The 144,179-nt window shown below is 50.2% G+C and overlaps 2 protein-coding genes across 2 annotated transcripts; one reads left to right on the top strand and one right to left on the bottom strand.

Moving 5' to 3' along the window:
* Positions 1 to 7,591: 7,591 nt before the first annotated feature.
* LOC136677206 (5-hydroxytryptamine receptor 7-like) lies at positions 7,592 to 90,885 on the top strand. Its single transcript, XM_066654672.1, has 4 exons — positions 7,592 to 7,607; positions 7,647 to 7,983; positions 87,618 to 87,995; positions 90,333 to 90,885. The coding sequence occupies exons 1-4, from the start codon at positions 7,592 to 7,594 to the stop codon at positions 90,766 to 90,768; spliced, it is 1,167 nt and encodes a 388-aa protein (XP_066510769.1). The 3' UTR covers positions 90,769 to 90,885.
* A 33,357-nt stretch (positions 90,886 to 124,242) lies between these two features.
* On the bottom strand, positions 124,243 to 136,984 carry LOC136676806 (outer mitochondrial transmembrane helix translocase-like). The gene is made up of 11 exons (XM_066654039.1): positions 136,899 to 136,984; positions 136,653 to 136,701; positions 135,854 to 136,060; positions 134,924 to 135,022; positions 134,635 to 134,755; positions 133,966 to 134,166; positions 128,494 to 128,600; positions 128,209 to 128,298; positions 127,011 to 127,061; positions 126,747 to 126,922; positions 124,243 to 125,042 (listed from the first exon to the last, which is right to left on the bottom strand). Coding segments are annotated over exons 1-11 (1,227 nt in total). The 5' UTR covers positions 136,901 to 136,984; the 3' UTR covers positions 124,243 to 124,918.
* Between the last annotated feature and the right edge of the window lie 7,195 nt (positions 136,985 to 144,179).

Genomic DNA, 144,179 nt, shown 5'->3' on the forward strand with positions numbered 1-144,179 from the left:
GGCATTCAGGAAAACCAAGTGTCTCAGCTTGGAGGGGTTGATCCGGTTTCTTCTCTCTGTCCTTATCTGCCCAGTTTTTGAAAATACTGCTTCTTTTCCTTTCAGTCATTTTTCTCCCTTCGGCTCTCCCTCTTCACTTTCCTCCTGTTTGCCACCCCACCCCTCCCCTCCCTGCTTGGTGGTATAACCCTTCGCTGATTGGTACCTTTGCTTGTTGTTCTCTGATTGGTTGAATGACTATGGAATCAGATTTGTGCCAGAAAGAATCGCACAAAAAAAAAATCATCTTGAGATAGTGCGTGCTCTCTGAGTTTTGTGCGCCAGCTGCACGAGTTTTGTGCGCATGCTCTGAGTTTTGTGCGCCTGATCCCTGAGTTTTGCGAGCAGTTTTGGCACAAAGCTCTCGCGTGGGCGGGACTTATTGGTACCTTCCCATTGGCTAATGAGTTTTTGAGTGACAACTCAGTGCCCACGTCATTCGTTGCAGCTCAGCGTGAAACAGAATAAATGAGTATTTATTTGTAAAATATTACTTATGAGTGCTTGATTTTCTGTTCAGAAACCTATCCTGTACTAACATCACAGTTAATCTGTTTTTAACAAATGCCTTATGTGCATTTTGTTACAGGAGGTCTCAGAGAAAAGAGAGACATCACATACAAGAGTGTGTGTGTAATGCGTTATATTCTGCAAAAGCGGAATCCCAAAGCCGAATACACACGCTTCCTGCACTCAGAGTCGTGAACAACGTTCAGGGCACTAAGTTGTCACTCAAAAACTCATTAGCCAATGGGAATGCACCAATGAGAAGTCCCGCCCACGCGAGAGCTTTGTGCCAAAACTGCTCGCAAAACTCAGGGATCTGGCGCAAAAAACTCAGAGAGCACACGCAGAACTCAGAGCTCACGCACTAAAACCATGGAGCACAAAGGTCAGAGCTGGATATTTTGTTTGAAAATTATAAGTTTTACGTTTGAGATGAATTTTTTTGTGCGATTCTTTTTGGCACAAATCTGATTCCATAATATGTCAAGCCTTAGAAAAAATGGCTCGGTCTTAGACGGGAACCGGCTCTCATCGTTCACTTACAAGAGCCGGCTCTTTGAACCGGTTCGTTCGCGACCGACACATCACTACTGTTCACAACTAAACAGCTCTTAGTGGTTTATCAGTTACAGGTCCAGGTCCGGATCGGACCGCGTTCCGACTGTTCCTGACCCCTGATATACACTTTTCCACTCATCTCTGCCACTCGTGTTAGAGTATAATAAGAATGAAAAAGGACTACATTTGATTATTTTAACAGAAAAAATAAAACAGTTTAAAGATCAGTTTACGTCTGAGTTGTGTTTGTGAGTTATACACAGTGCCGTTACGTGAAATCCGTGGACAGGTCGAGAACGAGAATTCAGAGGAACTAAATTTAATGTAAATTTCACTGGTGGGATGCATTCTCCCTGGAAAGCTGCGAAGAAAACAGAAAATTCGCTTTCCACAAAAATACTGAGTGTAAAGTGTAAGGCAGACATCTCACAACGCCCCCTGCTGGAGCATAGAAGGCCACACTTCTAAGATTCATGCTGCATTCTTGTACTCACAGAACCACAGTGTTACACTCAATAAAGAAGAGAATAAATATTACAAAAATAAACAAAGGCAGAAATAAAACCAGGAGGAAAATAAAGAGTGAAAGACTTGAAGAGTATGTTGTTAAATGTAAATCTCTCTCTGAGAGGAAGCTTTCGGCTGAGAGCAGTGTTAATTCCTGAGTGTTCTTCTGGTTCTTGGTTCTGAGAACTTTTACTCTGCTGAAATGTTCCCATTGTGACGATCTAGAGTGGGTGCCATTCTCCTGCTGAATCACACCGGCGCGCCGTTCTAACCAGGTCCGGGTGTTAATTAAACATTCTACGCACATAATTTAATCCGGAGAACAGCGTGTGTCCAGGTGAGTCATCTCTGCCCCAGAAATAATGTCATGACTTACACACAAAGGCCACCGTGCAGAGAATGTCCCATAATCCCTTTATTTTATTATTTTAAACAGTAAACGCCTGCAGAAACGTGCTGTTTCCACAGAGAGCGGAGGAACCTGAGTCTGATTGAGATTCACATCACGTTTGCTACACTACGCTGAAAAACTCAACACAAAAACAACACGTCCAGCAACACGTGCAAACAGTTTAAACTCCAAAACACAGCCCTCACAGACAACAACACACTAACACTGGTGACTCTCTCTCTCTCTCTCTTTCTCTGGTCCTCATTCAGGTGCCAGGGTTGGTGTTGTTCTTCTCTATGCTCAGGGTCTCAGAGAGGTCTCAGGGGGTCTCTGTTCAGGAAGTAAACCTCCTGACCTCACTGATGATTATGAGGCTGAACACCATCAGATTATTACAGCAATGTTTCCCCCTGTTCCTCAGCACTCAGGACCCCCACAGAGCAGGTGTGATGTGGTGGTGGATCATTCTCAGCGCTGCAGTGACACTGACGTGGTGGTGGTGTGTTAGTGTGTGTTGTGCTGGTGTAGAGTGGATCAGACACAGCAGTGCTGCTGGAGTTTTTAAACCCCTCAGTGTCTGGACTGAGAACAGTCCACCGACCAAAAACATCAAGCCGACAGCGTCCTGTGTCACTGATGAAGGACTAGAGGAAGAGCGACACACGCTGTGCAGCGACAGATGAGCTACTGTCTCTGACTTTACATCTACAAGGTGGACCAACGAGGGAGGAGTGTCTCACAGAGTAGACAAACTCCATTTAGTCTACTGCTGTAGACTAGTGTCTCTGTCACAGCTCCAGGGACCTGAAGGTTGTGGGTTCGAGTCCCACTCCGAGTGACTGTCTGTGAGGAGTGTGGTGTGTTCTCCCTGTGTCCACATGGGTTTCCTCCGGGTGACTGTCTGCGAGGAGTGTGGTGTGTTCTCTCTGTGTCTGTGTGGGTTTCCTCCGGGTGACTGTCTGTGAGGAGTGTGGTGTGTTCTCCCTGTGTCTGCGTGGGTTTCCTCCGGGTGACTGTCTGTGAGGAGTGTGGTGTGTTCTCCCTGTGTCCACATGGGTTTCCTCCGGGTGACTGTCTGTGAGGAGTGTGGTGTGTTCTCCCTGTGTCCACATGGGTTTCCTCCGGGTGACTGTCTGCGAGGAGTGTGGTGTGTTCTCTCTGTGTCTGCGTGGGTTTCCTCCGGGTGACTGTCTGTGAGGAGTGTGGTGTGTTCTCCCTGTGTCTGCGTGGGTTTCCTCCGGGTGACTGTCTGCGAGGAGTGTGGTGTGTTCTCTCTGTGTCTGCGTGGGTTTCCTCCGGGTGACTGTCTGCGAGGAGTGTGGTGTGTTCTCTCTGTGTCTGCGTGGGTTTCCTCCGGGTGACTGTCTGTGAGGAGTGTGGTGTGTTCTCCCTGTGTCCACATGGGTTTCCTCCGGGTGACTGTCTGCGAGGAGTGTGGTGTGTTCTCTCTGTGTCTGCGTGGGTTTCCTCCGGGTGACTGTCTGTGAGGAGTGTGGTGTGTTCTCCCTGTGTCTGCGTGGGTTTCCTCCGGGTGACTGTCTGTGAGGAGTGTGGTGTGTTCTCCCTGTGTCTGCGTGGGTTTCCTCTGGGTGACTGTCTGTGAGGAGTGTGGTGTGTTCTCCCTGTGTCTGTGTGGGTTTCCTCCGGGTGACTGGCTGTGAGGAGTGTGGTGTGTTCTCCCTGTGTCTGTGTGGGTTTCCTCCGGGTGACTGGCTGTGAGGAGTGTGGTGTGTTCTCCCTGTGTCTGCGTGGGTTTCCTCCGGGTGACTGTCTGTGAGGAGTGCGATTGGAGACTCAAACGTGTCCGCAGGTGTGAGTGTGTGAGTATGACTGGCGCCCCCTCCAGGGTGTGTTCTCTCCTTGCGCCCAGTGACTCTGGGTAGGCTCTGGACCCACCGCCGCCCTGAACTGTATAAGGAATGATTGAGTGCATGAATGGGCGGGCCCAAACCTACTGTTGTAGGCCAATAATGAAGTTATTGTTCTGTTGAATTTTGTGACATCACAACAATTTAATATGAGATTTGCTGAGCGAATGACTATTTTCTCCAGGATTCAATTTTAATAAAACAGATTATTAATAAATGTTTCTGAGCTTTAAACAGAGACACAGTCAGAGCCTGGTCCTTAACCTCCACTGCTCTTCAGACCAAGGTCTTTTCAGAGGAGGATTATCCGTGACTCTTTATTTTATTCGCTGCAGTTTAATTTATTCGTCTCTGTGAAAGTTAACACGTTGTAAAGTGAAGAGATACACAGCGATAAAGAGTTAAGAGACTTATTAAAATGTCTCACCACAGCTCTGGAGCAGCTGCACACGAGTCTGTGGTCACCAATGCCAAGAGCCCACCAGAGGGCGATATATGGACAGTGTGTGTGTGTGTGTGTATACTGTATATACACTGATCAGCCATGACATTATGACCACGCCCTTGTTTCTACACCCAATGTCCCCTCTCTCAGTTCCACTATCCCCTCACTGTCCCCTCTCTCAGCTCCACTGTCCCCTCAATGTCCCCTTTCTCAGCTCCACTGTCCCCTCAATGTCCCCTTTCTCAGCTCCACTGTCCCCTCAATGTCCCCTTTCTCAGCTCCACTGTCCCCTTATTGTCCCCTTTCTCAGCTCCACTGTCCCCTCAATGTCCCCTCTCTCAGCTCCACTGTCCCCTCAATGTCCCCTTTCTCAGCTCTACTGTCCCCTCACTGTCCTGTCTCTCAGCTCCACTGTCCCCTCACTGTCCCCTCATTGTCCCCCTGCTCCACCCCAAGACCAACCAACAAGGGGCAGTAAAACACAGCCATGACAGAGATGGGTGGGCGTTATACATTAGCTGGCTACAAAAATGTATATTGACATTTTTCTCATTGCTTATTTTAATTCTCTCCCCCCCCCCCCTCTCTCTCTCCTCTCTCTCTCTCTCTCTCTCTCTCTCTCTCTCGCTCTCTCCCCCCCCCTCTCTCGCTCTCTCTCTCTCTTAACCCTCCCTCTCCCTCTCTCTCTCACCCCTCCCTCTCCCTCTCTCTCTCACCCCTCCCTCTCCCTCTCTCTCTCTCCCCTCCCTCTCCCTCTCTCCCCCCCTCTCTCTCACCCCTCCCTCTCCCTCTCTCTCTCTTCCCTCCCTCTCCCTCTCCCCCTCCCCTCTCTCTCTCCCCCCCTCTCCTGCGTTTTCCTCTTCGTGTTTCTTGGCTGTTTGTCAGGGATGGAGTTGGCACGTGCAGCAGTAAAGCTCAGCTTTGACTGGAGACAGAGAGAGAGAGAGAGAGAGGAAGATAAATAGAGGAAGAAAGAGAGAGAAAGAGAGATGGAAAGAGAGAAAGAATGTGCTCTGCGTGTGAAGGCTTTAACGAATGCACTCTCTCTTTTCCCTACTCTCAGTCTCTCTTTTCTTGCTGCCCCCACTGAACGCTAGTCTGTGTGTGTGTGTGTGTCTGTGTGTGTCTGTGTGTGTGTGTGTGAGAGAGAGAGAGAGAGAGAGGAAGTGTTAGTCATAGTGTAGAGCGAGAGCGTGCGGGAGAGAGAAAAAGCAGAGTATGTGTGTGTGAAATAGAGAGATACACAGACTGTATAAGAGTGCGTGTGTGTGAGAGAGTGAGTGTGTGTGTGTGTGTGTGTGTGTGTGTGTGAGAGAGAGAGAGAGTCAGTGTGTATTCAGTACAGTGGAGTACACAGACCAGAGCGGTTCTCTCTTGGACTGGAGCAGATCGACCTGGGACCAGAACACACATGGTCTATCCGGGACCGGAGTGGCGCGTGAACAGAACTGGAGCAGATTTATCTGAGACCGGAGCGTGGACTACACTGGACTGAAAGGGACCTGTCTGGGGCCGGAGTGTAGACTGAAGCAACGTGTGGACTGGAGCATACTGGATCTGTCAGGAACTGGAGTGTGGTCTGGACTGTGGACTGATTCGTAGCGGTACTGTCAGGGATTGGAGCGCGGACTGAACCAGAGCAGATCTTTCAGGGACCAGAGTGCAGACTGAACAGGAGCAGATCTTTCTGGGACCGGAGCGCGGACTGAAACGGAGCAGATCTTTCAGGGACCGGAGCGTGGACTGAAACGGAGCAGATCTTTCAAGGACCGGAGCGCGGACTGAACCGGAGCAGATCTTTCTGGGACCGGAGCACGGACTGAAACGGAGCAGATCTTTCAGGGACCTGAGCGCGAACTGAACCGGAGCAGATCTTTCTGGGACCGGAGCGTGGACTGAAACGGAGCAGATCTTTCAAGGACCGGAGCGCGGACTGAACCGGAGCAGATCTTTCAGGGACCTGAGCGCGAACTGAAACGGAGCAGATCTTTCTGGGACCGGAGCACGGACTGAAACGGAGCAGATCTTTCAAGGACCGGAGCGCGGACTGAACCGGAGCAGATCTTTCTGGGACCGGAGCACGGACTGAAACGCAGCAGATCTTTCAAGGACCGGAGCGCGGACTGAACCGGAGCAGATCTTTCCCGGACCGGAGCACGGACTGAAACGGAGCATATCTTTCAAGGACTGGAGCGCGGACTGAACCGGAGCAGATCTTTCTCGGACCGGAGCGCTGACTGAAACGCAGCAGATCTTTCAAGGACCGGAGCGCGGACTGAACCGGAGCAGATCTTTCCCGGACCGGAGCGCGGACTGAAACGGAGCATATCTTTCAAGGACTGGAGCGCGGACTGAACCGGAGCAGATCTTTCTGGGACCGGAGCGCGAACTGAACCGGAGCAGATCTTTCTGGGACCGGAGCGCGGACTGAAACGGAGCAGATCTTTCAGGGACCTGAGTGCGAACTGAACCGGAGCAGATCTTTCAGGGACCGGAGCGCAGACTGAATCAGAGCAGATCTTTCTGGGACCTGAGCGCGGACTGAACCGGAGCAGATCTTTCAGGGATCGGAGCGCGGACTGAACCAGAGCAGATCTTTCTGGGACCGGAGCACGAACTGAACCGGAGCAGATCTTTCTGGGACCTGAGTGCGAACTGAACCGGAGCAGATCTTTCAGGGACCGGAGCGCAGACTGAACCAGAGCAGATCTTTCTGGGACCTGAGCGCGGACTGAACTGGAGCAGATCTTTCTGGGACCTGAGCGCGGACTGAACCGGAGCAGATCTTTCAGGGATCGGAGCGCGGACTGAACCAGAGCAGATCTTTCTGGGACCGGAGCACGAACTGAACCGGAGCAGATCTTTCTGGGACCTGAGTGCGAACTGAACCGGAGCAGATCTTTCAGGGACCGGAGCGCAGACTGAACCAGAGCAGATCTTTCTGGGACCTGAGCGCGGACTGAACTGGAGCAGATCTTTCTTGGACCGGAGCGCGGACTGAACCGGAGCAGATCTTTCAGGGATCGGAGCGCGGACTGAACCAGAGCAGATCTTTCAGGGATCGGAGCGCGGACTGAACCAGAGCAGATCTTTCAGGGATCGGAGCGCGGACTGAACCGGAGCAGATCTTTCTGGCACCGGAGCGCGGACTGAACCGGAGCAGATCTTTCTTGGACCGGAGCGCGGACTGAACCGGAGCAGATCTTTCTTGGACCGGAGTGCGGACTGAACCGGAGTGGATCTGCTTGGAGACCAGAGCGGTACATGGACTGGACCATGCGGAATGCCTCATGTGTGTCGACGCTGGAGGGAGCAGTGGACCTGGCGAGAGGTGCAGAGGAGGACACGCAGGTGCTGGGGCTGCTGGAGCGTGTGCTGCTGGGCGCGTGTCTCTGCTGCGTGTCCGTGCTGACAGTGCTGGGGAACGCGCTGGTGGTCATCGCCGTGTGTGTTGTTAAGAAGCTGCGGCAGCCCTCCAACTACCTGCTGGTGTCGCTGGCGGCAGCGGACCTGAGCGTGGCCGCTGTGGTGATGCCTGTTGCCATGGTGACCGACCTCACTGGGGGGCGCTGGCTCTTCGGACCCCTCTTCTGCAACGTCTTCATCGCCATGGACGTCATGTGCTGCACCGCCTCCATCATGACCCTCTGCGTCATCAGCGTGGACAGGTGAGAGGGAGCACACACCTGGGGACACACACCTGGGGACACACCTGGGGATACACCCGAGGATGCACAGACACACATCAGCATCATCAGCATGATCAGGTGAGGGGAGACATCTGGATATACACCTGAAGGCTATACATACTTAAATACACACCTGGGTAGTGTATGAGAGTTGGAGGCGGGGCTTATTTATTCTAAATGACCCTCTGCACCGTCAGTGTGGACAGGAGAGAGGGAGGGGAATCTATACACCTGCACACACCTGCACACACCTGTAGGCTACACACACCTTGTTAGTGTGAGTGTGTGTGTGGAGTGCCTATTGGACAGGTGAGAGGGAGGGGATCCACACATACATGTACACACCTGGACACACACACCTAGCTAGACGTTTCATAATTATACTCCTTCAGTATCATCAGCATGGATAGGTTATGGGGACACAGTAAACACACCTGCAAACACCTGCACACACACACACACACACACACACACACACACACTCACATATGCTACACGCCTGTGCATACACCTTGTTGCTTACCTGAACACACCTGTAGAATACCTGAGCTGCCTTTACAGACACTGGGATACACATTATCTATTGCTGCTGCACACCTGGACACACCTATAGGTTAAACATGACACACCTGACTTGCTGCTGTTGCACACCTGGACACATCAGGATATTTTTAGTAGATTTTGGTGTGGACAAGACATACACACCTGTACACATTTGTACATATGCTTGTAAAAACACGGACACACATCTGGATACACAACTGTATATACCTGTATACACATCTGTACACACCCCGCTAAGACACACCTGTGCACACACTACAACTGTGGCACACTTGGATACAGGTTAGTCCTTTATTAACTGTGTTGGGGTATTCAGTGATCTGCAACATTATTGTATACAGGTGTGTACAACACAACTCACATTACACACACACACACACACACACACATCTGTATACAGTATGAAAAGTTGAGTGTCACTGCACACACCTGGAAACACCTGGAGACCTGTTTATTGCCCTCTGGGTCACAGTGTGGACAGGTGGGACACACCAGAGCTAACACTAATGACCCTCTGGACAGAGAGTGGGTGGTCTCTGAGTGTAAACATTGTGTGATGAGGGTGGACAGGTGAGCTCCAGGTGACACCTGGGCTGCTGTTGAACATCTGCATATACCTGTTTCTGCTCAGAGCCAAGATGCTGTTGGAAAAAAAAAACATTTACAAAGATGTGGATTCTCTCTCTCTCTCTCTCTCTCCCCTCTGTCTCTCTTTTTCTGTTCTTTAACACTTTAATATGGTGTTTGTGTGTGAAAGAGTGTGTTTGTCAGTATGCATCAATGAGGGTCAGGGGCTGGTGTTGAGGATTAGTTCTGGATCAAACTCACCACTCCAACTCATCCCAGAGAAACCCCATTGCTCCAGAGAACACAGTTCCACTGTTCCACACACCAGAGGAACCCCATCGCTCCAGAGAACACAGTTCCACTGTTCCACACACCAGAGGAACCCCATCTCTCCAGAGAACACAGTTCCACTGTTCCACACACCAGAGGAACCCCATCGCTCCAGAGAACACAGTTCCACTGTTCCACACACCAGAGGAACCCCATCTCTCCAGAGAACACAGTTCCACTGTTCCACACACCAGAGGAACCCCATCGCTCCAGAGAACACAGTTCCACTGTTCCACACACCAGAGGAACTCCATCACTCCAGAGAACACAGTTCCACTGTTCCACACACCAGAGGAACCCCATTACTCCAGAGAACACAGTTCCACTGTTCCACACACCAGAGGAACCCCATCACTCCAGAGAACACAGTTCCACTGTTCCACACACCAGAGGAACCCCATCGCTCCAGAGAACACAGTTCCACTGTTCCACACACCAGAGGAACCCCATCGCTCCAGAGAACACAGTTCCACTGTTCCACACACCAGAGGAACCCCATCGCTCCAGAGAACACAGTTCCACTGTTCCACACACCAGAGGAACCCCATCTCTCCAGAGAACACAGTTCCACTGTTCCACACCCCAGAGGAACCCCATCGCTCCAGAGAACACAGTTCCACTGTTCCACACACCAGAGGAACTCAATCACTCCAGAGAACACAGTTCCACTGTTCCACACACCAGAGGAACTCAATCACTCCAGAGAACACAGTTCCACTGTTCCACACACCAGAGGATCCCCATCGCTCCAGAGAACACAGTTCCACTGTTCCACACACCAGAGGAACTCAATCACTCCAGAGAACACAGTTCCACTCTTCCACACACCAGAGGAACCCCATCACTCCAGAGAACACAGTTCCACTGTTCCACACACCAGAGGAACCCCATCTCTCCATAGAACACAGTTCCACTCTTCCACACACCAGAGAAACTCCATCGCTCCAGAGAACACAGTTCCACTGTTCCACACACCAGAGGAACCCCATCGCTCCAGAGAACACAGTTCCACTGTTCCACACACCAGAGGAACCCCATCGCTCCAGAGAACACAATTCCACTGTTCCACACACCAGAGGAACTCCGTCACTCCAGAGAACACAGTTCCACTGTTCCACACACCAGAGGAACCCCATCACTCCATAGAACACAGTTTCACTGTTCCACACACCAGAGAAACTCCATCGCTCCAGAGAACACAGTTCCACTGTTCCACACACCAGAGGAACTCCATCGCTCCAGAGAACACAGTTCCACTGTTCCACACACCAGAGGAACCCCATCGCTCCAGAGAACACAGTTCCACTGTTCCACACACCAGAGGAACCCCATCTCTCCAGAGAACACAGTTCCACTGTTCCACACACCAGAGGAACTCCATCACTCCAGAGAACACAGTTCCACTGTTCCACACACCAGAGGAACCCTATCACTCCAGAGAACACAGTTCCACTGTTCCACACACCAGAGGAACCCCATCACTCCATAGAACACAGTTTCACTGTTCCACACACCAGAGAAACTCCATCGCTCCAGAGAACACAGTTCCACTGTTCCACACACCAGAGGAACTCCATCGCTCCAGAGAACACAGTTCCACTGTTCCACACACTAGAGGAACCCCATCTCTCCAGAGAACACAGTTCCACTGTTCCACACACCAGAGGAACTCCATCACTCCAGAGAACACAGTTCCACTGTTCCACACACCAGAGGAACCCTATCACTCCAGAGAACACAGTTCCACTGTTCCACACACCAGAGGAACCCCATCGCTCCAGAGAACACAGTTCCACTGTTCCACACACCAGAGGAACTCAATCACTCCAGAGAACACAGTTCCACTGTTCCACACACCAGAGGAACCCCATCGCTCCAGAGAACACAGTTCCACTGTTCCACACACCAGAGGAACCCCATCGCTCCAGAGAACACAGTTCCACTGTTCCACACACCAGAGGACCCCCATCACTCCAGAGAACACAGCTAAATTTTTATACGATAAAACATAAATATTTATGCCTCGTTCCTGTTCCCGCTCTCCAGGGTTTCATGGAATTTTTGGGAAAACAGGCAGAGCGCCGAATGGACGTCATCAGTGTTTATTTCACTATTTATATGCTATTATTCCGCAACAAACACACACTTCTGGACAACCTGGACACGTGTGTGTGTGTGCGTGTGTGTATGTGTGTGTGTGTGTGTGTGTGTGTGTGTGTGCGTGTGTGTGTATAGTGCTCTAAAGGGACACTTTATTTTAGCACAAAGATTATAAAAGTATCTTAAAGACAAATAAAATACAAAGGTTATGATCCTTTCTCCCCGTGTCCGCGTGGGTTTCCTCCGGGTGCTCCGGTTTCCTCCCACAGTCCAAAAACACACGTTGCAGGTGGATTGGCGACTCAAAAGTGTCCGTGTGTGTGTCTGTGTTGCTCTGGACCCCCCGCGACCCTAAATTGGATAAGCGGTTACAGATAATGGATGGATGGATGGATGGATGGTTATGATCCTTTACAATAACTAGAGGTAGCATATTAGAATTTGGGAGCACACACACACACACACAGAAACACACACGCTTGGAGCGAAACACAGAAACATGTCACACTTCCCACTCACTTGCACACTGCGTTACTACCTCTCCTTGAACACCTCTCTCTTTCATCCCCCACCTCTCTCTCTATCACTCTCCCCTCTCTCTCTATCGCTCTCCCCTCTCTCTCTATCGCTCTCCCCTCTCTCTATCACCCCCTTCTATCACTCTCCCCTCTCTGTCTATCGCTCTCCCCTCTCTCTCTATCGCTCTCCCCTCTTTCTCTATTGCTCTCCCCTCTCTCTCTATCGCTCTCCCCTCTCTCTCTATCGCTCTCCCCTCTTTCTCTATTGCTCTCCCCTCTCTCTCTATCGCTCTCCCCTCTCTCTCTATCGCTCTCCCCTCTCTCTCTATCGCTCTCCCCTCTCTCTCTATCGCTCTCCCCTCTCTCTATCACCCCCCTTTCATCACTCTCCCCTCTCTCTCTATCGCTCTCCCCTCTCTCTATCACCCCCTTCTATCACTCTCCCCTCTCTGTCTATTGCTCTCCCCTCTCTCTCTATCACTCTCCGCTCTTTCTCTATCGCTCTCCCCTCTCTCTCTATCGCTCTCCCCTCTCTCTCTATCGCTCTCCCCTCTCTCTCTATCGCTCTCCCCTCTCTCTATTGCTCTCCCCTCTCTCTCTATCACTCTCCCCTCGCTCTCTATCGCTCTCCCCTCTCTCTATCACCCCCCTTTCATCACTCTCCCCTCTCTCTCTATCGCTCTCCCCTCTCTCTATCACTCTCCCCTCTCTCTCTATCGCTCTCCCCTCTCTCTCTATCGCTCTCCCCTCTCTCTCTATCACTCTCCCCTCTCTCTCTATCGCTCTCCCCTTTCTCTCTATCGCTCTCCCCTCTCTCTATCACCCCCTTCTATCACTCTCCCCTCTCTGTCTATCGCTCTCCCCTCTCTCTCTATCGCTCTCCCCTCTTTCTCTATCGCTCTCCCCTCTCTCTCTATCGCTCTCCCCTCTCTCTCTATCGCTCTCCCCTCTCTCTCTATCGCTCTCCCCTCTCTCTCTATCGCTCTCCCCTCTCTCTATCACCCCCCTTTCATCACTCTCCCCTCTCTCTCTATCACTCTCCCCTCTCTCTCTATCGCTCTCCCCTCTCTCTATCGCTCTCTCCTCTCTCTCTCTCCCCTCTCTCTCTATCGCTCTCCCCTCTCTCTCTATTGCTCTCCCCTCTCTCTCTATCACTCTCCCCTCTCTCTCTATCACTCTCCCCTCTCTCTATCACCCCCCTTCTATCACTCTCCCCTCTCTCTCTATCGCTCTCCCCTCTTTATCACCCCCCTTCTATCACTCTCCCCTCTCTCTCTATCGCTCTCCCCTCTCTGTCTATCACTCTCCCCTCTCTGTCTATCACTCTCCCCTCTCTGTCTATCACTCTCCCGTCTCTCTCCATCGCTCTCCCCTCTCTCTATCAGCCCCTTCTATCACTCTCCCCTCTTTGTCTATTGCTCTCCTCTCTCTCTATCACCCCCCTTCTATCACTCTCCCCTCTCTCTCTCTATCGCTCTCCCCTCTCTGTCTATCGCTCTCCCTTCTCTCTCTATCACTCTCCCCTTTCTCTCTATCGCTCTCCCCTCTTTCTATCACTCTCCCCTCTCTCTCTATCACTCTCCCCTCTCTCTCTATCACTCTCCCCTCTTTCTATCACTCTCCCCTCTCTCTATCACTCCCCTCTCTCTCTATCACTCTCCCCTCTCTCTCTATCACTCTCCCCTCTCTCTATCACTCTCCTCTCTCTCTTTCATCCACCCCTCTCTCTTTCTCCCCATCACTGTCCCCCACCACACTCTCTCTCTCTCTCTCTCTCTCTCTCTCTCTCTATCACTCTCTACCACTCTCCACTCTCCCCATTGGATGCTGTTTGTGACGGATAATGAACCTCAGAGAAGCAGAGTGTGTTCTCTTCAGTTGCAGTGTGACGTGTGTGTGAGAGGATCAGGTGTGTTCCACCGGGGTCTGTCACACTCTCTGACACCTGCCTACCTTCAGAAACAAAAGGAACAGAGAGAGCGCCTCTGCGTCCTGTGTCCTCCCCCCATACAAAGAGCGGAGAAGTGTAACCACAGAGACGTAGAATAAGCAGGGGGCGTGAAGTGAAGGGTTAACTGTGGACATGGGCAGAGTGAAAACACAGACCCTGGAGGTCTACAGTGACACAGCGCTGCTCTGGGGTCATAAAGCTTTCATGAAAGACACCATAGATGTGTGTGAGGAAGAAGCGACTGTATGTTTTAATGTGGAGCGGTGTGTGTGAGTAAGAAGCGACTGTATCTTTTAAGGTGGAGCGGTGTGTGTGAGTAAGAAGCGACTATCTTTTAAGGTGGAGCGGTGTGTGTGAGTAAGAAGCGACTGTATCTTTTTAGGTAGAGCGGTGTGTGTGAGTAAGAAGCGACTGTATCTTTTAAGGTGGAGCGGTGTGTGTGAGTAAGAAGCGACTGTATCTTTTTAGGTAGAGCGGTGTGTGTGAGTAAGAAGCGGCTGTATCTTTTAAGGTGGAGCGGTGTGTGTGAGTAAGAAGCGGCTGTATCTTTTAAGGTGGAGCGGTGTGTGTGAGTAAGAAGCGACTGAATCTTTTAAGGTGGAGCGGTGTGTGTTAGTAAGAAGTAGGGTGTGTGAGTAAGATCTTGTTGGTGTCTGAAGTGTAAATTGTCTGTAAGTGTTTATTCCCACAAATGTTTGAATTTCCCCAGAAACTCATGTGTTTAGTTTTGTAGCACTTCCGTGTTTACTTTCATGCAGTTAGCACTCTCCTGAATTTAGAGTCAGTTCCACCTTAAGTAATGTAACTGTAACAGCAAACATAAGTCAGTGTTACCCCCCAATGGAGCAGGAATAGAGCAACATCCTTATCTCGGTTGGTGCTTTTCAACGTTTGGAGTCTCTCCACCATTCAAACGCCTCGAGAACATATTCTGTAAAAACAATACTATTCACAAACAAATGACAACATGACTTTTTAATACACACAGTGTGATTCACAAACACAAAACTTGATTGTGCGTCATGTGTGACACAAGGGCGACAGAGTCTGCTCCGAGTCAGAATTCTCCACAACACCGTGCACTTACACCTTGTAAATAGAACCCACAGCGCCACCTAAGGTTGAGGGACGATGTACTCTGTAGGGACAGGGGCAGGAAGAAAGAGGCAGATCTCTCAGTAAAGAGAGGAATGGAGAGGTAGCAGAAGGACAGAGATAGTGAAGAGGTACTCGGTGAGTGTTGTGTGGTTGCTGTGGATTGGTATGTGGTCCAAGTGATGGTCAAGCTGTTGCTATGCGGTTGCTGTGGTATTTCAGGTGGTCGCTAGGTGGTTGTTGTTATGGTTTCTTGAGCTCATCACAAGAAAATGCACAAAAATGACAACTGTCTGTCCGTGTTACCCTGGTAACACTAGGCACATGTTTCTGAGTGGTTTCAGTTCAGTAATATAAGATTTGTTTGTGTGTGTGTGTGTGTGTGTGTGTCTTTTTGTATCATTTCTGTGTGACCGCCAAATAAGACATACCAAGTGTGTTTATGATGTGACCACAGATAAACTCTGAACACATTTCCAGCACACACACACACACACACACACACACACACAGCATCCTTCTCTTTCTCTCTACTCTTTAGTGGAAATAAACACTCTCTCCATTAGCCACTGTACACTTCCCTGTAAGTAAACACACAGTATACACCCAACAGAGAGAGAGAGAGAGAGAGAGAGGGAGGGAGAGAGAGAGAGAGAGAGAGAGAGACAGACAGAGAGAGAGAGAGACAGACAGATGAGAGACAGACAAGAGAGATAGAGAGAGAGAGAAATAGCCGACAGAGAGACACACACAGAGAGAGAGAGAGAGAGAGAGAGAGAGAGAAAGACAGATGAGAGAGAGACGAGAGAGATAGAGAGAGAGAGAGAGAGAGAAATAGACGACAGAGAGACACAGCGAGAGAGAGAGTGAGACGAGAGAGAGAGACAGAGAGAGAGAGAGAGAGAGATTTGTTTTGCTAGACTCAGATTTAGTCACGGTGAGAGGAATACCTGGTGGTGGAGCTGTGTATTTTTAGAGCAGTGTGTTCCCTCAGGGGGACATGTGACCTCCCTGCGTTTACATATCAAAGTGTTTCTCTCATTAATATTCATTACCCTGTCCTGGGTATCCTAAACTATGTAGACACCCCTCTATTCTGGGTGGGATCAGCTGTTTAAAGTATGTTATAGCCCCAAACATTGGCCTGTAGAACAGTGCAACTGTGTTCTCTGGAGTGCTGGGGTTCCTCTGGTGTGTGGAACAGTGGAACTGTGTTCTCTGGAGTGATGGGGTTCCTCTGGTGTGTGGAACAGTGGAACTGTGTTCTCTGGAGTGCTGGGGTTCCTCTGGTGTGTGGAACAGTGGAACTGTGTTCTCTGGAGTGCTGGGGTTCCTCTGGTGTGTGGAACAGTGGAACTGTGTTCTCTGGAGTGATGGGGTTCCTCTGGTGTGTGGAACAGTGGAACTGTGTTCTCTGGAGTGATGGGGTTCCTCTGGTGTGTGGAACAGTGGAACTGTGTTCTCTGGAGTGCTGGGGTTCCTCTGGTGTGTGGAACAGTGGAACTGTGTTCTCTGGAGCGATGGGGTTCCTCTGGTGTGTGGAACAGTGGAACTGTGTTCTCTGGAGTGCTGGGGTTCCTCTGGTGTGTGGAACAGTGGAACTGTGTTCTCTGGAGTGATGGGGTTCCTCTGGTGTGTGGAACAGTGGAACTGTGTTCTCTGGAGTGCTGGGGTTCCTCTGGTGTGTGGAACAGTGGAACTGTGTTCTCTGGAGCGATGGGGTTCCTCTGGTGTGTGGAACAGTGGAACTGTGTTCTCTGGAGTGCTGGGGTTCCTCTGGTGTGTGGAACAGTGGAACTGTGTTCTCTGGAGTGATGGAGTTCCTCTGGTGTGTGGAACAGTGGAACTGTGTTCTCTGGAGTGATGGAGTTCCTCTGGTGTGTGGAACAGTGGAACTGTGTTCTCTGGAGCGATGGGGTTTCTCTGGTGTGTGGAACAGTGGAACTGTGTTCTCTGGAGTGATGGAGTTCCTCTGGTGTGTGGAACAGTGGAACTGTGTTCTCTGGAGAGATGGGGTTCCTCTGGTGTGTGGAATCAAGTTGAAAAGAGAGTTTAAAAACTGTCACAAGAAACAGATCATGCACAAATTAGCCTCATTTACATATTTAAATTTGTGTATGACTTGAAACTCAGGGTCTTCTGAAGTCTCTGTCTTTCTCTCTTTCTCGTGCTATCTCTCTCTCCCTCTGTCTCTATCTCACTCTCTCTCTCTCCCTCTTTGTGTCTGTTCTCTCTCTCTCTCTGCTCTTCCTTTCTCTCTCTCTCTCTCTGCCTCTCAGCTCTTTATGAATCTGTTTAGCCGTAAAGTAGGACAAGTACAACATGAACTCTCTCTCTCACTCGATTCTCAGTCTGTCTCACTGTGTCTCACTCTGAAACCCACATTAGCACATTCACGCTCTCAGATAACAAACAGACGGCACCGTCTGGGGCAGAACCAATGCAGCAAACGAGAGGAAAGAAAGGGAGAAAGAGAGAGAGAGAGAGAGAGTTCAGTAAAAGTCTTGATTTAGAAAGGGAACAAGATAAATGAGAGAGAGGATGAAAAGGATTGCTGAAGACAGACTGAGTTCCGTATCCCTGACAAACAGCATCAGCACCAGTCGCCCTGGCAACGAGGGACAACATCAGGACCACATGAAAAAAAAAAGCAGAGAAAACATAAAGCATCTTTAAAAAGCAGGGTCTTATTCACACACACGCGCTACTACACATTCATTGTACACCCCCCCCCCCCACACACACACACACACACACACACAAACACACTCGCACACACACTGGACATACACATACCTTAGCTGCACCCTTGTGTAAAATGAATAGGTGGGTAATATTAGTTACCCAAGTAACAGCTTAACAACCACCTGGGATATCAAATCAATTAACACCTCACTATTGTTAAACGAGGTTGCCCTGTCCTGTCTCCTGCTGGTTAAGGATGGAACTGCAGGACAATACTGATATGTAAGGGTTAACTCTGCGGATGCTCTTGGCCCTGGCTGCTGTGTTTTGAGTGGATGGACTGAGTGAAGAGCTGCCCACTCGCTGCGGAGCTATTCTGAGCGTCTGTGTTTAGTCATCTCTCAGTTCGCTGTAGTACGCACTTCTGCTGAGTTCTAACCTCGTATCTCCACTCTGACCCTCTCCTTTTCAGTTTATTGTTGAGATAATGTGCTGAAGAACACCGTTCCGTCCCATCTCGCCCACCTGCATCTCGCTTTCAGCCCCCCTCTCACCCGCCGGCCTCTCAGCTGCGTTCCTGAGAGCTTAAACATCATCCATCAACAGCAGCAAACAACTCCTCTGTTCTGTCTGCATCCCTGCTTTCAACTTACAGACTGTGGCCACTTTATCAGAAACACCCCCCTCTACTGACACTCACTGGCCACTTTATCAGAAACACCCCCCTCTACTGACACTCACTGGCCACTTTATCAGAAACACCCCCCTCTACTGACACTCACTGGACACTTTATCAGAAACACCCCCCTCTACTGACACTCACTGGCCACTTTATCAGAAACACCCCCCTCTACTGACACTCACTGGCCACTTTATCAGAAACACCCCCCCCTTCTACTGACACTCACTGGCCACTTTATCAGAAACACCCCCCTCTACTGACACTCACTGGCCACTTTATCAGAAACACCCCCCTCTACTGACACTCACTGGCCACTTTATCAGAAACACCCCCCCCTTCTACTGACACTCACTGGCCACTTTATCAGAAACACCCCCCCTCTACTGACACTCACTGGCCACTTTATCAGGAACACCCCCCTCTACTGACACACACTGGCCCCTTTATCAGAAACACCCCCCCCTTCTACTGACACTCACTGGCCACTTTATCAGAAACACACCCCTCTACTGACACTCACTGGCCACTTTATCAGAAACACCCCCCCCCTCTACTGACACTCACTGGCCACTTTATCAGAAACACCCCCCCCTTCTACTGACACTCACTGGCCACTTTATCAGAAACACACCCCTCTACTGACACTCACTGGCCACTTTATCAGAAACACCCCCCTCTACTGACACTCACTGGCCACTTTATCAGAAACACCCCCCTTCTACTGACACTCACTGGCCACTTTATCAGAAACACCCCCCCTCTACTGACACTCACTGGCCACTTTATCAGAAACACCCCCCTCTACTGACACTCACTGGCCACTTTATCAGAAACACCCCCCTTCTACTGACACTCACTGGCCACTTTATCAGAAACACCCCCCTCTACTGACACTCACTGGCCACTTTATTAGAAACACCCCCCTCTACTGACACTCACTGGCCACTTTATCAGAAACACACCCCTCTACTGACACTCACTGGCCACTTTATCAGAAACACCCCCCTCTACTGACACTCACTGGCCACTTTATCAGAAACACCCCCCTTCTACTGACACTCACTGGCCACTTTATCAGAAACACCCCCCTCTACTGACACTCACTGGCCACTTTATCAGAAACACCCCCCTTCTACTGACACTCACTGGCCACTTTATCAGAAACACCCCCCTCTGCTGACACTCACTGGCCACTTTATCAGAAACACCCCCCTCTGCTGACACTCACTGGCCACTTTATCAGAAACACCCCCCCCCCCCTTCTACTGACACTCACTGGCCACTTTATCAGAAACACCCCCCCTCTACTGACACTCACTGGCCACTTTATCAGAAACACCCCCCTCTACTGACACTCACTGGCCACTTTATCAGAAACACCCCCCTCTACTGACACTCACTGGCCACTTTATCAGAAACACCCCCCTCTACTGACACTCACTGGCCACTTTATCAGAAACACCCCCCCCTTTACTGACACTCACTGGCCACTTTATCAGAAACACCCCCCCCTTCTACTGACACTCACTGGCCACTTTATCAGAAACACCCCCCCCTCTACTGACACTCACTGGCCACTTTATCAGAAACACCCCCCCCTTCTACTGACACTCACTGGCCACTTTATCAGAAACACCCCCCTCTGCTGACACTCACTGGCCACTTTATCAGAAACACCCCCCTCTACTGACACTCACTGGCCACTTTATCAGAAACACCCCCCTTCTACTGACACTCACTGGCCACTTTATCAGAAACACCCCCCTCTACTGACACTCACTGGCCACTTTATCAGAAACACCCCCCCCTTCTACTGACACTCACTGGCCACTTTATCAGAAACACCCCCCCCTCTACTGACACTCACTGGCCACTTTATCAGAAACACCCCCCCCTTCTACTGACACTCACTGGCCACTTTATCAGAAACACCCCCCTCTGCTGACACTCACTGGCCACTTTATCAGAAACACCCCCCTCTACTGACACTCACTGGCCACTTTATCAGAAACACACCCCTCTACTGACACTCACTGGCCACTTTATCAGAAACACCCCCCTCTACTGACACTCACTGGCCACTTTATCAGAAACACCCCCCTTCTACTGACACTCACTGGCCACTTTATCAGAAACACCCCCCTCTGCTGACACTCACTGGCCACTTTATCAGAAACACCCCCCCCCCTTCTACTGACACTCACTGGCCACTTTATTAGAAACACCCCCCCTCTACTGACACTCACTGGCCACTTTATCAGAAACACCCCCCTCTGCTGACACTCACTGGCCACTTTATCAGAAACACCCCCCCCCCTTCTACTGACACTCACTGGCCACTTTATCAGAAACACCCCCCCTTCTACTGACACTCACTGCCCACTTTATCAGAAACACCCCCCCCCTCTACTGACACTCACTGGCCACTTTATCAGAAACACCCCCCCCCTCTACTGAAACCTCACTGGCCACTTTATCAGAAACACCCCCCCCCCCCCTACTGACACTCACTGGCCACTTTATCAGAAACACCCCCCCCCCTCTACTGACACTCACTGGCCACTTTATCAGAAACACCCCCCCCTTCTACTGACACTCACTGGCCACTTTATCAGAAACACCCCCCTCTGCTGACACTCACTGGCCACTTTATCAGAAACACACCCCTCTACTGACACTCACTGGCCACTTTATCAGAAACACCCCCCTCTACTGACACTCACTGGCCACTTTATCAGAAACACCCCCCTCTACTGACACTCACTGGCCACTTTATCAGAAACACCCCCCTCTAATGACACTCACTGGCCACTTTATCAGAAACACCCCCCTCTGCTGACACTCACTGGCCACTTTATTAGAAACACCCCCCTCTACTGACACTCACTGGCCACTTTATCAGAAACACCCCCCTCTACTGACACTCACTGGCCACTTTATCAGAAACACCCCCCTCTAATGACACTCACTGGCCACTTTATCAGAAACACCCCCCTCTGCTGACACTCACTGGCCACTTTATCAGAAACACCCCCCTCTGCTGACACTCACTGGCCACTTTATCAGAAACACCCCCCCCCTTCTACTGACACTCACTGGCCACTTTATCAGAAACACCCCCCCTCTACTGACACTCACTGGCCACTTTATCAGAAACACCCCCCTCTGCTGACACTCACTGGCCACTTTATCAGAAACACGCCCCCTTCTACTGACACTCACTGCCCACTTTATCAGAAACACCCCCCCTTCTACTGACACTCACTGCCCACTTTATCAGAAACACCCCCCCCCTCTACTGACACTCACTGGCCACTTTATCAGAAACACCCCCCCCCTCTACTGAAACCTCACTGGCCACTTTATCAGAAACACCCCCCCCCCCCCTACTGACACTCACTGGCCACTTTATCAGAAACACCCCCCCCCCTCTACTGACACTCACTGGCCACTTTATCAGAAACACCCCCCCCTTCTACTGACACTCACTGGCCACTTTATCAGAAACACCCCCCTCTGCTGACACTCACTGGCCACTTTATCAGAAACACACCCCTCTACTGACACTCACTGGCCACTTTATCAGAAACACCCCCCTCTACTGACACTCACTGGCCACTTTATCAGAAACACCCCCCTCTACTGACACTCACTGGCCACTTTATCAGAAACACCCCCCTCTAATGACACTCACTGGCCACTTTATCAGAAACACCCCCCTCTGCTGACACTCACTGGCCACTTTATTAGAAACACCCCCCTCTACTGACACTCACTGGCCACTTTATCAGAAACACCCCCCTCTACTGACACTCACTGGCCACTTTATCAGAAACACCCCCCTCTAATGACACTCACTGGCCACTTTATCAGAAACACCCCCCTCTGCTGACACTCACTGGCCACTTTATCAGAAACACCCCCCTCTGCTGACACTCACTGGCCACTTTATCAGAAACACCCCCCCCCTTCTACTGACACTCACTGGCCACTTTATCAGAAACACCCCCCCTCTACTGACACTCACTGGCCACTTTATCAGAAACACCCCCCTCTGCTGACACTCACTGGCCACTTTATCAGAAACACGCCCCTCTACTGACACTCACTGGCCACTTTATCAGAAACACCCCCCTCTGCTGACACTCACTGGCCACTTTATCAGAAACACCCCCCTCTACTGACACTCACTGGCCACTTTATCAGAAACACCCCCCTCTACTGACACTCACTGGCCACTTTATCAGAAACACCCCCCTCAACTGACACTCACTGACCACTTTATCAAAAACACGCCCCCTCTACTGACACTCACTGGCCACTTTATCAGAAACACCCCCCCTCTACTGACACTCACTGGCCACTTTATCAGAAACACCCCCCTCTGCTGACACTCACTGGCCACTTTATCAGAAACACCCCCCTCTGCTGACACTCACTGGCCACTTTATCAGAAACACCCCCCTCTACTGACACTCACTGGCCACTTTATCAGAAACACCCCCCTCTACTGACACTCACTGGCCACTTTATCAGAAACACCCCCCTCAACTGACACTCACTGACCACTTTATCAAAAACACGCCCCCTCTACTGACACTCACTGGCCACTTTATCAGAAACACCCCCCCTCTACTGACACTCACTGGCCACTTTATCAGAAACACCCCCCCTCTACTGACACTCACTGGCCACTTTATCAGAACCACCCCCCCCCCTACTGACACTCACTGGCCACTTTATCAGAAACACCCCCCTTTTACTGACACTCACTGGCCACTTTATCAGAAACACCCCCCCTCTACTGACACTCACTGGCCACTTTATCAGAAACACCCCCCCTTCTACTGACACTCACTGGCCACTTTATCAGAACCACCCCCCCCCCTACTGACACTCACTGCCCACTTTATCAGAAACACCCCCCCCCCTCTACTGACACTCACTGGCCACTTTATCAGAAACACCCCCCTTCTACTGACACTCACTGGCCACTTTATCAGAAACACCCCCCCCTCTACTGACACTCATTGGCCACTTTATCAGAAACACCATCCCCCTCTACTGACACTCACTGGCCACTTTATTAGAAACACCCCCCCTCTACTGACACTCACTGGCCACTTTATCAGAAACACCCCCCTCTACTGACACTCACTGGCCACTTTATCAGAAACACCCCCCCTCTACTGACACTCACTGGCCACTTTATCAGAAACACCATCCCCCTCTACTGACACTCACTGGCCACTTTATCAGAAACACCCCCCCTCTACTGACACTCACTGGCCACTTTATCAGAAACACCCCCCCTCTACTGACACTCACTGGCCACTTTATCAGAAACACCCCCCCCCTCTACTGACACACACTGGCCACTTTATCAGAAATCCCCCCCCCCCTCTACTGACACTCACTGGCCACTTTATCAGAAACACCCCCCCTCTACTGACACTCACTGGCCACTTTATCAGAAACACCCCCCCCTCTACTGACATTCACTGGCCACTTTATCAGAAACACCCCCCCTCTATTGACACTCACTGGCCACTTTATCAGAAACACCCCCCCCCTACTGACACTCATTGGCCACTTTATCAGAAACACCCCCCTCTACTGACACACACTGGCCGCTTTATTAGAAACACCCCCCCTCTACTGACACTCACTGCCCACTTTATCAGAAACACCCCCCCCCTACTGACACTCATTGGCCACTTTATCAGAAACACCCCCCTCTACTGACACACACTGGCCGCTTTATTAGAAACACCCCCCCCTCTACTGACACTCACTGGCCACTTTATCAGAAACACCCCCCCCCTACTGACACTCACTGGCCACTTTATCAGAAACACCCCCCTGTGCTGACACTCACTGGCCACTTTATTAGAAACACCCCCCCTCTACTGACACTCACTGGCCACTTTATTAGAAACACCCCCCCTCTACTGAAACCTCACTGGCCACTTTGTCAGAAACACCCCCCTCTGCTGACACTCACTGGCCACTTTATTAGAAACACCCCCCCTCTAGTGACACTCACTGGCCACTTTATTAGAAACACCCCCCCTCTACTGAAACCTCACTGGCCACTTTATCAGAAACACCCCCCCTCTACTGACACTCACTGGCCACTTTATCAGAAACACCCCCCCTCTACTGACACTCACTGGCCTCTTTATCAGAAACACCCCCCCCTTCTACGGACACTCACTGGCCACTTTATCAGAACCACCCCCCCCCTACTGACACTCACTGGCCACTTTATCAGAAACACCCCCCTTTTACTGACACTCACTGGCCACTTTATCAGAAACACCCCCCCTCTACTGACACTCACTGGCCACTTTATCAGAAACACCCCCCCTTCTACTGACACTCACTGGCCACTTTATCAGAACCACCCCCCCCCCTACTGACACTCACTGCCCACTTTATCAGAAACACCCCCCCCCTCTACTGACACTCACTGGCCACTTTATCAGAAACACCCCCCTTCTACTGACACTCACTGGCCACTTTATCAGAAACACCATCCCCCTCTACTGACACTCATTGGCCACTTTATCAGAAACACCATCCCCCTCTACTGACACTCACTGGCCACTTTATTAGAAACACCCCCCCTCTACTGACACTCACTGGCCACTTTATCAGAAACACCCCCCTCTACTGACACTCACTGGCCACTTTATCAGAAACACCCCCCCTCTACTGACACTCACTGGCCACTTTATCAGAAACACCCCCCCTCTACTGACACTCACTGGCCACTTTATCAGAAACACCATCCCCCTCTACTGACACTCACTGGCCACTTTATCAGAAACACCCCCCCTCTACTGACACTCACTGGCCACTTTATCAGAAACACCCCCCCTCTACTGACACTCACTGGCCACTTTATCAGAAACACCCCCCCCCTCTACTGACACACACTGGCCACTTTATCAGAAATCCCCCCCCCTCTACTGACACTCACTGGCCACTTTATCAGAAACACCCCCCCTCTACTGACACTCACTGGCCACTTTATCAGAAACACCCCCCCCTCTACTGACATTCACTGGCCACTTTATCAGAAACACCACCCCTTCTATTGACACTCACTGCCCACTTTATCAGAAACACCCCCCCTCTACTGACACACACTGGCCACTTTATCAGAAACACCCCCCCCTCTACTGACACTCACTGGCCACTTTATCAGAAACACCCCCCCCTCTACTGAAACCTCATTGGCCACTTTATCAGAAACACCACCCCCCCTCTACTGACACACACTGGCCGCTTTATTAGAAACACCCCCCCTCTACAGACACTCACTGGCCACTTTATCAGAAACACCCCCCCTTCTACTGACACTCACTGCCCACTTTATCAGAAACACCCCCCCCCCTCTACTGACACTCACTGGCCACTTTATCAGAAACACCCCCCCCCTCTACTGAAACCTCACTGGCCACTTTATCAGAAACACTACCCCCCCTCTACTGACACACACTGGCCGCTTTATTAGAAACACCCCACTTCTACTGACACTCACTGGCCACTTTATCAGAAACACCCCACTTCTACTGACACTCACTGGCCACTTTATCAGAAACACCCCCCCCCCTACTGACACTCACTGGCCACTTTATCAGAAACACCCCCCTCTGCTGACACTCACTGGCCACTTTATTAGAAACACCCCCCCTCTACTGACACTCACTGGCCACTTTATCAGAAACACCCCCCTCTACTGACACTCACTGGCCACTTTATCAGAAACACACCCCTCTAGTGACACTCACTGGCCACTTTATTAGAAACACCCCCCCTCTACTGACACTCACTGGCCACTTTATCAGAAACACCCCCCCTCTACTGACACTCACTGGCCACTTTATCAGAAACACCCCCCCTCTACTGACACTCACTGGCCACTTTATCAGAAACACCATCCCCCTCTACTGACACTCACTGGCCACTTTATCAGAAACACCCCCCCCTTCTACTGACACTCACTGGCCACTTTATCAGAAACACCCCCCTCTGCTGACACTCACTGGCCACTTTATCAGAAACACCATCCCCCTCTACTGACACTCACTGGCCACTTTATCAGAAACACCCCCCCCTTCTACTGACACTCACTGGCCACTTTATCAGAAACACGCCCCCTTCTACTGACACTCACTGCCCACTTTATCAGAAACACCCCCCCTTCTACTGACACTCACTGCCCACTTTATCAGAAACACCCCCCCCCTCTACTGACACTCACTGGCCACTTTATCAGAAACACCCCCCCCCTCTACTGAAACCTCACTGGCCACTTTATCAGAAACACCCCCCCCCCCCTACTGACACTCACTGGCCACTTTATCAGAAACACCCCCCCCCCTCTACTGACACTCACTGGCCACTTTATCAGAAACACCCCCCCCTTCTACTGACACTCACTGGCCACTTTATCAGAAACACCCCCCTCTGCTGACACTCACTGGCCACTTTATCAGAAACACACCCCTCTACTGACACTCACTGGCCACTTTATCAGAAACACCCCCCTCTACTGACACTCACTGGCCACTTTATCAGAAACACCCCCCTCTACTGACACTCACTGGCCACTTTATCAGAAACACCCCCCTCTAATGACACTCACTGGCCACTTTATCAGAAACACCCCCCTCTGCTGACACTCACTGGCCACTTTATTAGAAACACCCCCCTCTACTGACACTCACTGGCCACTTTATCAGAAACACCCCCCTCTACTGACACTCACTGGCCACTTTATCAGAAACACCCCCCTCTAATGACACTCACTGGCCACTTTATCAGAAACACCCCCCTCTGCTGACACTCACTGGCCACTTTATCAGAAACACCCCCCTCTGCTGACACTCACTGGCCACTTTATCAGAAACACCCCCCCCCTTCTACTGACACTCACTGGCCACTTTATCAGAAACACCCCCCCTCTACTGACACTCACTGGCCACTTTATCAGAAACACCCCCCTCTGCTGACACTCACTGGCCACTTTATCAGAAACACGCCCCTCTACTGACACTCACTGGCCACTTTATCAGAAACACCCCCCTCTGCTGACACTCACTGGCCACTTTATCAGAAACACCCCCCTCTACTGACACTCACTGGCCACTTTATCAGAAACACCCCCCTCTACTGACACTCACTGGCCACTTTATCAGAAACACCCCCCTCAACTGACACTCACTGACCACTTTATCAAAAACACGCCCCCTCTACTGACACTCACTGGCCACTTTATCAGAAACACCCCCCCTCTACTGACACTCACTGGCCACTTTATCAGAAACACCCCCCTCTGCTGACACTCACTGGCCACTTTATCAGAAACACCCCCCTCTGCTGACACTCACTGGCCACTTTATCAGAAACACCCCCCTCTACTGACACTCACTGGCCACTTTATCAGAAACACCCCCCTCTACTGACACTCACTGGCCACTTTATCAGAAACACCCCCCTCAACTGACACTCACTGACCACTTTATCAAAAACACGCCCCCTCTACTGACACTCACTGGCCACTTTATCAGAAACACCCCCCCTCTACTGACACTCACTGGCCACTTTATCAGAAACACCCCCCCTCTACTGACACTCACTGGCCACTTTATCAGAACCACCCCCCCCCCTACTGACACTCACTGGCCACTTTATCAGAAACACCCCCCTTTTACTGACACTCACTGGCCACTTTATCAGAAACACCCCCCCTCTACTGACACTCACTGGCCACTTTATCAGAAACACCCCCCCTTCTACTGACACTCACTGGCCACTTTATCAGAACCACCCCCCCCCCTACTGACACTCACTGCCCACTTTATCAGAAACACCCCCCCCCCTCTACTGACACTCACTGGCCACTTTATCAGAAACACCCCCCTTCTACTGACACTCACTGGCCACTTTATCAGAAACACCCCCCCCTCTACTGACACTCATTGGCCACTTTATCAGAAACACCATCCCCCTCTACTGACACTCACTGGCCACTTTATCAGAAATCCCCCCCCCCCTCTACTGACACTCACTGGCCACTTTATCAGAAACACCCCCCCTCTACTGACACTCACTGGCCACTTTATCAGAAACACCCCCCCCTCTACTGACATTCACTGGCCACTTTATCAGAAACACCCCCCCTCTATTGACACTCACTGGCCACTTTATCAGAAACACCCCCCCCCTACTGACACTCATTGGCCACTTTATCAGAAACACCCCCCTCTACTGACACACACTGGCCGCTTTATTAGAAACACCCCCCCTCTACTGACACTCACTGCCCACTTTATCAGAAACACCCCCCCCCTACTGACACTCATTGGCCACTTTATCAGAAACACCCCCCTCTACTGACACACACTGGCCGCTTTATTAGAAACACCCCCCCCCTCTACTGACACTCACTGGCCACTTTATCAGAAACACCCCCCCCCTACTGACACTCACTGGCCACTTTATCAGAAACACCCCCCTGTGCTGACACTCACTGGCCACTTTATTAGAAACACCCCCCCTCTACTGACACTCACTGGCCACTTTATTAGAAACACCCCCCCTCTACTGAAACCTCACTGGCCACTTTGTCAGAAACACCCCCCTCTGCTGACACTCACTGGCCACTTTATTAGAAACACCCCCCCTCTAGTGACACTCACTGGCCACTTTATTAGAAACACCCCCCCTCTACTGAAACCTCACTGGCCACTTTATCAGAAACACCCCCCCTCTACTGACACTCACTGGCCACTTTATCAGAAACACCCCCCCTCTACTGACACTCACTGGCCTCTTTATCAGAAACACCCCCCCCTTCTACGGACACTCACTGGCCACTTTATCAGAACCACCCCCCCCCTACTGACACTCACTGGCCACTTTATCAGAAACACCCCCCTTTTACTGACACTCACTGGCCACTTTATCAGAAACACCCCCCCTCTACTGACACTCACTGGCCACTTTATCAGAAACACCCCCCCTTCTACTGACACTCACTGGCCACTTTATCAGAACCACCCCCCCCCCTACTGACACTCACTGCCCACTTTATCAGAAACACCCCCCCCCTCTACTGACACTCACTGGCCACTTTATCAGAAACACCCCCCTTCTACTGACACTCACTGGCCACTTTATCAGAAACACCATCCCCCTCTACTGACACTCATTGGCCACTTTATCAGAAACACCATCCCCCTCTACTGACACTCACTGGCCACTTTATTAGAAACACCCCCCCTCTACTGACACTCACTGGCCACTTTATCAGAAACACCCCCCTCTACTGACACTCACTGGCCACTTTATCAGAAACACCCCCCCTCTACTGACACTCACTGGCCACTTTATCAGAAACACCCCCCCTCTACTGACACTCACTGGCCACTTTATCAGAAACACCATCCCCCTCTACTGACACTCACTGGCCACTTTATCAGAAACACCCCCCCTCTACTGACACTCACTGGCCACTTTATCAGAAACACCCCCCCTCTACTGACACTCACTGGCCACTTTATCAGAAACACCCCCCCCCTCTACTGACACACACTGGCCACTTTATCAGAAATCCCCCCCCCTCTACTGACACTCACTGGCCACTTTATCAGAAACACCCCCCCTCTACTGACACTCACTGGCCACTTTATCAGAAACACCCCCCCCTCTACTGACATTCACTGGCCACTTTATCAGAAACACCACCCCTTCTATTGACACTCACTGCCCACTTTATCAGAAACACCCCCCCTCTACTGACACACACTGGCCACTTTATCAGAAACACCCCCCCCTCTACTGACACTCACTGGCCACTTTATCAGAAACACCCCCCCCTCTACTGAAACCTCATTGGCCACTTTATCAGAAACACCACCCCCCCTCTACTGACACACACTGGCCGCTTTATTAGAAACACCCCCCCTCTACAGACACTCACTGGCCACTTTATCAGAAACACCCCCCCTTCTACTGACACTCACTGCCCACTTTATCAGAAACACCCCCCCCCCTCTACTGACACTCACTGGCCACTTTATCAGAAACACCCCCCCCCTCTACTGAAACCTCACTGGCCACTTTATCAGAAACACTACCCCCCCTCTACTGACACACACTGGCCGCTTTATTAGAAACACCCCACTTCTACTGACACTCACTGGCCACTTTATCAGAAACACCCCACTTCTACTGACACTCACTGGCCACTTTATCAGAAACACCCCCCCCCCTACTGACACTCACTGGCCACTTTATCAGAAACACCCCCCTCTGCTGACACTCACTGGCCACTTTATTAGAAACACCCCCCCTCTACTGACACTCACTGGCCACTTTATCAGAAACACCCCCCTCTACTGACACTCACTGGCCACTTTATCAGAAACACACCCCTCTAGTGACACTCACTGGCCACTTTATTAGAAACACCCCCCCTCTACTGAAACCTCACTGGCCACTTTGTCAGAAACACCCCCCCCTCTACTGAAACCTCACTGGCCACTTTATCAGAAACACCACCCCCCCTCTACTGACACACACTGGCCGCTTTATTAGAAACACCCCCCCTCTACTGACACTCACTGGCCACTTTATCAGAAACACCCCCCCCCCTCTACTGACACTCACTGGCCACTTTATCAGAAACACCCCCCTTCTACTGACACTCACTGGCCACTTTATCAGAAACACCATCCCCCTCTACTGACACTCATTGGCCACTTTATCAGAAACACCATCCCCCTCTACTGACACTCACTGGCCACTTTATCAGAAACACCCCCCTCTACTGACACTCACTGGCCACTTTATTAGAAACACCCCCCCTCTACTGACACTCACTGGCCACTTTATCAGAAACACCCCCCCCCCTACTGACACTCATTGGCCACTTTATCAGAAACACCCCCCTCTGCTGACACTCACTGCCAACTTTATCAGAAACACCACCCCGCCTCTACTGACACACACTGGCCGCTTTATTAGAAACACCCCCCCTCTACTGACACTCACTGGCCACTATATCAGAAACACCCCCCCCCTACTGACACTCACTGGCCACTTTATCAGAAACACCCCCCTCTGCTGACACTCACTGGCCACTTTATTAGAAACACCCCCCCTCTACTGACACTCACTGGCCACTTTATCAGAAACACCCCCCCCCACTGACACTCACTGCCCACTTTATCAGAAACACCCCGCCCCCCTCTACTGACACTCACTGGCCACTTTATCAGAAACACCCCCCTCTACTGACACTCACTGGCCACTTTATCAGAAACACCCCCCTCTACTGAAACCTCACTGGCCACTTTGTCAGAAACACCCCCCCCTCTACTGAAACCTCACTGGCCACTTTATCAGAAACACAACCCCCCCTCTACTGACACACACTGGCCGCTTTATTAGAAACACCCCCCCTCTACTGACACTCACTGGCCACTTTATCAGAAACACCCCCCCCCCCCTCTACTGACACTCACTGCCCACTTTATCAGAAACACCCCCCCTCTGCTGACACACACTGGCCACTTTATCAGAAACACCCCCCCCCTCTACTGACACTCACTGGCCACTTTATCAGAAACACCCCCCCCCCCTCTACTGACACACACTGGCCGCTTTATTAGAAACACCCCCTCTCTACTGACACTCACTGGCCACTTTATCAGAAACACCCCACTTCTACTGACACTCACTGGCCACTTTATCAGAAACACACCCCCCCTACTGACACTCACTGGCCACTTTATCAGAAACACGCCCCTCTGCTGACACTCACTGGCCACTTTATTAGAAACACCCCCCCTCTACTGACACTCACTGGCCACTTTATCAGAAACACCCCCCCCCCCCCCACTGACACTCACTGCCCACTTTATCAGAAACACCCCGCCCCCCTCTACTGACACTCACTGGCCACTTTATCAGAAACACCCCCCCCTCTACTGACACTCACTGGCCACTTTATTAGAAACACCCCCCCTCTTCTGACACTCACTGGCCACTTTATCAAAAACACGCCCCCTCTACTGACACTCACTGGCCACTTTATTAGAAACACCCCCCCTCTACTGACACTCACTGGCCACTTTATCAGAAACACCCCCCTCTACTGACACTCACTGGCCACTTTATCAGAAACACCCCCCTCTACTGACACTCACTGGCCACTTTATCAGAAACAACCCCCTCTAGTGACACTCACTGGCCACTTTATCAGAAACACCCCCCCTCTACTGACACTCACTGGCCACTTTATCAGAAACACCCCCCCCCCACTGACACTCACTGCCCACTTTATCAGAAACACCCCGCCCCCCTCTACTGACACTCACTGGCCACTTTATCAGAAACACCATCCCCCTCTACTGACACTCACTGGCCACTTTATCAGAAACACCCCCCCTCTACTGACACACACTGGCCACTTTATCAGAAACCCCCCCCCCCTCTGCTGACACTCACTGGCCACTTTATCAGAAACACCCCCCCTCTACTGACACTCACTGGCCACTTTATCAGAAACACCCCCCTGTACTGACACTCACTGGCCACTTTATCAGAAACACCCCCCCCCCTATTGACAATCACTGGCCACTTTATCAGAAACACCCCCCTCTGCTGACACTCACTGGCCACTTCATCAGAAACACCCCCCTCTACTGATACACATTGGCCACTTTATAAGAAACACCCCCCCCCCCTACTGACACTCACTGGCCACTTTTTCAGAAACACCCCCCCTCTACTGACACTCACTGGCCACTTTATCAGAAACACCCCCCCTCTACTGACACTCACTGGCCACTTTATCAGAAACACCCCCCTCTACTGACACTCACTGGCCACTTTATCAGAAACACCCCCCTCTACTGAAACCTCACTGGCCACTTTGTCAGAAACACCCCCCCCTCTACTGAAACCTCACTGGCCACTTTATCAGAAACACAACCCCCCCTCTACTGACACACACTGGCCACTTTATTAGAAACACCCCCCCTCTACTGACACTCACTGGCCACTTTATCAGAAACACCCCCCCCCCCTCTACTGACACTCACTGCCCACTTTATCAGAAACACCCCCCCTCTGCTGACACACACTGGCCACTTTATCAGAAACACCCCCCCCCCTCTACTGACACTCACTGGCCACTTTATCAGAAACACCCCCCCCCTCTACTGACACACACTGGCCGCTTTATTAGAAACACCCCCTCTCTACTGACACTCACTGGCCACTTTATCAGAAACACCCCACTTCTACTGACACTCACTGGCCACTTTATCAGAAACACACCCCCCCTACTGACACTCACTGGCCACTTTATCAGAAACACGCCCCTCTGCTGACACTCACTGGCCACTTTATTAGAAACACCCCCCCTCTACTGACACTCACTGGCCACTTTATCAGAAACACCCCCCCCCCCCCCACTGACACTCACTGCCCACTTTATCAGAAACACCCCGCCCCCCTCTACTGACACTCACTGGCCACTTTATCAGAAACACCCCCCCCTCTACTGACACTCACTGGCCACTTTATTAGAAACACCCCCCCTCTTCTGACACTCACTGGCCACTTTATCAAAAACACGCCCCCTCTACTGACACTCACTGGCCACTTTATTAGAAACACCCCCCCTCTACTGACAATCACTGGCCACTTTATCAGAAACACCCCCCTCTACTGACACTCACTGGCCACTTTATCAGAAACACCCCCCTCTACTGACACTCACTGGCCACTTTATCAGAAACAACCCCCTCTAGTGACACTCACTGGCCACTTTATCAGAAACACCCCCCCTCTACTGACACTCACTGGCCACTTTATCAGAAACACCCCCCCCCCCACTGACACTCACTGCCCACTTTATCAGAAACACCCCGCCCCCCTCTACTGACACTCACTGGCCACTTTATCAGAAACACCCCCCCTCTCTACTGACACTCACTGGCCACTTTATCAGAAACACCATCCCCCTCTACTGACACTCACTGGCCACTTTATCAGAAACACCCCCCCTCTACTGACACACACTGGCCACTTTATCAGAAACCCCCCCCCCCCCCTGCTGACACTCACTGGCCACTTTATCAGAAACACCCCCCCTCTACTGACACTCACTGGCCACTTTATCAGAAACACCCCCCTCTACTGACACTCACTGGCCACTTTATCAGAAACACCCCCCCCCCTATTGACAATCACTGGCCACTTTATCAGAAACACCCCCCTCTGCTGACACTCACTGGCCACTTCATCAGAAACACCCCCCTCTACTGATACACATTGGCCACTTTATAAGAATCACCCCCCCCCTCTACTGACACTCACTGGCCACTTTATCAGAAACACCCCCCCTCTACTGACACTCACTGGCCACTTTTTCAGAAACACCCCCCCTCTACTGACACTCACTGGCCACTTTATTAGAAACACCCCCCCTCTACTGACACTCACTGGCCACTTTATCAGAAACACCCCCCTCTACTGATACACACTGGCCACTTTATCAGAAACACCCCCCCCCCCCCCTACTGACACTCACTGGCCACTTTATCAGAAACACCCCCCCTCTACTGACACTCACTGGCCACTTTATCAGAAACACCCCCCCTCTACTGACACTCACTGGCCACTTTATCAGAAACACCCCCCCCCCCCCTCTACTGACACACACTGGCCACTTTATCAGAACCCCCCCCCCCTCTACTGACACTGGCCACTTTATCAGAAACACCCCCCCTCTACTGACACTCACTGGCCACTTTATCAGAAACACCCCCCCCCTCTACTAACACTCACTGGCCACTTTATCAGAAACACCCGCCCTCTACTGACACACACTGGCCACTTTATCAGAAACACCCCCCCCCCCTCTACTGACACTCACTGGCCACTTTATCAGAAACACCCCCCCTCTACTGAAACCTCACTGGCCACTTTATCAGAAACACCACCCCCCCTCTACTGACACACACTGGCCACTTTATCAGAAACACCCCCCCCCTCTACTAACACTCACTGGCCACTTTATCAGAAACACCCGCCCTCTACTGACACACACTGGCCACTTTATCAGAAACACCCCCCCCCCCTCTACTGACACTCACTGGCCACTTTATCAGAAACACCCCCCCTCTACTGAAACCTCACTGGCCACTTTATCAGAAACACCACCCCCCCTCTACTGACACACACTGGCCACTTTATCAGAAACACCCCCCTCTACTGACACTCACTGGCCACTTTATCAGAAACACCCCCCTTCTACTGACACTCACTGGCCACTTTATCAGAAACAACCCCCTCTACTGACACTCACTGGCCACTTTATCAGAAACACCCCCCCTTCTACTGACACTCAATGGCCACTTTATCAGAAACACCCCCCCTCTACTGACACACACTGGCCACTTTATCAGAAACACCCCCCCCCCCTCTACTGACACTCACTGGCCACTTTATCAGAAACACCACCCCCCCTCTACTGACACACACTGGCCGCTTTATTAGAAACACCCCCTCTCTACTGACACTCACTGGCCACTTTATCAGAAACACCCGCCCCTACTGACACTCACTGGCCACTTTATCAGAAACACCCCCCTCTGCTGACACTCACTGGCCACTTTATTAGAAACACCCCCCCTCTACTGAAACTTCACTGGCCACTTTATCAGAAACACCACCCCCCCTCTACTTACACACACTGGCCGCTTTATTAGAAACACCCCCTCTCTACTAACACTCACTGGCCACTTTATCAGAAACACCCCCCTTCTACTGACACTCACTGGCCACTTTATCAGAAACACCCCCCCCCTACTGACACTCACTGGCCACTTTATCAGAAACACCCCCCTCTGCTGACACTCACTGGCCACTTTATTAGAAACACCCCCCCTCTACTGACACTCACTGGCCACTTTATCAGAAACACCCCCCCCCCACTGACACTCACTGGCCACTTTATCAGAAACACCACCCCTTCTATTGACACTCACTGCCCACTTTATCAGAAACACCCCCCCCTCTACTGACACTCACTGGCCACTTTATCAGAAACACCCCCCCCTCTACTGAAACCTCACTGGCCACTTTATCAGAAACACCCCCCCTCTACAGACACTCACTGGCCACTTTATCAGAAACACCCCCCCTTCTACTGACACTCACTGCCCACTTTATCAGAAACACCCCCCCCCTCTACTGACACTCACTGGCCACTTTATCAGAAACACCCCCCCCCTCTACTGAAACCTCACTGGCCACTTTATCAGAAACACTACCCCCCCTCTACTGACACACACTGGCCGCTTTATTAGAAACACCCCACTTCTACTGACACTCACTGGCCACTTTATCAGAAACACCCCACTTCTACTGACACTCACTGGCCACTTTATCAGAAACACCCCCCCCCCCCTACTGACACTCACTGGCCACTTTATCAGAAACACCCCCCTCTGCTGACACTCACTGGCCACTTTATTAGAAACACCCCCCCTCTACTGACACTCACTGGCCACTTTATCAGAAACACCCCCCTCTACTGACACTCACTGGCCACTTTATCAGAAACACACCCCTCTAGTGACACTCACTAGCCACTTTGTCAGAAACACCCCCCCCTCTACTGAAACCTCACTGGCCACTTTATCAGAAACACCACCCCCCCTCTACTGACACACACTGGCCGCTTTATTAGAAACACCCCCCCTCTACTGACACTCACTGGCCACTTTATCAGAAACACCCCCCCCCTCTACTGACACACACTGGCCGCTTTATTAGAAACACCCCCCCTCTACTGACACTCACTGGCCACTTTATCAGAAACACCCCCCCCCCTACTGACACTCACTGGCCACTTTATCAGAAACACCCCCCTCTGCTGACACTCACTGGCCACTTTATTAGAAACACCCCCCCTCTACTGACACTCACTGGCCACTTTATCAGAAACACCCCCCCCCCCCCACTGACACTCACTGCCCACTTTATCAGAAACACCCCGCCCCCCTCTACTGACACTCACTGGCCACTTTATCAGAAACACCCCCCTCTACTGACACTCACTGGCCACTTTATCAGAAACACCCCCCTCTACTGACACTCACTGGCCACTTTATCAGAAACACCCCCCCCTCTACTGACATTCACTGGCCACTTTATCAGAAACACCATCCCTTCTATTGACACTCACTGCCCACTTTATCAGAAACACCCCCCCTCTACTAACACACACTGGCCACTTTATCAGAAACACCCCCCCCTCTACTGACACACACTGGCCGCTTTATTAGAAACACCCCCCCTCTACTGACACTCACTGGCCACTTTATCAGAAACACCCCCCCTTCTACTGACACTCACTGCCCACTTTATCAGAAACACCCCCCCCCTCTACTGACACTCACTGGCCACTTTATCAGAAACACCCCCCCCCTCTACTGAAACCTCACTGGCCACTTTATCAGAAACACCACCCCCCCTCTACTGACACACACTGGCCGCTTTATTAGAAACACCCCCCCTCTACTGACACTCACTGGCCACTTTATCAGAAACACCCCCCCTTCTACTGACACTCACTGGCCACTTTATCAGAAACACCCCCCTCTGCTGACACTCACTGGCCCCTTTATTAGAAACACCCCCCCTCTACTGACACTCACTGGCCACTTTATCAGAAACACCCCCCTCTACTGACACTCACTGGCCACTTTATCAGAAACACACCCCTCTAGTGACACTCACTGGCCACTTTATTAGAAACACCCCCCCTCTACTGAAACCTCACTGGCCACTTTGTCAGAAACACCCCCCCCTCTACTGAAACCTCACTGGCCACTTTATCAGAAACACCACCCCCCCTCTACTGACACACACTGGCCGCTTTATTAGAAACACCCCCCCTCTACTGACACTCACTGGCCACTTTATCAGAAACACCCCCCCCCCCTACTGACACTCATTGGCCACTTTATCAGAAACACCCCCCTCTGCTGACACTCACTGGCCACTTTATTAGAAACACCCCCCCTCTACTGACACTCACTGGCCACTTTATCAGAAACACCCCCCCCCACTGACACTCACTGGCCACTTTATCAGAAACACCACCCCCCCTCTACTGACACACACTGGCCGCTTTATTAGAAACACCCCCCCTCTACTGACACTCACTGGCCACTTTATCAGAAACACCCCCCTTCTACTGACACTCACTGCCCACTTTATCAGAAACACCCCCCCCCTCTACTGAAACCTCACTGGCCACTTTATCAGAAACACCCCCCCCCCTACTGACACTCACTGGCCACTTTATCAGAAACACCCCCCTCTGCTGACACTCACTGGCCACTTTATCAGAAACACCCCCCTCAACTGACACTCACTGGCCACTTTATCAGAAACACCCCCCTCTACTGACACTCACTGGCCACTTTATCAGAAACACCCCCCTTCTACTGACACTCACTGCCCACTTTATCAGAAACACCCCCCCCCTCTACTGAAACCTCACTGGCCACTTTATCAGAAACACCCCCCCTCTACTGACACTCACTGGCCACTTTATCAGAAACACCCCCCTCTACTGACACTCACTGGCCACTTTATCAGAAACACACCCCTCTAGTGACACTCACTGGCCACTTAATTAGAAACACCCCCCCTCTACTGAAACCTCACTGGCCACTTTGTCAGAAACACCCCCCCCCTCTACTGAAACCTCACTGGCCACTTTATCAGAAACACCACCCCCCCTCTACTGACACTCACTGCCCACTTTATCAGAAACACCCCCCCTCTGCTGACACACACTGGCCACTTTATCAGAAACACCCCCCCCCTCTACTGACACTCACTGGCCACTTTATCAGAAACACCCCCCCCCTCTACTGACACACACTGGCCGCTTTATTAAAAACACCCCCTCTCTACTGACACTCACTGGCCACTTTATCAGAAACACCCCACTTCTACTGACACTCACTGGCCACTTTATCAGAAACACACCCCCCCTACTGACACTCACTGGCCACTTTATCAGAAACACCCGCCCTCTACTGACACACACTGGCCACTTTATCAGAAACACCCCCCCCCCCTCTACTGACACTCACTGGCCACTTTATCAGAAACACCCCCCCTCTACTGAAACCTCACTGGCCACTTTATCAGAAACACCACCCCCCCTCTACTGACACACACTGGCCGCTTTATTAGAAACACCCCCCCTCTACTGACACTCACTGGCCACTTTATCAGAAACACCCCCCTTCTACTGACACTCACTGGCCACTTTATCAGAAACAACCCCCTCTACTGACACTCACTGGCCACTTTATCAGAAACACCCCCCCTTCTACTGACACTCAATGGCCACTTTATCAGAAACACCCCCCCTCTACTGACACACACTGGCCACTTTATCAGAAACACCCCCCCCCCCTCTACTGACACTCACTGGCCACTTTATCAGAAACACCACCCCCCCTCTACTGACACACACTGGCCGCTTTATTAGAAACACCCCCTCTCTACTGACACTCACTGACCACTTTATCAGAAACACCCCCCTTCTACTGACACTCACTGGCCACTTTATCAGAAACACCCGCCCCTACTGACACTCACTGGCCACTTTATCAGAAACACCCCCCTCTGCTGACACTCACTGGCCACTTTATTAGAAACACCCCCCCTCTACTGAAACTTCACTGGCCACTTTATCAGAAACACCACCCCCCCTCTACTTACACACACTGGCCACTTTATCAGAAACACCCCCCCCTCTACTGACACTCACTGGCCACTTTATCAGAAACACCCCCCCCTCTACTGAAACCTCACTGGCCACTTTATCAGAAACACCACCCCCCCTCTACTGACACACACTGGCCGCTTTATTAGAAACACCCCCCCTCTACAGACACTCACTGGCCACTTTATCAGAAACACCCCCCCTTCTACTGACACTCACTGCCCACTTTATCAGAAACACCCCCCCCCTCTACTGACACTCACTGGCCACTTTATCAGAAACACCCCCCCCCTCTACTGAAACCTCACTGGCCACTTTATCAGAAACACTACCCCCCCTCTACTGACACACACTGGCCGCTTTATTAGAAACACCCCACTTCTACTGACACTCACTGGCCACTTTATCAGAAACACCCCACTTCTACTGACACTCACTGGCCACTTTATCAGAAACACCCCCCCCCCTACTGACACTCACTGGCCACTTTATCAGAAACACCCCCCTCTGCTGACACTCACTGGCCACTTTATTAGAAACACCCCCCCTCTACTGACACTCACTGGCCACTTTATCAGAAACACCCCCCTCTACTGACACTCACTGGCCACTTTATCAGAAACACACCCCTCTAGTGACACTCACTGGCCACTTTATTAGAAACACCCCCCCTCTACTGAAACCTCACTGGCCACTTTGTCAGAAACACCCCCCCCTCTACTGAAACCTCACTGGCCACTTTATCAGAAACACCACCCCCCCTCTACTGACACACACTGGCCGCTTTATTAGAAACACCCCCCCTCTACTGACACTCACTGGCCACTTTATCAGAAACACCCCCCCCCTCTACTGACACACACTGGCCGCTTTATTAGAAACACCCCCCCTCTACTGACACTCACTGGCCACTTTATCAGAAACACCCCCCCCCCTACTGACACTCACTGGCCACTTTATCAGAAACACCCCCCTCTGCTGACACTCACTGGCCACTTTATTAGAAACACCCCCCCTCTACTGACACTCACTGGCCACTTTATCAGAAACACCCCCCCCCCCCCCCACTGACACTCACTGCCCACTTTATCAGAAACACCCCGCCCCCCTCTACTGACACTCACTGGCCACTTTATCAGAAACACCCCCCTCTACTGACACTCACTGGCCACTTTATCAGAAACACCCCCCTCTACTGACACTCACTGGCCACTTTATCAGAAACACCCCCCCCTCTACTGACATTCACTGGCCACTTTATCAGAAACACCATCCCTTCTATTGACACTCACTGCCCACTTTATCAGAAACACCCCCCCTCTACTAACACACACTGGCCACTTTATCAGAAACACCCCCCCCCTCTACTGACACACACTGGCCGCTTTATTAGAAACACCCCCCCTCTACTGACACTCACTGGCCACTTTATCAGAAACACCCCCCCTTCTACTGACACTCACTGCCCACTTTATCAGAAACACCCCCCCCTCTACTGACACTCACTGGCCACTTTATCAGAAATACCCCCCCCCTCTACTGAAACCTCACTGGCCACTTTATCAGAAACACCACCCCCCCTCTACTGACACACACTGGCCGCTTTATTAGAAACACCCCCCCTCTACTGACACTCACTGGCCACTTTATCAGAAACACCCCCCCTTCTACTGACACTCACTGCCCACTTTATCAGAAACACCCCCCCCCCCTACTGACACTCACTGGCCACTTTATCAGAAACACCCCCCTCTGCTGACACTCACTGGCCCCTTTATTAGAAACACCCCCCCTCTACTGACACTCACTGGCCACTTTATCAGAAACACCCCCCTCTACTGACACTCACTGGCCACTTTATCAGAAACACACCCCTCTAGTGACACTCACTGGCCACTTTATTAGAAACACCCCCCCTCTACTGAAACCTCACTGGCCACTTTGTCAGAAACACCCCCCCCTCTACTGAAACCTCACTGGCCACTTTATCAGAAACACCACCCCCCCTCTACTGACACACACTGGCCGCTTTATTAGAAACACCCCCCCTCTACTGACACTCACTGGCCACTTTATCAGAAACACCCCCCCCCCCTACTGACACTCATTGGCCACTTTATCAGAAACACCCCCCTCTGCTGACACTCACTGGCCACTTTATTAGAAACACCCCCCCTCTACTGACACTCACTGGCCACTTTATCAGAAACACCCCCCCCCACTGACACTCACTGGCCACTTTATCAGAAACACCACCCCCCCTCTACTGACACACACTGGCCGCTTTATTAGAAACACCCCCCCTCTACTGACACTCACTGGCCACTTTATCAGAAACACCCCCCCTTCTACTGACACTCACTGCCCACTTTATCAGAAACACCCCCCCCCTCTACTGAAACCTCACTGGCCACTTTATCAGAAACACCCCCCCCCCTACTGACACTCACTGGCCACTTTATCAGAAACACCCCCCTCTGCTGACACTCACTGGCCCCTTTATTAGAAACACCCCCCCTCTACTGACACTCACTGGCCACTTTATCAGAAACACCCCCCTCTACTGACACTCACTGGCCACTTTATCAGAAACACACCCCTCTAGTGACACTCACTGGCCACTTTATTAGAAACACCCCCCCTCTACTGAAACCTCACTGGCCACTTTGTCAGAAACACCCCCCCCCTCTACTGAAACCTCACTGGCCACTTTATCAGAAACACCACCCCCCCTCTACTGACACACACTGGCCGCTTTATTAGAAACACCCCCCCTCTACTGACACTCACTGGCCACTTTATCAGAAACACCCCCCCCCCTACTGACACTCATTGGCCACTTTATCAGAAACACCCCCCTCTGCTGACACTCACTGGCCACTTTATTAGAAACACCCCCCCTCTACTGACACTCACTGGCCACTTTATCAGAAACACCCCCCCCCCACTGACACTCACTGCCCACTTTATCAGAAACACCACCCCCCCTCTACTGACACACACTGCCCACTTTATCAGAAACACCACCCCGCCTCTACTGACACACACTGGCCGCTTTATTAGAAACACCCCCCCTCTACTGACACTCACTGGCCACTATATCAGAAACACCCCCCCCCTACTGACACTCACTGGCCACTTTATCAGAAACACCCCCCTCTGCTGACACTCACTGGCCACTTTATTAGAAACACCCCCCTCTACTGACACTCACTGGCCACTTTATCAGAAACACCCCCCCCCCCACTGACACTCACTGCCCACTTTATCAGAAACACCCCGCCCCCCTCTACTGACACTCACTGGCCACTTTATCAGAAACACCCCCCTCTACTGACACTCACTGGCCACTTTATCAGAAACACCCCCCTCTACTGAAACCTCACTGGCCACTTTGTCAGAAACACCCCCCCCTCTACTGAAACCTCACTGGCCACTTTATCAGAAACACAACCCCCCCTCTACTGACACACACTGGCCGCTTTATTAGAAACACCCCCCCTCTACTGACACTCACTGGCCACTTTATCAGAAACACCCCCCCCCCTCTACTGACACTCACTGCCCACTTTATCAGAAACACCCCCCCTCTGCTGACACACACTGGCCACTTTATCAGAAACACCCCCCCCCTCTACTGACACTCACTGGCCACTTTATCAGAAACACCCCCCCCCTCTACTGACACACACTGGCCGCTTTATTAGAAACACCCCCTCTCTACTGACACTCACTGGCCACTTTATCAGAAACACCCCACTTCTACTGACACTCACTGGCCACTTTATCAGAAACACACCCCCCTACTGACACTCACTGGCCACTTTATCAGAAACACGCCCCTCTGCTGACACTCACTGGCCACTTTATTAGAAACACCCCCCCTCTACTGACACTCACTGGCCACTTTATCAGAAACACCCCCCCCCCCACTGACACTCACTGCCCACTTTATCAGAAACACCCCGCCCCCCTCTACTGACACTCACTGGCCACTTTATCAGAAACACCCCCCCCTCTACTGACACTCACTGGCCACTTTATTAGAAACACCCCCCCTCTTCTGACACTCACTGGCCACTTTATCAAAAACACGCCCCCTCTACTGACACTCACTGGCCACTTTATTAGAAACACCCCCCCTCTACTGACACTCACTGGCCACTTTATCAGAAACACCCCCCTCTACTGACACTCACTGGCCACTTTATCAGAAACACCCCCCTCTACTGACACTCACTGGCCACTTTATCAGAAACAACCCCCTCTAGTGACACTCACTGGCCACTTTATCAGAAACACCCCCCCTCTACTGACACTCACTGGCCACTTTATCAGAAACACCCCCCCCCCCCCACTGACACTCACTGCCCACTTTATCAGAAACACCCCGCCCCCCTCTACTGACACTCACTGGCCACTTTATCAGAAACACCCCCCCTCTCTACTGACACTCACTGGCCACTTTATCAGAAACACCATCCCCCTCTACTGACACTCACTGGCCACTTTATCAGAAACACCCCCCCTCTACTGACACACACTGGCCACTTTATCAGAAACCCCCCCCCCCTCTGCTGACACTCACTGGCCACTTTATCAGAAACACCCCCCCTCTACTGACACTCACTGGCCACATTATCAGAAACACCCCCCTCTACTGACACTCACTGGCCACTTTATCAGAAACACCCCCCCCCCCCTATTGACAATCACTGGCCACTTTATCAGAAACACCCCCCTCTGCTGACACTCACTGGCCACTTCATCAGAAACACCCCCCTCTACTGATACACATTGGCCACTTTATAAGAAACACCCCCCCCCCCCTACTGACACTCACTGGCCACTTTTTCAGAAACACCCCCCCTCTACTGACACTCACTGGCCACTTTATCAGAAACACCCCCCCTCTACTGACACTCACTGGCCACTTTATCAGAAACACCCCCCTCTACTGATACACACTGGCCACTTTATCAGAAACACCCCCCCCCCTACTGACACTCACTGGCCACTTTATCAGAAACACCCCCCCTCTACTGACACTCACTGGCCACTTTATCAGAAACACCCCCCCTCTACTGACACTCACTGGCCACTTTATCAGAAACACCCCCCCCCCCTCTACTGACACACACTGGCCACTTTATCAGAACCCCCCCCCCTCTACTGACACTGGCCACTTTATCAGAAACACCCCCCCTCTACTGACACTCACTGGCCACTTTATCAGAAACACCCCCCCCCCTCTACTGACACTCACTGGCCACTTTATCAGAAACACCCGCCCTCTACTGACACACACTGGCCACTTTATCAGAAACACCCCCCCCCCCACTGACACTCACTGCCCACTTTATCAGAAACACCCCGCCCCCCTCTACTGACACTCACTGGCCACTTTATCAGAAACACCCCCCCTCTCTACTGACACTCACTGGCCACTTTATCAGAAACACCATCCCCCTCTACTGACACTCACTGGCCACTTTATCAGAAACACCCCCCCTCTACTGACACACACTGGCCACTTTATCAGAAACCCCCCCCCCCCTCTGCTGACACTCACTGGCCACTTTATCAGAAACACCCCCCCTCTACTGACACTCACTGGCCACTTTATCAGAAACACCCCCCTCTACTGACACTCACTGGCCACTTTATCAGAAACACCCCCCCCCCCTATTGACAATCACTGGCCACTTTATCAGAAACACCCCCCTCTGCTGACACTCACTGGCCACTTCATCAGAAACACCCCCCTCTACTGATACACATTGGCCACTTTATAAGAAACACCCCCCCCCCCTACTGACACTCACTGGCCACTTTTTCAGAAACACCCCCCCTCTACTGACACTCACTGGCCACTTTATCAGAAACACCCCCCCTCTACTGACACTCACTGGCCACTTTATCAGAAACACCCCCCTCTACTGATACACACTGGCCACTTTATCAGAAACACCCCCCCCCCTACTGACACTCACTGGCCACTTTATCAGAAACACCCCCCCTCTACTGACACTCACTGGCCACTTTATCAGAAACACCCCCCCTCTACTGACACTCACTGGCCACTTTATCAGAAACACCCCCCCCCCTCTACTGACACACACTGGCCACTTTATCAGAACCCCCCCCCCCTCTACTGACACTGGCCACTTTATCAGAAACACCCCCCCTCTACTGACACTCACTGGCCACTTTATCAGAAACACCCCCCCCCTCTACTGACACTCACTGGCCACTTTATCAGAAACACCCGCCCTCTACTGACACACACTGGCCACTTTATCAGAAACACCCCCCCCCCTCTACTGACACTCACTGGCCACTTTATCAGAAACACCCCCCCTCTACTGACACACACTGGCCGCTTTATTAGAAACACCCCCCCTCTACTGACACTCACTGGCCACTTTATCAGAAACACCCCCCTTCTACTGACACTCACTGGCCACTTTATCAGAAACAACCCCCTCTACTGACACTCACTGGCCACTTTATCAGAAACACCCCCCCTTCTACTGACACTCACTGGCCACTTTATCAGAAACACCCCCCCTCTACTGACACACACTGGCCACTTTATCAGAAACACCCCCCCCCCTCTACTGACACTCACTGGCCACTTTATCAGAAACACCACCCCCCCTCTACTGACACACACTGGCCGCTTTATTAGAAACACCCCCTCTCTACTGACACTCACTGACCACTTTATCAGAAACACCCCCCTTCTACTGACACTCACTGGCCACTTTATCAGAAACACCCCCCCCTACTGACACTCACTGGCCACTTTATCAGAAACACCCCCCTCTGCTGACACTCACTGGCCACTTTATTAGAAACACCCCCCCTCTACTGAAACTTCACTGGCCACTTTATCAGAAACACCACCCCCCCTCTACTTACACACACTGGCCGCTTTATTAGAAACACCCCCTCTCTACTAACACTCACTGGCCACTTTATCAGAAACACCCCCCTTCTACTGACACTCACTGGCCACTTTATCAGAAACACCCCCCCCCTACTGACACTCACTGGCCACTTTATCAGAAACACCCCCCTCTGCTGACACTCACTGGCCACTTTATTAGAAACACCCCCCCTCTACTGACACTCACTGGCCACTTTATCAGAAACACCACCCCCCTCTACTGACACACACTGGCCGCTTTATTAGAAACACCCCCTCTCTACTGACACTCACTGGCCACTTTATCAGAAACACCCTCCTTCTACTAACACTCACTGGCCACTTTATCAGAAACACCCCCCCCCCCTACTGACACTCACTGGCCACTTTATCAGAAACACCCCCCTCTGCTGACACTCACTGGCCACTTTATTAGAAACACCCCCCCTCTACTGACACTCACTGGCCACTTTATCAGAAACACCCCGCCCCCCTCTACTGACACTCACTGGCCACTTTATCAGAAACACCCCCCCCCCCCTCTACTGACACTCACTGGCCACTTTATTAGAAACACCCCCCTCTACTGACACTCACTGGCCACTTTATCAAAAACACGCCCCCTCTACTGACACTCACTGGCCACTTTATCAGAAACACCCCCCTCTACTGACACTCACTGGCCACTTTATCAGAAACAACCCCCTCTAGTGACACTCACTGGCCACTTTATCAGAAACACCCCCCCTCTACTGACACTCACTGGCCACTTTATCAGAAACACCCCCTCCCTTCTACTGACACTCACTGGCCACTTTACCAGAAACACCATCCCCCTCTACTGACACTCACTGGCCACTTTATCAGAAACACCCGCCTCTACTGACACTCACTGGCCACTTTATCAGAAACACCCCCCCTCTACTGACACTCACTGGCCACTTTATCAGAAACAACGCCCTCCCTTCTACTGACACTCACTGGCCACTTTATCAGAAACACCCCCCTCTACTGACACTCACTGGCCACTTTATCAGAAACACCCCCCCTCTACTGACACCCACTGGCCACTTTATCAGAAACACGCCCCCCTACTGACACTCACTGGCCACTTTATCAGAAACACCCCCTCTACTGACACTCACTGGCCACTTTATCAGAAACACCCCCTCTTCTACTGACACTCACTGGCCACTTTATCAGAAACACCCCCCCTTCTACTGACACTCACTGGCCACTTTATCAGAAACAACGCCCTCTACTGACACTCACTGGACACTTTATCAGAAACACCCCCCCTCCCTTCTACTGACACTCAGTGGCCACTTTATCAGAAACACCCCCCCTCTACTGACACTCACTGGCCACTTTATCAGAAACACCCCCCCTCTACTGACACTCACTGGCCACTTTATCAGAAACACCCCCCCTCTACTGACACCCACTGGCCACTTTATCAGAAACACGCCCCCCTACTGACACTCACTGGCCACTTTATCAGAAACACCCCCTCTACTGACACTCACTGGCCACTTTATCAGAAACACCCCCTCTTCTACTGACACTCACTGGCCACTTTATCAGAAACACCCCCCCTTCTACTGACACTCACTGGCCACTTTATCAGAAACATCCCCCCTCTACTGACACTCACTGGCCACTTTATCAGAAACACCCCCCCCCCTACTGACACTCACTGGCCACTTTATCAGAAACACCCCCCCTCTACTGACACTCACTGGCCACTTTATCAGAAACACCCCCCCTCTACTGACACTCACTGGCCACTTTATCAGAAACACCCCCCCTCTACTGACACTCACTGGCCGCTTTATCAGAAACACCCCCCTTCTACTGACACTCACTGGCCACTTTATCAGAAACACCCCCCCCCTACTGACACTCACTGGCCACTTTATCAGAAACACCCCCCTCTGCTGACACTCACTGGCCACTTTATTAGAAACACCCCCCCTCTACTGAAACCTCACTGGCCACTTTATCAGAAACACAACCCCCCCTCTACTGACACACACTGGCCGCTTCATTAGAAACACCCCCTCTCTACTAACACTCACTGGCCACTTTATCAGAAACACCCCCCTTCTACTGACACTCACTGGCCACTTTATCAGAAACACCCCCCTCTGCTGACACTCACTGGCCACTTTATTAGAAACACCCCCCCTCTACTGACACTCACTGGCCACTTTATCAGAAACACCCCCCCCCTACTGACACTCACTGGCCACTTTATCAGAAACACTCCCCTCTGCTGACACTCACTGGCCACTTTATTAGAAACACCCCCCCTCTACTGACACTCACTGGCCACTTTATCAGAAACACCCCGCCCCCCTCTACTGACACTCACTGGCCACTTTATCAGAAACACCCCCCCCCCCCCTCTACTGACACTCACTGGCCACTTTATCAAAAACACGCCCCCCCTACTGACACTCACTGGCCACTTTATCAGAAACAACCCCTTCTAGTGACACTCACTGGCCACTTTATCAGAAACACCCCCCCTCTACTGACACTCACTGGCCACTTTATCAGAAACACCCCCCTCCCTGCTACTGACACTCACTGGCCACTTTACCAGAAACACCATCCCCCTCTACTGACACTCACTGGCCACTTTATCAGAAACACCCGCCTCTACTGACACTCACTGGCCACTTTATCAGAAACAACCCCCTCCCTTCTACTGACACTCACTGGACACTTTATCAGAAACACCCCCCTCTACTGACACTCACTGGACACTTTATCAGAAACACCCCCCCTCCCTTCTACTGACACTCAGTGGCCACTTTATCAGAAACACCCCCCCTCTACTGACACTCACTGGCCACTTTATCAGAAACATCCCCCCTCTACTGACACTCACTGGCCACTTCATCAGAAACACCCCCCTCTACTGATACACACTGGCCACTTTATCAGAAACACCCCCCCCCCTACTGACACTCACTGGCCACTTTATCAGAAACACCCCCCCTCTACTGACACTCACTGGCCACTTTATCAGAAACACCCCCCCTCTACTGACACTCACTGGCCACTTTATCAGAAACACCCCCCCTCTACTGACACTCACTGGCCACTTTATCAGAAACACCCCCCTTCTACTGACACTCACTGGCCACTTTATCAGAAACACCACCCCCCCTCTACTGACACACACTGGCCGCTTTATTAGAAACACCCCCTCTCTACTGACACTCACTGGCCACTTTATCAGAAACACCCCCCTTCTACTGACACTCACTGGCCACTTTATCAGAAACTCCCCCCCTACTGACACTCACTGGCCACTTTATCAGAAACACCCCCCTCTGCTGACACTCACTGGCCACTTTATTAGAAACACCCCCCCTCTACTGAAACCTCACTGGCCACTTTATCAGAAACACAACCCCCCCTCTACTGACACTCACTGGCCACTTTATCAGAAACACCCCCCTCTACTGACACTCACTGGACACTTTATCAGAAACAACCCCCTCCCTTCTACTGACATTCAGTGGCCACTTTACCAGAAACACCATCCCCCTCTACTGACACTCACTGGCCACTTTATCAGAAACACCCGCCTCTACTGACACTCACTGGCCACTTTATCAGAAACAACCCCCTCCCTTCTACTGACACTCACTGGCCACTTTATCAGAAACACCCCCCTCTACTGACACTCACTGGACACTTTATCAGAAACACCCCCCCTCCCTTCTACTGACACTCAGTGGCCACTTTATCAGAAACACCCCCCCTCTACTGACACTCACTGGCCACTTTATCAGAAACACCCCCCCTCTACTGACACTCACTGGCCACTTTATCAGAAACACCCCCCCTCTACTGACACCCACTGGCCACTTTATCAGAAACACGCCCCCCTACTGACACTCACTGGCCACTTTATCAGAAACACCCCCTCTACTGACACTCACTGGCCACTTTATCAGAAACACCCCCTCTTCTACTGACACTCACTGGCCACTTTATCAGAAACACCCCCCCTTCTACTGACACTCACTGGCCACTTTATCAGAAACATCCCCCCTCTACTGACACTCACTGGCCACTTCATCAGAAACACCCCCCTCTACTGATACACACTGGCCACTTTATCAGAAACACCCCCCCCCTACTGACACTCACTGGCCACTTTATCAGAAACACCCCCCTCTACTGACACTCACTGGCCACTTTATCAGAAACACCCCCCCTCTACTGACACTCACTGGCCACTTTATCAGAAACACCCCCCCTCTACTGACACTCACTGGCCACTTTATCAGAAACACCCCCCTTCTACTGACACTCACTGGCCACTTTATCAGAAACACCACCCCCCCCTCTACTGACACACACTGGCCGCTTTATTAGAAACACCCCCTCTCTACTGACACTCACTGGCCACTTTATCAGAAACACCCCCCTTCTACTGACACTCACTGGCCACTTTATCAGAAACACCCCCCCCTACTGACACTCACTGGCCACTTTATCAGAAACACCCCCCTCTGCTGACACTCACTGGCCACTTTATTAGAAACACCCCCCTCTACTGAAACCTCACTGGCCACTTTATCAGAAACACAACCCCCCCTCTACTGACACACACTGGCCGCTTTATTAGAAACACCCCCTCTCTACTAACACTCACTGGCCACTTTATCAGAAACACCCCCCTTCTACTGACACTCACTGGCCACTTTATCAGAAACACCCCCCTCTGCTGACACTCACTGGCCACTTTATTAGAAACACCCCCCCTCTACTGACACTCACTGGCCACTTTATCAGAAACACCCCCCCCCCTACTGACACTCACTGGCCACTTTATCAGAAACACCCCCCTCTGCTGACACTCACTGGCCACTTTATTAGAAACACCCCCCCTCTACTGACACTCACTGGCCACTTTATCAGAAACACCCCGCCCCCCTCTACTGACACTCACTGGCCACTTTATCAGAAAGACCCCCCCCCCTCTACTGACACTCACTGGCCACTTTATTAGAAACACCCCCCCTCTACTGACACTCAATGGCCACTTTATCAAAAACACGCCCCCTCTACTGACACTCACTGGCCACTTTATCAGAAACAACCCCCTCTAGTGACACTCACTGGCCACTTTATCAGAAACACCCCCCTTCTACTGACACTCACTGGCCACTTTATCAGAAACACCCCCCTCCCTTCTACTGACACTCACTGGCCACTTTACCAGAAACACCATCCCCCTCTACTGACACTCACTGGCCACTTTATCAGAAACACCCGCCTCTACTGACACTCACTGGCCACTTTATCAGAAACACCCCCCCTCTACTGACACTCACTGGCCACTTTATCAGAAACACCCCCCCTTCTACTGACACTCACTGGCCACTTTATCAGAAACACCCCCCTCTACTGACACTCACTGGACACTTTATCAGAAACACCCCCCCTCCATTCTACTGACACTCAGTGGCCACTTTATCAGAAACACCCCCCCTCTACTGACACTCACTGGCCACTTTATCAGAAACACCCCCCCTCTACTGACACCCACTGGCCATTTTATCAGAAACACGCCCCCCTACTGACACTCACTGGCCACTTTATCAGAAACACCCCCTCTACTGACACTCACTGGCCACTTTATCAGAAACACCCCCTCTTCTACTGACACTCACTGGCCACTTTATCAGAAACACCCCCCCTTCTACTGACACTCACTGGCCACTTTATCAGAAACATCCCCCCTCTACTGACACTCACTGGCCACTTCATCAGAAACACCCCCCTCTACTGATACACACTGGCCACTTTATCAGAAACACCCCCCCCCCTACTGACACTCACTGGCCACTTTATCAGAAACACCCCCCCCTCTACTGACACTCACTGGCCACTTTATCAGAAACACCCCCCCTCTACTGACACTCACTGGCCACTTTATCAGAAACACCCCCCTTCTACTGACACTCACTGGCCACTTTATCAGAAACACCACCCCCCCTCTACTGACACACACTGGCCGCTTTATTAGAAACACCCCCTCTCTACTGACACTCACTGGCCACTTTATCAGAAACACCCCCCTTCTACTGACACTCACTGGCCACTTTATCAGAAACACCCCCCCCTACTGACACTCACTGGCCACTTTATCAGAAACACCCCCCTCTGCTGACACTCACTGGCCACTTTATTAGAAACACCCCCCCTCTACTGAAACCTCACTGGCCACTTTATCAGAAACACAACCCCCCCTCTACTGACACACACTGGCCGCTTTATTAGAAACACCCCCTCTCTACTAACACTCACTGGCCACTTTATCAGAAACACCCCCCTTCTACTGACACTCACTGGCCACTTTATCAGAAACACCCCCCACCTACTGACACTCACTGACCACTTTATCAGAAACACCCCCCTCTGCTGACACTCACTGGCCACTTTATTAGAAACACCCCCCCTCTACTGACACTCACTGGCCACTTTATCAGAAACACCACCCCCCTCTACTGACACACACTGGCCGCTTTATTAGAAACACCCCCTCTCTGCTGACATTCACTGGCCACTTTATCAGAAACACCCGCCTCTACTGACACTCACTGGCCACTTTATCAGAAACACCCCCCCTCTACTGACACTCACTGGCCACTTTATCAGAAACAACCCCCTCCCTTCTACTGACACTCACTGGCCACTTTATCAGAAACACCCCCCTCTACTGACACTCACTGGACACTTTATCAGAAACACCCCCCCTCCATTCTACTGACACTCAGTGGCCACTTTATCAGAAACACCCCCCCTCTACTGACACTCACTGGCCACTTTATCAGAAACACCCCCCTTCTACTGACACTCACTGGCCACTTTATCAGAAACACCCCCCCCTACTGACACTCACTGGCCACTTTATCAGAAACACCCCCCCTCTACTGACACTCACTGGCCACTTTATCAGAAACACCCCCCCTCTACTGACACTCACTGGCCACTTTATCAGAAACACCCCCCCTCTACTGACACTCACTGGCCACTTTATCAGAAACACCCCCCCTCTACTGACACTCACTGGCCACTTTATCAGAAACACCCCCCCTCTACTGACACTCACTGGCCACTTTATCAGAAACACCCCCCCTCTACTGACACTCACTGGCCACTTTATCAGAAACACCCCCCTTCTACTGACACTCACTGGCCACTTTATCAGAAACACCACCCCCCCTCTACTGACACACATTGGCCACTTTATCAGAAACACGCCCCCCTACTGACACTCACTGGCCACTTTATCAGAAACACCCCCTCTACTGACACTCACTGGCCACTTTATCAGAAACACCCCCTCTTCTACTGACACTCACTGGCCACTTTATCAGAAACACCCCCCCTTCTACTGACACTCACTGGACACTTTATCATAAACATCCCCCCTCTACTGACACTCACTGGCCACTTCATCAGAAACACCCCCCTCTACTAATACACACTGGCCACTTTATCAGAAACACCCCCCCCCCTACTGACACTCACTGGCCACTTTATCAGAAACACCCCCCCTCTACTGACACTCACTGGCCACTTTATCAGAAACACCCCCCCTCTACTGACACTCACTGGCCACTTTATCAGAAACACCCCCCCTCTACTGACACTCACTGGCCACTTTATCAGAAACACCCCCCTTCTACTGACACTCACTGGCCACTTTATCAGAAACACCACCCCCCCTCTACTGACACACACTGGCCGCTTTATTAGAAACACCCCCTCTCTACTGACACTCACTGGCCACTTTATCAGAAACACCCCCCTTCTACTGACACTCACTGGCCACTTTATCAGAAACACCCCCCCCTACTGACACTCACTGGCCACTTTATCAGAAACACCCCCCTCTGCTGACACTCACTGGCCAGTTTAATAGAAACACCCCCCCTCTACTGAAACCTCACTGGCCACTTTATCAGAAACACAACCCCCCCTCTACTGACACACACTGGCCGCTTTATTAGAAACACCCCCTCTCTACTAACACTCACTGGCCACTTTATCAGAAACACCCCCCTTCTACTGACACTCACTGGCCACTTTATCAGAAACACCCCCCTCTGCTGACACTCACTGGCCACTTTATTAGAAACACCCCCCCTCTACTGACACTCACTGGCCACTTTATCAGAAACACCCCCCTCTGCTGACACTCACTGGCCACTTTATTAGAAACACCCCCCCTCTACTGACACTCACTGGCCACTTTATCAGAAACACCCCGCCCCCCTCTACTGACACTCACTGCCCACTTTATCAGAAACACCCCCCCCCCTCTACTGACACTCACTGGCCACTTTATTAGAAATACCCCCCCTCTACTGACACTCACTGGCCACTTTATCAGAAACAACCCCCTCTAGTGACACTCACTGGCCACTTTATCAGAAACACCCCCCCTCTACTGACACTCACTGGCCACTTTATCAGAAACACCCCCCTCCCTTCTACTGACACTCACTGGCCACTTTACCAGAAACACCATCCCCCTCTACTGACACTCACTGGCCACTTTATCAGAAACACCCGCCTCTACTGACACTCACTGGCCACTTTATCAGAAACACCCCCCCCTCTACTGACACTCACTGGCCACTTTATCAGAAACAACCCCCTCCCTTCTACTGACACTCACTGGACACTTTATCAGAAACACCCCCCCTCCCTTCTACTGACACTCAGTGGCCACTTTATCAGAAACACCCCCCCTCTACTGACACTCACTGGCCACTTTATCAGAAACACCCCCCCTCTACTGACACTCACTCGCCACTTTATCAGAAACACCCCCCCTCTACTGACACCCACTGGCCACTTTATCAAAAACACGCCCCCCTACTGACACTAACTGGCCACTTTATCAGAAACACCCCCTCTACTGACACTCACTGGCCACTTTATCAGAAACACCCCCTCTTCTACTGACACTCACTGGCTACTTTATCAGAAACACCCCCCCTTCTACTGACACTCACTGGCCACTTTATCAGAAACATCCCCCCTCTACTGACACTCACTGGCCACTTCATCAGAAACACCCCCCTCTACTGATACACACTGGCCACTTTATCAGAAACACCCCCCCTCCTACTGACACTCACTGGCCACTTTATCAGAAACACCCCCCCTCTACTGACACTCACTGGCCACTTTATCAGAAACACCCCCCCTCTACTGACACTCACTGGCCACTTTATCAGAAACACCCCCCCTCTACTGACACTCACTGGCCACTTTATCAGAAACACCCCCCTTCTACTGACACTCACTGGCCACTTTATCAGAAACACCACCCCCCCTCTACTGACACACACTGGCCGCTTTATTAGAAACACCCCCTCTCTACTGACACTCACTGGCCACTTTATCAGAAACACCCCCTTCTACTGACACTCACTGGCCACTTTATCAGAAACACCCCCCCCTACTGACACTCACTGGCCACTTTATCAGAAACACCCCCCTCTGCTGACACACACTGGCCGCTTTATTAGAAACACCCCCTCTCTACTGACACTCACTGGCCACTTTATCAGAAAAAACCCCCTCCCTTCTACTGACACTCACTGGCCACTTTATCAGAAACACCCCCCTCTACTGACACTCACTGGACACTTTATCAGAAACACCCCCCCTCCCTTCTACTGACACTCAGTGGCCACTTTACCAGAAACACCATCCCCCTCTACTGACACTCACTGGCCACTTTATCAGAAACACCCGCCTCTACTGACACTCACTGGCCACTTTATCAGAAACACCCCCCCTCTACTGACACTCACTGGCCACTTTATCAGAAACAACCCCCTCCCTTCTACTGACACTCACTGGCCACTTTATCAGAAACACCCCCCTCTACTGACACTCACTGGACACTTTATCAGAAACACCCCCCCTCCCTTCTACTGACACTCAGTGGTCACTTTATCAGAAACACCCCCCCTCTACTGACACTCACTGGCCACTTTATCAGAAACACCCCCCCGCTACTGACACTCACTGGCCACTTTATCAGAAACACCCCCCCTCTACTGACACCCACTGGCCACTTTATCAGAAACACGCCCCCCTACTGACACTCACTGGCCACTTTATCAGAAACACCCCCTCTACTGACACTCACTGGCCACTTTATCAGAAACACCCCCTCTTCTACTGACACTCACTGGCCACTTTATCAGAAACACCCCCCCTTCTACTGACACTCACTGGCCACTTTATCAGAAACATCCCCCCTCTACTGACACTCACTGGCCACTTCATCAGAAACACCCCCCTCTACTGATACACACTGGCCACTTTATCAGAAACACCCCCCCCCTACTGACACTCACTGGCCACTTTATCAGAAACACCCCCCTCTACTGACACTCACTGGCCACTTTATCAGAAACACCCCCCCTCTACTGACACTCACTGGCCACTTTATCAGAAACACCCCCCCTCTACTGACACTCACTGGCCACTTTATCAGAAACACCCCCCTTCTACTGACACTCACTGGCCACTTTATCAGAAACACCACCCCCCCCCTCTACTGACACACACTGGCCGCTTTATTAGAAACACCCCCTCTCTACTGACACTCACTGGCCACTTTATCAGAAATACCCCCCTTCTACTGACACTCACTGGCCACTTTATCAGAAACACCCCCCTCTGCTGACACTCACTGGCCACTTTATTAGAAACACCCCCTCTACTGAAACCTCACTGGCCACTTTATCAGAAACACAACCCCCCCTCTACTGACACACACTGGCCGCTTTATTAGAAACACCCCCTCTCTACTAACACTCACTGGCCACTTTATCAGAAACACCCCCCTTCTACTGACACTCACTGGCCACTTTATCAGAAACACCCCCCTCTGCTGACACTCACTGGCCACTTTATTAGAAACACCCCCCCTCTACTGACACTCACTGGCCACTTTATCAGAAACACCCCCCCCCTACTGACACTCACTGGCCACTTTATCAGAAACACCCCGCCCCCCTACTGACACTCACTGGCCACTTTATCAGAAACACCCCCCTCTGCTGACTCTCACTGGCCACTTTATTAGAAACACCCCCCCTCTACTGACACTCACTGGCCACTTTATCAGAAACACCCCGCCCCCCTCTACTGACACTCACTGGCCACTTTATCAGAAACACCCCCCCCCCTCTACTGACACTCACTGGCCACTTTATTAGAAACACCCCCCTTCTACTGACACTCACTGGCCACTTTATCAAAAACACGCCCCCTCTACTGACACTCACTGGCCACTTTATCAGAAACAACCCCCTCTAGTGACACTCACTGGCCACTTTATCAGAAACACCCCCCTTCTACTGACACTCACTGGCCACTTTATCAGAAACACCCCCCTCCCTTCTACTGACACTCACTGGCCACTTTACCAGAAACACCATCCCCCTCTACTGACACTCACTGGCCACTTTATCAGAAACACCCGCCTCTACTGACACTCACTGGCCACTTTATCAGAAACACCCCCCCTCTACTGACACTCACTGGCCACTTTATCAGAAACAACCCCCTCCCTTCTACTGATACTCACTGGCCACTTTATCAGAAACACCCCCCTCTACTGACACTCACTGGACACTTTATCAGAAACACCCCCCCTCCATTCTACTGACACTCAGTGGCCACTTTATCAGAAACACCCCCCCTCTACTGACACTCACTGGCCACTTTATCAGAAACACCCCCCCTCTACTGACACCCACTGGCCATTTTATCAGAAACACGCCCCCCTACTGACACTCACTGGCCACTTTATCAGAAACACCCCCTCTACTGACACTCACTGGCCACTTTATCAGAAACACCCCCTCTTCTACTGACACTCACTGGCCACTTTATCAGAAACACCCCCCCTTCTACTGACACTCACTGGCCACTTTATCAGAAACATCCCCCCTCTACTGACACTCACTGGCCACTTCATCAGAAACACCCCCCTCTACTGATACACACTGGCCACTTTATCAGAAACACCCCCCCCCCCTACTGACACTCACTGGCCACTTTATCAGAAACACCCCCCCCCCCCTCTACTGACACTCACTGGCCACTTTATCAGAAACACCCCCCCTCTACTGACACTCACTGGCCGCTTTATCAGAAACACCCCCCCTCTACTGACACTCACTGGCCACTTTATCAGAAACACCCCCCTTCTACTGACACTCACTGGCCACTTTATCAGAAACACCACCCCCCCTCTACTGACACACACTGGCCGCTTTATTAGAAACACCCCCTCTCTACTGACACTCACTGGCCACTTTATCAGAAACACCCCCCTTCTACTGACACTCACTGGCCACTTTATCAGAAACACCCCCCCCTACTGACACTCACTGGCCACTTTATCAGAAACACCCCCCTCTGCTGACACTCACTGGCCACTTTATTAGAAACACCCCCCCTCTACTGAAACCTCACTGGCCACTTTATCAGAAACACAACCCCCCCTCTACTGACACACACTGGCCGCTTTATTAGAAACACCCCCTCTCTACTAACACTCACTGGCCACTTTATCAGAAACACCCCCCTTCTACTGACACTCACTGGCCACTTTATTAGAAACACCCCCCCTCTACTGACACTCACTGGCCACTTTATCAGAAACACCACCCCCCTCTACTGACACACACTGGCCGCTTTATTAGAAACACCCCCTCTCTGCTGACATTCACTGGCCACTTTATCAGAAACACCCGCCTCTACTGACACTCACTGGCCACTTTATCAGAAACACCCCCCCTCTACTGACACTCACTGGCCACTTTATCAGAAACAACCCCCTCCCTTCTACTGACACTCACTGGCCACTTTATCAGAAACACCCCCCTCTACTGACACTCACTGGACACTTTATCAGAAACACCCCCCCTCCATTCTACTGACACTCAGTGGCCACTTTATCAGAAACACCCCCCCTCTACTGACACTCACTGGCCACTTTATCAGAAACACCCCCTCTCTACTGACACTCACTGGCCACTTTATCAGAAACACCCCCCTTCTACTGACACTCACTGGCCACTTTATCAGAAACACCCCCCCCTACTGACACTCACTGGCCACTTTATCAGAAACACCCCCCTCTGCTGACACTCACTGGCCACTTTATCAGAAACACCACCCCCCCTCTACTGACACACACTGGCCGCTTTATTAGAAACACCCCCTCTCTACTAACACTCACTGGCCACTTTATCAGAAACACCCCCCTTCTACTGACACTCACTGGCCACTTTATCAGAAACACCCCCCTTCTACTGACACTCACTGGCCACTTTATCAGAAACACCCCCCTCTGCTGACACTCACTGGCCACTTTATTAGAAACACCCCCCCTCTACTGACACTCACTGGCCACTTTATCAGAAACACCACCCCCCTCTACTGACACACACTGGCCGCTTTATTAGAAACACCCCCTCTCTGCTGACATTCACTGGCCACTTTATCAGAAACACCCCCCTTCTACTGACACTCACTGGCCACTTTATCAGAAACACACCCCTCTGCTGACACTCACTGGCCACTTTATTAGAAACACCCCCCCTCTACTGACACTCACTGGCCACTTTATCAGAAACACCCCGCCCCCCTCTACTGACACTCACTGGCCACTTTATCAGAAACACCCCCCTCCCCCTCTACTGACACTCACTGGCCACTTTATTAGAAACACCCCCCCTCTACTGACACTCACTGGCCACTTTATCAGAAACACCCCCCTCTACTGACACTCACTGGCCACTTTATTAGAAACACCCCCCCTCTACTGACACTCACTGGCCACTTTATTAGAAACACCCCCCCTCTACTGACACTCACTGGCCACTTTATTAGAAACACCCCCCCTCTACTGACACTCACTGGCCACTTTATCAGAAACACCCCCCTCTACTGACACTCACTGGCCACTTTATTAGAAACACCCCCCCTCTACTGACACTCACTGGCCACTTTATTAGAAACACCCCCCCTCTACTGACACTCACTGGCCACTTTATTAGAAACACCCCCCCTCTACTGACACTCACTGGCCACTTTATCAAAAACACGCCCCCTCTACTGACACTCACTGGCCACTTTATTAGAAACACCCCCCCTCTACTGACACTCACTGGCCACTTTATCAGAAACACCCCCCTCTACTGACACTCACTGGACACTTTATTAGAAACACCCCCCCTCTACTGACACTCACTGGCCACTTTATCAGAAACAACCCCCTCTAGTGACACTCACTGGCCACTTTATCAGAAACACCCCCCCTCTACTGACACTCACTGGCCACTTTATCAGAAACACCCCCCTCCCTTCTACTGACACTCACTGGCCACTTTACCAGAAACACCATCCCCCTCTACTGACACTCACTGGCCACTTTATCAGAAACACCCCCCTCTACTGACACTCACTGGACACTTTATCAGAAACACCCCCCCCCCTCTACTGACACTCACTGGCCACTTTATCAGAAACACCCCCCCTCTACTGACACTCACTGGCCACTTAATCAGAAACAACCCCCTCCCTTCTACTGACACTCACTGGCCACTTTATCAGAAACACCCCCCTCTACTGACACTCACTGGACACTTTATCAGAAACACCCCCCCCCCCTACTACTGACACTCAGTGGCCACTTTATCAGAAACACCCCCCCTCTACTGACACTCACTGGCCACTTTATCAGAAACACCCCCCCTCTACTGACACCCACTGGCCACTTTATCAGAAACACGCCCCCCTACTGACACTCACTGGCCACTTTATCAGAAACACCCCCTCTACTGACACTCACTGGCCACTTTATCAGAAACACCCCCCCTTCTACTGACACTCACTGGCCACTTTATCAGAAACATCCCCCCTCTACTGACACTCACTGGCCACTTCATCAGAAACACCCCCCTCTACTGACACTCACTGGCCACTTTATCAGAAACACACCCCTCTAGTGACACTCACTGGCCACTTTATCAGAAACACCCCCCCTCTACTGACACTCACTGGCCACTTTATCAGAAACACCCCCCTCTGCTGACACTCACTGGCCACTTTATCAGAAACACCCCCCCTCTACTGACACTCACTGGCCACTTTATCAGAAACACCCCCCTCTGCTGACACTCACTGGCCACTTTATCAGAAACACCCCCCTCCCTTCTACTGACACTCACTGGCCACTTTATCAGAAACACCCCCCCCTACTGACACTCACTGGCCACTTTATCAGAAACACCCCCCTCTGCTGACACTCACTGGCCACTTTATCAGAAACACCACCCCCCCTCTACTGACACACACTGGCCGCTTTATTAGAAACACCCCCTCTCTACTAACACTCACTGGCCACTTTATCAGAAACACCCCCCTTCTACTGACACTCACTGGCCACTTTATCAGAAACACCCCCCTCTGCTGACACTCACTGGCCACTTTATCAGAAACACCACCCCTCTAGTGACACTCACTGGCCACTTTATCAGAAACACCCCCCCTCTACTGACACTCACTGGCCACTTTATCAGAAACACCCCCCTCTGCTGACACTCACTGGCCACTTTATTAGAAACACCCCCCCTCTACTGACACTCACTGGCCACTTTATCAGAAACACCCCCCTCCCTTCTACTGACACTCACTGGCCACTTTACCAGAAACACCATCCCCTTCTACTGACACTCACTGGCCACTTTATCAGAAACACCCCCCCCTACTGACACTCACTGGCCACTTTATCAGAAACACCCCCCTCTGCTGACACTCACTGGCCACTTTATCAGAAACACCACCCCCCCTCTACTGACACACACTGGCCGCTTTATTAGAAACACCCCCTCTCTACTAACACTCACTGGCCACTTTATCAGAAACACCCCCCTTCTACTGACACTCACTGGCCACTTTATCAGAAACACCCCCCTTCTACTGACACTCACTGGCCACTTTATCAGAAACACCCCCCTCTGCTGACACTCACTGGCCACTTTATTAGAAACACCCCCCCTCTACTGACACTCACTGGCCACTTTATCAGAAACACCACCCCCCTCTACTGACACACACTGGCCGCTTTATTAGAAACACCCCCTCTCTGCTGACATTCACTGGCCACTTTATCAGAAACACCCCCCTTCTACTGACACTCACTGGCCACTTTATCAGAAACACCCCCCTCTGCTGACACTCACTGGCCACTTTATTAGAAACACCCCCCCTCTACTGACACTCACTGGCCACTTTATCAGAAACACCCCGCCCCCCTCTACTGACACTCACTGGCCACTTTATCAGAAACACCCCCCTCCCCCTCTACTGACACTCACTGGCCACTTTATCAAAAACACGCCCCCTCTACTGACACTCACTGGCCACTTTATTAGAAACACCCCCCCTCTACTGACACTCACTGGCCACTTTATCAGAAACACCCCCCTCTACTGACACTCACTGGCCACTTTATTAGAAACACCCCCCCTCTACTGACACTCACTGGCCACTTTATCAGAAACAACCCCCTCTAGTGACACTCACTGGCCACTTTATCAGAAACACCCCCCCTCTACTGACACTCACTGGCCACTTTATCAGAAACACCCCCCTCCCTTCTACTGACACTCACTGGCCACTTTATCAGAAACACCATCCCCCTCTACTGACACTCACTGGCCACTTTATCAGAAACACCCCCCTCTACTGACACTCACTGGACACTTTATCAGAAACACCCCCCCCCTCTACTGACACTCACTGGCCACTTTATCAGAAACACCCCCCCTCTACTGACACTCACTGGCCACTTAATCAGAAACAACCCCCTCCCTTCTACTGACACTCACTGGCCACTTTATCAGAAACACCCCCCTCTACTGACACTCACTGGACACTTTATCAGAAACACCCCCCCCCCCGTCTACTGACACTCAGTGGCCACTTTATCAGAAACACCCCCCCTCTACTGACACTCACTGGCCACTTTATCAGAAACACCCCCCCTCTACTGACACCCACTGGCCACTTTATCAGAAACACGCCCCCCTACTGACACTCACTGGCCACTTTATCAGAAACACCCCCTCTACTGACACTCACTGGCCACTTTATCAGAAACACCCCCCCTTCTACTGACACTCACTGGCCACTTTATCAGAAACATCCCCCCTCTACTGACACTCACTGGCCACTTCATCAGAAACACCCCCCTCTACTGACACTCACTGGCCACTTTATCAGAAACACACCCCTCTAGTGACACTCACTGGCCACTTTATCAGAAACACCCCCCCTCTACTGACACTCACTGGCCACTTTATCAGAAACACCCCCCTCTGCTGACACTCACTGGCCACTTTATTAGAAACACCCCCCCTCTACTGACACTCACTGGCCACTTTATCAGAAACACCCCCCTCCCTTCTACTGACACTCACTGGCCACTTTACCAGAAACACCATCCCCCTCTACTGACACTCACTGGCCACTTTATCAGAAACACCCCCCTCTACTGACACTCACTGGACACTTTATCAGAAACACCCCCCCCCCTCTACTGACACTCACTGGCCACTTTATCAGAAACACCCCCCCTCTACTGACACTCACTGGCCACTTTATCAGAAACAACCCCCTCCCTTCTACTTACACTCACTGGCCACTTTATCAGAAACACCCCCCCTCTACTGACACTCACTGGCCACTTTATCAGAAACACCCCCCTCTACTGACACTCACTGGCCACTTTATTAGAAACACCCCCCCTCTACTGACACTCACTGGCCACTTTATCAGAAACAACCCCCTCTAGTGACACTCACTGGCCACTTTATCAGAAACACCCCCCCTCTACTGACACTCACTGGCCACTTTATCAGAAACACCCCCCCCCCCGTCTACTGACACTCAGTGGCCACTTTATCAGAAACACCCCCCCTCTACTGACACTCACTGGCCACTTTATCAGAAACACCCCCCCTCTACTGACACCCACTGGCCACTTTATCAGAAACACGCCCCCCTACTGACACTCACTGGCCACTTTATCAGAAACACCCCCTCTACTGACACTCACTGGCCACTTTATCAGAAACATCCCCCCTCTACTGACACTCACTGGCCACTTCATCAGAAACACCCCCCTCTACTGACACTCACTGGCCACTTTATCAGAAACACACCCCTCTAGTGACACTCACTGGCCACTTTATCAGAAACACCCCCCCTCTACTGACACTCACTGGCCACTTTATCAGAAACACCCCCCTCTGCTGACACTCACTGGCCACTTTATTAGAAACACCCCCCCTCTACTGACACTCACTGGCCACTTTATCAGAAACACCCCCCTCCCTTCTACTGACACTCACTGGCCACTTTACCAGAAACACCATCCCCCTCTACTGACACTCACTGGCCACTTTATCAGAAACACCCCCCTCTACTGACACTCACTGGACACTTTATCAGAAACACCCCCCCCCCTCTACTGACACTCACTGGCCACTTTATCAGAAACACCCCCCCTCTACTGACACTCACTGGCCACTTTATCAGAAACAACCCCCTCCCTTCTACTTACACTCACTGGCCACTTTATCAGAAACACCCCCCCTTCTACTGACACTCACTGGCCACTTTACCAGAAACACCATCCCCTTCTACTGACACTCACTGGCCACTTTATCAGAAACACCCCCCCCTACTGACACTCACTGGCCACTTTATCAGAAACACCCCCCTCTGCTGACACTCACTGGCCACTTTATCAGAAACACCACCCCCCCTCTACTGACACACACTGGCCGCTTTATTAGAAACACCCCCTCTCTACTAACACTCACTGGCCACTTTATTAGAAACACCCCCCTTCTACTGACACTCACTGGCCACTTTATCAGAAACACCCCCCTCTGCTGACACTCACTGGCCACTTTATTAGAAACACCCCCCCTCTACTGACACTCACTGGCCACTTTATCAGAAACACCACCCCTCTAGTGACACTCACTGGCCACTTTATCAGAAACACCCCCCCTCTACTGACACTCACTGGCCACTTTATCAGAAACACCCCCCTCTGCTGACACTCACTGGCCACTTTATTAGAAACACCCCCCCTCTACTGACACTCACTGGCCACTTTATCAGAAACACCCCCCTCCCTTCTACTGACACTCACTGGCCACTTTACCAGAAACACCATCCCCTTCTACTGACACTCACTGGCCACTTTATCAGAAACACCCCCCCCTACTGACACTCACTGGCCACTTTATCAGAAACACCCCCCTCTGCTGACACTCACTGGCCACTTTATCAGAAACACCACCCCCCCTCTACTGACACACACTGGCCGCTTTATTAGAAACACCCCCTCTCTACTAACACTCACTGGCCACTTTATCAGAAACACCCCCCTTCTACTGACACTCACTGGCCACTTTATCAGAAACACCCCCCTTCTACTGACACTCACTGGCCACTTTATCAGAAACACCCCCCTCTGCTGACACTCACTGGCCACTTTATTAGAAACACCCCCCCTCTACTGACACTCACTGGCCACTTTATCAGAAACACCACCCCCCTCTACTGACACACACTGGCCGCTTTATTAGAAACACCCCCTCTCTGCTGACATTCACTGGCCACTTTATCAGAAACACCCCCCTTCTACTGACACTCACTAGCCACTTTATCAGAAACACCCCCCTCTGCTGACACTCACTGGCCACTTTATTAGAAACACCCCCCCTCTACTGACACTCACTGGCCACTTTATCAGAAACACCCCGCCCCCCTCTACTGACACTCACTGGCCACTTTATCAGAAACACCCCCCTCCCCCTCTACTGACACTCACTGGCCACTTTATCAAAAACACGCCCCCTCTACTGACACTCACTGGCCACTTTATTAGAAACACCCCCCCTCTACTGACACTCACTGGCCACTTTATCAGAAACACCCCCCTCTACTGACACTCACTGGCCACTTTATTAGAAACACCCCCCCTCTACTGACACTCACTGGCCACTTTATCAGAAACAACCCCCTCTAGTGACACTCACTGGCCACTTTATCAGAAACACCCCCCCTCTACTGACACTCACTGGCCACTTTATCAGAAACACCCCCCTCCCTTCTACTGACACTCACTGGCCACTTTATCAGAAACACCATCCCCCTCTACTGACACTCACTGGCCACTTTATCAGAAACACCCCCCTCTACTGACACTCACTGGACACTTTATCAGAAACACCCCCCCCCTCTACTGACACTCACTGGCCACTTTATCAGAAACACCCCCCCTCTACTGACACTCACTGGCCACTTAATCAGAAACAACCCCCTCCCTTCTACTGACACTCACTGGCCACTTTATCAGAAACACCCCCCTCTACTGACACTCACTGGACACTTTATCAGAAACACCCCCCCCCCCCGTCTACTGACACTCAGTGGCCACTTTATCAGAAACACCCCCCCTCTACTGACACTCACTGGCCACTTTATCAGAAACACCCCCCCTCTACTGACACCCACTGGCCACTTTATCAGAAACACGCCCCCCTACTGACACTCACTGGCCACTTTATCAGAAACACCCCCTCTACTGACACTCACTGGCCACTTTATCAGAAACACCCCCCCTTCTACTGACACTCACTGGCCACTTTATCAGAAACATCCCCCCTCTACTGACACTCACTGGCCACTTCATCAGAAACACCCCCCTCTACTGACACTCACTGGCCACTTTATCAGAAACACCCCCCCTCTACTGACACTCACTGGCCACTTTATCAGAAACACCCCCCTCTGCTGACACTCACTGGCCACTTTATCAGAAACACCCCCCTCCCTTCTACTGACACTCACTGGCCACTTTACCAGAAACACCATCCCCCTCTACTGACACTCACTGGCCACTTTATCAGAAACACCCCCCTCTACTGACACTCACTGGACACTTTATCAGAAACACCCCCCCCCCTCTACTGACACTCACTGGCCACTTTACCAGAAACACCATCCCCCTCTACTGACACTCACTGGCCACTTTATCAGAAACACCCCCCTCTACTGACACTCACTGGCCACTTTATTAGAAACACCCCCCCTCTACTGACACTCACTGGCCACTTTATCAGAAACACCCCCCTCCCTTCTACTGACACTCACTGGCCACTTTACCAGAAACACCATCCCCCTCTACTGACACTCACTGGCCACTTTATCAGAAACACCCCCCTCTACTGACACTCACTGGACACTTTATCAGAAACACCCCCCCCCCCTCTACTGACACTCACTGGCCACTTTATCAGAAACACCCCCCCTCTACTGACACTCACTGGCCACTTTATCAGAAACAACCCCCTCCCTTCTACTTACACTCACTGGCCACTTTATCAGAAACACCCCCCCTCTACTGACACTCACTGGCCACTTTATCAGAAACACCCCCCTCTACTGACACTCACTGGCCACTTTATTAGAAACACCCCCCCTCTACTGACACTCACTGGCCACTTTATCAGAAACAACCCCCTCTAGTGACACTCACTGGCCACTTTATCAGAAACACCCCCCCTCTACTGACACTCACTGGCCACTTTATCAGAAACACCCCCCCCCCCCCGTCTACTGACACTCAGTGGCCACTTTATCAGAAACACCCCCCCTCTACTGACACTCACTGGCCACTTTATCAGAAACACCCCCCCTCTACTGACACCCACTGGCCACTTTATCAGAAACACGCCCCCCTACTGACACTCACTGGCCACTTTATCAGAAACACCCCCTCTACTGACACTCACTGGCCACTTTATCAGAAACACCCCCCCTTCTACTGACACTCACTGGCCACTTTATCAGAAACATCCCCCCTCTACTGACACTCACTGGCCACTTCATCAGAAACACCCCCCTCTACTGACACTCACTGGCCACTTTATCAGAAACACACCCCTCTAGTGACACTCACTGGCCACTTTATCAGAAACACCCCCCCTCTACTGACACTCACTGGCCACTTTATCAGAAACACCCCCCTCTGCTGACACTCACTGGCCACTTTATTAGAAACACCCCCCCTCTACTGACACTCACTGGCCACTTTATCAGAAACACCCCCCTCCCTTCTACTGACACTCACTGGCCACTTTACCAGAAACACCATCCCCCTCTACTGACACTCACTGGCCACTTTATCAGAAACACCCCCCTCTACTGACACTCACTGGACACTTTATCAGAAACACCCCCCCCCCTCTACTGACACTCACTGGCCACTTTATCAGAAACACCCCCCCTCTACTGACACTCACTGGCCACTTTATCAGAAACAACCCCCTCCCTTCTACTTACACTCACTGGCCACTTTATCAGAAACACCCCCCCTCTACTGACACTCACTGGCCACTTTATCAGAAACACCCCCCTTCTACTGACACTCACTGGCCACTTTATCAGAAACACCACCCCCCCTCTACTGACACACACTGGCCGCTTTATTAGAAACACCCCCTCTCTACTGACACTCACTGGCCACTTTATCAGAAACACCCCCCTTCTACTGACACTCACTGGCCACTTTATCAGAAACACCCCCCTCCCCCTCTACTGACACTCACTGGCCACTTTATCAGAAACACCCCCCTCTGCTGACACTCACTGGCCACTTTATCAGAAACACCACCCCCCCTCTACTGACACACACTGGCCGCTTTATTAGAAACACCCCCTCTCTACTAACACTCACTGGCCACTTTATCAGAAACACCCCTCTTCTACTGACACTCACTGGCCACTTTATCAGAAACACCCCCCTCTGCTGACACTCACTGGCCACTTTATTAGAAACACCCCCCCTCTACTGACACTCACTGGCCACTTTATCAGAAACACCACCCCCCTCTACTGACACACACTGGCCGCTTTATTAGAAACACCCCCTCTCTGCTGACATTCACTGGCCACTTTATCAGAAACACCCCCCTTCTACTGACACTCACTGGCCACTTTATCAGAAACACCCCCCCCTACTGACACTCACTGGCCACTTTATCAGAAACACCCCCCCTCTACTGACACTCACTGGCCACTTTATCAGAAACACCCCCCTCTGCTGACACTCACTGGCCACTTTATTAGAAACACCCCCCCTCTACTGACACTCACTGGCCACTTTATCAGAAACACCCCCCTCCCTTCTACTGACACTCACTGGCCACTTTACCAGAAACACCATCCCCCTCTACTGACACTCACTGGCCACTTTATCAGAAACAATCCCCTCTACTGACACTCACTGGACACTTTATCAGAAACACCCCCCCCCTCTACTGACACTCACTGGCCACTTTATCAGAAACACCCCCCTCTACTGACACTCACTGGACACTTTATCAGAAACACACCCCCCCCTCTACTGACACTCACTGGCCACTTTATCAGAAACACCCCCCCTCTACTGACACTCACTGGCCACTTTATCAGAAACAACCCCCTCCCTTCTACTTACACTCACTGGCCACTTTATCAGAAACACCCCCCCTCTACTGACACTCACTGGCCACTTTATCAGAAACACCCCCCTTCTACTGACACTCACTGGCCACTTTATCAGAAAAAACCCCCTCCCTTCTACTGACACTCACTGGCCACTTTATCAGAAACACCCCCCTCTACTGACACTCACTGGACACTTTATCAGAAACACCCCCCCTCCCTTCTACTGACACTCAGTGGCCACTTTACCAGAAACACCATCCCCCTCTACTGACACTCACTGGCCACTTTATCAGAAACACCCGCCTCTACTGACACTCACTGGCCACTTTATCAGAAACACCCCCCCTCTACTGACACTCACTGGCCACTTTATCAGAAACAACCCCCTCCCTTCTACTGACACTCACTGGCCACTTTATCAGAAACACCCCCCTCTACTGACACTCACTGGACACTTTATCAGAAACACCCCCCCTCCCTTCTACTGACACTCAGTGGTCACTTTATCAGAAACACCCCCCCTCTACTGACACTCACTGGCCACTTTATCAGAAACACCCCCCCGCTACTGACACTCACTGGCCACTTTATCAGAAACACCCCCCCTCTACTGACACCCACTGGCCACTTTATCAGAAACACGCCCCCCTACTGACACTCACTGGCCACTTTATCAGAAACACCCCCTCTACTGACACTCACTGGCCACTTTATCAGAAACACCCCCTCTTCTACTGACACTCACTGGCCACTTTATCAGAAACACCCCCCCTTCTACTGACACTCACTGGCCACTTTATCAGAAACATCCCCCCTCTACTGACACTCACTGGCCACTTCATCAGAAACACCCCCCTCTACTGATACACACTGGCCACTTTATCAGAAACACCCCCCCCCTACTGACACTCACTGGCCACTTTATCAGAAACACCCCCCTCTACTGACACTCACTGGCCACTTTATCAGAAACACCCCCCCTCTACTGACACTCACTGGCCACTTTATCAGAAACACCCCCCCTCTACTGACACTCACTGGCCACTTTATCAGAAACACCCCCCTCTGCTGACACTCACTGGCCACTTTATCAGAAACACCCCCCTTCTACTGACACTCACTGGCCACTTTATCAGAAACACCACCCCCCCCCTCTACTGACACACACTGGCCGCTTTATTAGAAACACCCCCTCTCTACTGACACTCACTGGCCACTTTATCAGAAACACCCCCCTTCTACTGACACTCACTGGCCACTTTATCAGAAACACCCCCCTCTGCTGACACTCACTGGCCACTTTATTAGAAACACCCCCTCTACTGAAACCTCACTGGCCACTTTATCAGAAACACAACCCCCCCTCTACTGACACACACTGGCCGCTTTATTAGAAACACCCCCTCTCTACTAACACTCACTGGCCACTTTATCAGAAACACCCCCCTTCTACTGACACTCACTGGCCACTTTATCAGAAACACCCCCCTCTGCTGACACTCACTGGCCACTTTATTAGAAACACCCCCCCTCTACTGACACTCACTGGCCACTTTATCAGAAACACCCCCCCCCTACTGACACTCACTGGCCACTTTATCAGAAACACCCCCCTCTGCTGACTCTCACTGGCCACTTTATTAGAAACACCCCCCCTCTACTGACACTCACTGGCCACTTTATCAGAAACACCCCGCCCCCCTCTACTGACACTCACTGGCCACTTTATCAGAAACACCCCCCCCCCTCTACTGACACTCACTGGCCACTTTATTAGAAACACCCCCCCTCTACTGACACTCACTGGCCACTTTATCAAAAACACGCCCCCTCTACTGACACTCACTGGCCACTTTATCAGAAACAACCCCCTCTAGTGACACTCACTGGCCACTTTATCAGAAACACCCCCCTTCTACTGACACTCACTGGCCACTTTATCAGAAACACCCCCCTCCCTTCTACTGACACTCACTGGCCACTTTACCAGAAACACCATCCCCCTCTACTGACACTCACTGGCCACTTTATCAGAAACACCCGCCTCTACTGACACTCACTGGCCACTTTATCAGAAACACCCCCCCTCTACTGACACTCACTGGCCACTTTATCAGAAACAACCCCCTCCCTTCTACTGACACTCACTGGCCACTTTATCAGAAACACCCCCCTCTACTGACACTCACTGGACACTTTATCAGAAACACCCCCCCTCCATTCTACTGACACTCAGTGGCCACTTTATCAGAAACACCCCCCCTCTACTGACACTCACTGGCCACTTTATCAGAAACACCCCCCCTCTACTGACACCCACTGGCCATTTTATCAGAAACATGCCCCCCTACTGACACTCACTGGCCACTTTATCAGAAACACCCCCTCTACTGACACTCACTGGCCACTTTATCAGAAACACCCCCTCTTCTACTGACACTCACTGGCCACTTTATCAGAAACACCCCCCCTTCTACTGACACTCACTGGCCACTTTATCAGAAACATCCCCCCTCTACTGACACTCACTGGCCACTTCATCAGAAACACCCCCCTCTACTGATACACACTGGCCACTTTATCAGAAACACCCCCCCCCCTACTGACACTCACTGGCCACTTTATCAGAAACACCCCCCCCCCCTCTACTGACACTCACTGGCCACTTTATCAGAAACACCCCCCCTCTACTGACACTCACTGGCCGCTTTATCAGAAACACCCCCCCTCTACTGACACTCACTGGCCACTTTATCAGAAACACCCCCCTTCTACTGACACTCACTGGCCACTTTATCAGAAACACCACCCCCCCTCTACTGACACACACTGGCCGCTTTATTAGAAACACCCCCTCTCTACTGACACTCACTGGCCACTTTATCAGAAACACCCCCCTTCTACTGACACTCACTGGCCACTTTATCAGAAACACCCCCCCCTACTGACACTCACTGGCCACTTTATCAGAAACACCCCCCTCTGCTGACACTCACTGGCCACTTTATTAGAAACACCCCCCCTCTACTGAAACCTCACTGGCCACTTTATCAGAAACACCCCCCACCTACTGACACTCACTGGCCACTTTATTAGAAACACCCCCCCTCTACTGACACTCACTGGCCACTTTATCAGAAACACCACCCCCTTCTACTGACACTCACTGGCCACTTTATCAGAAACACCCCCCACCTACTGACACTCACTGGCCACTTTATTAGAAACACCCCCCCTCTACTGACACTCACTGGCCACTTTATCAGAAACACCACCCCCCTCTACTGACACACACTGGCCGCTTTATTAGAAACACCCCCTCTCTGCTGACATTCACTGGCCACTTTATCAGAAACACCCGCCTCTACTGACACTCACTGGCCACTTTATCAGAAACACCCCCCCTCTACTGACACTCACTGGCCACTTTATCAGAAACAACCCCCTCCCTTCTACTGACACTCACTGGCCACTTTATCAGAAACACCCCCCTCTACTGACACTCACTGGACACTTTATCAGAAACACCCCCCCTCCATTCTACTGACACTCAGTGGCCACTTTATCAGAAACACCCCCCCTCTACTGACACTCACTGGCCACTTTATCAGAAACACCCCCTCTCTACTGACACTCACTGGCCACTTTATCAGAAACACCCCCCTTCTACTGACACTCACTGGCCACTTTATCAGAAACACCCCCCCCTACTGACACTCACTGGCCACTTTATCAGAAACACCCCCCTCTGCTGACACTCACTGGCCACTTTATCAGAAACACCACCCCCCCTCTACTGACACACACTGGCCGCTTTATTAGAAACACCCCCTCTCTACTAACACTCACTGGCCACTTTATCAGAAACACCCCCCTTCTACTGACACTCACTGGCCACTTTATCAGAAACACCCCCCTTCTACTGACACTCACTGGCCACTTTATCAGAAACACCCCCCTCTGCTGACACTCACTGGCCACTTTATTAGAAACACCCCCTCTCTGCTGACATTCACTGGCCACTTTATCAGAAACACCCCCCTTCTACTGACACTCACTGGCCACTTTATCAGAAACACCCCCCTCTGCTGACACTCACTGGCCACTTTATTAGAAACACCCCCCCTCTACTGACACTCACTGGCCACTTTATCAGAAACACCCCGCCCCCCTCTACTGACACTCACTGGCCACTTTATCAGAAACACCCCCCTCCCCCTCTACTGACACTCACTGGCCACTTTATTAGAAACACCCCCCCTCTACTGACACTCACTGGCCACTTTATCAGAAACACCCCCCTCTACTGACACTCACTGGCCACTTTATTAGAAACACCCCCCCTCTACTGACACTCACTGGCCACTTTATTAGAAACACCCCCCCTCTACTGACACTCACTGGCCACTTTATTAGAAACACCCCCCCTCTACTGACACTCACTGGCCACTTTATCAGAAACACCCCCCTCTACTGACACTCACTGGCCACTTTATTAGAAACACCCCCCCTCTACTGACACTCACTGGCCACTTTATTAGAAACACCCCCCCTCTACTGACACTCACTGGCCACTTTATTAGAAACACCCCCCCTCTACTGACACTCACTGGCCACTTTATCAAAAACACGCCCCCTCTACTGACACTCACTGGCCACTTTATTAGAAACACCCCCCCTCTACTGACACTCACTGGCCACTTTATCAGAAACACCCCCCTCTACTGACACTCACTGGCCACTTTATTAGAAACACCCCCCCTCTACTGACACTCACTGGCCACTTTATCAGAAACAACCCCCTCTAGTGACACTCACTGGCCACTTTATCAGAAACACCCCCCCTCTACTGACACTCACTGGCCACTTTATCAGAAACACCCCCCTCCCTTCTACTGACACTCACTGGCCACTTTACCAGAAACACCATCCCCCTCTACTGACACTCACTGGCCACTTTATCAGAAACACCCCCCTCTACTGACACTCACTGGACACTTTATCAGAAACACCCCCCCCCTCTACTGACACTCACTGGCCACTTTATCAGAAACACCCCCCCTCTACTGACACTCACTGGCCACTTAATCAGAAACAACCCCCTCCCTTCTACTGACACTCACTGGCCACTTTATCAGAAACACCCCCCTCTACTGACACTCACTGGACACTTTATCAGAAACACCCCCCCCCCCGTCTACTGACACTCAGTGGCCACTTTATCAGAAACACCCCCCCTCTACTGACACTCACTGGCCACTTTATCAGAAACACCCCCCCTCTACTGACACCCACTGGCCACTTTATCAGAAACACGCCCCCCTACTGACACTCACTGGCCACTTTATCAGAAACACCCCCTCTACTGACACTCACTGGCCACTTTATCAGAAACACCCCCCCTTCTACTGACACTCACTGGCCACTTTATCAGAAACATCCCCCCTCTACTGACACTCACTGGCCACTTCATCAGAAACACCCCCCTCTACTGACACTCACTGGCCACTTTATCAGAAACACACCCCTCTAGTGACACTCACTGGCCACTTTATCAGAAACACCCCCCCTCTACTGACACTCACTGGCCACTTTATCAGAAACACCCCCCTCTGCTGACACTCACTGGCCACTTTATTAGAAACACCCCCCCTCTACTGACACTCACTGGCCACTTTATCAGAAACACCCCCCTCCCTTCTACTGACACTCACTGGCCACTTTATCAGAAACACCCCCCCCTACTGACACTCACTGGCCACTTTATCAGAAACACCCCCCTCTGCTGACACTCACTGGCCACTTTATCAGAAACACCACCCCCCCTCTACTGACACACACTGGCCGCTTTATTAGAAACACCCCCTCTCTACTAACACTCACTGGCCACTTTATCAGAAACACCCCCCTTCTACTGACACTCACTGGCCACTTTATCAGAAACACCCCCCTCTGCTGACACTCACTGGCCACTTTATTAGAAACACCCCCCCTCTACTGACACTCACTGGCCACTTTATCAGAAACACCACCCCTCTAGTGACACTCACTGGCCACTTTATCAGAAACACCCCCCCTCTACTGACACTCACTGGCCACTTTATCAGAAACACCCCCCTCTGCTGACACTCACTGGCCACTTTATTAGAAACACCCCCCCTCTACTGACACTCACTGGCCACTTTATCAGAAACACCCCCCTCCCTTCTACTGACACTCACTGGCCACTTTACCAGAAACACCATCCCCTTCTACTGACACTCACTGGCCACTTTATCAGAAACACCCCCCCCTACTGACACTCACTGGCCACTTTATCAGAAACACCCCCCTCTGCTGACACTCACTGGCCACTTTATCAGAAACACCACCCCCCTTCTACTGACACTCACTGGCCACTTTATCAGAAACACCCCCCTTCTACTGACACTCAATGGCCACTTTATCAGAAACACCCCCCTCTGCTGACACTCACTGGCCACTTTATTAGAAACACCCCCCCTCTACTGACACTCACTGGCCACTTTATCAGAAACACCACCCCCCTCTACTGACACACACTGGCCGCTTTATTAGAAACACCCCCTCTCTGCTGACATTCACTGGCCACTTTATCAGAAACACCCCCCTTCTACTGACACTCACTGGCCACTTTATCAGAAACACCCCCCTCTGCTGACACTCACTGGCCACTTTATTAGAAACACCCCCCCTCTACTGACACTCACTGGCCACTTTATCAGAAACACCCCGCCCCCCTCTACTGACACTCACTGGCCACTTTATCAGAAACACCCCCCTCCCCCTCTACTGACACTCACTGGCCACTTTATCAAAAACACGCCCCCTCTACTGACACTCACTGGCCACTTTATTAGAAACACCCCCCCTCTACTGACACTCACTGGCCACTTTATCAGAAACACCCCCCTCTACTGACACTCACTGGCCACTTTATTAGAAACACCCCCCCTCTACTGACACTCACTGGCCACTTTATCAGAAACAACCCCCTCTAGTGACACTCACTGGCCACTTTATCAGAAACACCCCCCCTCTACTGACACTCACTGGCCACTTTATCAGAAACACCCCCCTCCCTTCTACTGACACTCACTGGCCACTTTATCAGAAACACCATCCCCCTCTACTGACACTCACTGGCCACTTTATCAGAAACACCCCCCTCTACTGACACTCACTGGACACTTTATCAGAAACACCCCCCCCCTCTACTGACACTCACTGGCCACTTTATCAGAAACACCCCCCCTCTACTGACACTCACTGGCCACTTAATCAGAAACAACCCCCTCCCTTCTACTGACACTCACTGGCCACTTTATCAGAAACACCCCCCTCTACTGACACTCACTGGACACTTTATCAGAAACACCCCCCCCCCCCCCGTCTACTGACACTCAGTGGCCACTTTATCAGAAACACCCCCCCTCTACTGACACTCACTGGCCACTTTATCAGAAACACCCCCCCTCTACTGACACCCACTGGCCACTTTATCAGAAACACGCCCCCCTACTGACACTCACTGGCCACTTTATCAGAAACACCCCCTCTACTGACACTCACTGGCCACTTTATCAGAAACACCCCCCCTTCTACTGACACTCACTGGCCACTTTATCAGAAACATCCCCCCTCTACTGACACTCACTGGCCACTTCATCAGAAACACCCCCCTCTACTGACACTCACTGGCCACTTTATCAGAAACACACCCCTCTAGTGACACTCACTGGCCACTTTATCAGAAACACCCCCCCTCTACTGACACTCACTGGCCACTTTATCAGAAACACCCCCCTCTGCTGACACTCACTGGCCACTTTATTAGAAACACCCCCCCTCTACTGACACTCACTGGCCACTTTATCAGAAACACCCCCCTCCCTTCTACTGACACTCACTGGCCACTTTACCAGAAACACCATCCCCTTCTACTGACACTCACTGGCCACTTTATCAGAAACACCCCCCCCTACTGACACTCACTGGCCACTTTATCAGAAACACCCCCCTCTGCTGACACTCACTGGCCACTTTATCAGAAACACCACCCCCCCTCTACTGACACACACTGGCCGCTTTATTAGAAACACCCCCTCTCTACTAACACTCACTGGCCACTTTATCAGAAACACCCCCCTTCTACTGACACTCACTGGCCACTTTATCAGAAACACCCCCCTCTGCTGACACTCACTGGCCACTTTATTAGAAACACCCCCCCTCTACTGACACTCACTGGCCACTTTATCAGAAACACCACCCCTCTAGTGACACTCACTGGCCACTTTATCAGAAACACCCCCCCTCTACTGACACTCACTGGCCACTTTATCAGAAACACCCCCCTCTGCTGACACTCACTGGCCACTTTATTAGAAACACCCCCCCTCTACTGACACTCACTGGCCACTTTATCAGAAACACCCCCCTCCCTTCTACTGACACTCACTGGCCACTTTACCAGAAACACCATCCCCTTCTACTGACACTCACTGGCCACTTTATCAGAAACACCCCCCCCTACTGACACTCACTGGCCACTTTATCAGAAACACCCCCCTCTGCTGACACTCACTGGCCACTTTATCAGAAACACCACCCCCCTTCTACTGACACTCACTGGCCACTTTATCAGAAACACCCCCCTTCTACTGACACTCAATGGCCACTTTATCAGAAACACCCCCCTCTGCTGACACTCACTGGCCACTTTATTAGAAACACCCCCCCTCTACTGACACTCACTGGCCACTTTATCAGAAACACCACCCCCCTCTACTGACACACACTGGCCGCTTTATTAGAAACACCCCCTCTCTGCTGACATTCACTGGCCACTTTATCAGAAACACCCCCCTTCTACTGACACTCACTGGCCACTTTATCAGAAACACCCCCCTCTGCTGACACTCACTGGCCACTTTATCAGAAACACCCCGCCCCCCTCTACTGACACTCACTGGCCACTTTATCAGAAACACCCCCCTCCCCCTCTACTGACACTCACTGGCCACTTTATCAAAAACACGCCCCCTCTACTGACACTCACTGGCCACTTTATTAGAAACACCCCCCCTCTACTGACACTCACTGGCCACTTTATCAGAAACACCCCCCTCTACTGACACTCACTGGCCACTTTATTAGAAACACCCCCCCTCTACTGACACTCACTGGCCACTTTATCAGAAACAACCCCCTCTAGTGACACTCACTGGCCACTTTATCAGAAACACCCCCCCTCTACTGACACTCACTGGCCACTTTATCAGAAACACCCCCCTCCCTTCTACTGACACTCACTGGCCACTTTATCAGAAACACCATCCCCCTCTACTGACACTCACTGGCCACTTTATCAGAAACACCCCCTCTACTGACACTCACTGGACACTTTATCAGAAACACCCCCCCCCTCTACTGACACTCACTGGCCACTTTATCAGAAACACCCCCCCTCTACTGACACTCACTGGCCACTTAATCAGAAACAACCCCCTCCCTTCTACTGACACTCACTGGCCACTTTATCAGAAACACCCCCCTCTACTGACACTCACTGGACACTTTATCAGAAACACCCCCCCCCCCCCCCCGTCTACTGACACTCAGTGGCCACTTTATCAGAAACACCCCCCCCTCTACTGACACTCACTGGCCACTTTATCAGAAACACCCCCCCCTCTACTGACACCCACTGGCCACTTTATCAGAAACACGCCCCCTACTGACACTCACTGGCCACTTTATCAGAAACACCCCCTCTACTGACACTCACTGGCCACTTTATCAGAAACACCCCCCCTTCTACTGACACTCACTGGCCACTTTATCAGAAACATCCCCCCTCTACTGACACTCACTGGCCACTTCATCAGAAACACCCCCCTCTACTGACACTCACTGGCCACTTTATCAGAAACACACCCCTCTAGTGACACTCACTGGCCACTTTATCAGAAACACCCCCCCTCTACTGACACTCACTGGCCACTTTATCAGAAACACCCCCCTCTGCTGACACTCACTGGCCACTTTATTAGAAACACCCCTCCTCTACTGACACTCACTGGCCACTTTATCAGAAACACCCCCCTCCCTTCTACTGACACTCACTGGCCACTTTACCAGAAACACCATCCCCCTCTACTGACACTCACTGGCCACTTTATCAGAAACACCCCCCTCTACTGACACTCACTGGACACTTTATCAGAAACACCCCCCCCCCCTCTACTGACACTCACTGGCCACTTTATCAGAAACACCCCCCCTCTACTGACACTCACTGGCCACTTTATCAGAAACAACCCCCTCCCTTCTACTTACACTCACTGGCCACTTTATCAGAAACACCCCCCCTCTACTGACACTCACTGGCCACTTTATCAGAAACACCCCCCTTCTACTGACACTCACTGGCCACTTTATCAGAAACACCACCCCCCCTCTACTGACACACACTGGCCGCTTTATTAGAAACACCCCCTCTCTACTGACACTCACTGGCCACTTTATCAGAAACACCCCCCTTCTACTGACACTCACTGGCCACTTTATCAGAAACACTCCCCTCCCCCTCTACTGACACTCACTGGCCACTTTATCAGAAACACCCCCCTCTGCTGACACTCACTGGCCACTTTATTAGAAAAACCCCCCCTCTACTGAAACCTCACTGGCCACTTTATCAGAAACACCACCCCCCCTCTACTGACACACACTGGCCGCTTTATTAGAAACACCCCCTCTCTACTAACACTCACTGGCCACTTTATCAGAAACACCCCTCTTCTACTGACACTCACTGGCCACTTTATCAGAAACACCCCCCTCTGCTGACACTCACTGGCCACTTTATTAGAAACACCCCCCCTCTACTGACACTCACTGGCCACTTTATCAGAAACACCACCCCCCTCTACTGACACACACTGGCCGCTTTATTAGAAACACCCCCTCTCTGCTGACATTCACTGGCCACTTTATCAGAAACACCCCCCTTCTACTGACACTCACTGGCCACTTTATCAGAAACACCCCCCCCTACTGACACTCACTGGCCACTTTATCAGAAACACCCCCCCTCTACTGACACTCACTGGCCACTTTATCAGAAACACCCCCCTCTGCTGACACTCACTGGCCACTTTATTAGAAACACCCCCCCTCTACTGACACTCACTGGCCACTTTATCAGAAACACCCCCCTCCCTTCTACTGACACTCACTGGCCACTTTACCAGAAACACCATCCCCCTCTACTGACACTCACTGGCCACTTTATCAGAAACAATCCCCTCTACTGACACTCACTGGACACTTTATCAGAAACACCCCCCCCCCTCTACTGACACTCACTGGCCACTTTATCAGAAACACCCCCCTCTACTGACACTCACTGGACACTTTATCAGAAACACCCCCCCCCCCTCTACTGACACTCACTGGCCACTTTATCAGAAACACCCCCCCTCTACTGACACTCACTGGCCACTTTATCAGAAACACCCCCCTCTACTGACACTCACTGGACACTTTATCAGAAACACCCCCCCCCCCTCTACTGACACTCACTGGCCACTTTATCAGAAACACCCCCCCTCTACTGACACTCACTGGCCACTTTATCAGAAACACCCCCCCTCTACTGACACTCACTGGCCACTTTATCAGAAACAATCCCCTCTACTGACACTCACTGGACACTTTATCAGAAACACCCCCCCCCTCTACTGACACTCACTGGCCACTTTATCAGAAACACCCCCCTCTACTGACACTCACTGGACACTTTATCAGAAACACCCCCCCCCCTCTACTGACACTCACTGGCCACTTTATCAGAAACACCCCCCCTCTACTGACACTCACTGGCCACTTTATCAGAAACAACCCCCTCCCTTCTACTTACACTCACTGGCCACTTTATCAGAAACACCATCCCCCTCTACTGACACTCACTGGCCACTTTATCAGAAACAATCCCCTCTACTGACACTCACTGGACACTTTATCAGAAACACCCCCCCCCTCTACTGACACTCACTGGCCACTTTATCAGAAACACCCCCCTCTACTGACACTCACTGGACACTTTATCAGAAACACCCCCCCCCCTCTACTGACACTCACTGGCCACTTTATCAGAAACACCCCCCCTCTACTGACACTCACTGGCCACTTTATCAGAAACAACCCCCTCCCTTCTACTTACACTCACTGGCCACTTTATCAGAAACACCCCCCCTCTACTGACACTCACTGGCCACTTTATCAGAAACACCCCCCTTCTACTGACACTCACTGGCCACTTTATCAGAAACACCACCCCCCCTCTACTGACACACACTGGCCGCTTTATTAGAAACACCCCCTCTCTACTGACACTCACTGGCCACTTTATCAGAAACACCCCCCTTCTACTGACACTCACTGGCCACTTTATCAGAAACACCCCCCTCCCCCTCTACTGACACTCACTGGCCACTTTATCAGAAACACCCCCCTCTGCTGACACTCACTGGCCACTTTATTAGAAAAACCCCCCCTCTACTGAAACCTCACTGGCCACTTTATCAGAAACACCACCCTTCTACTGACACTCACTGGCCACTTTATCAGAAACACCCCTCTTCTACTGACACTCACTGGCCACTTTATCAGAAACACCCCCCTCTGCTGACACTCACTGGCCACTTTATTAGAAACACCCCCCCTCTACTGACACTCACTGGCCACTTTATCAGAAACACCACCCCCCTCTACTGACACACACTGGCCGCTTTATTAGAAACACCCCCTCTCTGCTGACATTCACTGGCCACTTTATCAGAAACACCCCCCTTCTACTGACACTCACTGGCCACTTTATCAGAAACACCCCCCTCTGCTGACACTCACTGGCCACTTTATTAGAAACACCCCCCCTCTGCTGACACTCACTGGCCACTTTATTAGAAACACCCCCCCTCTACTGACACTCACTGGCCACTTTATCAGAAACACCACCCCCCTCTACTGACACACACTGGCCGCTTTATTAGAAACACCCCCTCTCTGCTGACATTCACTGGCCACTTTATCAGAAACACCCCTCTTCTACTGACACTCACTGGCCACTTTATCAGAAACACCCCCCTCTGCTGACACTCACTGGCCACTTTATTAGAAACACCCCCCCTCTACTGACACTCACTGGCCACTTTATCAGAAACAACCCCCTCCCTTCTACTGACACTCACTGGACACTTTATCAGAAACACCCCCCCCCTCTACTGACACTCACTGGCCACTTTATCAGAAACACCCCCCCTCTACTGACACTCACTGGCCACTTTATCAGAAACAACCCCCTCCCTTCTACTGACACTCACTGGCCACTTTATCAGAAACACCCCCCCTCTACTGACACTCACTGGCCACTTTATCAGAAACACCCCCCTTCTACTGACACTCACTGGCCACTTTATCAGAAACACCACCCCCCCTCTACTGACACACACTGGCCGCTTTATTAGAAACACCCCCTCTCTACTGACACTCACTGGCCACTTTATCAGAAACACCCCCCTTCTACTGACACTCACTGGCCACTTTATCAGAAACACCCCCCCCTACTGACACTCACTGGCCACTTTATCAGAAACACCCCCCTCTGCTGACACTCACTGGCCACTTTATTAGAAACACCCCCCCTCTACTGAAACCTCACTGGCCACTTTATCAGAAACACCACCCCCCCTCTACTGACACACACTGGCCGCTTTATTAGAAACACCCCCTCTCTACTAACACTCACTGGCCACTTTATCAGAAACACCCCCCTTCTACTGACACTCACTGGCCACTTTATCAGAAACACCCCTCTTCTACTGACACTCACTGGCCACTTTATCAGAAACACCCCCCTCTGCTGACACTCACTGGCCACTTTATTAGAAACACCCCCCCTCTACTGACACTCACTGGCCACTTTATCAGAAACACCACCCCCCTCTACTGACACACACTGGCCGCTTTATTAGAAACACCCCCTCTCTGCTCACATTCACTGGCCACTTTATCAGAAACACCCCCCTTCTACTGACACTCACTGGCCACTTTATCAGAAACACCCCCCCCTACTGACACTCACTGGCCACTTTATCAGAAACACCCCCCTCTGCTGACACTCACTGGCCACTTTATTAGAAACACCCCCCCTCTACTGACACTCACTGGCCACTTTATCAGAAACACCCCGCCCCCCTCTACTGACACTCACTGGCCACTTTATCAGAAACACCCCCCCCCCTCTACTGACACTCACTGGCCACTTTATTAGAAACTCCCCCCCTCTACTGACACTCACTGGCCACTTTATCAGAAACAACCCCCTCTAGTGACACTCACTGGCCACTTTATCAGAAACACCCCCCCTCTACTGACACTCACTGGCCACTTTATCAGAAACACCCCCCTCCCTTCTACTGACACTCACTGGCCACTTTACCAGAAACACCATCCCCCTCTACTGACACTCACTGGCCACTTTATCAGAAACACCCCCCTCTACTGACACTCACTGGACACTTTATCAGAAACACCCCCCCCCCCCCTCTACTGACACTCACTGGCCACTTTATCAGAAACACCCCCCCCTCTACTGACACTCACTGGCCACTTTATCAGAAACAACCCCCTCCCTTCTACTGACACTCACTGGCCACTTTATCAGAAACACCCCCCTCTACTGACACTCACTGGACACTTTATCAGAAACACCCCCCCCCCCCCGTCTACTGACACTCAGTGGCCACTTTATCAGAAACACCCCCCCTCTACTGACACTCACTGGCCACTTTATCAGAAACACCCCCCCTCTACTGACACCCACTGGCCACTTTATCAGAAACACGCCCCCCTACTGACACTCACTGGCCACTTTATCAGAAACACCCCCTCTACTGACACTCACTGGCCACTTTATCAGAAACACCCCCCCTTCTACTGACACTCACTGGCCACTTTATCAGAAACATCCCCCCTCTACTGACACTCACTGGCCACTTCATCAGAAACACCCCCCTCTGCTGACACTCACTGGCCACTTTATTAGAAACACCCCCCCTCTACTGACACTCACTGGCCACTTTATCAAAAACACGCCCCCTCTACTGACACTCACTGGCCACTTTATTAGAAACACCCCCCCTCTACTGACACTCACTGGCCACTTTATCAGAAACACCCCCCTCCCTTCTACTGACACTCACTGGCCACTTTACCAGAAACACCATCCCCCTCTACTGACACTCACTGGCCACTTTATCAGAAACACCCCCCTCTACTGACACTCACTGGACACTTTATCAGAAACACCCCCCCCCCCCCCTCTACTGACACTCACTGGCCACTTTATCAGAAACACCCCCCCTCTACTGACACTCACTGGCCACTTTATCAGAAACAACCCCCTCCCTTCTACTGACACTCACTGGCCACTTTATCAGAAACACCCCCCTCTACTGACACTCACTGGCCACTTTATCAGAAACACCCCCCCTCTACTGACACTCACTGGCCACTTTATCAGAAACACCCCCCCCTACTGAAACCTCACTGGCCACTTTATCAGAAACACCACCCCCCCTCTACTGACACACACTGGCCGCTTTATTAGAAACACCCCCCCTCTACTGACACTCACTGGCCACTTTATCAGAAACACCCCACTTCTACTGACACTTACTGGCCACTTTATCAGAAACACCCCCCCCTACTGACACTCACTGGCCACTTTATCAGAAACACCCCCCTCTGCTGACACTCACTGGCCACTTTATCAGAAACACCCCCCCCCCCTACTGACACTCACTGGCCACTTTATCAGAAACACCCCCCTTTTACTGACACTCACTGCCCACTTTATCAGAAACAACCCCCTCTAGTGACACTCACTGGCCACTTTATCAGAAACACACCCCCTCTACTGACACTCACTGGCCACTTTATCAGAAACACCCCCCCCCCCCTCTACTGACACTCACTGGCCACTTTATCAGAAACACCCTTCACTGTCAGTGTTGGCCAGAGAATAGTCCACCAACAATCTCATAGCTGCTCAGTGGGGATCCTGTTGAGCTACAGGTGGAATTTTTTTTTTTACAGTAATTTTTTATTGCCTTGATCTAAGATGCGTTTATACATTAAATAAAATACACACTGTTTTTAAATATGTTTACCTTAAAATTCTGTCTTCAAAATCACTGTGATGCTCCACTGTAATAGGGAGAATAGAGCCTCTGTCAATGCTACTCAGGGCTCTGCAGAAACTGCACTATGTACATTTTGGAGGAGGATCCCCCCCAATTAATTACAAAAATACTGTGCTGTAAAAATGAATTACACTAAGGGAATCCCTAGGAGTCAAAAAATAAAAACATATCTTACCTAGTGCTCCTTTAAAGGTGCATTTCAGCAGCAAATATTAGCAAATATAATGTATAATATAACATTTATTTATACATGAGATGTAGAATCAAACTGCTTTGCTTAGTCCAAAGCCTTTGACACCTCTGGGATACTAGGTGTCAGTGTAGTGGCTGTTTCAGAACAGCCTGATGGAGAAAATGACTAATTGCCCCTTTAATGACCTCTCATCTGTGTTGTACTGTGGTCAGGTACCTGGGCATCACTCGCCCTCTGACCTACCCGGCCCGTCAGAACGGTCAGCTGATGGCGAAGATGATTTTGGGCGTGTGGCTGGTGTCGGCGTCCATCACTCTGCCCCCGTTCTGTGGCTGGGCGAAGAACATCAACACGGGGGGTGTGTGTCTCATCAGCCAGGACTTCAGCTACACCATCTACTCCACCGCTGTGGCCTTCTACATCCCCATGCTTGTCATGCTCTTTATGTACTACAAGATCTTCAGGGCTGCGCGCAAGAGTGGAGCCAAGCACCGCTTCACCAGCATCGCCCGGACTTCCCGGTCCACCCCCACCGCCGCCCGGACCGCCCACACCTTGGAGCTCCCTGCCATCGACGGACACTGTAAAAAGTATTACTAGGTTAAAGTAAATAATAGCCAGTAACACCATAGCAACCTGCCAGCACCCACAAATAACTACAAATTAGCAACCTCTCAGCAGCAGCCTAGCAACCATCTGGGAAACCACAGCAACCAGTTAGCAACCACTAACAAGCATAGCATCTGCCAAAAAAAACACCATAGCAACTACCAGAAATCCCATAGAGACCAGCTAGCTACTACCCTGTAACATAGCAATCACCTAGTAACCACCATAGATTCTATTAGAAGCTACTCTTTGAGGCCGAATGCTGTTACTTGTGGTTGCTATAGTGTTCGTAGTTGTGATGTCTCTAATAGCAGACCTCAAATACCAGCCAATCAGGAACACCATCAGGACAACAAATACCATAGCAACCTATCAGGAACACCATAGCAGACCTCTTATACCCTAGCAATGAATCAGGAACACCATAGCATACCTTATATACTAGAGCAACCAATCAGGAACACCATAGCAGACCTTAAATACCATAGCAACCAATCAGGGGTACAATAGCAGCCCTTAAATACCAGAGCAACTAATCAGGAACACCATAGCAGACCTACAATACTATAGCAACCAATCAGGAACACCATAGTAGACCTACAATACTAGAGCAACCAATCAGGGACACAATATCAGACTTTAAATACCATAGCAACCAATCAGGAACACCATAGCAGACCTACATTACTAGAGTAACCAATCGGTAACACCATAGCAGACCTTAAATATCATAGCAACCGATCAGAAACACCATAGTAGACCTACAATACTAGAGCAACCAATGAGGAACAAAATAGCAGACATTAAATACCAGAGCAACAAATCAGGAACACCATAGCAGACCTACAATATCATAGCAACCACTCAGGAACACAATAGCAGACCTTAAATACCAGAGCAACGAATCAGGGACACCATAGCAGACTTTAAATACCATAGCAGATCCAACAATACTAGAGCGAACAATCAGGAACACCATAGCAGACATTAAATACCAGATCAACCAATCAGGTACACCATAGCAGACCTTAAATACCATAGCAACCAAACAGGAACAGGATAGCAGACATTAAATACCAGAGGAACGAATAAGGAACACCATAACAGACATTAAATACCTGATCAACCAATCAGGAACACCATAGCAGACCTTAAATATTATAGCAATCAATCAGGAACACCATAGCCAATCCAACAATACTAGAGCAACCAATCAAGAACACCATAGCAGACCTACAATATCAGAGCAATCAATCAGGAACACCATAGCAGACCATAAATACCATAGCAACCAATCAGGGGTACAATAGCAGCCCATAAATACCAGAGCAACCAATCAGGAACACCATGGGAAACCTACAATACTATAGACACCGATCAGGAACACCATAGTAGACCTACAATACTTGACCAACCAATGAGGAACACCATAGCAGACCTACAATACCATAGCAACCACTCAGGAACACCATAGCAGAGCTACAATACAATAGCCACCAATCAGGAACACCATAACAGACCTACATTACTAGAGCAACCAATCAGGGACACCTTAGCAGACCTTAAATACCATAGCAACCAATCAGGAACACCATAGCAGACCTACAATACAATAGCCACCAATCAGGAACACCATAACAGACCTACATTACTAGAGCAACCAATCAGGGACACCTTAGCAGACCTTAAATACCATAGCAACCAATCAGGAACACCATAGCAGAAATTAAATACCAGAGGAACCAATCAGGAACACCATAGCAGACCTTAAATACCATAGCAACTAATCAGGGACACCATAGCAGACCTTAAATACCATAGCAACCGACCAGAAACACCATAGCAGACATTAAATACCAGAGGAACCAATCAGGAACACCATAGTAGACGTTAACTACCATAGCAACCAATCAGGAACACCATAGCAGACCTTTAAATACCATAGCAACTAATTAGGGACACCATAGCAGACCTTAAATACCATAGCAACCAATCAGGAACACCATAGCAGACCTTAAATACAATAGCAACCAATCAGGAACACCACAGCAGACCTTAAATACCATAGCAACCAATCAGGGACACCATAGCAGACCTGTTTGTGTGTAATAACTCCGGTGTGTGTGTAATAATGAATAATGCCTGTGTGTGTGTGTAATTACTCTGGTGTGTGTGTAATAATGAATAATGCCTGTGTGTGTATGTGTGTGTGTGTGTGTGTGTGTGTGTGTGTGTAATAATGCCTGTGTGTGTGTGTCCTCAGTGTGTTTGTGTGTAATAACTCCAGTGTGTGTGTGTGTGTGTGTGTGTGTCCTCAGTGAGTGTGTGCGGATGCAGGGTCTGAAGCCTCTGGTCGGTGGAGGTTCTGTGGGGGGAGGAGTGATGGAGGAGTGCGTGTCTCTCTCTCGTCTCCTGAGTCCTGAGAGACAGAACATGTCTATTTTCCGGCGCGAACAGAAGGCGGCGACGACACTGGGCGTGATCGTGGGCGTGTTCTCCGTGTGCTGGTTGCCCTTCTTCCTGCTGTCCACCGCACGGCCCTTTGTGTGCGGGGTGGAGTGCAGCTGCGCCCCCGTGTGGCTGGAGCGTACGCTGCTGTGGCTGGGCTACGCCAACTCACTGGTGAACCCCTTCATCTACGCCTTCTTCAACAGGGACCTGCGCTCCACCTACAGAGACCTGCTCCGCTGCCGCTACCGCAACATCAACCGTCGCCTCTCTGCCGTGGGGGTACATGAGGCCCTCAGAGTCTAGAACCCACAGTTTAGAGCCCACAGGGCCCTGACTATCTACAGCCCAGCTACCACAACATCAGCTGCCGGAGATCTGCTGCTTTGTACCACCGTGACATCAACCGCCACCGGGTACCATAAGGAGACAACATACAATCTAGAACCCACAACATTTTGAGAGTGTAGAACTCAGCTACCGCAACAAACACATACCTACAGCAACATAAACTAGTGTCTCTTCATTGTCAGGTTCCACAAGGCCCTCAGGGTCTAGAGCTCAGTGTCTAGAACCTTACTATTACTGCAGCATTAACCACCATTCAAATCCATGAGGCCCTTAAAGTCTAGAACCCTGAGCCATGAACCCACCTAACACAGCATCAACCGTTGTCAGTCCATGAGGCCCTCAGAATCTAGAACTGTCTAGAACACAGCTAATGCAACATCAACTTGCTATCAGGGTCTGCTAGTTATACCAGTAGTCTAGAAGCCACCAATGCCTACAGGTTCTAGATCCTACCAGCACACAGAGGTTCTCTCAGAACCCATGGTAAGGTTAGGACTGTAGATGGCTGTCTCAGACTTGCACGGTTCTCCTGTTGAGTATCAGGATCCGACCGGAACCAGCTGCTCTTTGGACTTTTTTCATTCCTCTGAAAGATGATTGGACGAGCCAGGTTTGGACTCTGATTGTTCTTCTCCAGGAATTCAGACTGGGAACAGCAGGTGGACCGGAATGTCCTCCGCTTGCGGGTCTTTGGATCCCGGACCACGTTTTGTTTCTGTGTGTGCTGGAGAACCCTTTCTGGACTCAAAGCTGTTCTGTAAACTGCAGGTGTATGTCATGTTCCTGCAGATGTGTACAGACGTGGAGGCTGAAGGCTGTAAATGCTGGAGGAGAGGAGTGAGTAACCGAGGCAGGGGACACCCACCTGTCCTGCGTGACTCAGCAAGGTTGTTCTGAGACGGAGCGCCGGGTTCCGGACGCTGCTGGACACTGTGATGAGCGAGAGACAGACGCTCTGTGCTTTGGTTTGATTTCTAACATTTTAAATAATGATCTGTAAAACTGGAGCCCAGTTAAGAGTGATGACCCCTAAAGACTCCCACCTGGACACTGTGGAATTAACCCAAACAAACTGACCACGCCGGCCACCGAGGGTCTGACGTATTGTCCGTTTGTAAACAGCACATTGTACATTGTAAACACAGCTCGTCTCTGCAGAACACAGCGTCTAATGACCTCCTCTTACATCTCTGTCACTGTGGCACTGACCATCCACTGACTCCACGCAGGATGGAGGACGCTAGAGACAGGACCATTTTGGCTCTCAGTTCACCAACTAACCCTCGGCCTTTCAGCCAGAACACAGCGCTCCCCAGTCTCTCTAAGGCTGTAAATCCACTTAGCGCTGTTTAGTGATAGGTTTAGACATTTGGTATTTTGGTGGACACAAAAAATATCACCTGTGACAGCACCGGAACAGCACCCCCTGAGGGTGACTGTGGAACTCCACTGGTGCAGTGTCATTATGAAACAAATTTGGCTCCAAAACACGTTTGATTTAAAGGAAAACTAGGTTAGATTTGGAGTAGATTTTTGCTCTTGGGGCAAGTGTAATTCATTGTACAGCACTCTACTGAAATCCTAGGTGAGTTACACAGAGCAGTTTCTGCAGTGCTGTGTCTGGAGTAGCCCGACAAAGGCTCTGCTCTCCCTGTTACAGCACAGTGGAGCATCACAATGATTTTGAAGCTGTGATTTTAAGGTAAAATGATTACACAGTGTTCTTTATGAACAGCTCAGTCCTGGTCTAATCAAATACATGAGTAACATCATATTCTCCAACTCCTGCACATCACCCACTTCAAACAAAACACCCCTCTGTTACTGAAGAAACACAGCATTATTTATTTGTTACAAATACAGCTCTGTTTTGAGAATTCAAATTAAAAACGCTCTGCGCTGGGCTGTACTAGTCCCTCTTCCTCAACCCTCTCTCTCTGACCCCTCCTTCAGTCCGGCCAGCACCACCATGTAATGCAGACCGGTCGTCCGGGGGCTCCGAGCTCCGTCCAGACTCCAGTGACACAGGCCACATTCCCCCACACCTGCTCCTGATGCCCCTTCTGAGACTGTTGAAGGAATGTTATAATTACAGTAAAGTCAATGTGTTTACAACGGCACTGAATTAACGCCATTAATACATTTCAGTGTCTTATCCCTTTAAAAGCTAAATATGTGCACTGTTTCTTTAAAAAGAGCTCAGGTACAGTGTGAGTGTGTGTGTGTGTCAGTGGTGGATGCTGGTCTTTCAAGGAGGGGAAGCTCAATTTCGGCCTACATCATAAAATGTGTCGGTTTATTTATACGTAAATTCTACCCTCCGTTCCTTTTCAAGAAAATGATCTGTGACCCTGTCGTACCAACAAGGCTTCTTTTCCAGGGACTTGACTAGTGTCCTCTCAATGGCCAGCAGAGCTAGGCTGCTTAAACGGCCTTGGCCCATGTGAAGTGTGTCCGCCTGTGCTCCCACGGATCTTTACACCAAAGGATCGCTGATTCGCTCATTTCGCTGTCAATCAAAAAGGGATTCAGCCTCAGACAGATCATCCAATCATCATGCAGAAGCTGAGCGTCCGGGCCAGCCGAGGCCAGCCCACTGCCCCATAGACCCCCAGAGACGCTGAGCGTCCGATGGGCAGGACAAAGCCCAGCATTTATCCAATGACCCGTCTCGTTTCACTGCACTTCGCTGCTTCGCTATTGAACTCTGTGGACACTGTTTAAAGCACCGTGAAGCTGCGGGAATGATTGAGAGGAAAGCCATGTCTTTACCAGTGATAAGAAGCTGATTCTGAGCAAAAGTTGAGCGCGTTGTAGTGCATACTTATTCAATGACATGTACACACAACAGTATATATTTGATCACTTATTTTTTTACACTTTAGGGGAACCTGAGCTTCCCTTGCAGTCGTAGAGCAATCGCCACTGGTGTGTGTGTGTGTGTGTGTGTGTGTGATTCTCTCCTGTTTGTGAGAGACACAGTTGCAGGGATCACTAGTGTCCAGATCACTATTTGGCAGTTACGCTGTGTGCTCTGTGTCTCCTGAGTGATATGTGTACTTTGTTTTCTCTCTCTCTTTCTCTCTCTCTCTTTCTCATATTGACACACACACACACACACACACGCACACACACACACGGAAAACAAAGGACACTGTGTTCCTAAATGGCCGGTGTTGCTGTGTGAGTGTCTTGGTGTTGTCCTGCTCCAAACCCGAGACAGGGTGAGGACACACTTCCTGATCATTGATGATTTCACATAAAACCAGTTAAAAAATCTCTTTCAGTTGATAACATTCTTCCAACAATCTTAAAACACAGACTTCACAGATGAGGTGTGGATTTAAGAGGATTTCAGCACGCTGTGTTCTGCAGAGTTAACGTACACCTGTTTAAACCACCGTCAGGGGACGTTCACGTTTCTGTCATCTCTGACTGCTTTATAACTCCCAGAGGAGTGAGTTTTTGTGAAGTGCTGATGGAGGACACAATAAAGTCTCTCCTCAGGAACTGAGCAACTGCAGGAATTCATAAACCCTTCCCAGAACCAATTTCCTTTACTGTAGTTTTATCCCAAACGAGGGAAACATGTAAAAGAAAGATGTTGAAACTCCAGGGGTCTGTGAGCGGTGACCTGTCTGTGGCACTCACCTCAGGGTCTCTGGCTCTTAAAGGTAACATTCACAATTTTAATCTAAAAACCCTGTGTATAAAGCTCTGAGTGTGTGTCCTCTCCATGTGCTGCTCTGCAGTCGGTTTGCTCTGGAAACCGCTCTAATGTGTTTACGAAGCCCCAGTGTCTGTAAATGGGTAAAAAAACTAAATGTCTGGGGCCGGTGCTAGGCTTTCTCTCTCTCTGCTCACGGCAGAGAAACGCCATCTGGAGGTTTTAGACAACGGAGAGTCTCACACACACCGCTCCACCTTAAAAGATACAGTCGCTTCTTACTCACACACACCGATCCACCTTAAAAGATACAGTCACTTCTTACTCACACACACCGCTCCACATTAAAAGATACAGTCGCTTCTTACTCACACACACCGCTCCACCTTAAAAGATACAGTCGCTTCTTACTCACACACACCGCTCCACCTTAAAAGATAGTCGCTTCTTACTCGCACACACCGCTCCACCTTAAAAGATACAGTCGCTTCTTACTCGCACACACTGCCCCACCTTAAAAGATACAGTCGCTTCTTACTCACACACACCGCTCCACATTTAAAGATACTGTTGCTTCTTACTCACACACACCGCTCCACCTTAAAAGATACAGTCACTTCTTACTCGCACACACTGCTCCACCTTAAAAGATACAGTCGCTTCTTACTCACACACACCGCTCCACCTTAAAAGATACAGTCGCTTCTTACTCGCACACACCGCTCCACCTTAAAAGATACAGTCGCTTCTTACTCACACACACCGCTCCACCTCAAAAGATACAGTCACTTCTTACTCACACACACCGCTCCACCTTAAAAGATACAGTCGCTTCTTACTCGCACACACCGCTCCACCTTAAAAGATACAGTCGCTTCTTACTCACACACACCGCTCCACCTTAAAAGATAGTCGCTTCTTACTCACACACAGCGCTCCACCTTAAAAGATACAGTCGCTTCTTACTCACACACACCGCTCCACCTTAAAAGATACAGTCGCTTCTTACTCACACACATCGCTCCACATTAAAAGATACAGTCGCTTCTTACTCACACACACCGCTCCACCTTAAAAGATAGTCACTTCTTACTCACACACACCGCTCCACCTTAAAAGATACAGTCGCTTCTTACTCGCACACACCGCTCCACCTTAAAAGATACAGTCGCTTCTTACTCACACACACCGCTCCACCTTAAAAGATACAGTCGCTTCTTACTCGCACACACCGCTCCACCTTAAAAGATACAGTCGCTTCTTACTCACACACACCGCTCCACCTTAAAAGATAGTCGCTTCTTACTCACACACACCGCTCCACCTTAAAAGATAGTCGCTTCTTACTCGCACACACCGCTCCACCTTAAAAGATACAGTCGCTTCTTACTCGCACACACCGCTCCACCTTAAAAGATACAGTCGCTTCTTACTCGCACACACCGCTCCACCTTAAAAGATACAGTCGCTTCTTACTCACACACACCGCTCCACCTTAAAAGATACAGTCACTTCTTACTCACACACACCGCTCCACCTTAAAAGATACAGTCGCTTCTTACTCGCACACACCGCTCCACCTTAAAAGATACAGTCGCTTCTTACTCACACACACCACTCCACCTTAAAAGATACAGTCGCTTCTTACTCGCACACATCGCTCCACCTTAAAAGATACAGTCGCTTCTTACTCGCACACACCGCTCCACCTTAAAAGATACAGTCGCTTCTTACTCACACAGACTGCTCCACATTAAAAGATACAGTCGCTTCTTACTCACACACACCGCTCCACCTTAAAAGATAGTCGCTTCTTACTCGCACACACCGCTCCACCTTAAAAGATACAGTCGCTTCTTACTCGCACACACCGCCCCACCTTAAAAGATACAGTCGCTTCTTACTCACACACACCGCTCCACATTTAAAGATACTGTTGCTTCTTACTCACACACACCGCTCCACCTTAAAAGATACAGTCACTTCTTACTCACACACACTGCTCCACCTTAAAAGATAGTCGCTTCTTACTCACACACACCGCTCCACCTTAAAAGATAGTCGCTTCTTCCTCACACACACCGCTCCACCTTAAAAGATACAGTCGCTTCTTACTCACCCACATCGCTCCACATTAAAAGATACAGTCGCTTCTTACTCACACACACCGCTCCACCTCAAAAGATACAGTCACTTCTTACTCACACACACCGCTCCACCTTAAAAGATACAGTCGCTTCTTACTCGCACACACCGCTCCACCTTAAAAGATACAGTCGCTTCTTACTCACACACACCACTCCACCTTAAAAGATACAGTCGCTTCTTACTCACACACATCGCTCCACCTTAAAACATACAGTCGCTTCTTACTCGCACACACCGCTCCACATTAAAAGATACAGTCGCTTCTTACTCGCACACACCGCCCCACCTTAAAAGATACAGTCGCTTCTTACTCACACACACCGCTCCATATTTAAAGATACTGTTGCTTCTTACTCACACACACCGCTCCACCTTAAAAGATACAGTCACTTCTTACTCACACACAGCGCTCCACCTTAAAAGATACAGTCGCTTCTTACTCACACACACCGCTCCACCTTAAAAGATACAGTCGCTTCTTACTCACACACACCGCTCCACCTTAAAAGATACAGTCGCTTCTTACTCACACACACCGCTCCACCTTAAAAGATACAGTCGCTTCTTACTCGCACACACCGCTCCACCTTAAAAGATACAGTCGCTTCTTACTCACACACACCGCTCCACCTTAAAAGATAGTCGCTTCTTACTCACACACACCGCTCCACCTTAAAAGATAGTCGCTTCTTCCTCACACACACCGCTCCACCTTAAAAGATAGTCGCTTCTTCCTCACACACACTGCTCCACCTTAAAAGATACAGTCGCTTCTTACTCACACACATCGCTCCACATTAAAAGATACAGTCGCTTCTTACTCACACACACCGCTCCACCTTAAAAGATACAGTCACTTCTTACTCACACACACCGCTCCACCTTAAAAGATACAGTCGCTTCTTACTCGCACACACCGCTCCACCTTAAAAGATACAGTCGCTTCTTACTCACACACACCGCTCCACCTTAAAAGATACAGTCGCTTCTTACTCACACACATCGCTCCACCTTAAAAGATACAGTCGCTTCTTACTCGCACACACCGCTCCACCTTAAAAGATACAGTCGCTTCTTACTCACACACACCACTCCACCTTAAAAGATACAGTCGCTTCTTACTCACACACACCTCTCCACCTTAAAAGATACAGTCGCTTCTTACTCACACACATCGTTCCACCTTAAAAGATACAGTCGCTTCTTACTCGCACACACCGCTCCACCTTAAAAGATACAGTCGCTTCTTACTCACACACACCACTCCACCTTAAAAGATACAGTCGCTTCTTACTCGCACACACCGCTCCACCTTAAAAGATACAGTCGCTTCTTACTCGCACACACCGCTCCACCTTAAAAGATACAGTCGCTTCTTACTCACACAGACTGCTCCACATTAAAAGATACAGTCGCTTCTTACTCGCACAGACTGCTCCACCTTAAAAGATACAGTCGCTTCTTACTCGCACAGACTGCTCCACCTTAAAAGATACAGTCGCTTCTTACTCACACACACTGCTCCACATTAAAAGATACAGTCGCTTCTTACTCACACACACTGCTCCACCTTAAACGACGTAGAGCTTATGGACTTAAACAAACCAGAGAGAACCGTGTTTCCCCACAATCATAGATGTTGCCTTTAAGAGCTTTCTACATACCTTTGACCTAAATCTGAGTTTCAGATTTTGAGGGAATGCTCAGATCACTTCTCCTGACACTGCAGGCTCTTGTTTACTTGTTGTTTATTTGTTGTTTACTACTCAAAGGTTTAATTTGTAGGGGGCATTGTATTATGTGGGTGGGCAACAATTAAAACTTGCTTGTGGAAAGGGTGGGAGGTTGTTGGGGCCCAGAGCTGTCGCCCCCTGCAGCAAAACATCATAATTACACCCTGTAAGATTTAGATTTAGATTTAATTCATAATAAGTGACTACAGAGAAATAGTGGAATATCTCTCTTTTATCTTCTCTCTTTTCTTTCTCTTCCTCTCTCTCTGACCTGGTCATTGGTGTGTGGGCAGTAATGGTCAGATCCACTACTGCTTCCTTCTCTTGCTCTCTTTTGCTTTTTGAAGTGTTTCGTGTGGAAACCTGTGTGTAGTGAGATGGTTCAGTCCGGCTGCACTAACGCTCTGTCATCACACAGCTCTCAGCTCCATCACACACACTTCTCAAGATCTGAGTTGAGTCCAGTGTCTTAAGATCCGAAGTTCGATTTGAATCACAAGTGTTAAGATCCAAAGTTCGATTTGAATCGCAAGTCTTAAGATCCAAAGTTCGATTTGAATCGCAAGTCTTAAGATTCAAAGTTCGATGTGATTTGTGAGACCTAAGATCCAAAGTTTGACTTGAATTGCGAATCTTAAGATACGAAATTTGATTTGATTCGTGAATCTTAAGATCCGAAGATCGATATGATTTATGAGTCTTAAGATCCAAAGTTCAATTTTATTAGTGATTTTTAAGATCTGAAGTTCTATTTGATTTGCAAGTCTTAAGATCTGAAGTTTTATTTTATTTATGAGTCTCAAGATCGGAAGTTTGATTTGATTTGTGAGTCTCAAGATCCGAAGTTAGATTTGATTTGCGAGTCTTAAGATCCGAAGTTCGATTTGAATCGCAAGTCTTAAGATCCAAAGTTCGATATGATTTATGAGTCTTAAGATCCAAAGTTCAATTTTATTAGTGATTTTTAAGATCTGAAGTTCTATTTGATTTGCATGTCTTCAGATCTGGAGTTTTATTTTATTTATGAGTCTCAAGATCGGAAGTTTGATTTGATTCGTGATTCTTAACATCTGAATTTTGATTTGATTTGTGAGCTTTAAGATCCAAAGTTCGATTTTATTTGCGAGTCTTAATATCCAAAGTTCGATTTTATTAGTGATTTTTAAGATCAGAAGTTCTATTTGATTTGTGAGTCTTAAGATCTGAAGTTTGATTTGATTTGTGAGTCTCAAGATCCGAAGTTAGATTTGATTCGTGAGTCTTAAAATCTGAAGATCTATTTGATTTGTGAGCCTCAAGATCAGAAGTTTGATTTGAATCGCGAGTCTTAATATCCAAAGTTCGATTTTATTAGTGATTTTTAAGATCAGAAGTTCTATTTGATTTGTGAGCCTTAAGATCAGAAGTTCGATTTAAATCGCGAGTCTTAAGTTGTAAAATACATGTCCAGTCGAGAGTCATAAAGTCTGAAACATATATTGAGATCTTGTAACTTGTAATAGAAACAATGCACAGGTTGGTCATCATAGTAACAATGCAAAGGTTGGTCTTCATAGTAACAACACCGTACATTGCTGAGTCCGGCAAAGGCAAAGCTTCTCCTTGGAATGATTAAATATTCACATGAAATCAGATGCGACTCGTCAAACTGAGACACGTTCTGATGTGAACCTTTCATCATTCAATAAAACTTTTACTGAACTAAAAATACTGAGCTCTGTTACTGAACTAAAAAAATTTAAAATGAACCTGACGTGAATGTGGGCCAATGCAGGAGCTTAGAGTTAAAGGTCAGGACAATGGCCTTTGGGTCTAGAGTCTCGATGTCTGCTTTGTTTACATCTCCACCGCTGATCTCCAGGATGGACTGGTCCTTTAATGCAGAGGGGTATCTGTGTGAGGAACGGGTGGACTGCTCATTTAATGCTGAGGGTTTGTGGTCAGTGTGAAGGTCCTGAATGAGGAGCTAGAGTGTGTGTGTGTATTTGGGTGGAGCTCAGTGTTAGCGCAGGCCGGATGCGAGCAGACGGTCAGTTATATTTAATTCATTGTGTTTAAACTTGTCTGTCCTGCTGTAAATAATCTCCTGCTTTCACTCGCAACTGTGTTTTATCTAATCAGCCAAGAGCCCTGTGCTTTCTCTACCTCTCTATTATTTTTGTATAAAATATCGTTTATAAAATATGTGTTTGATCTCAGTTATTTTTGTTGTGGTTCTGTACACATTATTTGTGCAAACAAAAGACAAACAAAATGTCTGAAATAATAATAATGACCTCCCTTCCACCTTAAATTATAAATTGTCTTAGCATCGACCTGGGTCATCATAGCAACAGACAAATTATCAACTCATTAAAGGTGCTGTTCATGATTTTAATCTAAAAACCCTGTGTATAAAGCTCTGAGTGTGTCTCCTCTCCATGTGCTGCTCTGCAGTCGGTTTGCTCTGGAAACCGCTCTAATGTGTTTACGAAGCCCCAGTGTCTGTAAATGGGTAAAAAAACAAAGGGTCTGGGTCCGGTGCTAGGCTTTCTCTCTCTCTGCTCACGGCAGAGAAACGCCATCTGGAGGTTTTTAGACAACGGAGAGACTCCAAACGCTGAAAAGCACCAACCGAGATCAGGATGTTGCTCTATTCCTGCTCCATAGGGGGGTAACACTGACTTATTTTTGCTGTTACATTACTTAAGGTGGAACTGACTCTAAATTCAGGAGAGCACTAACTGCCTAAAAGTAAACACAGACTGAAAGTGCTACAAAACTAAACAGCTCGAGTTAGACATGAGTTTCTGTGGGAATTCAAACAGTGAATAAACACTTACAGACAATTTACACTTCAGAAACCAACAAGATACAGTCACTTCTTACTCACACACACCGATCCACCTTAAAAGATACAGTCACTTCTTACTCACACACACCGCTCCACCTTAAAAGATACAGTCGCTTCTTACTCACACGCACCGCTCCACCTTAAAAGATACAGTCGCTTCTTACTCACACACACCGCTCCACCTTAAAAGATACAGTCGCTTCTTACTCACACACACCGCTCCACCTTAAAAGATACAGTCGCTTCTTACTCACACACACCGCTCCACCTTAAAAGATACAGTCACTTATTACTCACACACACCGCTCCACCTTAAAAGATACAGTCACTTATTACTCACACACACTGTTAAAAGACGTGGAGCTTCTGAACCTAAACAAACCAGAGAGAACAGCATTTCCCCCCAATCGTAGACACTGCCTTTAACAGCCACTTGAAAATGAACAATTTTAACAAGCACCTGGGATACCATAACATCCACCTAGCAAATCATTAGCACCCACCTGGGATACTCCCCCCTGTGGTGGGGGTGAAGGGGCTGCATGTTACATCACTGTGGAAGACATTTTTCTTTAATAATATAATAATGTTATGACTTCTGGGCACCTGAAAACATACGAACAGGAACCACACCTGGATAAATAAAGAATAACAAGATATTAGTTTTGCGGAAGAGAGGGAAGGTGTAAAAAACAAAAGAGAGAGAGAGAGAGAGAGAGAGTGAGAGAGAGAGATGGAGAGAGTGAGAGATGGAGGGAGAGAGAGAGAGCAAGAGAGGGAGAGAGAAAGGGAGAGAGAGAGTGAGAGAAAGCGAGACAGAGAGAGTGTGTGAGAGAGAGAGAGAAGGTGTAAAGAGAGAATTCAGTGGATTTTTCTCAGAGACGAGAAACGAGGAGAGTGACCTAAAAAGTCTTTTTATTCTTCTGCAGCTGGTAGATATTTTATTCAGAAGATGAGGGAAGAAGGGAAGATGGAGAGATGGAGGAATGGAGGGAGGGTGGGCACTTAGACACAGGTCAAGTTCTGGAAGAAAAAAAGAAAAATTCAGGAAAGAAAAGCAGTTACATAACCCCCCCCCCCCCCCCCAAAAAAAAAAACACCAGGACTGGAGCGATGGGGTTCCTCTGGTGTGTGGAACAGTGGAACTGTGTTCACTGGAGTGATGGGGTTCCTCTGGTGTGTGGAACAGTGGAACTGTGTTCTCTGGAGTGATGGGGTTCCTCTGGTGCGTGGAACAGTGGAACTGTGTTCTCTGGAGTGATGGGGTTCCTCTGGTGTGTGGAACAGTGGAACTGTGTTCTCTGGAGTGATGGGGTTCCTCTGGTGTGTGGAACAGTGGAACTGTGTTCTCTGGAGTGATGGGGTTCCTCCGGTGTGTGGAACAGTGGAACTGTGTTCTCTGGAGTGATGGGGTTCCTCTGGTGTGTGGAACAGTGGAACTGTGTTCTCTGGAGTGATGGAGTTCCTCTGGTGTGTGGAACAGTGGAACTGTGTTCTCTGGAGTGATGGGGTTCCTCTGGTGTGTGGAACAGTGGAACTGTGTTCTCTGGAGTGATGGGGTTCCTCTGGTGTGTGGAACAGTGGAACTGTGTTCTCTAGAGCGATGGGGTTCCTCTGGGGTGTGGAACAGTGGAACTGTGTTCTCTAGAGCGATGGGGTTCCTCTGGTGTGTGGAACAGTGGAACTGTGTTCTCTGGAGTGATGGAGTTCCTCTGGTGTGTGGAACAGTGGAACTGTGTTCTCTGGATTGATGGGGTTCCTCTGGTGTGTGGAACAGTGGAACTGTGTTCTCTTGAGTGATGGGGTTCCTCTGGTGTGTGGAACAGTGGAACAGTGTTCTCTGGAGTGATGGGGTTCCTCTGGTGTGTGGAACAGTGGAACTGTGTTCTCTGGAGTGATGGGGTTCCTCTGGTGTGTGGAACAGTGGAACAGTGTTCTCTGGAGTGATGGGGTTCCTCTGGTGTGTGGAGCAGTGGAACTGTGTTCTCTGGATTGATGGGGTTCCTCTGGTGTGTGGAACAGTGGAACTGTGTTCTCTTGAGCGATGGGGTTCCTCTGGTGTGTGGAACAGTGGAACAGTGTTCTCTGGAGTGATGGGGTTCCTCTGGTGTGTGGAACAGTGGAACTGTGTTATCTGGAGTGATGGGGTTCCTCTGGTGTGTGGAACAGTGGAACTGTGTTCTCTGGAGTGATGGGGTTCCTCTGGTGTGTGGAACAGTGGAACTGTGTTCTCTGGAGTGATGGAGTTCCTCTGGTGTGTGGAACAGTGGAACTGTGTTCTCTGGAGTGATGGAGTTCCTCTGGTGTGTGGAACAGTGGAACTGTGTTCTCTGGAGTGATGGGGTTCCTCTGGTGTGTGGAACAGTGGAACTGTGTTCTCTGGAGTGATGGGGTTCCTCTGGTGTGTGGAACAGTGGAACTGTGTTCTCTAGAGCGATGGGGTTCCTCTGGGGTGTGGAACAGTGGAACTGTGTTCTCTAGAGCGATGGGGTTCCTCTGGTGTGTGGAACAGTGGAACTGTGTTCTCTGGAGTGATGGAGTTCCTCTGGTGTGTGGAACAGTGGAACTGTGTTCTCTGGAGTGATGGGGTTCCTCTGGTGTGTGGAACAGTGGAACTGTGTTTTCTGGAGCGATGGGGTTCCTCTGGTGTGTGGAACAGTGGAACTGTGTTCTCTGGAGTGATGGGGTTCCTCTGGTGTGTGGAACAGTGGAACTGTGTTCTCTAGAGCGATGGGGTTCCTCTGGGGTGTGGAACAGTGGAACTGTGTTCTCTAGAGCGATGGGGTTCCTCTGATGTGTGGAACAATGGAACTGTGTTATCTGGAGCGATGGGGTTCCTCTGCTGTGTGGAACAGTGGAACTGTGTTATCTGGAGTGATGGTGTTCCTCTGGTGTGTGGAACAGTGGAACTGTGTTATCTGGAGCGATGGGGTTCCTCTGGTGTGTGGAACAGTGGAACTGTGTTCTCTGGAGCGATGGGGTTCCTCTGGTGTGTGGAACAGTGGAACTGTGTTCTCTGGAGCGATGGGGTTCCTCTGGTGTGTGGAACAGTTGAACTGTGTTATCTGGAGCGATGGAGTTCCTCTGGTGTGTGGAACAGTGGAACTGTGTTATCTGGAGCGATGGGGTTCCTCTGGTGTGTGGAACAGTTGAACTGTCTTCTCTGGAGTGAAGGAGTTCCTCTGGTGTGTGGAACAGTGGAACTGTGTTATCTGGAGCGATGGGGTTCCTCTGGTGTGTCGAACAGTGGGACTGTGTTATCTGGAGCGATGGGGTTCCTCTGGTGTGTGGAACAGTGGAACTGTGTTATCTGGAGCGATGGGGTTCCTCTGGTGTGTGGAACAGTGGAACTGTGTTAAACGGAACAGAGGAGGAGGAGCAGATTTTACTCCCTCAGATGTTTCCCCAATGCAGATGGATACGAAAATCACGCCAGTCCAGCAGGGGGCCATAGCACCTCTTAAAGAGAGACATGAAAGAAACACAGTCATACTCTCCTTGTAGTGTTCCCTAGTCACTATGTAGTGCAATACTCTGTGGTTCTGAGAACATAGTGGACTATTTTCAGTTCACTCAAACAATCCCATAATGCAGAACAAAATGTAGTGTACGACCCATGTACACTAGCTGACACTAGAGGGTAGTGCATACCCATAATGCACTGCGGTGTTTGGTAAATACCTGCATGAAGTTGTGTTCTAAACTGTTCGCTACCAGCTCCCAAAACCAGTGTACTGTGTTGTGAGTAAGAGAGGGAACAGTGAATAGGGAGCCATTACAAACACAGGGCACATCATCTCTATTTATTCATCTGTGTGAATCTGAACTCTAGTGCTGTCTGTGTGTGTACAGTGTAGTTTGTGACTGATGTAGCTCACTGTAGAGGGAGCGAGGAGCTGTGTGTGTACAGTGTAGTTTGTGACTGATGTAGCTCACTGTAGAGGGAGCGAGGAGCTGTGTGTGTACAGTGTAGTTTATGACTGATGTAGTTCACTGTAGAGAGAGCGAGGAGCTGTGTGTGTACAGTGTAGTTTGTGACTGATGTAGTTCACTGTAGAGGGAGAGAGGAGCTGTGTGTGTACAGTGTAGTTTGTGACTGATGTAGTTCACTGTAGAGGGAGCGAGGAGCTGTGTGTGTACAGTGTAGTTTATGACTGATGTAGTTCACTGTAGAGGGAGCGAGGAGCTGTGTGTGTACAGTGTAGTTTATGACTGATGTAGTTCACTGTAGAGGGAGAGAGGAGCTGTGTGTGTACAGTGTAGTTTATGACTGATGTAGTTCACTGTAGAGGGAGAGAGGAGCTGTGTGTGTACAGTGTAGTTTATGACTGATGTAGTTCACTGTATAGGGAGCGAGGAGCTTTGTGTGTACAGTGTAGTTTATGACTGATGTAGTTCACTGTAGAGGGAGCGAGGAGCTGTGTGTGTACAGTGTAGTTTGTGACTGATGTAGTTCACTGTAGAGGGAGAGAGGAGCTGTGTGTGTACAGTGTAGTTTGTGACTGATGTAGTTCACTGTAGAGGGAGAGAGGAGCTGTGTGTGTACAGTATAGTTTTTGACTGATGTAGTTCACTGTAGAGAGAGCGAGGAGCTGTGTGTGTACAGTGTAGTTTGTGACTGATGTAGTTCACTGTAGAGGGAGAGAGGAGCTGTGTGTGTACAGTGTAGTTTGTGACTGATGTAGTTCACTGTAGAGGGAGTGAGGAGCTGTGTGTGTACAGTGTAGTTTGTGACTGATGTAGTTCACTGTAGAGGGAGTGAGGAGCTGTGTGTGTACAGTGTAGTTTGTGACTGATGTAGTTCACTGTAGAGGGTGAGGAGTGTGTGATGTCAGTGTTTCAGAAAAGATCAGTTTTCCTCGTCCACACAGAACAGAGACCACAGCGTCTCCACAGACCTCCAACTTGGAGAGCTTTTAACAGTGAGTTACAAGGACTTTTTTTAACGTGAACGGGAGGAAAAAAGTTTTTAAAACTCTGAGGTCTGTGTGGATGGGACCTTAAAGCTCATTTTTGCGCTACATTAAATATGGACATGGACGGAGCCTTCTGTCTGCACTATGTGTTCATTTCGTATGTTATCTCCACTGTTTCTGAAAGCTTTCGGATGTGGTCCGCAGACTTGTGTCCACGCAGCACAGGTATAAACCCTGAAAAAAGGCACTCTCTGTTCACTTTAAATAATGTACACAGTGTGTAGTTTCCAGGTACACACACACACAACCCCCCCCCCCCCCACACACACACACTGCTCTAAGGGGCAGGTTGGCATACATTTCAAAGTGGACTCCCCTAACACTAAGTGAAGAGTCACCAGCCTCCAGAGAACACAAGCACACACACACACACACACACACACAATTGTTGCACTTGTACTATACACTTTACAACACACACTATGTACATATATATTAAATACACACTCACACTCTACATATTCATAATCACATTCATCTTCTGTAACCACTTCACTTCACACTAGGTTAGTGTTCTCCTCCGAGCGTGTTGAGTCTGATGAACAGAGGTCAGTGTTCTCCTCCGAGCGTGTTGAGTCTGATGAACAGAGGTCAGTGTTCTCCTCCGAGCGTGTTGAGTCTGATGAACAGAGGTTAGTGTCCTCCTCTGAGCGTGCTGAGTCTGATGAACAGAGGTTAGTGTTCTCCTCTGAGCGTGTTGAGTCTGATGAACAGAGGTTAGTGTTCTCCTCTGAGCGTGTTGAGTCTGATGAACAGAGGTTAGTGTTCTCCTCTGAGCGTGTTGAGTCTGAGGAACAGAGGTTAGTGTTCTCCTCCGAGCGTGTTGAGTCTGATGAACAGAGGTTAGTGTTCTCCTCTGAGCGTGCTGAGTCTGATGAACAGAGGTTAGTGTCCTCCTCTGAGCGTGTTGAGTCTGATAAACAGAGGTTAGCGTTCTCGGAGCGTGATGAGTCTGATGAACAGAGGTTAGTGTTCTCCTCTGAGCGTGTTGAGTCTGATGAACAGAGGTTAGTGTTCTCCTCTGAGCGTGCTGAGTCTGATGAACAGAGGTTAGTGTTCTCCTCTGAGCGTGTTGAGTCTGAGGAACAGAGGTTAGTGTTCTCCTCCGAGCGTGTTGAGTCTGATGAACAGAGGTTAGTGTTCTCCTCTGAGCGTGCTGAGTCTGATGAACAGAGGTTAGTGTCCTCCTCTGAGCGTGTTGAGTCTGATAAACAGAGGTTAGCGTTCTCGGAGCGTGATGAGTCTGATGAACAGAGGTTAGTGTTCTCCTCTGAGCGTGTTGAGTCTGATGAACAGAGGTTAGTGTTCTCCTCTGAGCGTGTTGAGTCTGATGAACAGAGGTTAGTGTTCTCCTCTGAGCGTGTTGAGTCTGAGGAACAGAGGTTAGTGTTCTCCTCTGAGCGTGTTGAGTCTGATGAACAGAGGTTAGTGTTCTCCTCTGAGCGTGTTGAGTCTGATGAACAGAGGTTAGTGTTCTCCTCCGAGCGTGTTGAGTCTGAGGAACAGAGGTTAGTGTTCTCCTCTGAGCGTGTTGAGTCTGATGAACAGAGGTTAGTGTTCTCCTCTGAGCGTGTTGAGTCTGAGGAACAGAGGTTAGTGTTCTCCTCTGAGCGTGTTGAGTCTGATGAACAGAGGTTAGTGTTCTCCTCTGAGCGTGTTGAGTCTGATGAACAGAGGTTAGTGTTCTCGTCCGAGCGTGTTGAGTCTGATGAACAGAGGTTAGTGTTCTCGTCCAAGCGTGTTGAGTCTGATGAACAGAGGTTAGTATTCTCAGAGTGTGTTGAATTCAGATTGTTCCACTCTGCTCATTTCTTCGAGTTGGTGATAGTGTGTAGAGCTCCATCGTCATGGTTACAGTCCATACACAGAGCTTTAGAGCAGGTTTCTCTAGGTAAGGTCGTAATGGAGAGGACTGGCCTAAATTTATTTGATTTTACTTTATTTCTGGGTGTATTCAGGGTCAGTGCTGCTCAGCGGGGTTAATCCTGAAGTGTTTCTCTGCTGATTTCCTGCTCTAAGCCCACGCAGGGCTTTGTGTTTTTCTGCAGCGTACTGCTATTTATTTTATTTTATTATTTTCTTTGGAGTGTTTTTATTTCCGGAGTGTCCTTCCTCCTCTGTCTCCATCCTCCTCCTCCTCCACACACACACACACACACACACACATATACACACACAGCATTTACTGCTCGCATTGTTTATGTTCTGCATTTCCAAAGTGTGTGATGTCTCCTGAGGTCAGAGTTTCTTCTGTTTAAAGGAGCTGTATTAAATATTTCACTTTGTGGAGCGTCCTGTAAAGAATCATGTAGGATCATAAAAGGAAACAGAGTCCGTTGCCATGGTAACGCCTGGAGAAAAGCCTGGTCACATCAAAAATATATATGAGATGTTAAATGTACTGGAACCTTCTCTTCAAACACGTTTATGCTCCGAGTCTCGCCCAGAACCAGAAGAGCATGATCAGTTCTTATTTACTGTTGTTATCTTTATTTTATATTAATACAGTAATCTCAGGGACTCAGCTCCACACGCTTGGAGGAGTACACCAACTGCTAACGCAGACAAAAGCAGTGGGGTGACATTAGCGCTGACCCAATATTTACCCGTTTATTTACAGAGCCGTTTGACCCGTTTATTTACAGAGTACCTTTCGTACACAACGACAATTCGCATTGCGTTACAGAACTTACACTAATTCATTGTTTGTAACCCTTATCCAGTTCAAGGCGGTGGTGTGTCCCCCCTCCAGGGTGTGTTCCAGCCTTGCGCACAGTGATTCCAGGTAGGCTCTGGACCCACCGCCGCCCTGAACTGGATAAGGGTTACAGACAATGAATGAATGAAAGAAAGAATGAATATAAATAGAATTATATATAAATTGGGAGGTGGAAATGTCATGGTTAAGGGCTGCTCTGCTGCAGCGGGGTGTGGCCAGCCCTCCATCAGAGAATCTACTCTAAATACTTTACTGTATCAGAAGGTGCTTGAGGAAAATGTGAGGTTATTTTTCCAAAAACTGAAGCTGAAGTGGATGTGGACCCTGCAACATCAGCACGACCCAAAACATCCCAGTACATTCACAAGGAATGGTTCCAAAGTAAGAAATGGAGAGTTCTGGAACGGCCCAATCAGAGCCCGGAACTTAATCCTACTCAGATGCTGTGGGGTGATCTGTGCATTTAATAAACCCCTCAAACATCACTCAGCTGAAAGAATTGTGCTGGAAGGAGCAGGGAAACCCCCCCCCTGTGGATGTCAGAGACTGGCAGATGCTACAGGAAACATCTATCTGAGGTTATTTCAGCCAAAGCAAGAGATACCAGCAACTGGGACATAAGGGTCCTGACGTATTCCTCACGAGAAATGGACATTTTCCTTCAATACATTTTACAACATGTGTTTATTAGTAATTTCTTCAGTTTTGTTTATTTCTAAGATCCATCCATGTTTAAATATGTTCAAAAAACAAAGGTTTGAAAGGGTGTCCTAACTTTTTCACCCGACTGTGTTCCTCCAGTGAGTGTTGACCTTTAATGAAGACGTGTTTCTGTACGGAACGGAGCCGTGGGTGGGACGCAGGGTGAAGACAAATTATTTAATAAGAAAGGAACTAATAAAAACTGGAAATAAACAGACTCTGAGGAACATAGAAACAGGAATAAGACATGAGAGAACATTAGGCACAGGAGTGAACACACACACACACACACACACACAGAGAGACTAGGGGAAATGGTGTATAAGCCTCAGTCACATGAGGCACATGTTTATTTTTGTCAGTGAGAAAGAGAAGCTGAAGGAGGGAGGAACCTGGACAGTAACAAACACCAACGCTGTATTTTTACACACTATAACTTTACAGCGGGGGTGGAACCTGCCCTCTCACCTGGGGCCTCCGTACAGGGGAATAACTGTGGTACTATGTAAATGCACACATCGAGCTCTCAGCCTCTGAGGAGATATAAACTGAGGGCATGGTTTATGAAATGACTAATGCATATGAATATGAAATCATTTCACGGTGGTGTTTTTGAGCCACGAGCGTTTGTTCGGCACCAGGGAGGGTCCCTATCTCCACAGCATTCATCGTATTTTTTGAGCGGGTGGGAACACCTTATTTAAAAAAACCTGTGTGTGTTTACACTGCTGTAACACACACTATTCTTGCTCAGTCTGCACAGTTCTGCCACCGAATCACTCAAGAAAGGGCCCTTTCTCGTACAAAGCGATACTATTGCGATCGTGGGTTGGGATTACGTACAGCGCTCATTCAAACGGGACCTGGTCTCTCACAGGAAATGAATGGCGGCATTTTCTAGGTGGAATGTGAAAACGGCTTCATCTAAATATAATGGGTGTCTGTTTATTTGACATTTATTTAAGGTGGATGTCCACATTATATTTTTTTTTTAAAGATTTGTGGCTGTTGGCCGTCTTTTTAAGGTTTATTTGAAGTGATCGTATTTTTAAGGTGGAACTCCAAATGAAATGCTTGTTTTTATTTTAATGTGTTGTGCTTTTAATTGAAACATTAGCAGTCTTTTTAATGTGGCGATATGTATCAGATAGTGTTAGATTTAATGTTTCACAACTTTAAAATGACAGCTATCCAGCGGAATGTTAGCTAATGCTGCAGCGATGTTAGCAGCATTTTTCAAACCAACTTCAAAGTTCCTTCATAGACCTTTCCCTCGAGTTGTTTATGATGCATTTCCTAGAGGAGAAAACAGGACTGAATCTGACTGTGATCCAGAACGAACCCACTTCTGTCCAGATGACTGTGTAAATGCCTACAGCCGACCGAGCGGAGTGTCAGTGTCACACAGAGCCGTGTTTACCACTGTTTTTTCCTGGAGCTAAATCTCCTCCTTCCTCAGTGTGACACTTTTCAGACAGAGAAAAATTCAAAAAGAAAAAAAGGATATCCAACAGGCTTTCAGCCAAAATAAACACATAAATAAAGAAATAAACACCTACAGAAACATGCAGCATGAGCGTCTGGAGCGGGGAGATAAAGCACTAGGACGCTTTAGCATCGCAGCTCACGTATTAAATATAAAATCTAAATAAATAAATAAACAAACAGAAATATAAAAACACTCTCTGCACGAGAACACGGGGACGTGCCGCTCACAAAGAGCATCGCGTTAGCACTTAGACGCATATCAATTAGCACTAATGAGCTAGCTGGATCAGCATTGGCTAAATTACGCTCTCAGCAGGGACTCTCCACACAAAAATTATTTAAATATGCAAATGAGAGCATAATGACTTTGTTATGGCTAACGGACTTAATTAACGCAGCTGGGGTTCCTCTGGTGTGTGGAACAGTGGAACTATGTTCTCTGGAGTGATGGGGTTCCTCTGGTGTGTGGAACACTGGAACTGTGTTCTCTGGAGAGATGGGGTTCCTCTGGTGTGTGGAACAGTGGAACTGTGTTCTCTGGAGTGATGGGGTTCCTCTGGTGTGTGGAACAGTGGAACTGTGTTCTCTGGAGTGATGGAGTTCCTCTGGTGTGTGGAACAGTGGAACTGTGTTCTCTGGAGTGATGGTGTTCCTCTGGTGTGTGAAACAGTGGAACTGTGTTCTCTGGAGTGCTGGGGTTCCTCTGGTGTGTGGAACAGTGGAACTGTGTTCTCTGGAGTGATGGTGTTCCTCTGGTGTGTGAAACAGTGGAACTGTGTTCTCTGGAGTGATGGGGTTCCTCTGGTGTGTGGAACAGTGGAACTGTGTTCTCGGGAGTGATGGGGTTCCTCTGGTGTGTGGAACAGTGGAACTGTGTTCTCTGGAGTGATGGGGTTCCTCTGGTGTGTGGAACAGTGTTCTCTGGAGTGATGGTGTTCCTCTGGTGTGTGAAACAGTGGAACTGTGTTCTCTGGACTGTGTGACTCACACACACCGCTCCACCTTAAAAGATACAGTCGCTTCTTACTCACACACACCGCTCCACCTTAAAAGATACAGTCGCTTCTTACTCGCACACACTGCTCCACCTTAAAAGATACAGTCGCTTCTTACTCGCACACACCGCTCCACCTTAAAAGATACAGTCACTTCTTACTCACACACACCGCTCCACCTTAAAAGATACAGTCGCTTCTTACTCACACACACCACTCCATCTTAAAAGATACAGTCGCTTCTTACTCACACACACCGCTCCACCTTAAAAGATACAGTCTCTTCTTACTCACACACACCGCTCCACCTTAAAAGATACAGTCGCTTCTTACTCACACACACCGCTCCACCTTAAAGGATACAGTCGCTTCTTACTCACACACACCGCTCCACCTTAAAGGATACAGTCGCTTCTTACTCACACACACCGCTCCACCTTAAAAGATACAGTCGCTTCTTACTCACACACACCGCTCCTCCTTAAAAGATACAGTCGCTTCTTACTCACACACACCGCTCCTCCTTAAAAGATACAGTCGCTTCTTACTCACACACACCGCTCCACCTTAAAAGATACAGAGCTTAGAATTGTATTTCCCCACAAGTGCAGACATTCCTTTTAAAGCCTGTGGAATGACATGTGAAAAAACAGGAACCTGCTGTGAGCCCCTCGGGGATTACATCTTAAAATAAATAATAAAGTATTAAATTCAAAAGATATATTATAATATAATATAATACAAATAAATATATATACATAAGTTGTCAGAAAATGTCAAATAAAATTTCCAAAATAGACAAAACTGTTGAGGGTAACACCTGTAGTAAAAGAGGAGTAATAATATTTATAATTTCAGCAAAAATAGAGTTGCAGCAAATGCGAATGTAATTCACACAGTGTCAGTGATTGAGCTCAGAGACGACGTTCTGAAAGAGACGGGTGTCTGTCTGCTTTCTGAGAGAGTTCAGAGCTCGGAACCTGGAGAGAGGGAACAGAGAGAGACAGACCACCGGGGTGAGGGCTGGGACGGGGCACAGACAGGTCACACGTGGGACTGCAGAGTAAAGGTCCGACTGCGGGACTTACAGGTTCTCCTGAGCTGGAGAGAGAACCCCAACACAGAACACTTTAATCCAGTGTGTTCTTCTCTGTTTAAAACACTCCAAACAGTGCATCAGATACAATAATCAGAAGGTGGATGTGTGTTGTCCTTCAGAACACTTCTACGGCTTTCAGAAAGGCTCTGTTCTTTTATTAGAACCTCTGCATTATTCAGTAGAACAGGTTCTCTCCCTCCACAGCACCTGCAGGACTCTTATTCTTAAAGTGACAAGATCAGGTCAGACACTGAGAAACATGCATTTTTTGCAATTTTTGTGCATTTTTTGTCAAGCTTCAGACATGACACTAAACCTTAGACATGGCCATAGATTAAACATAAAAAACTAAAGTGAAAGATTCACCTACATCCCCCAGAAGGTGTGTGTCATTCAGCAGTGGACAATGGCCATAAGGAGAAGGTAGTGGAGTATACAGCGTCCTGTGGCACTGATGAAGGACTAGAGGACGAGCGACACATACTGTGCAGCGACAGATGAGCTACTGTCTCTGACTTTTGACAAGGTGGACCAACGAGGGAGGAGTGTCTCACAGAGTGAACAGAGAGTGGATAGAGAGTGGACAGTGTGAGTGAGTGACTGTGTGTGTGAGTAACTGTGTGAGTGAGTGACTGGGTGAGTGAGTGACTGTAATTGTGTGTGACAGTGTGATTGAGTGACAGTGTGAGTGAGTGACTGGGTGAGTGAGTGACTGGGTGAGTGAGTAACCTTGTGAGTGAGTGACTGGGTGAGTGAGTGACTGTAATTGTGTGTGACAGTGTGAGTGAGTGACTGGGTGAGTGAGTGACTGGGTGAGTGAGTAACCTTGTGAGTGAGTGACTGTAATTGTGAGTGAGTGTGAGTGAGTGACAGTGCGAGTGAGTGACAGTGTGAGTGAGTGACAATGTGTGTGAATGACTGTGTGAGTGAGCAACTGGGTGAGTCAGTGACTGTGTGAGTGAGTGACTGTGTGAGTGAGTGACAGTGTGAGTGAGTGAGTTACTTTTTGAGTGAGTGACTGGTAGAGTGAGTGACAGTGTGAGGGAATGACTGTGAGAGTGAATGACTGTGAGAGTGAGTGACAGTGAGTGAGTGATTGTGTTAGTGACAGTGTGAGTGAGTGACAGTGTGTGGGAATGACTGTGTGAGTGACAGTGTGTGGGAATGACTGTGTGAGTGACTGGGTGAGTGAGTGACTGGGTGAGTGAGTGACTGGTTGTGTGAGTGACAGTGTGAGCGAGTGACTGTGCGAGTGAGTGACAGTGCGAGTGAGTGACAGTGCGAGTGAGTGACAGTGTGAGTAAGTGCAGTGTGAGTGAGTGAGAGTGTGAGTGAGTGACAGTGTGTGTGAGTGACAGTGTGAATAAATGACTGGGTGAGAGAGTGACTGGGTGAGAGAGTGACTGGGTGAGAGAGTGACAATGTGTGTGAATGACTGTGTGAGTGATGATCTGAGTAAGTGACTGGGTGAGTGAGTAACTGGGTGATTCAGTGACAGTGTGTGAGTGAATGACTGTGTGAGAGAGTGACTGTGTGAGTTAGTGACAGTGTGTGTGAGTGACAGGGTGAGTGAGTGACAGGGTGAGTGAGTGACAGTAAGAATGAGTGACAGTATGAATGAGTGACAGTATGAATGAGTGACAGGGTGAGTGAGTGACAGTATGAATAAGTGACAGTGTGAGTGAGTGACTGTGAGTGAGTGGTTGTGTGAGTGAGTGGCTGTGTGAGTGAGTGACAGTGTGAGTGAGTTACAGTGTGAGTGAGTGACTGTGTGAGCGAGTGACAGTGTGAGTGAGTGACAGTATGAGTGAGTGACTGACAGTGTGAATGACTGGGTGAGTGAGTGACTGTGTGTGTGAGTGACAGTGTGAGTAAGTGACAGTGTGAGTGAGTGACTGGGTGAGTGAGTGACTGGGTAAATGATTGACTGGGTTAATGAGTGACAGTGTGTGTGACTGGGTGAGTGAGTGATTGTGAGTTAGTGACTGTGTGAGTGAGTGACTAGGTGAGTGAGTGAGTGACTGGATCAGTGTGTGAGTGAATGGGTAAGTGAGTGACTGTGTGAGTGAGTGACTAGGTCAGTGTGTGAGTGACTGTGTGAGTGAGTGACTTGGTCAGTGTGTGAGTGAATGTGTAAGTGTGTGACTGGGTGAATGAATGACAGTGTGAGTGGATGACTGTGTAAGTGCGTGACTGGGTGAGTAAGTGACTAGGTCAGTGTGTGAGTGAAAGTGTGTGAGTGAGTGACTGGGTCAGTTTATGAGTGATTGTGAGTGAGTGGCTGGGTGACTGAATGACTGGGTGAGTGAGTGACTGTGTGAGTGAGTGACCGTGTGAGTGAGTGACCGGATCACAGAGTGACTGGGTGAGTGTGTGACTGGATGAGTGAGTGACTAGGTGAGTGAGTGACTGGCTGAGTGTGTGAGTGAGTGAATGTGCAGATCTGTGTGGACTGTGAGGTTAAACAGTGTGAAGAAGCGGTGAATGCTAAACCGGGTTTGGTTTTAGGGAGCAGCAGTAAACCTGTTTCTTCATTAACAGAGGAGTCATGAGTCATGCTCTCTTTCAGAACCACATCCAGAACCACAAAGACCCGGGGCCTGGTTCAGGAAACACATCTGAAAATGAGAAAAAAGCAGAGAACTCTGAGCCTGAGGGCGAAACGGCCTGGAGAAGGCGCGGTGGAACGGCGTTCTCCATTCACTGCGCTGTAATGGAGGAGTCCGGAGCTCCGTGGAGTTCTGGCTTTTATTCTGAAGGTTCTTTTCTCTGGATTCTCTCCGGGGAGCGGAACTCTTTGTGAACGCTGCTGTAAAGAGCCATAATTATTTCAGATTTGTTCATAAAGCAGCGGCAGGGGTCAGCACCTGGACTTTCATAACAGCACAGAATCAGACACACTTTTAGACACAAGAGAGAGAGAGAGAACAGAGAGAGAGAGAGAGAGAGAGAGAGAGAGAGAGAACAGAGAGAGAGAGAGAACAGATAGAGAGAGAGAGACCAAAGAGAGAACACAGAGAGAACAGAGAGAGAGAGAGAGAGAGAGAGAGAGAGAGAGAGAGAGAGAGAGAGAGAGAGCAGAGTGACAGACAGAGAGAGTGAGAGAGCTGGGTACTAAGCGTCCAGAGAGCTTCAGTTCTACCCACAGAGCAAACCCTAGCAACCACCAGGAATACCTAGAAACATTTGAGCCACGGGCCAATAATCAGCTTGATACCGTAGCAACCACCAGAAATACCTAGAAACCTTCAAGCATCACACTAACAATCAGCTTGATGCCATAGCAACCATCCCATAAACCCTAGCCTCCACAGTGCAAGTAAACCAACAATAACCATAAAATAAATACATTTACATTTGCATTTGGCAGATGCTTTTATCCAAAAGCGAAATAGTAATAAAATAAATGCCTGTTTTTCTGTAGATTCCTGTTGATCCTCTCTGCAGTGTCTCTTCAGTTTATTGTTATTGATTTTTCAGACATTAAGTAGAAGATAATGGGAATGTGTCTCTGAGGCTCCGTTTCTCAGCCTCTCAGACCAGAATAATCCACCACAGATCTGCCCCCACACCCCATTCTCTCTATCTCTCTCTCTCTCTCTCTCTCTCTCTCTCTCTCTCTCACACACACACACACACACACTCTCTCAGGGCCACGGTGTGATGAAGAGGAGGGTGAGGAGTCGCTGCTAATGTCACAGATCTTAAATCTTAAATCTGGATCTTTTTGTTCACTCCTTCCTCTTCCCTCGCTCTGTCCATCACTCCACACCTCCTCCGGAACAGAGCCGTGGGCTGCAGTCAACCGCAGATTTGACTTTGATTTAACGGATTAAAGAAACACCACAAATGATCCAAGAACCTTCGCCCACATCCCTCTCTCTCATCTCCCTCCCTCCCTCTCCCTCCACCTCTCTGTCTCTCTCTCATCTCCCCCTCCCCCCCTCTTGCTCTCACCCCATCTCTCTCTCTCTCATCTCCCCCTCTCACCCCACCTCTCTCTCCCTCCCTCCCTCTCTCTCTCTCATCTCCCCCTTTCTCACCCTACCTCTCTCCATCCCTCCCTCTCCCTCTCTCATCTCCCCCTCTCTCACCCCACCTCTCTCTCCCTCATCTCCCCCCTCTTCCTCTCACCCCAACTCTCTCTCTCATCTCCCCCTTTCTCACCCCACCTCTCTCCATCCCTCCCTCTCCCTCTCTCATCTGCCCCTCTCTCACCCCACCTCTCTCTCCCTCCCTCTCCCTCTCTCTCATCTCCCCCCTCTTCCTCTCACCCCAACTCTCTCTCTCTCATCTCCCCCTTTCTCACCCCACCTCTCTCCATCCCTCCCTCTCCCTCTCATCTGCCCCTCTCTCACCCCACCTCTCTCTCCCTCCCTCTCCCTCTTATCTCCCCCTCCCCCCTCTTCCTCTCACCCCAACTCTCTCTCTCATCTCCCCCTCTCACCCCACCTCTCTCCCTCCCTCCCTCCCTCTCTCTCTCTCCCTCTCCCCCTCTCTCACCCCACCTCTCTCTCCCTCCCTCCCTCTCCCCCTCTCTCACCCCACCTCTCTCTCCGTCCCTCCCTCTCCCCCTCTCTCACCCCACCTCTCTCTCCGTCCCTCCCTCTCCCTCTCTCTCATCCCACCTCTCTGTGTCTCTCTCTCCAGTTTTCCAGGTGAATTTTACAGAGCGTCATTTATTCAAACACAGTTTATTGAGGCGTTCAACCCATTAACACACGCCAGCTCCAGAATCAGAGCACATTTCACTCATTCATTAATTTACCTTTTATAAGTTCATTAAAATCTGCACTGTGGTTGGTCCAAGGCCACACTCACCCAGTCACTCACACCCTCACCCAGTCACTCACACCCTCACCCAGTCACTCACAGACACTCACACCCTCACCCAGTCACTCACACGCTCATTCAGTCACTCACACGCTCACCCAGTCACTCACACGCTCACCCAGTCACTCACACGCTCACCCAGTCACTCACACGCTCATTCAGTCACTAACACGCTCATTCATTCACTCACACCCTCACCCAGTCACTCACACGCTCATTCAGTCACTCACAAGCACACCCAGTCACTCACAGGCACTCACACCCTCACAGGCACTCACACGCTCACCCAGTCAATCACACCCTCACCCAGTCAATCACACGCTCACCCAGTCACTCACACGCTCACCCAGTCACTCACACGCTCACCCAGTCACTCACACGCTCACCCAGTCACTCACAGGCACTCACACACTCACACCTGTGGACAGTGTCACACCCTCACCCAGTCACTCACACGCTCACCCAGTCACTCACACGCTCACCCAGTCACTCACAGGCACTCACACCCTCACCCAGTCACTCACACCCTCACCCAGTCACTCACACGCTCATTCACTCACTCACAGGCACACCCAGTCACTCACACCCTCACCCAGTCACTCACACGCTCATTCAGTCACTCACACGCTCATTCACGCTCACCCAGTCACTCACACACTCATTCACTCACTCACACGCTCACCCAGTCACTCACACGCTCACCCAGTCACTCACAGGCACTCACACCCTCACCCAGTCACTCACATGCTCATTCAGTCACTCACACGCTCATTCAGTCACTCACACGCTCATTCAGTCACTCACAGGCACACCCAGTCACTCACACGCTCATTCAGTCACTCACACGCTCATTCAGTCACTCACACGCTCACCCAGTCACTCACAGGCACACCCAGTCACTCACACGCTCATTCACTCACTCACACGCTCACCCAGTCACTCACACGCTCATTCACTCACTCACACACTCACCCAGTCACTCACATGCTCATTCAGTCACTCACACGCTCACCCAGTCACTCACTCACACTCACCCAGTCACTCACAGGCACACCCAGCCACTCACACCCTCACCCAGTCACTCACACGCTCATTCACTCACTCACCCAGTCACTCACATGCTCATTCAGTCACTCACACGCTCACCCAGTCACTCACTCACACTCACCCAGTCACTCACAGGCACACCCAGTCACTCACAGGCACTCACACCCTCACCCAGTCACTCACACGCTCATTCACTCACTCACACGCTCATTCACTCACTCACACGCTCATTCACTCACTCACACTCTCACCCAGTCACTCACACCCTCACCCAGTCACTCACACGCTCATTCAGTCACTCACACGCTCATTCAGTCACTCACAGGCACACCCAGTCACTCACAGGCACACCCAGTCACTCACACGCTCACCAAGTCACTCACACGCTCACCCAGTCACTCACACCCTCACCCAGTCACTCACACCCTCACCCAGTCACTCACACCCTCACATGCTCATTCAGTCACTCACTCATACTCACCCAGTCACTCACACGCTCACCCAGTCACTCACACGCTCACCCAGTCACTCACACGCTCATTCACTCACTCACACGCTCATTCACTCACTCACACTCTCACCCAGTCACTCACACCCTCACCCAGTCACTCACACGCTCATTCAGTCACTCACAGGCACACCCAGTCACTCACAGGCACACCCAGTCACTCACACGCTCACCCAGTCACTCACAGGCACACCCAGTCACTCACAGGCACACCCAGTCACTCACACGCTCACCCAGTCACTCACAGGCACACCCAGTCACTCACAGGCACACCCAGTCACTCACACCCTCACCCAGTCACTCACACCCTCACCCAGTCACTCACACCCTCACCCAGTCACTCACACGCTCACCCAGTCACTCACACGCTCACCCAGTCACTCACACGCTCACCCAGTCACTCACAGGCACACCCAGTTACTCACACCCTCACCCAGTCACTCACACGCTCATTCAGTCACTAACACGCTCATTCAGTCACTCACACGCTCATTCACGCTCACCCAGTCACTCACACACTCATTCACTCACTCACACGCTCACCCAGTCACTCACACGCTCACCCAGTCACTCACAGGCACACCCAGTTACTCACAGGCACACCCAGTTACTCACAGGCACACCCAGTCACTCACACGCTCACCTAGTCACTCACAGGCACACCCAGTCACTCACAGGCACTCACACCCTCACCCAGTCACTCACACGCTCACCCAGTCACTCACACGCTCACCCAGTCACTCACACACTCATTCACTCACTCACACGCTCATTCACTCACTCACACACGCTCACCCAGTCACTCACAGGCACACCCAACCACTCACACCCTCACCCAGTCACTCACACGCTCACCCAGTCACTCACACGCTCACCCAGTCACTCACACACTCATTCACTCACTCACACGCTCACCCAGTCACTCACAGGCACACCCAGCCACTCACACCCTCACCCAGTCACTCACGCGCTCATTCAGTCACTCACGCGCTCATTCACTCACTCACGCGCTCACCCAGTCACTCACAGGCACACCCAGTCACTCACAGGCACACCCAGTCACTCACAGGCTCATTCACTCACTCACACGCTCACACGCTCATTCACTCACTCACATGCTCATTCACTCACTCACACACACTCACATGCTCATTCAGTCACTCACACCCTCACCCAGTCACTCACACCCTCACCCAGTCACTCACACGCACACCCAGTCACTCACACGCTCACCCAGTCACTCACTCATACTCACCCAGTCACTCACTCATACTCATGCAGTCACTCACACGCTCACCCAGTCACTCACAAGTACACCCAGTCACTCACAGGCACACCCAGTCACTCACAGGCACTCACACCCTCATCCAGTCACTCACACGCTCATTCAGTCACTCACATGCTCATTCAGTCACTCACATGCTCACCCAGTCACTCACAGGCACACCCAGTCACTCACACCCTCACCCAGTCACTCACACCCTCACCCAGTCACTCACACCCTCACCCAGTCACTCACACGCTCATTCAGTCACTAACACGCTCATTCAGTCACTCACACGCTCATTCACGCTCACCCAGTCACTCACACGCTCACCCAGTCACTCACAGGCACACCCAGTCACTCACACGCTCATTCACACACTCACATGCTCACCCAGTCACTCACACGCTCATTCACTCACTCACATGCTCACCCAATCACTCACACGCTCACCCAGTCACTCACACGCTCACCCAGTAACACACGCATACTCACCCAGTCACTCACACCCTCACCCAGTCATTCACACACTCACCCAGTCACTCACACCCTCACCCAGTCACTCACACGCTCACCCAGTCACTCACACGCTCACCCAGTCACTCACTCATACTCACCCAGTCACTCACTCATACTCACCCAGTCACTCACACGCTCACCCAGTCACTCACAGGCACTCACACCCACACCCAGTCACTCACACGCTCATTCAGTCACTCACACGCTCATTCAGTCAGTCACTCACACGCTCATTCAGTCACTCACTCACACGCTCACCCAGTCACTCACACGCTCATTCACTCACTCACGCTCACCCAGTCTTTCACACGCTCACCTAGTCACTCACACCCTCACCCAGTCACTCACACCCTCACCCAGTCACTCACAGGCACTCACACCCTCACCCAGTCACTCACACGCTCACCGAGTCACTCACATGCTCATTCACTCACTAACACGCTCACCCAGTCACTCACAGGCACACCCAGTCACTCACACACTCATTCACTCACTCACACGCTCATTCACTCACTCACACGCTCACCCAGTCACTCACACGCTCACCCAGTCACTCACACGCTCATTCACTCACTCACACGCTCATTCACTCACTCACACGCTCACCCAGTCACTCACACGCTCATTCACTCACTCACACGCTCATTCAGTCACTCACACGCTCACCCCGTCACTCACATGCTCATTCACTCACTCACACACTCACCCAGTCACTCACACGCTCACCCAGTCACGCACCACACTCCCCACAGGCAGAGACCCAAGAAGAGGATCAAACCCAGGAACTGAGCCCCTGGAGCGCCCCCTAGCTCACACAGTGCTGCTGAAACAATAATGAGGTTTTATAGCAGAACCTGCTGCTGAAATATGTTCTTCAGCAACAAATTATGTGACTCCCTCGTGTGGGAGTCACACACTACTGCAGCTGTAACTCACTGCACGGAGACCTACTGTTCCTACACTGCATCTGAGCTGAAGGGGTTAATCAGGAGTGTGTTCCTCTCATTGCAGGGACACACTCTCCCCAGAGAGACTCTACTGTGGAATGCAGTGGAAAATTGCTGTGAGGATCTGGGATTGAACTCACAAGAAACTTAAATGAGTATTTTTGTGTTATAACATTTAAAGTTAGTTATTCTTCAAAAACCTTATTAAGTGTTGTCTCATTTTTTTCTTAACTATTCTCTTAAGAAATATTCTAAAACCAGTTTTCTTTAAAAATATATTAATTCCTCCATTGTCTGTAACTCTTATCCAGTTCAGGGCAGCGGTGGGTCTGGAGTCTACCTGGAATCACTGGGAGCAAGGAAGGAACACACCCTGGAGGGGGCGCCAGTCCTTCACAGGGCGACACACACTCACACATACACACCTACGGACACTTTTGAGTCTCCAATCCACCTACCAACGTGTCTTTTTGGAGCGTTGGAATAACCCAGAGCACCCAGAGGAAACCCATGCAGACACAGAGAGAACACACCACACTCCTCACAGACAGTCACCCGGAGGAAACCCACGCAGACACAGGGAGAACACACCACACTCCTCACAGACAGTCACCCGGAGGAAACCCACGCAGACACAGGGAGAACACACCACACTCCTCACAGACAGTCACCCGGAGGAAACACACGCAGACACAGAGAGAACACATCACACTCCTCACAGACACCCGGAGGAAACCCACACAGACACAAGGAGAACACACCACACTCCTCACTGACAGTCACCCGGAGGAAACCCACACAGACACAAGGAGAACACACCACACTCCTCACAGACAGTCACCTGGAGGAAACCCACGCAGACACAGGGAGAACACACCACACTCCTCACAGACAGTCACCCGGAGGAAACCCACACAGACACAGAGAGAACACACCACACTCCTCACAGACAGTCACCCGGATTAAACCCACGCAGACACAGGGAGAACACACCACACTCCTCACAGACAGTCACCCGGAGGAAACCCACGCAGACACAGAGAGAACACACCACACTCCTCACAGACAGTCACACGGATTAAACCCACACAGACACAGGGAGAACACACCACACTCCTCACAGACAGTCACCCGGAGGAAACCCACGCAGACACAGGGAGAACACACCACACTCCTCACAGACAGTCACACGGATTAAACCCATGCAGACACAGGGAGAACACACCACACTCCTCACAGACAGTCACCCGGAGGAAACCCACGCAGACACAGAGAGAACACACCACACTCCTCACAGACACCCAGAGGAAACCCACACAGACACAAGGAGAACACACCACACTCCTCACAGACACCCAGAGGAAACCCACGCAGACACAGGGAGAACACACCACACTCCTCACAGACAGTCACCCAGAGGAAACCCACACAGACACAGGGAGAACACACCACATTCCTCACAGACAGTCACCCGGAGGAAACCCACGCAGACACAGAGAGAACACACCACACTCCTCACAGACACCCAGAGGAAACCCACGCAGACACAGGGAGAACACACCACACTCCTCACAGACAGTCACCCAGAGGAAACCCACACAGACAAAGGGAGAACACACCACACTCCTCACAGACAGTCACCCGGAGGAAACCCATGCAGACACAAGGAGAACACACCACACTCCTCACAGACAGTCACGTGGAGGAAACCCACGCAGACACAGGGAGAACACACCACACTCCTCACAGACAGTCACCCGGAGGAAACCCACGCAGACACAGAGAGAACACACCACACTCCTCACAGACAGTCACCCGGAGGAAACCCATGCAGACACAAGGAGAACACATGAAAGGTTTTAAAATATATGTTTATCTTAAGTTCTTTGGTATGTTTGTTTGAGGAAAGCCAGAGATAATCATGTTTGATTTAAATTTTATTAAATTCCTTTAATGGAAGACTGATTAATTCTGTACATTTTGGCAAAATTATTCAGTTACAAACTTTAAAGCTGCAGTCAATCTTTTTCACCACACATTGTCCTTCTGAAAAGACATTATACTGACACCTAGAGGCCTGGACGTGTCAGAGACCACACTATTCCCTCTTTCAAACAGGGCCAAACAGTGTAAAATGACTGACAGTAACTTTAAAGGCTCAATGTGGGGAACAGAGGTGTTTCATCATTATATTAAACGTAGACATGCAGTGCTCTTCAGTACACAACACATATATTTACAACCACTTATAATAACACAATAAAACAAACAATAATAATAAGTTAACCAGTACAGTAGGTGGCAATTTATTATAAAGATAATTGTCTTTCTAACTCATATTTTCAGTCATTTACATTACTCTTTATTAATGTTCCATATTAAAGTGTCTCATATGGTCAGGGCTCTGAGGGACAGACCGGTGAGTGTGGACTGGGCTGTGTATCAGTAAAACGCAGAAAACAGAACAGGTTCTAATTCAGGATCTGAAACAGCCCGTCAGTTGCAGACTCGGTGTGAAAGGACTTAGGGGTAGATTAGGGTCGAGGTGAGGGTACTTACGCATAAGGAGAGGACGCCTCACTATTAAATGAACAGAAATCTGTGTCACCACCCACAGGAACACAGGGTTAATCCAGGGAGACTTCTATGAGTTTAGATGAAAATGAGGCTTGTTTCGACTCCTTCATTTTGTCGAGTCCGAAAAGCAGATCCAGCTGAGTGATCGGCCTCAAACGAACCCCATCTACAGGCCTGCACATACGCACACACACACGCACGCACGCACGCACGCGCACACACACAGATGCACACACGCGCACACACGCATACGCACGCACACACACACATTTAAGGTATTAGGTAAGTCTCAAAATGTCCAGTGTGTGTTTAGCGTGGGCGAGTGTGTGTTTAGCGTGGGCGAGTGTGTGTTTAGCGTGGGCGAGTGTGTGTTTAGTGTGGGCGAGTGTGTGTTTAGTTTGAGCGAGTGTGTGTTTAGTGTGAGCAAGCGTGTGTTTAGATGAAACTGAGGCTTGTTTCGACTCCTTCATTTTGTCAAGTCCGAAAAGCAGATCCAGCTGAGTGATCGGCCTCAAACGAACCCTATCTACAGGCCTGCACATACACACACACGCACGCACGCGCACACACACGCACACACATACACACACATGCACGCACGCGCACACACACACACGCACACACACGCACACAAACATTTAAGGTATTAGGTAAGTCTCAAAATGTCCAGTGTGTGTTTAGCGTGGGTGAGTGTGTGTTTAGTGTGGGCGAGCGTGTGTTTAGCGTGGGCGAGCGTGTGTTTAGCGTGGGCGAGTGTGAGTTTAGTGTGGGCGAGTGTGTGTTTAGCGTGGGCGAGCGTGTGTTTAGCGTGGGCGAGCGTGTGTTTAGCGTGGGCGAGCGTGTGTTTAGCGTGGGCGAGCGTGTGTTTAGCATGGGCGAGCGTGTGTTTAGCGTGGGCGAGCGTGTGTTTAGCGTGGGCGAGCGTGTGTTTAGCGTGGGCGAGCGTGTGTTTAGTGTGAGCGGGCGTGTTTTTAATGTGGGCGGGCGTGTTTTTAATGTGGGCGGGCGTGTTTTTAATGTGGGTGAGTGTGTGTTTAGTGTGAGCGGGTGTGTGTTTAGTGTGAGCGGGTGTGTGTTTAGTGTGAGCGGGTGTGTGTTTAGTGTGAGCGGGTGTGTGTTTAGTGTGAGCGGGTGTGTGTTTAGTGTGAGCGGGTGTGTGTTTAGTGTGAGCGGGTGTGTGTTTAGTGTGGGCGAGCGTGTGTTTAGTGTGAGCGGGTGTGTGTTTAGTGTGAGCGGGTGTGTGTTTAGTGTGAGCGGGTGTGTGTTTAGTGTGGGCGAGCGTGTGTTTAGTGTGAGCGGGTGTGTGTTTAGTGTGAGCGGGTGTGTGTTTAGTGTGAGCGGGTGTGTGTTTAGTGTGGGCGAGCGTGTGTTTAGTGTGAGCGAGCGTGTGTTTAGTGTGAGCGGGTGTGTGTTTAGTGTGAGCGGGTGTGTGTTTAGTGTGAGCGGGTGTGTGTTTAGTGTGGGCGGGTGTGTGTTTAGTGTGGGCGGGTGTGTGTTTAGTGTGAGCGGGTGTGTGTTTAGTGTGGGCGAGTGTGTGTTTAATGTGGGCGAGCGTGTGTTTAGTGTGGGCGAGCGTGTGTTTAGTGTGGGCGGGTGTGTGTTTAGTGTGAGCGGGTGTGTGTTTAGTGTGAGCGAGTGTGTGTTTAATGTGGGCGAGTGTGTGTTTTGTGTGGGCGAGTGTGTGTTTAGACGGTTTACAGACGGAAGTGTGTTAGAGTAACACTGCACTTTTAGGTTCTTTTCTGTTGAATAAAATGACGATTGTGATTTTAATACGACACAATGTACAACGACAAAAAAGCGGAGAGTGTGAATCACAGTTAAACACCACATAAATACGCAGAACGTGTGTGTGTGTATATGTGTGTGTGAACTTACTCCTCTTCCTCCTGCTTGTCCAGCTGGAACTGGTGAGCAATTTGTTTGATCTGAAGTTTTCGGACGTAATCTCGGACCCGATACAGAGCAGCGTCTCGACACAGCTCCCTCAGATCACTCCCCGAGAACCCCTCCGTCTTCTCTGAGATCTCCTTTAGATTCACTGCATTACTGAGCTGCAACACACACACACACAGGTAAATAAACTCACTCTTTAAATTCATTACCTTTAAAAACTGAGTGTAAAATCCAGTAGATGTTTACGTTTTCTCCCGTGAGGATGAGCTGAAGCACCTCCTGCCTCTGAGCTGCGTTCTGTGAAAATTAGAACAACACTTGATGTAAAAAGGGAAAAATTATAACTCAAAGTCCAATTAAAACCGTGTCTCTGTGTGTGTGTGTGGCTGGAGGTCTATATAAGGAGCTGTGGGTGTTGCTGGAGGTCTATATAAGGAGCTGTGGGTGTTGCTGGAGGTCTATATAAGGAGCTGTGGGTGTGTGGCTAGATGTCCATATAAGGAGCTTTGGACGTGGCTAAATGTCCATATAAGGAGCTGTGGGTGTGGCTGGGGGTCTATTATAAGGAGCTGTGGGTGTGGCTGGAGGTCTATTATAAGGAGCTGTGGGTGTGGCTGGAGGTCTATTATAAGAAGCTGTGGGTGTGCCTGGGGGTCTATTATAAGGAGCTGTGGGTGTGGCTGGAGGTCTATATAAGGAGCTGTGGGTGTGGCTGGAGGTCTATATAAGGAGCTGTGTGTGGCTAGATGTCCATATAAGGAGCTTTGGACGTGGCTAAATGTCCATATAAGGAGCTTTGGACGTGGCTGGAGGTCTATATAAAGAGCTGTGGGTGTGGCTGGAGGTCTATTATAAGGAGCTGTGGGTGTGGCTGGAGGTCTATTATAAGGAGCTGTGGGTGTGGCTGGAGGTCTATTATAAGGAGCTGTGGGTGTGGCTGGAGGTCTATATAAAGAGCTGTGGGTGTGGCTGGAGGTCTATATAAGGAGCTGTGGGTGTGGCTGGAGGTCTATATAAGGAGCTGCTGGTGTGGCTGGAGGTCTATATAAGGAGCTGTGGGTGTGGCTGGAGGTCTATATAAGGAACTGTGGGTGTGGCTGGAGGTCTATATAAGGAGCTGTGGGTGTGGCTGGAGGTCTATATAAGGAGCTGTGGGTGTGGCTGGAGGTCTTTATAAGGAGCTGTGGGCGTGGCTGGAGGTTTATATAAGGAGCTGTGTGTGGCTGGAGGTCTATATAAGGAGCTGTGGGTGTGGCTGGAGGTCTATATAAGGAGCTGTGTGTGGATGGAGGTCTATATAAGAAGCTGTGGGTGTGGCTGAAGGTCTACATAAGGAGCTGTGGGTGTGGCTGGAGGTCTATATAAGGAGCTGTGGGTGTGGCTGGAGGTCTACATAAGGAGCTGTGGGTGTGAGCGATCTCTATACTCTGGGTTAGTAACTCACAGGTAACCCCACGTGGAAGGTGGTGGGCATCCTCCTGAGAATGGCTGGGTCTACGTCCTGAGGTCGGTTTGTAGCTCCCATCACCATCACCTGTAAGAAACACCACACACACACACACACACACACAATAATAATAACTATTATTATGTATCTTCACTCATTAAGCACCATGCATTTCCTCGAAGCTGACTTTATTCCGTCATTCCCTCACCTCCTTAAGATGAGTTATTAACAGCTGTATGCTTGTGTTTATCTGTAAATGTACACAGTGTGTGTGTGTGAGACCTGAGTACAAGCTCCAGTCTCAAGGCCGTCCCACAAACTCATAAACTGAGCCTTCATCATCGCTGTGGCCTCGTGATCCAAACACGAGCGGTTCCTCAGGAAGGAATCTGAGACACAGGGAGACAGAGAGAGAGACAGAGAGAGAATGAGAGAGAGAGAGAGAGAGAGAGAAAGAGACAGACAGAGACAGAGAGAGAGAGAAAGAGACAGAGAAAGAGAGAGACAGAGACAGAGAGAGAGAGAGAGAAAGAGACAAAGAAAGAGAGAGACAGAGACAGAGAGAGATAGAGAGGTAGGTTTAATGTGAAGAGCAGCTGGGAAGTATATTCTCTGGACTGAGGGAGGTTCTCCCACTGGTCAGTGCGGTCCGGCTCGGTCCAGTATCAAACCTGGGGTCCCTGTGTCCACTGCCCAGCGTCCTGCACCGTCCAATCAGAGAACACTTCAGCGCTGATCCATTTCACCTGTGTTTTAGTCTTTAGCAGCTGTGCTTTGCGAAGTGTTCTCTCCCTTGCCCTCACACACTCTCTGTCTCTCTCTCTCTCTTTTCACTCTCTCTCTATATATCTCTCTCTCCCTCTCTGTTGCATGCTGGGAGTTGTGTGAGAGTGGTGTGGGGTGAGACTGTGCTGGTGAGAGCTGGCTGATTGTTTCACTTTTTCTTCTATTTTTCTACACATCTTTGGTGAGTAGTTGTACAGGTCTGAGTCTGTGTCAGTGCTGGGAGCGGAGAGACCCCACCCCTGTCCATGGTTGTAGACGTGTTACTGAGGATAATGTCATGGTGGAGGATGTACTTGTTGCTGTGAGAGAGGTGGTTGGTCATGAAAATATTCAGTCTGCTTCCCGCATGATTACTAACGACTCGTTTGTGCAAGTTTCGCTGCTGTTTGCTCCGTCAACAAGGATCACCGTTTCAAATGATTATTATTATTATTCCCAACGCTGTGCTGGGGCGAGAGCTCACACACTACGGTAAAATCACCCGTTTATTTACTACAATCTCTTTGGGCTGTAAACACCCGTCTTTAAACCACACCGTGTCTTTCAGGAGACATGTTTACATGATTTTAGATCGCCCTGTGAACTCGCTCGATATCTCTCTCCGTGAGAAACGGAGAACGGCATAAATGGCTCGGCTGTCCACACAAACGACAGGAGGAGGACAACGCTAACACTGATGCTAAGGTTGACGGTAGTCCCGGGGCGAGTACTGCTGGGGACGCAGCGCCGGAGGAGGGCGGGGCTTCGGCCTCTCAGGTGAGATGGGCCGGGGCTCAGACCGAGCAGCGGCACATAGCATCAGCGATGGTGAACTGCAGAAGTGTCCTGAGGAGCTCAGTGCTGTACAGAGGCAGGAGCCAATGGTTACTGATACACAGATGTATGAGGGGCTCTCTGATGAAGGTGATGTTGGGTCTCAGAGCACTCTTAGTGAACTGGACTCCTCTCAGGTAGAGCCCAGTGGAGATGCAAGAGATGCAAGTGGAGATGACTTTGCAAGAACTTATTGCGGCGATTTGGCAGCTCCACACTGGACGATCCCCAGGTGGACTTCCAGCACTTTTGGGAAAGTCTTGGGGTGTTTGCGTGCTGTGTCTCTGCCGTGGTGTGTAAGGACCAGTCCTATCTCAGACAGAACTATTATGGATAAATTGTTCTTGGTGCCTTTTTAATGTTCTTTAGAGTGTTTGGGGTTGGGGATGTTTTCTCGGGCTGGGTGAGGCTGCTGTATTCTGGGGCCTCCTGTATGGTGGTGGAGGTGGGCTGAACAGACTGGGGTCTCCCATGGCATTAGGCAGGGGTGTCCGATGTCTGGTCAGTTGTACACTTTGGCCATTGAACCATTGCTTTTCCGTCTGAGAGAGAGGACAGTGGGGTTTCATGTTTCACAAATACATCAGTGTCCGGGTGTTGCACTCTCTGCCTACGCTGATGATGTAACTGTTTTTATTAATGATGAGCAGGACATGAGGTTGCCAATAACTTGGTTGCTTCCACCCTTTGGCACAGATTCAGTGTTCTACAGCCCCCAACCGTACTGGTGCAGGAGATTCAAAGACTGTTGGTGACGTTCTTCTGGACGAGTCAACACTGGATCAGATCTGCTGCCCTGTATCTGCCAGTCCAAGAGGGAGGACAGGATTTGGTGGACATCAGGTCCAGGGTTATGGCCTTTCGTCTGCAGGTTGCTCAGAGACTGATGTGCCAAGAGCGTCCTGCATGGATGGATATTGGGACTGCACTCTTAAAACAAGCTGGTGGTCTGAACTTTCATCTCCATCTTTTCCTCATGGACTTGAGAGAAGCTGAACTTAATCTTACTCCGTTTTACAGATCGGTGATGGAGGCCTGGAGAGTCTTCGTAGTTTCCAGGTCGAATGAGATTCTCAAAGCTGGGCCACTTGGCGACTACTACAGTGGAGACCGTGAGGGAGAGAACTGGTCTCACTTCCAGGCGGCTGTTGGATCAGCTTGTGGCTGAGATAAGGAGATCTTTGCCTGCAGACTGCCGGAATTTCTTGACCAATCTGCCCGCTGTTGCCCAGTGGAGAGATGGCTGTCCGTATGAGTTTCCCACCCTGGATGTGGCCCCTGCTGTTGGAGAATGGACTGAGGATGAGGGGCTTCTGTTGTCCTTTACCACCCCGACCCTGGATGTCCTCACCACACTCGGGAGGAAGACCCTCTACCTGATCTGTGTGAAGGTTTCACAGTTCCAGTTGTTGACTGATGTTCCATCGACCAGGTGGTCTGAGTTTTTTGGCCCTGACTTCTCCCCCAAAGGTGGCTGCCGGACCCTGTACAAGCGTCCGATTGAGAAATGGACAACTGACCTCCAGTGGAGGATAGTGCATGGGGCGATAGCTACGAACAGACATCGGGAGCACCTCGATCCAAGCGCTGATGAGGGCTGACCTTTTTGTTCTGAGAGTGAGACTGTCTTTCATATGTTTGTGCAGTGCACCAGGCTGGGCGTTTTATTTCAGTTGCTAACTGAGTGGTTTCTATCTCTCGGTGAAGTATTTTCTTTCCAGCTGTTTATCTTTGGGCCAATGTACACAGTGAGGAGAAAGAAAGCTTTAGTGTTGATTAATTTTCTCTCCGGCACAGCGAAGTTAGCCATATGGAAGTCCAGGAAGAACCGGATGTTGGGTTGAGGTGCAGTGGAAGTGAGGGCTGTGTTTGAGGGACTAGTGACCAGTTCACGCCTGTGCTGACCCTAAGTACCCCGTCTAAAAGGATTATTCTGTCCAACATCCCTCCCTTCATTAAGCATCCCCTTAACCTGCAAGTCGCCCCTAATTAAACACTTGGTGTCCTTTAGGAGAGTGGTTTTCATGGTGCTGAATGGAGGAGCTGAAATGTTGGACTTGGTTTTGAAGTTTAAAGTTGACGGTTTTGTGTACTCAGTATTTGCATCGACTGACAGTACTATGAGGTGTTTTGGGTGTGGACAGGTCGGACATCTTGTTTGTGCCTGTCCTGACTGAGGTAATACGGGCACTGAGGGGACGGGGGGTGCCGAACGGTCGGGGCCTGTAGCAGCCGTGCCTACGGTGGTCGTTCCCCCTGCGACTGCTGGTTGGCCGGCTGCACAGACCCCGAACAGCACAATGTCACCACCTGGGGGGGGGTCCGCTGCTGGGGTGGCTGCCGGGTCCGTGTTGGCCGCGGTGGAGCCCTCTTCCGCTGGGTCTGCTGTTGTTGGGGTGGCTGCCGGGGCTGTGGTGCTCATGGTGGAGCCATCTTCGGTCGGAGCCCTCTGTGGGTGTGGCTGCGGACCTCTTCGGCGGGGCCAGCTGTTGGGGTGGCTGCCGGGGCCATGTCGGTCATGGTGGAACCCTCTTCGGCAGGGTCTGCTGTTGGGGTGGCTGCCGGGGCCCCGTCGGCTGGGGTGGGGCTGATTTTGAGCACCATTACGTGGAGGAGAGGGACAGAGGGGTGCAGGGCAGGAGGCTGAAGGAGTAAATCTTATGAAGGTTGAGTCTGTTTTTAAAATTCCTCATAAGAGGAAGAAGAGGGGCCTGGGGAAGGGGAAAAAACAGGCTAAACAAGATGTGACGGCAGTGGAGGACAGAGACTCGGACAGTGAGGGTTCTCTCTCTGACTCGGGATAGTCTGTGTGCTCCCAGGAGGAGAACAGGCCTCAACTGTACACTGTTGATGAGATCAGAAAGTTTTTACGTGCCACTAAAGGACAGAAGGGTGTGAGGGTGAGAAAAGGGCAAAGTTTTATGAGCTGGTTAAACACAAACGTATTGATGTTGTCTTCTGTGGAGCACACAGAACAGACCGGAATCATGGCGAACGTCACGCGGCTTCACGGAAGCAGCTTCTTTGTAAGTGGAGGACAGCGCCGACCCCGGAGGAACTCAAGATGGTGAAGTACTACGGTGCAGGGGTGAATAGGCCTGCGGAGGACGACCCTTTCCCTGTCCTCATCCTGGCCCCTGACCTGGAGGACTGCGAGGGGCCCCTGCTGGAGTGTAATGCATGAAGTTGGACAGTGCCTCAGGGAAGCTGCTATATGTGCTGTATGCTGCATGTGTGAAAGCTCTGAACAAAAAGAGACTGAATGGGAGGGTGGACACGCCGTGGAGGGAGGTTCTATCTCTCTGTGATGATGTGAAGCCTGAGTGGAGAGCGTTGTACAAGCCACCGTTAACAAAAAGAGCTGCTGACCTCCAGTGGAGGGTTTTACATGGGATTTTACCTGTTAACTCTTTTATGGCTTTTAATGTGATTTTTACTGTGCACACTTTTATCCTGGGTTTTAAAAACTAAAAGAAGGATCGGGCCAAGGGCCAATTGTTGAACTTTATCCTTGGTCAAGCGACACTGGCCGTTTACACCAGTCGGAAGAACAAGGTGGAGCAGGACACTGACAGCGAGGTCGTAAGGGTTTTTATCGACTGGTGAGACCAAGGATTCTTATTGACTTTAATTTTTATAAGTGCATGAAGAATCTGGAGGTGTTTGAGGAGGTGTGGTGCTGTGGGGGAGGGGTGTGTTCTGTATGTGATGAAGAACTCTTTTTTTATACCCAGGTTTTATAGTGAGTGTTGTTTCCAAGTTCTTTTAATGTTTCTAAAGTGACTTTGGACGACTATTGATCCCACTTCTTATTAATAAAGGACCCTAAAAAGTCAAAAAAGTCTCTCCCTCTCTGTGTCTCTCTCTCTCTCTCTCTCTGTGTGTCTCTCTCCCTCTCTGTGTGTGTCTCTCCCTCTCATCACTGGATATTTCTGCAGTCTCAGTGAGGACATTGAGACAGGGGGACTCTGGTGTGACAGACGCATCTGGGACCCCTGTGTGATGCGATGGGAGTGGACCCATGGACCTGGGCCGAGCAGCGGAGAGATCTGGGGTGGTGTTAGAGAGAGGACAGCGCCGCTCTGACGGTGGAACCACGTTGTTACAGACCCACAGACATCACCCTCTCCCCAACACAACCCCGGGGGGCGTCACCTATCTCGTCCATGAAGATGATGCAGGGTTGAAGTTTGACGGCGAGCGAGAACACGGCGGCCGTCAGCTTCTGGGACTCTCCGTACCACTTGTCCGTCAGAGTGGACGCCTGCAGGTTGATGAACTGACAGCCGGACGCTTTGGCCGTCGCCTTGGCGATCAGAGTCTTACCGCAGCCAGGGGGACCGTACAACAGGACACCTGAGGACAAGAGGACAGAGGGACAGGAGAAAAGGAGGACGGGAGGTTTGCTTTAAAGTATTTCATAAACGACCAATCACAGTCGTTCTCCACTAAGTTAGGGGAGGAGCTACATTATATTACAACATGTTTATAATAATTGTTAATTGTTTATTTTGCTCTGTTTCTTGGTGCTGCTGAGGTGTGATGTGGTGGTGGATCATTCTCAGCGCTGCAGTGAAACTGACGTGGTGGTGGTGTGTTAGTGTGTGTTGTGCAGCACTGCTGTGTCTGATCCACTCTACACCAGCACGACACACACTAACACACCACCACCACGTCAGTGTCACTGCAGCGCTGAGAATGATCCACCACCACATCACACCTGCTCTGTGGGGGTCCTGAGCGCTGAGGAACAGGGGAAGAGGGGGGTAATAAAGTATGTAGAGCCACAGGGGCGGTCTCGGTTGGCCAGTGTCAGTGGGCTACCTCTGGGCGGCTGGAAGAGTTTGGATCCGTGGAATAAATGTCGTTTCTGGAACGGAAGGATAACAGTGTCCTGCAGCTCTGTGATGATGTCATCAAGTCCTGCCACATCCCTCCACGTCACCTTTAAACACAACAGCACATAAACATCCATTACACACACACACACACACTGGGAACAGTGGAACTGTGTTCTCTGGAGTGATGGGGTTCCTCTGGTGTGTGGAACAGTGGAACTGTGTTCTCTGGAGACTCCCCACACAAAAATGAGGAAATCTGGGGTAAAGTTTACCTTCATACTGCGAGGATCAACGAGGTGAGAGGCAACGTTCATCTCATACTCATTCAGACTCACTCCCTCCACTCCCATCTGCTTCATCACTCTCTCAGCCTGAGAGAGAGACAGAGAGGGAGAGAGAGGGGGGGGGGAGAGGGGGAGAGAGAGAGGAAGAGAGGGAGAGGGGGGAGAGAGAGAGACAGAGAGAGGGGGGGGGAGAGAAAGAGAGAGGAGGGGGGGAGGAGAGAGAGAGGAAGGAGAGAGAGAGAGAGAGCGCGAGAGAGAGAGGGGAAGGAGAGAGGGGGAGAGAAAGAGAGGGGAAGGAGAGAGGGGGAGAGAGAAAAACAAAAAGAGACAGTGTTTTCCACTGTTTTTGTGAATGATGAATGCATTTTGAATAAAACCCTGAATCCAAAACTGAATATCGCGCCTCAGACAACGTTATAAAATCTAAAACCAAAGCGAGTGTTGGGTGAGAGGCTTTGTGAATAAACGCGATCAGGTTTAAGGAAGGTCCCTGTGAGAGAGAGAGAGAGAGAGAGAGAGAGAGAGAGAGAGAGAGAGAGAGAGAGAGAGAGAGAGAGAGTCACTGACGACAAACGACAAACCCACTGCGCTACAGCCTGTTTATTCTGAGTAAAGCCCAGTCTGTGAACTGTAAAAACAAGAACATTTATTTATAAGGCACTTTTCATGTAAAGAGCATCTCAAAGTGCTCTTACAGTCGAAGAACAAGGTTAAAAAGTAAAAGCAAAACAAACAAATCCCAAAAAACAAATGATAAACAAATATAAAAATAACTAATAGTTAAAATAAAGACAAAGGACAAAGTAACTAAGAGAATTGTAACGAATGACTGGGAAGCTCTGAGAGACGAGTAGAAGCGTGGGAGAAGGGCTGGAGTTAAAGACAGAGGTGTAGGTGTCTGACCGCACCGCCACTCACCCTCTTCTTGGCCTGGGACTTCTGCTTCTGAGTCGGGTCCAGAGCCTCCACCACCCACTTTATGCTGTAATACGTAGCAGCTCCGAACACGGTGAGCCGCACCAGCAGCCCCAGCACTTCGCTCCGGGACAGAGGACGCAGCAGAGCGTCCCGAGGGACGTCCGACAGCATCGTCCGCTCCGGCTCCTCCACCCACCAGAGGAATTTCTGTGGACGACAAGGGGTTAAATCTCAGTTACAGTCTGGAATTACCTCTCGGAATAATCTCGGTTCTCAGGAGCGTCTGTGACAGGAGTAACGGACAGCACTGCACGGTCTCGTCTCGTCTCGACAATTAGTTAAATCTGGTATCTGGAACCGGGTTCTTATTTAGTCCCTGCTTTCTCGGGTAAACACACAGTAAAAAACACTGTAAAAACACTGTAAAATAACAGTAAACACAGAATAAACACTGTAAAATAACAGTAAACACAGAGTTAACACAATAATCCAACTATAAAACACACACAGACAGTGAAGACATGGTAAACACAAAATAAACACTAAGTAAACAGAGAGTAAACAGTGAATAAACACATAACACAGTAGACTCGCAGTAAACAGTGTAAACAAATAAGAACAACGTAAAGAACGAGTAAAGACATGGTCAACACTAAATAAACAAATAATCACAAAGTAAACGAAGAGTAAAAATAGAGTAAGCACAATACACAAATAAAAACATTGTAAACCGGGCGAAAAGACGTGGTACACACCCAATAAACACATAAATAATCACGTAAACAAGCAGTAAACTCACAGTAAACACAGAGTAGATGGTAAAGCGGGTCCGGAGCACGGAGTAAAGCCTGTGTTTGATGATAAATGTGTTTTAATTCAATTTTAAACTCTGTTACTGCGCTTTAAAAGCAGAAATGTTTCCTTTGGTTTGTTTTCGGCGGTTTCCTGTGTCAGTGTAAGCACAGAGAACCCTTTAATAGGTTTAAATTCAGACTTTATTCCGGATTAAAGACATTTATCTCGAGTTTCTGAATAAAATCCTCACATTATCGTCCTGGCACCACGCGCCGCAGCGTCCGTGCAGAAACACAAACCGAAAAAACAGTTCCTACCGTCGGGTAATTCCACACACCAGAAGAACCCCATCACTCCAGAGAACACAGTTCCACTGTTCCACACACTAGAAGAACCCCATCACTCCAGAGAACACAGTTCCACTGTTCCACACACCAGAAGAACCCCATCACTCCAGAGAACACAGTTCCACTGTTCCACACACCAGAGGAACTCCATCACTCCAGAGAACACAGTTCCACTGTTCCACACACCAGAGGAACACCATCACTCCAGAGAATACAGTTCCACTGTTCCACACACCAGAGGAACCCCATCACTCCAGAGAACACAGTTCCAGTGTTCCACACACCAGAGGAACACCATCACTCCAGAGAACACAGTTCCACTGTTCCACACACCAGAGGAACACCATCACTCCAGAGAATACAGTTCCACTGTTCCACACACCAGAGGAACCCCATCACTCCAGAGAACACAGTTCCACTGTTCCACACACCAGAGGAACACCATCACTCCAGAGAACACAGTTCCACTGTTCCACACACCAGAGGAACCCCATCACTCCAGAGAACACTGTTCCACTGTTCCACACACCAGAGGAACACCATCACTCCAGAGAACACAGTTCCACACACCAGAGGAATCCCGTCACTCCAGAGAACACAGTTCCACTGTTCCACACACCAGAGGAACACCATCACTCCAGAGAACACAGTTCCACTGTTCCACACACCAGAGGAACTCCATTACTCCAGAGAACACAGTTCCACTGTTCCAAACACCAGAGGAACACCATCACTCCATAGAACACAGTTCCACTGTTCCACACACCAGAGGAACACCATCACTCCAGAGAAGACAGTTCCACTGTTCCACACACCAGAGGAACACCATCGCTCCAGAGAACACAGTTCCACTGTTCCACACACCAGAGGAACCCCATCGCTCCAGAGAACACAGTTCCACTGTTCCACACACCAGAGGAACCCCATCACTCCAGAGAACACAGTTCCAGTGTTCCACACACCAGAGGAACACCATCACTCCAGAGAACACAGTTCCAGTGTTCCACACACCAGAGGAACACCATCACTCCAGAGAACACAGTTCCACTGTTCCACACACCAGAGGAACCCCATCACTCCAGAGAACACAGTTCCACTGTTCCACACACCAGAGGAACCCCATCACTCCAGAGAACACAGTTCCACAGTTCCACACACCAGAGGAACCCCATCACTCCAGAGAACACAGTTCCACTGTTCCACACACCAGAGGAACACCATCACTACAGAGAACACAGTTCCACACACCAGAGGAACACCATCACTCCAGAGAACACAGTTCCACTGTTCCACACACCAGAGGAACCCCATCACTCCAGAGAACACAGTTCCACTGTTCCACACACCAGAGGAACACCATCACTACAGAGAACACAGTTCCACACACCAGAGGAACACCATCACTCCAGAGAACACAGTTCCACTGTTCCACACACCAGAGGAACCCCATCACTCCAGAGAACACAGTTCCACTGTTCCACACACCAGAGGAACACCATCACTACAGAGAACACAGTTCCACACACCAGAGGAACACCATCACTCCAGAGAACACAGTTCCACTGTTCCACACACCAGAGGAACCCCATCACTCCAGAGAACACAGTTCCACTGTTTCACGCACCAGAGGAACCCCATCACTCCAGAGAACACAATTCCACACACCAGAGGAACACCATCACTCCAGAGAACACAGTTCCACTGTTCCACACACCAGAGGAACCCCATCGCTCCAGAGAACACAGTTCCACTGTTCCACACACCAGAGGAACCCCATCACTCCAGAGAACACAGTTCCACTGTTCCACACACCAGAGGAACACCATCACTCCAGAGAACACATTTCCACACACCAGAGGAATCCCGTCACTCCAGAGAACACAGTTCCACTGTTCCACACACCAGAGGAACACCATCACACCAGAGAACACAGTTCCACTGTTCCACACACCAGAGGAACTCCATCACTCCAGAGAACACAGTTCCACTGTTCCAAACACCAGAGGAACTCCGTCACTCCAGAGAACACAGTTCCACTGTTCTAAACACCAGAGGAACCCCATCACTCCATAGAACACAGTTCCACTGTTCCACACACCAGAGGAAAACCATCACTCCATAGAACACAGTTCCACACACCAGAGGAACACCATCACTCCAGAGAACACAGTTCCACTGTTCCACACACCAGAGGAACACCATCACTCCAGAGAATACAGTTCCACTGTTCCACACACCAGAGGAACCCCATCACTCCAGAGAACACAGTTCCAGTGTTCCACACACCAGAGGAACACCATCACTCCAGAGAACACAGTTCCACTGTTCCACACACCAGAGGAACACCATCACTCCAGAGAATACAGTTCCACTGTTCCACACACCAGAGGAACCCCATCACTCCAGAGAACACAGTTCCACTGTTCCACACACCAGAGGAACACCATCACTCCAGAGAACACAGTTCCACTGTTCCACACACCAGAGGAACCCCATCACTCCAGAGAACACTGTTCCACTGTTCCACACACCAGAGGAACACCATCACTCCAGAGAACACAGTTCCACACACCAGAGGAATCCCGTCACTCCAGAGAACACAGTTCCACTGTTCCACACACCAGAGGAACACCATCACTCCAGAGAACACAGTTCCACTGTTCCACACACCAGAGGAACTCCATTACTCCAGAGAACACAGTTCCACTGTTCCAAACACCAGAGGAACACCATCACTCCATAGAACACAGTTCCACTGTTCCACACACCAGAGGAACACCATCACTCCAGAGAAGACAGTTCCACTGTTCCACACACCAGAGGAACACCATCGCTCCAGAGAACACAGTTCCACTGTTCCACACACCAGAGGAACCCCATCGCTCCAGAGAACACAGTTCCACTGTTCCACACACCAGAGGAACCCCATCACTCCAGAGAACACAGTTCCAGTGTTCCACACACCAGAGGAACACCATCACTCCAGAGAACACAGTTCCAGTGTTCCACACACCAGAGGAACACCATCACTCCAGAGAACACAGTTCCACTGTTCCACACACCAGAGGAACCCCATCACTCCAGAGAACACAGTTCCACTGTTCCACACACCAGAGGAACCCCATCACTCCAGAGAACACAGTTCCACAGTTCCACACACCAGAGGAACCCCATCACTCCAGAGAACACAGTTCCACTGTTCCACACACCAGAGGAACACCATCACTACAGAGAACACAGTTCCACACACCAGAGGAACACCATCACTCCAGAGAACACAGTTCCACTGTTCCACACACCAGAGGAACCCCATCACTCCAGAGAACACAGTTCCACTGTTCCACACACCAGAGGAACACCATCACTACAGAGAACACAGTTCCACACACCAGAGGAACACCATCACTCCAGAGAACACAGTTCCACTGTTCCACACACCAGAGGAACCCCATCACTCCAGAGAACACAGTTCCACTGTTCCACACACCAGAGGAACACCATCACTACAGAGAACACAGTTCCACACACCAGAGGAACACCATCACTCCAGAGAACACAGTTCCACTGTTCCACACACCAGAGGAACCCCATCACTCCAGAGAACACAGTTCCACTGTTTCACGCACCAGAGGAACCCCATCACTCCAGAGAACACAATTCCACACACCAGAGGAACACCATCACTCCAGAGAACACAGTTCCACTGTTCCACACACCAGAGGAACCCCATCGCTCCAGAGAACACAGTTCCACTGTTCCACACACCAGAGGAACCCCATCACTCCAGAGAACACAGTTCCACTGTTCCACACACCAGAGGAACACCATCACTCCAGAGAACACATTTCCACACACCAGAGGAATCCCGTCACTCCAGAGAACACAGTTCCACTGTTCCACACACCAGAGGAACACCATCACACCAGAGAACACAGTTCCACTGTTCCACACACCAGAGGAACTCCATCACTCCAGAGAACACAGTTCCACTGTTCCAAACACCAGAGGAACTCCGTCACTCCAGAGAACACAGTTCCACTGTTCTAAACACCAGAGGAACCCCATCACTCCATAGAACACAGTTCCACTGTTCCACACACCAGAGGAAAACCATCACTCCATAGAACACAGTTCCACACACCAGAGGAACACCATCACTCCAGAGAACACAGTTCCACTGTTCCACACACCAGAGGAACCCCATCGCTCCAGAGAACACAGTTCCACTGTTCCACACACCAGAGGAACCCCATCACTCCAGAGAACACAGTTCCACTGTTCCACACACCAGAGGAACCCCATCACTCCAGAGAAGACAGTTCCACTGTTCTAAACACCAGAGGAACCCCATCACTCCATAGAACACAGTTCCACTGTTCCACACACCAGAGGAAAACCATCACTCCATAGAACACAGTTCCACACACCAGAGGAACACCATCACTCCAGAGAACACAGTTCCACTGTTCCACACACCAGAGGAACCCCATCGCTCCAGAGAACACAGTTCCACTGTTCCACACACCAGAGGAACCCCATCACTCCAGAGAACACAGTTCCACTGTTCCACACACCAGAGGAACCCCATCACTCCAGAGAACACAGTTCCACTGTTCCACACACCAGAGGAACACCATCACTCCAGAGAACACAGTTCCACTGTTCCACACACCAGAGGAACCCCATCACTCCAGAGAACACAGTTCCACTGTTCCACACACCAGAGGAACCCCATCACTCCAGAGAACACTGTTCCACACACCAGAGGAACACCATAACTCCAGAGAACACAGTTCCACTGTTCCACACACCAGAGGAACCCCATCGCTCCAGAGAACACTGTTCCACACACCAGAGAAACACCGTCACTCCAGAGAACACAGTTCCACTGTTCCACACACCAGAGGAACCCTATCACTCCAGAGAACACAATTCCACAGTTCCACACACCAGAGGATCCCCTTCACTCCAGAGAACACAGTTCCACTGTTCCACACACCAGAGGAACCCCATCACTCCAGAGAACACAGTTCCACTGTTCCACACACCAGAGGAACCCCATCACTCCAGAGAACACAGATCCACTGTTCCACACACCAGAGGAACACCGTCACTCCAGAGAACACTGTTCCACTGTTCCACACACCAGAGGAACCCCATCACTCCAGAGAACACAGTTCCACTGTTCCACACACCAGAGGAACCCCATCACTCCAGAGAGCACAGTTCCACTGTTCCACACACCAGAGGAACCCCATCACTCCAGAGAACACAGTTCCACACACCAGAGGAACCCCATCACTCCAGAGAACACAGTTCCACTGTTCCACACACCAGAGGAACCCCATCACTCCAGAGAGCACAGTTCCACTGTTCCACACACCAGAGGAACCCCATCACTCCAGAGAACACAGTTCCACTGTTCCACACACCAAAGGAACACCATCACTCCAGAGAACACAGTTCCATTGTTCCGCACACCAGAGGAACCCCATCACTCCAGAAAACACAGTTCCACTGTTCCACACACCAGAGGAACACCATCACTCCATAGAACACTGTTCCACACACCAGAGGAACACCATCACTCCAGAGAACACAGTTCCACTGTTCCACACACCAGAGGAACCCCATCACTCCAGAGAACACAGTTCCACTGTTCCACACACCAGAGGAACCCTATCACTCCAGAGACCACAGTTCCACAGTTCCACACACCAGACGAACCCCATCACTCCAGAGAACACAGTTCCACTGTTCCACACACCAGAGGAACACCATCACTCCAGAGAACACAGTTCCAAGCACCAGATGAACCCCATCACTCCAGAGAACACAGTTCCACTGTTCCACACACCAGAGGAACCCCATCACTCCAGAGAACACAGTTCCAGTGTTCCACACACCAAAGGAACCCCATCACTCCAGAGAACACAGTTCCACTGTTCCACACACCAGAGGAACACCATCACTCCAGAGAACACAGTTCCACTGTTCCACACACCAGAGGAACACCATCACTCCAGAGAACACAGTTCCACTGTTCCACACACCAGAGGAACCCCATCACACCAGAGAACACAGTTCCACTGTTCCACACACCAGAGGAACCCCATCACTCCAGAGAACAAAGTTCCACTGTTCCACACACCAGAAGAACACCATCACTCCAGAGAACACAGTTCCACTATTCCACACACCAGAGGAACCCTATCACTCCAGAGAACACAGTTCCACAGTTCTACACACCAGAGGAACCCCATCACTCCAGAGAACACTGTTCCACACACCAGAGGAACGCCATCACTCCAGAGAACACAGTTCCACTGTTCCACACACCAGAGGAACTCCATCACTCCAGAGAACACTGTTCCACACACCAGAGGAACCCCATCACTCCAGAGAACACAGTTCCACTGTTCCACACACCAGAGGAACACCATCACTCCAGAGAAAACAGTTCCACTCTTCCACACACCAGAGGAACACCATCACTCCAGAGAACACAGTTCCATTGTTCCACACACCAGAGGAACCCCATCACTCCAGAGAACACAGTTCCACTGTTCCACACACCAGAGGAACACCGTCACTCCAGAGAACACAGTTCCACTGTTCCACTTACCAGAGGAACCCCATCACTACAGAGAACAAAGTTCCACTGTTCCACACACCAGAAGAACACCATCACTCCAGAGAACACAGTTCCACACACCAGAGTAACACCATCACTCCAGAGAACACAGTTCCACTATTCCACACACCAGAGGAACCCTATCACTCCAGAGAACACAGTTCCACAGTTCTACACACCAGAGGAACCCCATCACTCCAGAGAACACTGTTCCACACACCAGAGGAACACCATCACTCCAGAGAACACAGTTCCACTGTTCCACACACCAGAGGAACTCCATCACTCCAGAGAACACTGTTCCACACACCAGAGGAACCCCATCACTCCAGAGAACACAGTTCCACTGTTCCACACACCAGAGGAACACCATCACTCCAGAGAAAACAGTTCCACTCTTCCACACACCAGAGGAACACCATCACTCCAGAGAACACAGTTCCACTGTTCCACACACCAGAGGAACCCCATCACTCCAGAGAACACAGTTCCACTGTTCCACACACCAGAGGAACACCGTCACTCCAGAGAACACAGTTCCACTGTTCCA

Source organism: Hoplias malabaricus, chromosome X2 (genome assembly GCF_029633855.1).
Source record: "Hoplias malabaricus isolate fHopMal1 chromosome X2, fHopMal1.hap1, whole genome shotgun sequence".
Classification (NCBI taxonomy): Eukaryota; Metazoa; Chordata; class Actinopteri; order Characiformes; family Erythrinidae; genus Hoplias; species Hoplias malabaricus.

Excerpts from the sequence above, each read along its gene's own strand:
- LOC136676806 (XM_066654039.1), bottom strand. Across the intron at positions 136,061-136,652 it reads CCATCTACTCTGTGTTTACT|AAATTCCTCTGGTGGGTGGA; the intron begins GTGAGTTTACTG and ends TGTCGTCCACAG. Across the intron at positions 126,923-127,010 it reads TCATCCTCACGGGAGAAAAC|CTCAGTAATGCAGTGAATCT; the intron begins GTAAACATCTAC and ends TGTGTGTTGCAG.
- LOC136677206 (XM_066654672.1), top strand. Across the intron at positions 7,984-87,617 it reads TGCGTCATCAGCGTGGACAG|GTACCTGGGCATCACTCGCC; the intron begins GTGAGAGGGAGC and ends TACTGTGGTCAG. Across the intron at positions 87,996-90,332 it reads ATCGACGGACACTGTAAAAA|TGAGTGTGTGCGGATGCAGG; the intron begins GTATTACTAGGT and ends GTGTGTCCTCAG.